At 37.5% G+C, this 144,179-nt stretch overlaps 5 protein-coding genes and 2 long non-coding RNA genes across 12 annotated transcripts; 5 read left to right on the top strand and 2 right to left on the bottom strand.

The window, feature by feature from the left end:
* The first annotated feature begins 24,354 nt into the window (after positions 1-24,354).
* LOC135746961 (scavenger receptor cysteine-rich domain-containing protein DMBT1) lies at positions 24,355-31,441 on the top strand. 4 transcript variants are annotated; one of them, XM_065265605.2, is made up of 9 exons: positions 24,355-24,446; positions 26,271-26,316; positions 26,659-26,697; positions 27,286-27,612; positions 27,707-28,015; positions 28,120-28,428; positions 30,074-30,382; positions 30,653-31,011; positions 31,173-31,441. In XM_065265605.2, the coding sequence occupies exons 3-9, from the start codon at positions 26,664-26,666 to the stop codon at positions 31,176-31,178; spliced, it is 1,653 nt and encodes a 550-aa protein (XP_065121677.1). In that variant the 5' UTR covers positions 24,355-24,446; positions 26,271-26,316; positions 26,659-26,663; the 3' UTR covers positions 31,179-31,441. The 4 variants fall into 4 exon arrangements, with proteins under 4 accessions (XP_065121677.1, XP_065121679.1, XP_073667631.1 ...); XM_065265606.2 differs by having other exon boundaries at positions 24,387-24,446; positions 26,274-26,316; XM_065265607.2 differs by lacking the exon at positions 27,707-28,015.
* Positions 31,442-31,861: 420 nt separating this feature from the next.
* On the top strand, positions 31,862-42,974 carry mapk11 (mitogen-activated protein kinase 11). Its single transcript, XM_065265662.2, has 12 exons — positions 31,862-32,088; positions 36,459-36,588; positions 36,752-36,810; positions 37,005-37,116; positions 37,248-37,277; positions 37,490-37,537; positions 37,638-37,752; positions 38,216-38,287; positions 38,557-38,636; positions 39,394-39,472; positions 39,819-39,992; positions 40,577-42,974. The coding sequence occupies exons 1-12, from the start codon at positions 31,976-31,978 to the stop codon at positions 40,648-40,650; spliced, it is 1,086 nt and encodes a 361-aa protein (XP_065121734.1). The 5' UTR covers positions 31,862-31,975; the 3' UTR covers positions 40,651-42,974.
* Positions 42,975-43,172: 198 nt separating this feature from the next.
* Positions 43,173-49,442, top strand: mapk12b (mitogen-activated protein kinase 12b). Its single transcript, XM_065265660.2, has 12 exons — positions 43,173-43,456; positions 44,555-44,684; positions 44,780-44,838; positions 44,933-45,044; positions 45,126-45,155; positions 45,658-45,705; positions 47,136-47,250; positions 47,768-47,839; positions 48,216-48,295; positions 48,395-48,473; positions 48,575-48,748; positions 48,961-49,442. Exons 1-12 carry the CDS (start codon positions 43,338-43,340, stop codon positions 49,035-49,037), a joined length of 1,095 nt encoding a protein of 364 aa, XP_065121732.1. The 5' UTR covers positions 43,173-43,337; the 3' UTR covers positions 49,038-49,442.
* A 1,519-nt stretch (positions 49,443-50,961) lies between these two features.
* On the top strand, positions 50,962-52,384 carry LOC135746996 (hemagglutinin/amebocyte aggregation factor). Its single transcript, XM_065265661.1, has 5 exons — positions 50,962-51,119; positions 51,285-51,363; positions 51,464-51,652; positions 51,728-51,880; positions 52,276-52,384. The coding sequence occupies exons 1-5, from the start codon at positions 51,065-51,067 to the stop codon at positions 52,319-52,321; spliced, it is 522 nt and encodes a 173-aa protein (XP_065121733.1). The 5' UTR covers positions 50,962-51,064; the 3' UTR covers positions 52,322-52,384.
* Positions 52,385-66,321: 13,937 nt separating this feature from the next.
* On the bottom strand, positions 66,322-72,486 carry LOC135745871 (uncharacterized). Its single transcript, XR_012337676.1, has 3 exons — positions 72,347-72,486; positions 69,548-69,825; positions 66,322-67,001 (listed from the first exon to the last, which is right to left on the bottom strand). It is a non-coding gene; the product is annotated as an uncharacterized lncRNA (long non-coding RNA).
* A 7,000-nt stretch (positions 72,487-79,486) lies between these two features.
* On the bottom strand, positions 79,487-99,930 carry vegfab (vascular endothelial growth factor Ab). Of its 3 annotated transcripts, XM_065264196.2 has the most exons (8): positions 98,926-99,908; positions 97,854-97,896; positions 97,052-97,248; positions 96,855-96,931; positions 96,469-96,501; positions 91,646-91,711; positions 83,947-84,093; positions 79,487-81,243 (listed from the first exon to the last, which is right to left on the bottom strand). In XM_065264196.2, exons 1-8 carry the CDS (start codon positions 99,091-99,093, stop codon positions 81,222-81,224), a joined length of 753 nt encoding a protein of 250 aa, XP_065120268.2. In that variant the 5' UTR covers positions 99,094-99,908; the 3' UTR covers positions 79,487-81,221. The 3 variants fall into 3 exon arrangements, with proteins under 3 accessions (XP_065120268.2, XP_065120269.2, XP_065120270.2); XM_065264197.2 differs by lacking the exon at positions 91,646-91,711 and having other exon boundaries at positions 98,926-99,724; XM_065264198.2 differs by lacking the exons at positions 79,487-81,243; positions 91,646-91,711 and adding an exon at positions 90,936-91,011 and having other exon boundaries at positions 83,953-84,093; positions 98,926-99,930.
* Positions 99,931-116,795: 16,865 nt separating this feature from the next.
* LOC141282849 (uncharacterized) lies at positions 116,796-117,743 on the top strand. The gene is made up of 3 exons (XR_012337675.1): positions 116,796-116,862; positions 117,149-117,210; positions 117,370-117,743. It is a non-coding gene; the product is annotated as an uncharacterized lncRNA (long non-coding RNA).
* The last annotated feature ends 26,436 nt before the right edge of the window (positions 117,744-144,179 follow it).

The raw sequence follows: 144,179 nt of genomic DNA, 5'->3' as shown, positions 1-144,179 counted from the left end.
TCGGGCCATTAGACTGTATTAATATTAACGGTCTATGATCTTCGTTTTTGGTGTTTTACAGCAGCTCGCATCCAGTTTGTTGCATGCTTAGGACTTCATGAAGGCTTACAATGCTTTGTTTTTTACCCGCCCACTTGAAATCAAAACGTGATTGGTCAATTTGCCCGTCACTCTCCACACCAAAACACATAGCTTGGCCTTCCCTGGGATTCATGAAGTCCTAACCAATGAATGAGCCAGATAACCGGGCCTAAATAGAGACAGACGATTCTGATTGGATAAGATGTTTTCATGACATGAACCTGACAGTAAGCTTAACGTTAGAACATAGATGAGAGAAAATATATTACATGTATTGTATTAAATTGAATTAAATAGAAATTTAAAAATGTAAAAACATATTTTTATTGAATACTATATTATTTATTATTTATTTATAAAAAATCTTTTTATAAATTTTTTAAGGCCTTCTCCAACCTGATCTCACGAATTTCCGTGGCATAGTCACGGAATTTTGTGCTCATTTTTCCGTGGCATTCTCACGGATCTCCGCATTTTTCCGTGGCCCTGCTACGGACTGTCTTTTTCCGTGGCATTCTCACCGATTGGTTACTCAACTGTTTTGTCCTATTTTCTTACCATTTTCGCTTCGGTTTAGGGTTAGATTTACATGAAATGACATCCCTACCCAAACCCAACTCTAACCCCAACGCCAGGCGACAATTGTTTAAAGTTTAGAAAATATAAAAGAATAAATCAGAAAAAATTATATAAACCAATAGTTAAAGTGACATGCTAATGCAAACACCAAATCTAACCCTAAACCGAAGCGAAAATGGTTTGAAAATAGGAAAAAGCAGTTGAGTAACCAATCCGTGAGAATGCCACGGAAAAAGACAGTCCGTAGCAGGGCCACGGAAAAATGCGGAGATCCGTGAGAATGCCACGGAAAAATGAGCACAAAATTCCGTGACTATCCCACGGAACTTTGTGAGATCATGTTGCCTTCTCTGAAGGCGTAGAAGGCCCTGAAGGTTCCCCACTGGGCTCTAGTGTTGATATCCTCTCCACCTTCTCAAGATTCCTAGATACAAAGGGCCTGGTAAGTTTGGAATAACATTTTTTCAAAAGCATGCAATTTAAGAATATTGTTTATAGTTTAATATCATCTTAAAGGTTGATCAAGACTTCACTCTCCTGTTTGACACCAAGACATCCTCCAGGCTACTTCAGAAGTGGGACACGTTCTTCAGGCCAAATGTCATTAAAGAAGCCAAGCAACTTACTTCAACAGCAGACCTGAGTCAGTTGTTGCTCTCAGCAGAATGTCCTAACAGTAGTGATCTTCATGAAACAAGTTGTCAGGGTGTGGTGATGGATAGAACCCAATCGCAGACAGCTCGTAACTAAAAGACGTTTATTAAATCATAAATACCCTCGAGGGGGCAAACAATGACAGAACTAGAAAATAATCATGACTAGGACAAACAAGGCACACGCAACAGTATCTCACGATATACAATGAACCGGCACAGGACAGCAAACACAATGGCATTAAATAGGGAAAACTAAACTAGGGAACAATGACAAACAGGTGAAGGGAATAAACTAATCATGAATAATTAACAAGGAAACAAGGGGGCAGGGTCAAGACTTAAGACAGGAGAGCATGCGGTACACAAAACATAAACACAGACCACATGACTCTCCACACAAACACGTATACGGGGGTGTCAGTATCCCGGCACCAGAAACAAGACAAAATACATAATACACTTAATAACATTCGGGATCCTGACACTACCCTTCCCTTAAGGGATGCCACATGGCATCCCAACAATACAAAACATTAAACAATAAACAAAGTCCAACGGCCAGAAGGCCGACAGTGCCCAATGTCCGGACCCCTGAAAACAGAAGGCGGGACAGACGGTCTCCGCCCAGGAAGTGGGCCCGGAACCCAGCACCGCTCGGCCCGCCGACCTCAAACAGGACACAGGACATGCCGTACAGGAACGCTCGCGGGGCTCACTGACCAGTGAGCATCCTGGAGCTTGCTGGCCGATCCTCTGTCGCGGGGCTCGCTGCAAAGAGCTCCATCGCGGCGACAGTCCGACGTGCAAACACTCCCACGGGATCCGCCGACCAGGAACTTCCCGCGAATCTCACCTTCCCGGCACCTATCCGCGGGGCTCACCGACCAGCACACTCCCGTGGGGCTCGTCGATCCGGATCTGTCCCGCGGAGCTCCCCGAACAGGAACACTCCCGCGAAGCTCGTCGACCAGTAGCCCTACCGAAGACACCACCAATCAGGAACACACCCGCGGGGCTCACTGCACGGCCACAGGAACACAACGGCAGGATGGGGCAGGACTGGACAGACATCAGGACAAAGCAGGACTGGACAGACAACAGCAGACTCGACGACATCAGGTAAAAAACAAAACAAAAGAGCTGTCTGCTGGGTTCCAGAATGGCCGGTTCATTCTGTCAGGGTGTGGTGATGGATAGAACCCAATCGCAGACAGCTCGTAACTAAAAGACGTTTATTAAATCATAAATACCCTCGAGGGGGCAAACAATGACAGAACTAGAAAATAATCATGACTAGGACAAACAAGGCACACGCAACAGTATCTCACGATATACAATGAACCGGCACAGGACAGCAAACACAATGGCATTAAATAGGGAAAACTAAACTAGGGAACAATGACAAACAGGTGAAGGGAATAAACTAATCATGAATAATTAACAAGGAAACGAGGGGGCAGGGTCAAGACTTAAGACAGGAGAGCATGCGGTACACAAAACATAAACACAGACCACATGACTCTCCACACAAACACGTATACGGGGGTGTCAGGATCCCGGCACCAGAAACAAGACAAAATACATAATACACTTAATAACATTCGGGATCCTGACACAAGTAAGTTGTATTTGATTTGCTTGTTTGTACACATCTGCTATATTTGCAGTTACAGTTAAAATTTATTTTGTTTTGATGACAAAAATATTAAAATTATCAAACTTAGAACCTATGAGATTTGATGATTCCGGATTAATAACAAATAAATAACTTGCACTACATAAAACCTTTAAAAAGACTACATTAACCAGGTGAATGTTTAAAATGCTGTCTATTCTTAAAGGGATAGTTCACCCAAAAATGAAAATTCTGTAATTATTTACTCGCCTCCATGTTGTTACAAACCTGTATACATTTCTTTGTTCTGATGAACACAGAGGAAGATATTTTGAGAAATGTTTGTAACTAAACCGTTCGCAGACCCCATTCACTTCCATGTTAGGAAAAAATACTATAGTTATAAGTTATTGGGCTCCAAGAACGGTTTGGTTACAAACATTTCTCAAAATATCTTCCTTTGTGTTCATCAGAACAAATGTATACAAAATTGTAACAACATGAGAGTGAGTAAATGATGACAGAATTTTCATTTTTGGGTGAACTATCCTTCAAACTTAAGGATAGTATTTCATTTGAAGTTTTAGATTAATTAATTTATTAATGTGTTTTTGTGTGTGTGTGTGTGTGTGTGTGTGTGTGTGTGCGTGCGTGCGTGCGTGCGTGTGTGTGTGAATTTTGTGTCTAGTCTACGATCAGGAAATGGCATCCCTTCTTCTACTGATTCATCTCCTTCCACCATCACCAGGAGGACTGAAGTCTCCAAGAATCAGTGCATGTGATGCTGCTAAAAGACTTGTAGTCTTTCATAAGGTATTGATCTCGTTTCATATTTTAATATTGTGTTTTGTGTTGCTCTAAACATGGAGATTTAAAATCATTTGTTTGCATATTGAGTTGTTTGATAAGTCACTTTTATATTGTTGTTTTCTATGACTGGACATTATGTTATAGTCTAATATACTATGTTCCTTTCCACTTTAGTCATGCTGCAGTTTGGAGGAGCACCTCAACAACAACCAGCGTCAGCATCCGTACCTCCTTGCTGTTGGACGCCAGAAAAGCAAGATTGAGTGCTTCTACATCGTCTTGGATAAGCATCTCATCCCATGCCAGGCAAACCGCTCCCTTGGAGCTTTTGATGAACTTTTCAAGGCACATTTTGTGTTCAATTTGTGCTATGATAGTGCACTTATGAACTTTTACACATTCCTGCAGACAACAGTGTATAACATTGATATAGGTCAAATGAAGGAGTCTCCCAGGGTTAGAGATTTGAGAGCCAGACTGCTTAACCAGACAGTAACCTTAACTTAAAGCCGTGCAGTATGATGTTGACATAATGCTGATCTGTTTTATTTGTCAAAAAGAGCACCCAGACAGTCAACGGTTGATTTCACATTTGAGAGGTGAACATAGTTATTATCCTGGATATAAGTTCAAATTTATTTGTTCTCAGCAAGGTTGTAGGCATCAGTTCCAAACATATGCAGGTTTTCGTAAGCACCTCAATAGTGTTCATAGCAGTGTTCAGCTGATTGCTCCAACTTCAACTGTTGGATGTTCCGCAAATGAGACAGTTGCAAGCTCATCTTATGCTTTGGAGGACGTTATGAATCCCCAGCATCTATTTCCTTGTTCCAGTGCTTTATCTGATAACAATGATTCAGGGCTTACTAAGAATTCAGCTAAAGGATTGTGTGAATCCATTGTGGCCAAAATACAAGCAAGTGGGATTCCAAACAGTTTGGTGTCCTCAATTGTGGGAGATTTAGAGGAACTAACAGATGAGCTTAACTCGCAGGCAAAGCATAACATACTTTCTGCTTTGCCTGCAAATGACCCCTACAAAACTGTAATAAATGAATCTTTTGAAAAATTTGAAAACCCATTCACAAATCTGAATACAGAATGGAAACAGAATAAATACTTTAAAGAAAAATGGGGAGTTGTAGAGCCTGTTGAGATAACACTAGGTGTGCGGTATGACAACAAATTGAATAAGAAATCTGGTACTTATGACCAAGTACCAGTGAAGGATACTTTTATATATTTTACTGTATTGTCTTTGTAACTTATTTTGTGTTGTTTTTAGAGGGATTTTAAGAGTTTTTGTGTTTTGTTTTGTGTTGTCATGTTGTAATGCAACAGATTGTAGCGCTATGCCCAATACAAATTTCCCCTTTGGGGACAATAAAGTGTATTCCATTCCATATTCCATCCATATGTGCCAATTTTAGAAACATTGAAATTCATGTGTAGAAATCCAGACATTTGTGATCTCCTAAGGAAAGATTGTAGATCAGAGCCTGACACTTTTACAGATTTTAGCGATGGAAGTTATTTTAAATCCCACCCTTTATTTACAACAAAAAGACATGCATTACAAATTCAAATATACTATGATGATTTTGAAACAGCTAACCCCCTTGGCTCCAAACGTACTATCCACAAAATTGGCTGCCTTTATTTTATTGTAAGAAACTTGCCCCCAAAATTTTACTCCGTTCTGATGAACATTCATTTGTTAGCACTTTTTCACACACAAGATGTAAGCAAGTACGGTTTTGATGTTATACTGGAACCGTTGATAAATGATATTAAGATACTTGAAAGCCAAGGATTAAGTCTTCCATTCTCAGATGAGCAGATATACGGCACCATCGCACAAATCACTGGTGATAATCTAGGGATGCATTCAATTCTTGGTTTTAAGGAGTCATTTAGTAGCCATCATTTCTGTCGCCTTTGTTTAATTGAAAAGAATGATTCTCAAACAGTATACAGTGAGGATGATGCTAAGGTGGTTCTTCGTGGAGAAGAAATTTTTGAAATACATTGCAAGTCTCTTAAGGAAAACCCACAATTGAGATCACTATATGGTTTGAAAAGAAATTCCACAATTAATACACTTAAGTACTTTCATGTTAGCAATAACTACTCATTTGATATAATGCATGACCTTCTTGAGGGTGTGGCTCAATATGAAATTAAATTGCTTTTTGGACGTCTCACACAAAACTTTATATCTGAAGATGATTTACTATCAAGGATTTATTCTTTTGACTATGGATTTTTAGAAAGAAAAAAACGTCCCACAAAGGTTATTTTGGATAGTGCTGGAAATGGAATTGGTTTAAAATCCATTCAGACATTATGTCTTGTGAAAAATCTACCACTTTTGTTAGGAGACATTGTTCCTCCCAGACACAAACACTGGAGTTTGTTGCTAATGTTACTTCAAATAATGAACATTGTGTTTTCACCTTGTCTCACTTCAGGTTTGACCGTGTATTTGAAGCACTTGATTGCTGACCATCACAAACTATTCAAGTACTTGTATCCACATAAAAATTTGATTCCTAAACATAATTTCATGATCCATTACCCTTCTTCTATAAGGAAAATTGGCCCCTTATTATATATGTGGTCAATGAGGTTCGAAGCCAAACATAAGATGTTCAAAGATTTTTTTTAAAATTTCAAAAACATAACAAAATCATTAGCTAAAAAGCATCAGATGGCCATTGCGTACCATTGGGAAACCTTCACCCTGAAACATAATGAGTTTGGGCCAATTAAATCATTTTCCATAGGGAATGAGGTCGGCAATCAAATGCTTGAAATGTTCATATCAAAAGATGTTTTCTCAACCAGTTGGGTTAAGGTTGATGGTGTAGAATACAGAGCTGGACTTGTGGTGTGCAGTGCAATAGAAAGTGAAATGCCAGTCTTCTGTCAAATAAGTGATGTACTTTTGGTTGAAAATGACATTTATCTGTTGGTAAACAAACTGTTCACTGAGAATTTTGATGAACATCTTCATGCATTCAGAGTACTACGAAGTGAGGAAAGGTGTATTATCAAATTGTCAGAGATTAAATTTTATAAACCATTTGATATTCAAAGTTTTTACAGTGTTGCGGATGAAAGTTTGTATATCATACCTTCTTTTGTAATGTTTTAAAAACTTCAAAATGCACTACACAGTGAGAATTTCAAATAAACAAGTCAATGGCAAATATTTTTTGTGCTGTTGTTTATTTAACATTATTTTGTAGATCTTTTGAGGCTGTACAGATTTAAACTAATTCTAACCACCTTAAACATGCAACTCTGAAGAGTGTTGTTTTTCTGTATCCCTTTAGTGTTATTTTAACACATTTTTGGAGTCAAATTAAGAACCCTGGAATGGTGTTAAATATTTAACTATTTTGAGTGTTATTTTAACACATTTTTGGAGTCAAATTAGGAACTCTGGAATAGTGTTAAATATTTAACTATTTTGAAAGTGTTATTTTAACTCCGGAGAGTGTGGAGCTATATAAACTCTGAAAAAGTGTTGAAATCAACTCTGTGGGAGTTAATTTAACACTGGACTTTTTGCTGTGCACATGCGCTCATCTCCTGTCTGTAAACAGTGAGAACAGCAAACTTTTCTGCTGAATTGACAACCTACACAGGAGGCACACAATGAAAGACATCTTTTATAACAACAACAGAAAAAACTGCCTGGATCAGCGAGAGCAAAAACCCAAATTAACATTGGTAACTTTACTGCTTTACCACGAGATGAAACAGCTGCAGGGGGGAAAGGGTCGTTGCACTGTTTATTTTGTAGGGATGCACCGAATATTCGGCCACCGAAAATTTTCAGCCGAAAATGGCCCAAAAGAGCATTTTCGGCTTTTGGCCTAAAGACTTTTATCACCGAAACAATACGGCCGAAATGTGGTGATGACGCAAACAGAAACCGCGACCTGCACGTGCTTGTCTGAAGCAACATGTATGCGGCGTGGATGTATTTAACCGCAAAAAGTCGCTAGAGTACGCACAGAGGCACCTGCCGTTGTGTCCGGTTCAGACGTGATCATCACAATGAGTACGCCCTTCAAAGATCAGAACTCTTGATGTGTAAACTTTAGAGAGAGTCGGGCAAATGTGTCTCATACTGTATAGTCCATTAACATACATGTGCCGAATAAAGCAATGAAAAACAACGTAACGTTTTTATGCTACACTGTTTGGGATTCGCCTTCGTTCTCTGTGTGCGCGCGCGTTTAAGTGCCCTCAATAGTGCACACACGAGTGAGACGCAAACAAGCGAACGTAAAATCTTTCTGTTAATGACAGGGCAAATATAAACAAAATTATCTCCAAAGTATTCTTTTTCTAATAAAAACATTTATGTCTTAAGTGTATGTATAGATTACAGTCATAAACCAGTCTCTGCTTATTTAAAGAGACAGTAACCTCAATTAACCTACTTAAGTCTAACAAAGAGACAAATAGCTCTAAAAATAATACTATATTTAATTTATACAATAAAGACCGTGTTATGACTCATTTAATTCGATTTCTGTACCTAATGCTAATGTTAGCCCTTATTAATGTGCAGCTTTGTTCATTTTTATAAATGTTTGTAATTTCTTTATTTGTTATTAGATTTTCCCCACCCCCTTTTTGCTGATCTGAAAAATAATCAGAAAAATAAAACTAACACCCCTAGTAAAGTTAGTACACAGTGATAGCCATAAATGCATTTGTACTAATAATTGGCATTAGGGGTGGGCGATAAACCGGTAGACATAATTAACCGGTAGAAATTTGTCAACCGGTAGAGATTTTGGACTATCGTTTCTATCGAGGTTACGTGCCCACGTCATGCTCCTGTGCGTGTGGTCGCGAAAACGTAACGTTTGTACACGTATTTAAGAACTGCAGTTTTAAAACAAGTTATTTTAAGCCATTGAAACACAGACAACAGATCTGTATGCGTGCGTTCTTTCTGTGTGTCAGGAGCAGACAAGTCGCGCAACCGCTGCTCTTTCTGTCTGTGAGGAGCGCGCAAGTCGCGCGACCGCTGCTCATTAAGCTCGTGAGCATTTTTCCCGCTTTATTGGCCTTAAATACACATATGCGTCAAAATTCCTCATAAACACGACCAGTTAGGTCTTAAAAGAAAGTAAACAGTTAAAAGAGAAAGCGCATGTGTAACAGTGTATTGGATCCGGACTTTGGTCTTAAAGGGGAAGTTACCTAATTTTGCTCCTGTCTGTCACTCGTGTTAATCAAACAGCATTGAGAGAAAATCTCTCACTGCTCCTGATTAAATCACTTTTCTACTGTAAATAAAAATATATATAGGCCTATACATACATGCATAATTATTATTTATTATCATTCTTATATCATTGACTGTTTATCTTCAGAGAGCTTGAGTTTTGTTTGTTTTTATCTTCTTTCTAAAAAACTCTACCGTGATACATATCGTTATCATGATATAAAATGAATCCTATCGTGATAGAAGATTTTGGTCATATTGGCCACCCCTAATTGGCATAATAATTTATTTCGGTGTTTCGGTTTCGGTTTTTCGGCCTTGGTTTCCTCATTTTATGTTTTCGGCCAAGAATTTTCATTTCGGTGCATCCCTATTATTTTGGTAAAGTAGGCAGGGCAGCATTAACACTAGAACAGCCATGACGGTCAAAATGACCGTTTTGAAATTTATATTTACAATAACTTTGTTTATATAAAAAAATACAATCTTGCTGGTTTGTGACTTTTCCTAAAAGTATTTGTATTTTTACTTACAATAGATTTTATATAAATTACACAAAAGGCAAAGAAAATGTGACAATTTCTACCTATTTCAGCCATAGCGGTCATATTGACCGCTCTAAATTTCGCGCAATTCTATTGTCCTTTCCTGCGGTTTATTTTCTCTGTCAGCGTCTCCAGTACTATTAGCATATGCTTGTTTGCTTACAAATGCAAATGATTGGAATACAAATTATTATTGCCTTTTAAAAAATAGGTTTATAAAGAGTTTATAGGGAGCGTTTTAGAAATGTGATAATAATAAAATGAAGAGAAATATGACTGCTGTGACAGCGACCTTTCCTGGGTGCAAGACAACAGTTCATCCTCATCAAAAAATGAGTCAGAGTCCTTACCGAGGAAAAAGATGCCGCTACCTTCATCGGAGATTAGGGATCCAGATGTTTCATTCACATCTGACAAGCTTGCGGCTGCCCTGCTCTCTGCTCTGCACCGCTGTAAGTGCTGCTCTGCACAAGTTATATTCACTAGTTCTGCTGGTCATATTATTATTATTAGAATATTACTATTATTATTATTATTGGGACCGTCTTTCAGTCAACTGAACGTCCAGGGAGAAGGCAGAGCCTTGTTCTGACTGAAGCTGCTGGCTCCACCGCGCACGTGAAGCACAACATCGAAGATGCGCTCACGGCCTTTCTGTGTTTGTTTGACGATGCCACAAACCCTTGTGCGGAAATTGTGCGAGGAGAACAAAAGTAACTTGTGTTGACTGTGAAGCTTAAATAGATGAGCACAGTATTGATTTGTTTATTTAATATAACATTTGTAGCCTAATTGTTTTATGGTTCTAAACTTCGTTGTGGCTCTTTTTGTTTACTTTATAGCAGCTTGTTTTCAGCTTTTCCGTTTATGTTCGGTGTTATAAGTGTATGATAAATGTTAAAACACATTTTTTCATAGTCAAATAGATCCTTTAATTTGTTATTTTGTTGATCAGAGTTATGTTAAATAAATACAGAGAAATACTGAATATAGCGTATGCAATAATTACATTTTACTTTATGAGATGGTGTGAATATTTATAAATGTATAATTATCTTTTTAACTAAAAAAAATGTAGATGTTGGGGTTATTTGGTTTTTTAAATATATCCTCACACAATTAATACATTAATCTCTCATTTGGGGAATTTATCATTAGAGATAATAGAGTTTATAATCTAGCGGTCAGAATGACCGCTAACGGCTGTTCTAGTAGTCTTGGAATTCTGGCGCTTCTAGTGTTAACAATAGGGCTAGGCGGGGCTAAAGCCCCGGGGCCTGTCCAAAGAGGGGGCCTGTGATTGGCTGTGGAGCAGATTGACTACTACTGATTGCCAAAGCCTTACCACACCCCCTACAAATTAGCCCTGTTATTAAGTGGCGTTTTGCCGTATATTTCCTGCATTATCATGGAATCATTATCATAAATATTATAGTCATCGTTCACAAAGACCCGCCTCGTTTAATTACTGTGTGACAAGTCAGGCCGCTCTTTGTTGTCGGACAAAATTGCGTTTTCGGCGTTATAATTGGTCAGGGCGCTTGTCAATCAAACCCCCCGTGGGCAGCAGAGCATGGTGGATTGAAACGTCACGTTTGAATTTGATATACCAATCAAATGCATTTATTCCATATTTAACTTGTGAACGACCAACCTGCTGCTGCACGTAGGCCTATCAGGTGATGGGGCTGCCTGCGCCTTATTAGACGCATCAACCAATCAATCGCCTCCACTCTTCACTTCATTCTAGACTAGTCTTCGATAGCTAAAAATGTCGTCTTTAAAAAAACATGTGCGAGTGGGGCTCAAAAAAAGAATTTGTTTAAAGCTAAACAGAAGAGGAAACATGAGCTACTCAGTAAAATCCCCAAGCTATCGGGTTATTTTACTAAAACTGATGATAATGGAGTGGTGGAAGTTGAGGAACAGCAACGTGCACATTTTGGAGCAGATAAAGACACAGCGTCATCATCGACCCCACCAATGTTCGGGAAGTTTGATTATTAACTTGATGGATGTATGGATATTGGTTTTTGTGTTTCATCAAACTCTAAATTCACCTAAAGGGCTGGCGATAATACGTCCGGTAGAAATACGTCAATTGCACAGCGCAGTTAAGTTCATTGCCCGGTTGCATGAAAGCCCTTAGGCTAAGAAATCCCTTAAATATAAGGTTAAGGTTACCCTTAATAAAAAATGGTCTGCAAGTAAACCCCTTAAGTGAACCACAAGGCTGTCAATAAGTAATTACCCTTAAATGCTAAAGTATAGCGGTTTGATCGTCAGCCAGTCTAAAGTGCTTCAAGTTTGAATTAATTTAAGGTTTTATACATGCGGAACTTTACAGTCTGTTATTTGTGATGTTTCATTGTTCACAAATCCGCTGTTGAGCTGCGTGCATTGATTAGTTTACGATGTGAGATTTTGTAACTATAGCAACCGCTGCCGTTTTGGCAGAGACTAGACTACCGTAAATACTTATTATAAACACTTAGGTAAGGGTGACAGTTAAGACCTTTCAACGCTTTTAAAGAAATCCCTTACCTCAGGGATTTTTTCTCCCTCAGGGAAACCCTCACTTAAGTAGTTTCATGCAACCGGGCACAGACCCTGAGGTCTTAAAGTGACAGAAGCTGCTAAAGCTGCTGTCGCCATTTGTGTCAACAATGTTAATCAAACATCATAAAGAAAGTAATTTACTGCCCTTGACTGAATCACTTTTGTAAAATATATAAGAATGAATGTTGAATTTATAGTGAAATATATGTATTGTATATTTGATTACTTTATACAATATAATATTATTCAGTGCTTTAATTAAGTTTTTCAAGTAGGTCAATTTCTTATGTCCCTTTGTTCTATTGTTATTTGTGGCTCTTGTCATCAGTAAGCTTGAGATTCTTTTCTTAAGAAACTATTATTTTTTGTGATACGGAAATTGGTCAGAAGAATTATGAAATTTTAGTGGCATTAAATTCTTATTAAAAGTAATATAACTTGTCTGTGAAGTATATCATTATTGTTAGATAAAATGACTTGTATAATGATACAAAATTTAGCTCATCGACCACCCCTATATTCGCTATTAGCAAGCCATATTGACAGGTTAGTGTTAATCTAACAGCTTTTTTTGTGCTTATCCTGACCAGATCAACAGAAAGATGAAACATCGACTTCATTTGCTGCTGGAGATAAGGAGACTGAGCAAGGAGATGGCGTTGAGCTTGATGGAAATAATAATGAACTGAGACAGCCTTCTGCAGATCAACCTGGGATCAGTTGCCTTGCATCGGCTTCCTCTCCTACCCTGCACGCCGTTGATATCCCAGCGTACACAAGCACTGATCCTGGAACTTGGGAAGAGATCAACGACGAGGTTCGGGAGTACTGGGCTGATAAAGGACCACAGTTTTGTCAAAATATGACTGCTGATTTCTCTGCATCAGAACAACAATATAAAAATCAAAAGAGAAGATTTTCAAAAAGTCTTTTTAATCGCAGACTAGTAAATGGTGAAAATGTCAGACGAGATTGGCTGCTCTATACCCCATCTAAAGGAGCCGTGTATTGTTTTGTGTGCCGACTGTTTGGTGTAAATGACAAGAACGCCCATTCAAAATTTGGATGTGCTGATGGCTTTAACGATTGGAAGCATGCAAATGAACGGATTGTCGAGCACGAGGGATCTGAGTTACATCGCAAATGCATGCTTGTGTGGATTTCAAGAACTGCAGAGCAGGGTAAAATTGACAATGAATTGAAACGGCAGTATGAAACAGAGAGCCAGTACTGGTCAGAGGTTTTTTAAAAGAGTTGTTGCTGTTATTAAATTTATATCTGAGCGAGGACTTGCTTTCAGAGGAGACAACCAACAATTTGGATCACCACAGAATGGAAACTACTTGGGTTGCCTTGAACTAATCAGTCAATTTGATCCATTTCTTAGAGAGCATATTGCACGATTTGGCAATGCAGGCAGGGGGACTCCTTCATATCTTTCTTCTACTGTGTGTGAGGAGTTAATTGATTTGATGGGTGACAAGCTGCTCTCTGTAATCCTGGATAAAATCAGGATGGCCAAATATTTTTCCATAATTGTTGACTCCACCCCAGACATTTCACATTCAGACCAGCTCACTTTTATTGTCCGATATGTATCAGAAGGAAGAAACACAGAGGAGCGTTTTCTTAAGTTTCTACCCATAAGCAGTCACACTGGTGAGTCCCTATTCAATTCAGTTACATTAGTTCTGACGGAGATGAACATAAACATAGAGAACTGCCGTGGACAGTGCTTTGACAACGCCAGTAATATGTCTGGTGCTTATAAAGGTGTGCAATCTCGCATAAGTGAAGTCAACCCGTTAGCCGAATGGGTTCCCTGTGCGCTACATACTCTGAACTTAGTTGGGGTAAATGATGTAAACTGTTGTCTTGAGACTGAGGAGTTTTTCTCATTTGTACAGTCTCTTTTTAACTTTTGCTCAAAATCCACCTGGAGGTGGCAGATTGTTACATCCAACCTAGAAGAAAATGAGAAGGGCCGTGTTCAAACTCTGAAATCCTTGTCAAACACAAGGTGGAGTGCGCATGCACAAGCAACCAGCACCCTTTGTCTAAATTATGACAACATTTTCCAGTCCCTTCAAACAATAGCAGAAGATGATCATCAAAACCTGACAACTCGCAATGAGGCTACATCTCTCTCTAGGCAGATGGAGAAGCTTGAAGTTGCCATTCTGTGCAGTGTGTGGAACACAGTGCTGCAGCGTGTTCAAAAAACAAGCACACAACTTCAAATGGTTGCCCTTGACCTTTCTAATGCTGTTGCTCTGGTGGGTTCATTGAGAGATTTTATTGCAGATCTCTGTGATCAGTTTGAGAAATTTGAGTCAACAGCCAAAAACATGTCGTCATGTGTATCTCAGACATACAAAAGTGACATGCAAAGGGAGAGACAACGTAAAAAGCAACCAGATGAGTCATCTGTGGCAGATTCACTCAGTACAATGTCAGGAAAACAAAAGTTTCAAGTTTGTGTGTTTAATGTCATAATTGACAAACTTGTGGCTGAGCTAGATCGGCGCTACAAATCATACAAAGATCAAAGTTTTGGATTTCTGAGCAACATGCATACCATCACCTCTGAAGACCTACATTCTAATGCTACGCATCTAAAGAAGAAATACCACATGGATTTGCAAGATGATTTCCCTGATGAAATTGCTCAATTCAAGGACTTTACCAAAAATTAGAAAAACAAAAGTCCCATAGCCTTGCTTCAGCTCCTGAGGAAGTAAAACCTGCAGTCTGTGTTCCCTAATACGGACATAGCTCTTCGTATTTTCTTGACTTTGCCTGTGACTAATGCCAGTGGAGAGCGTTCTTTTTCCAAACTGTCTTTGGTCAAAAACCGTCTCCGTTCATCCATCTTACAAGAAAAACTGAACCATCTTACTTTGATGTCCCTGGAAAATGACGTTCCGATCCCTTGACTTCAGTGACATTATCAAGGACTTCTCTTTCCGCAAAAGCAGGAAAAAAAAGATTTTAGGTTAAGCTATTTTCTTAATTGTATATTGTAAAGGAATTGGCAACTGTTATTCTGAAGGATTCTAGATTATATTTATGTAAAACAACTTCAGCTGTGTTTTAGAAAAATTTGTTCTTTCTGTAGTTGGTGACCTAAAGTGGTGGTGGTGTGGTGTGGTGGGGGGCCCTGCAGTAACTCATAGCCCTGGGGCCCAGTGAGCTCTTAATGCGGCCCTGAAGGTAGGTACGCGATATGTTTGTACTGAGATGGATTCAGATATTCTACTTTGATGAAACATTGTGTTGCTTATGAAATTTGTGTTCGTTTACGGATTAGCGTAATTTTGGAAGTGTTATTCGACTTTGTACTGCAAAGTTTTCTCACTGCTGAATGAGACATGAGATGTGACCGTCTGATCTGTGCGTGTTCATGTGTTTGGAAAGAGGTGTGACTTTGGATGGCGATTTGACTTGAGGGTGGGATCGGGATTTCATTGCTAGGTGGCTACCGTTAGCATTTTTCAAAATGTGTTACCCTACCTTTAAGAATACAACAAGTAACGCATTTGGATGGGTCAATGATTGCTGCTTTCAGAGGCTTCCTTTCATCTTTTAGGTAAGAATTTACTTTTCATATTTAATAAATTGCATGTGATGTTACGAATGATATTTAATAAGATGCTTAACAAAGGATTAATTCTTAAAATTATTTTTGTAAGAGCTTGGGGCTTTTTAAGAACTTAGTTTTTTGTCATGTTTTATCAGGGATGAAACCCTTGGTGCCCTACTTCCTACATTGGACTCTGTGGCTGATGCTGACAGAAATTTAGGCTGTCATGACAATTTTTTCATCTTTCTTTCTAAACCTGTTACAATAAACTGCTCTGATGGGTGGTAGGTAACTCTGTATAAATATTAATGATAAGTGAAATCTTGAAATCTTATGAAAATATCCTTTAATATCCTTTGTTTGTCAGCTTATATGAAATGTATGTTTAATAAATCATTACAAACTAAATGTTAGCTAATTTGTTTAATTTAATAACAAAATTTTATTTTCAATTTTTATTTTATTTGATTTTATATCATATTGTACAATAATTTTTTCGCAAAATATTTTAATACCATAATAACACGCGAGTCACACAAACACACACGCACATCCACGGACTCAAACACAGTGTTGTTAAACATTTCCTGTAGGTCTCAATAAGTTCCCTAGCTCGTAAATCAGTCTGTGAATCCCAATCAGAAGTGATTATCCCTCAGCCTGTCGAAGATCAGCTCTCTTGGATGTAAACTTTCGGGGATGTAACGTTAACACAATGTCACATCGTGTGGCCGATTAAAATACACTTGAAATAAAGCAATGAAAACAATCATTTTCTCTGGACTGATCTGTTTACGCTCCCCCCCCCCCTTAAAAGGATACAAAAACACAGTTTGGAACTGCAGGTAAGGATACTTACATTGGGACACTTGATCATTTATTTTCATGTGATGTGACTATTAAAACACGTTGTGAGATATTACAACTGATATTTATAAGCAAAAACATCTCTCTGACTGGTTACAATATAAAACACTTAATTATTCTGTTTTATGTAGTACTGACAAGAAGTCCGGTAATAAAGCGAGTGCTCGTACTTACATCAGAGCCAGGGAATCTTTTTTAGAGATGTAGAAAGTAGTTCCCCAACAAAGAGGCTTTTTAAATAACCCAGGTGTTGTTTTCTAGTTTTCTTATTTCAAACGTGTGCCGCCGAACTGTTATACACTGTCAAAAATAAAGGTAAAAAGCTGTCACTGGGGCAGTACCCTTTAAAAAAGGTCCTAATATGTACCATTTAGGAACAAATATGTATCTTTGAACTGCCAATATGTACCTTTGAAGTACTAATATGCTCTCTTTGGGTACAAAGGTGTACCTTTTTGAAAGGATACTTTATTTCTGACAGTGTATCATCACAGCTAGGGCTGCAGCTATCGATTCCTTTTGTAATCGAGTAATCTAGCACTGAATCGATCGATTAATCAGATAAAAATTGTGTGTGTGTTTTTAAACAACCAAAACAAATAATGCATAACGAAAATGACATGGCTGTAAAATGTTCAAGCATTTGGCTTTTATTTCTAAAAAAAAAAACAGCTATTGACTTTTGGCTCCAAAAAAGCCTATTTATACCCATTTAGTGTTTATAAGTGCCAGTGCCAACAATTAAGCAGTGCACTTTAATTTATTAATATGCACAACAGGTTTCATGCTGTAATCTAGCCCTGACATCAAAGTAAATATCTGGTTTATGTACATTTCTACACATGCAGCATTTACCATTAGGCTACTAACAAATAATATATAATTTCTGGGGTGAGCCTATTTGCTATGGTAACAACATGTGCGTGTGAGGAAGAGTGACACCCCAGTCAGATGTTCAGTTGCTTCATTGCAGACTGGTACGGCAGAAATACATACATTCAATTTCAATAGAACGCTGCATTTGGTTTGCATCACTTGCATTGCGGTGCATTTTAGGTTAAGAATCTGTCACAGGGTGACTATGATAGGGCAGAACCAAAAGCGGGCGGAGATTGGTTCCGCCCGAAGATGGTTTCCGCCCAGACTAAAATTCTCAAACACCATCACTTCCTGATCCCCTTGACAACCGAAATCACAGCTTACGAGCAACAGGTGTGCAGAGTTAATGTGGCGATTCATGGGGGGTTGGGGATTGGAGGATGTGTAAAGAGGAGACGGATAAATAGAGTGGCAGAAACACCAGAGAGAGAGTTGGATTTCCGGGGCGAGTGCCGCTCCGCCAAGGGCGGACCACAACCCACACTTCCTGAGAAGAGCCTAGAGCGCCGTTGATCCGGGGATCACTTGGAAAGCGAGCGGAAAGAGTGCGGGGCCGAGAGAGGCGAAGGAAAGGAGTGTATTGTATAGTACAGGAGCAGCGGATTGCTGTAGTGTTGTGTTGTTGTGTGGTCACGGAAACCGACCCGGTGGAGAGAGAGAGTGGAGGTCTGGGGAGAATCTTCATAGAAGGAGCAGAGTTCGCTAGTGACTGAGTGAAGGATGTATCAAGGATACGATCGACTGGGCTGAGTACGTAACGAATACTTACCGTTGTGATATGGATGTGCTGTCATGTGTTGACGTTGTTGGAGCAGCCATATTGAAGAGTCTTCACTAAAGGCCTCGTTGAGGACGAGTTACAGCGGTGGGTGAGCTAAACGGGAAAGCAGAATAGCAGAGTGTCATCTATAGTGTGAGTACCCCGATGTTGTTTATGAAGTATTAAGGAGCTTTTCTTTAACTGACGTGTGTTGCGAGTTTACTACTCAGTGTGCGGCCCCACTGTGGAGAGAAGCGTGGGTGAGCCGGGAAATAGTACTGGGAGGCCACCGTGTCGAGAAGTACTGGTAAATGCACGTGAGTAACATCGTACATTATAGCCAGTGATACTGAAGAGGGTATATTACCTGACGTGTGTTGTGGAGTTTAGCGCACAGATTTGCGGCCCCACTGTGGAGAGAAGCGTGGGCGAGCCGAGGAGTATAATCAGGAGTAAGCGCAGGAGGTCTGGCGTTCATCCTTTAAGCACTTTTTCCCCCTCCGCTAAGAACAATGCCAAGCCACACGACGAGCCCGGGTTGAGTTTTGGCTCCGTCCTTAGTCACGAAAAGTGTGAGGAGTGCCGTGGGTGAGTCATTGCCTTCATTGTGTTTGTGTGTACACTTAAGCTTGCAGAGGAGTGCTGTGCTTGTGTCGACAGGAGCCACTACCAACCAGAGGAGTCGTGAGGAGAGTACAGCCCGTTGGGGCTAGAGGAGCATGGATTTAAGGCAGATATTTATTGGACCTCCTGAGTGTGAAGTGACGGATCCTTTCTGGCTCCATACCTAAAAAAAGAAAGAAGTCTCAGTTACCTGTGTAAACTCTTGCCTCTGCTTACAGCTCCAAACCTGAGTAGAAAGTTAAAGTCGCAGTTACTTGTGTAAACTCTTATCTCCGCTTACAATCCCAGCCACGAACACAGATCCAAATGCCCCCCCCCCCTGCTATGAAGGCCCGAGGACTGGGAGGATGTTTTTTTTTTAAATATTTAAATCCCCTTAATACCTTTTAATGTTTAATAAAAGTTGTCAAATTTTAATACTCCTCGGGGTGGAAATAGGAGGAGCGTGACCCGCGACAAGGGCGGTCCGCTTCTCCGACCTTTGACAGATTCGTTCAAAAAAAAAATCACAACATTACGTCCCGCTGTATACAGTGAATGCATGCTGAAATCATTGTTGTGTGGCTACATAAAAGTTTAAGCATATGTGATGCATTGCATGATTTGTCTGACCCGCGTGAGGGAGACGAGCGTGCATGCGTGTGTGTGAATGGGTTCTTTTTTAAGCCATACTCTCTTGCAATTGAACGTGAATACGTTTACTACTTAAAAACATCAAAGCTAAACATCATATCTAGTCAAACCGCGTAACCACATCGCTACAAATACAGTATGGGATTAAAATCAGCAAAAGCTACGTTACCTTGTTTCATCGACGCTTGGTGAAACAGCAGTGGATGTTTTCGGTTCAGATGCTGAATGTAATGTAATGATAAGAATGTAATGATCCCAAACTTTAGACATTCTCTCTCTGCTGTTTATGGACATATTTACTCTCCGCCATCGCGCCAACTAAATTCAAAATGTATCACGCGCTATGATGTACTTCCTGAACATTGAACAACGGTCCGTGTGAATTAGATCTCGGCGCGTGTAGTGCGCGTCATAGGAATTTAACGAGGCTTCGAGGCAGAATTTTTGCCTCAAGGAATTTTTTGAATCGAGTTAATCGAGTAACTCGATGAATCGTTTCAGCCCTAATCACAGCTGTGATTGCCTTCGGCCTAATCACCGCCGTAATGATATAGAGCTATATCACACTCCTACTCAAGCGATATTGCTTAAATATGTTTCTTTTTTGTTTTAAAAACTAATTAATTTCATTGCCCTCCCCATCCCCCCACACAATGATCAATGGGGAAGAGTGTGTAATGATGGCTGGGATCTATCAGATGCAGTGGTGTCTAGAGAACTTGGCTCTGGAGATGTTATTGAGGTAAAGACTGATATAAGAAAAATTTTTCTTAATGAAAATACAAACATGGCAAACAAACAGCCCTTAACTCTGAACAGGTTACATAAGTAGAAAAAGCATACAGCGGGGAAAACAAGTATTTGACACATCAGCATTTTTATCAGTAAGGGGATTTCTAAATGGGCTATTGACACAAAATGTCCCCCAGATGTAGCCATCAAGCCAAATATTGAATTCGTACAAAGAAATTAGAATGCAGTTCAGTGCATTGCTTATAGTTTTCTTTGACACAACAGTACCTGGTGATGAAAGGTCTTTCTGAAGTTCTGCCCGAGTGGTTCTTGAAGAACTCTCCTGATTATTCTTTAGACTCCTCTGACAGGGATCTTACATGGAGCACCTGATCATGGCCAGTTTATGGTGAAGTGATGCTCTTTCCATTTCCGGATAATGGCCCCCACAGTGCTCACAGGAACATTCAGCATTCTGGAAATGCGCCTATTCCCATCAAAATGCTTTCAACGATAAGATTTTGAAGATCTTGAGAGAATTCTTTGCTTATACTCATCATGAAGTCTTTCCCTGTGTGCCTCCTTGGTAATGAGAAGCCTTTATAGGTCATCAATTAGGACTAAAGCAGCTGATAAGCAGCTGATATCAATTTGTACTGATAGGGGGTAGAGTTTCTCTCTCAATACTGACAGATTTCAGGTGATTTCCTGGCTTTCTATGCCATTTTGCACCTTGTTCTCTTCATGTGTTCAATACTTATTACCTGTGTCATTTCACTTTATTTATTATGACTCAACTTGTGTACTTAAATTATCAGATTTTTTTTAATGAATTCAAAATTAAGCTTGGTGGCAACATCTGGTGTAAATTTTGTGTCAATAGCCCACTTAGAAATCCCCTTACTGATAAAAATGCATTATATCCCTGCTGTATGGGCCATTCTACCGAATTAGTGCAAATAGCTGTCCCGGAACAAAAAAACTAATTTAAAAAGCATTAATGTAGGAAAATGTTTGATAATAAAAAAATATAAGCAAATAGCAATCAAAACCCAAAGTAATATTTGAGGTAGCGGCAGGCTTTATATATAAAATATCATCATTTATATGGTGCTTTCAATTGAGAGGTGGTTGTCCCAAACCCCAAGGTCTGAATTTCACCATAGAAAAAAATATGAAATAATTTTTTTGATTTTTTTTATCATTGTTTTAAGAAGTATCATTTTGAATACTTTTGTTAATTAAAACCAAAAATATATTTATTGGATATTTTCATTAAAAATCATGTAAAAAAAAACACTGTCCCGCATTTTCACGTCACTACCGAAACATTGCATAGTTTGGTCAATAATACAATAATGCTTTAAGCCACTCCCCTCCATTTTGAACCAGAAACTTTGTCTGTGCCTCTCTACCTTGTGGTGACATGGTGATTAGATCAGTCCCATGGTTTTGAAGTAAATGTGATCAAAAGTTTGGAAGTCAGTGTGTGACATTTATGAATGTCACTACCGATCACACATTTTCAATTATTAATTAATTATTATAATTAATTAATTTTATTTTTTCTACTGGTCATTTAGGTTTTACTCATGTTTCCATGTTGAGAACTGTGGTAGCTAACTACGTACTGATTAGCATCTTAGCAGTAGGATCAAAGTTAGCTTGAATTGTCACTACCGAAACAGTCACAACCGAAACATTTGTTGACATTTCGGTTGTGACGTGATTGTTTCGGTAGTGACAAAATGACACTTATTTCTTTATTTTAATAAATAAATAGAAACTTTCAAGTGCACATATATTCTTTTTCAGTACAAATAATTTGTCAGTCATATTTCTGTAATGTTGTACGTGATTTGACTAGGACTACAAACTAAGATAAAATTAACTAGGCCAGAATAATTTAATTAATTCATACAGTAGTAGCTTGACTCATTATTGATATAAATGAAGACTATATGATTCTACCTCTGGTCTCTAGGAAATTTTTCTGCGCTAATTTAGCGGGACTTTGACTGATTGCTTTATATAATTGACATAACAGATAGCACTTATCGGTATCATTGTAAATTGACATGTAATTGTTAAGTGTAGACATGGCATGCACACACAAATAATGTAAATGTAAATATCTTTGACTAATTTGTAGAGATAGCTACAGAGAGAGAGAGAGGAATCACCAACATGCATAGACGGCAAGATGAAAGTAGAGCAGACAGACGGAGAGAGCCTATTTTCTTGAGCCGATACTTCTTTTGCTCACTTAGTTTACTTGTAACATTTGGCATCATCGTGTCATTTTTATAAGTCTCAATTTAAAAAAGTAACATTTATTGAACTTAAAAAACTATATTTTTGTCTGTAAATAATGCCGGAAAAACTCGGTGAACACAGCAGCCACAAATCGGCCAATGCCAATACACATAAAACTCGCAAAAATCGGCCGATATATCGGTCTATCACTAGTTCTTTTATATGAAAATTTATTCAACCTACCTCAAATCAAATAAAAAAATTAAGTTTACTTCAAACTCAAAAAAGTCAAACTCAGCAACAAGAGAATCAGTTAGGGAGGTTTAGAGAAGTTAGAATGTGTAATGGAAAAACAGGCACACATGTGTACACCAACATTACAGATGGACATGGTTGCACACACACCAAATTCTGTAGTTTATACTGTGGGCCTGAAGTTTTATATGGCCATACATTGTCATCTTTTTCTCAAGAGATGTGAAAATCAACACAGCATCTTGCATCCCTTCAAGGTCTGAACTATCCGCCATCTCTTCAGCATAATGTCAGTACAAAGTGCTTTTATGTGGTGTTGCGTTAGATATTCTTTGTGCTGTATGTTTTGACTGCATAATGCCAACCATATTTGATTAACTAATTACTTTTTTTTACACAAAATATGGACAATCCAATATGGTCGTCACTACCGAACATTTGATGTCACGACAAAAACAAATAATGTTCTGGAAAAATAAAATAGGTTTTGTTATCAGAAAAGATGACATAAGTTTATTTAGTTAGATAAAAATTTAAACTAATGAATCCTTGAATTTGAAAACTGTATCAGTGCATGTATGGCAATTACAGAGAAATATTGCTTTCAAAATACATTTAATTTGATGAACCACTCTTATAGTTTTGTTAAAATAATATTTCTAATCAATATAACCATGACACTGTCTTTAAAATTTTTTTAAAAATATATTTAGAAGGGTTAATGTAAAGAAAATTTATATCAAATGTTGTTTTGTTTCAGTAGTGACAAGTTTTGGGAGAGAGTAAACATTTCAAAACTGTATAAAAACATGTTAGGAAACTAAAGTGTCCAATCAGTAGATTAGTGTTCCTTAGATGTTCTACTATGTTTATGACTACAAAGCTTGCAGGAAAAAACACACTTTTTTCAAGAAGTTTTGAAGTGTCAATTTGCAACAATTCGGTAGAATGGCCCGTATATGCAAGTATATTTTATACTCAAAATAAGACCGGACAATAAATAATGCATCGTAGTAAATCATAATGATTTTATAGTAAATAATGCATTTAATAATGGAAAACCTGAAGTTGTATACCACATTTGTGATTAAAAAAATTTACTGGCCGCTTATATGTGGTTTATTATTTTTTTTTTTTGGTACTATTTCATTATAATGAAATTATTTTATTTGCTTTGGTTTCAAATGCAAATATTAATTGCATACCAAACCAGAAACATCTATAAAAAAGTGGTTGGACCCACAGCAACAACCCTTTTTATGACCAACTGACAAAGCAAGCTTTCATGCATACAGTATAGGTTTGTTGTTTGTTCCTCAGTAAGCTCACTGTATACAATTCAAATCAGTTGCATATAAAAGGCTGTGTTCATTCTCCCTATGAAAATTGTTACTTGATATTATGGCAACAGTTTTGCATAATTAAGTTTTGTTAACCAAATATGAACTTTTTCATAACTGTCACAAAACACTGACCTATTTTTTTGCCTTTTTTTGTTTCTCAACACTGATCTTTTGATAGCCTCTGATGAATAAATTAAAATAATGAAGAAACAAATGCATGTCCATCCAAGTGTGCTGTCACAAACTTATTTTGGACAAAAATACATTGGATTACGGCATGTGTTTAGGTTGCATATTGGTTATAGGTGTGGTCATATTACATTTATATAACTGAGACATGTCCACAACACAACACTGTTCAACCAGACCAAATCCATTCAATAAGGAAACAGGTATCAGACACTCATCTGCACAGGTATCAATCTAATAACATCTATATCATCAATATAATATTTTAGTTAATTTTTAAACTTGAAATGTGTATATTTTTTATTATTATTTTCATTTTTATTCTCACACAACATATGCTAATAGTGCATTTGTTTCTATACTTTAATATTTTTATATATGCTCAAACTAAATATTACAAAGGCGCTATTATAAAACAAACTTTGTGGACCGTCCACACTTTGATGACTGTTAAATATATTTTGATGTACTCAATTATAAAGTTTAAGATTAATTGCTGTAAATCATATTTAGAAGTTAGACTTATCTTGCATGTACACTTTCTAACTATTTTATCAATTCACAAAACACATTTAAATTGTTTAAAATCAAGTTAGATTCAGGAAGTACTACATGTGAGAAATTTGAAAAATATATATTTTTTAATTAGTACATACCTTTAAAACTGTAAAAGGTGAAAGCTAGGTATTTGAGGATGTATAAAATCTGTAGACTGGTTGTCAGTAATGGATCAAATCAGCACATTTGCAAAGGTTTATCTCCATTTGGCTATATCATAAATAAAAGTTAGAAGGGTAACTTTGCAGTAGGCTATCACATTATATATTTCCTACTATGTGATTTCCATATAATAGATGAGAGTATTCAACTGCTATATGGCAATAAATATCCTCACATTATTATTAGTGCTAAAAACTTTGACAAAAAAATGTTTCAAAGGAACTGTATTCGGTAACACTTTAGTATGGGGAACACTTATTGATTATTAATTATGACTTTTGCCTTAGTAAACTTCCAATTTACTGCTAATTAATAGCTTATAAGGTAATTGTTGTAGACGTTAGGTTTAGGTATTGGATTGGGTTAAGGGATGTAAAATATGGTCATGCAGAACTATGCATCAATACCTGTATTCTTACAGTTATTCAAAGATGCACACATTATTCCGCATATGATTTGAATATTAGACGAGAGTATATAATGGCAATGAATGTCTCATATGGCAATAAATATCCCCATATAACTTAACATAACAGCATAATGAAATTAATAAAAAGACAAGGAAGCAGGATTGGCATGTAAATTGTATTATTATTACAGAAAAAACAGCAATATTACTTAAATAAACTTACTTAAATAAAGAGGTAAATGCGCCAAACACGTTAAAATAAATAAGCAATAACAGTGGAAAAAAACATTATTATCTCTCAAAACTTTATATGACAAAAATGATATTTAATGGAAAAATTCTTACAGTTATTCAAAGATGCACACATTATTCCATATTACTCCCGTTTATGAGCACGTTCATCTCTGGCCTCGCTCTGTTATGTAATAGCTGATTGACAGGTGCGCATATCCGTCTTTCAGTATCATTTTGTATAGTTACTCATTTAGGAAAATTAGCCATGATTTAATGATTTTATGTTTATTATGAAAATGTTTTTTTTTTTTGCTGATTGATTACGATTTGTATTACCCTAGTTTTACTACAAATACAAGACCTTTTTTTTACCACGTAGGGCCGGTGGTATACGAAATTTCCCGGTAGATTTTTTTGTCCCACTGCCCCCTGAATACTATTCATCAAAATGATAATTGTTAATACAATATCAGGGGAAATAACTGACAATTATGATTGTTTTATTTTTTTTATCAATTTAGTCTTAATTGTGAAGCCCTTTCAAAAAAATCAATTATGCATGAATGCTTGGATGTATATAGGTTGTGTGGATATCTATTTATTATAGGCAGATATATAAACAATATCCACCTTTAGTATATAGACAGAATTTGATTGAATTATTTGTGTTTAAACCAAATTTTCTAGCAGGTGTGACAACAAACCCTCTGTTACAGTGAACCCCACCTATTGGGTAAGTTGTAATGCTTGCACTTCTGTCACTTTCGGTGTAATTAAACGATAACGGTAGGTCCCACAAACAAACTTTAAGTGTTCACTTGTAGCAGAGATGTTTGTGTTGATTGTGTAAAAATATTTTTTGAATGATAGAACCAAAGCCAAAAAGTGTTAGTTTGTGCCCTGCCCTTCCCTTACACTTTAAAAACTACTTTAAGCCACATTACATTATGATACGCTAATTTGACTCCTTCTGATAACTGATAAGAAGATAAAATAAGACAATACTGTAAATGTTTAGTGTGAGGATCAAAGTCAACAGTGAAGTAATGTCTTTTTATATAAAATATATTTCCAGCCAGTATGCTGCAGTTCCTGATTCTCTTTTTGCTTCTGGGTGAGAACATCTATTGTACATTACAAACATATACAAAAAATGCTAATTTTCTCTCTTTTTCAGTTATATTCATAAAATTAAGAGCTTAAATAAAACATTATTCTTCATCTGTGACTCTTTAAATGGATAGTTCACAAAAAAAACAATGAAAATTGTGTCATCATTTGCTCTCCCTAATATTGCTCTTATCTTGTGTGAGTTGAGATGATATTTTAATAAATGATGGAAACCACATTTTACTATGGAAGTCAATAGGTACCATCAACTGTGTGCTTACCATTTATCAAAATATCTGTAAAAAATGCTGGGTTATTTTCAACCCAGCCCTGAAAAGAGACAAACCCAACCCACTGGATTAAATTAAGCCAGAAAATATTATATTTGACCCAACAGTGGGTTAAAACAGCCCAACAGTTTGGTTTGAAACAACCTAGCCTAGCATAAGTTGAATTACAACTCAACAGGCTGGGTTCGTCCCTTTTTGACCTAAAGCTGGGTTGAAAATAATAGAGTGCAGAACAACATGATGGTGAGTAAATGATGAGAGGTTTTTCATTTTTGGTTAAACTATTCCTTTAACATGTACAGACAGAAAAACTAGTGGAGGTGAAATCAGGTTGGTGAATGGCAGTAACTCATGTTCTGGACGAGTGGAGGTTCTTCATAATGGGAAATGGGGAACAGTGTGTTCAGATTACTGGGATCTATTAGATGCTGCAGTGGCATGCAGAAATCTGGGCTGTGGAAATGCTATAGATGTAAAGTTTAATGCAACTTTTGGAGAAGGTTCAGGACAAATATGGCTAGATGATTTAGCTTGTGTTGGCACTGAGTCCTCATTTTCAACCTGTGGAGGACCACCATGGGGAGTAAACAACTGTGGACATAGCCAAGATGCTGGAGTCATTTGTCAAGGTAAATAAAAAATTTAAACAAAATGCGTACTGAATTAAACCAAAGAGACTAACACAAAATGCTAAAAAAAATTAAACCCTGTTTGTTAAATTAGCTTCTGTTAGGTTAGTAAACGGCTTCAGCTTTTGTTCTGGGCGAGTGGAGGTCCTTCATAATGAGACATGGGGAACAGTGTGTTCAGATTACTGGGATCTGTCAGATGCTGCAGTTGCGTGCAGAGTACTGGGGTGTGGAGATGCTATTGAGGTCAAGACTGATGCATTTTTTGGAGAAGGTTCAGGACAAATATGGTTAGATGATTTAGCTTGTTATGGAACTGAGCCTACATTTTCATCCTGTGGAGGACCAACATGGGGATCAAACAACTGTGGACATAGCCAAGACGCTGGAGTCATTTGTCAAGGTATATGTAAGCTACAAATTGGGTACTGAATTAAACCAAAAAGAAAAACACAAAATGTAAAAAATGTCTAAACCCTGACACTGTTTGTTTGTTTGTAACTTAAGCTTCTGTAAGGTTGGTAAATGGCAAAGATATTTGTTCAGGACGAGTGGAGGTTTATCATGATGGTCAATGGGGAACAGTGTGTGATGATCGCTGGGATTCATCAGATGCTGCAGTGGTGTGTAGAGAACTGGGATATGGAGATGCTACAGAGGCAAAATCTAATGCTTATTTTGGAAAAGGTTCAGGACAAATATGGCTGGATGATATAAAATGCAATGGAACCGAGTCTAATCTAAAAAGCTGTAGATCAAATACATGGGGAGTACACAACTGTGGACATCATGAAGATGCTGGAGTCATCTGTCAATGTGAGTCAAAAAAATTGGTTTCAATGTGCTTGATGCATTATGCATATATAATTAGTATCATTATAGATGAAGAGCAGTACCTGGATGAGCAGTGTGTTATCTTTTTTAGTAGTTGTTATCGGGATAACAGAACTCAGAATGTCACAACTGCAATAAGGAATGGAATTATTAAAGGGGCCATGGCATGAAAATCTGACTTTTTCCATGTTTAGGTGCTATAATTGGGTTCCCAGTGCTTCTGTCAACCTAGAAAATGTGAAAAAGATCAATACAGTAACGTAGTTTTCGTAAATGTGAAAAAGATCAATACAGTAACTTAGTTTTGGTAAACCATTCTCTGCAAGCACGTGAAAAATTATTAATTGAAATTTGGATCTATCCAACCACAGCACTGCCACTGAGAAAGAGAGAGAAAAATAATTGACAGCACAATTGAGTTTGAATTGCATCAAACCACCATCATTGTGATCAGTGTTTGCACTTCATCTGCTCATTTGCATGTTAAAGGACACAACCAAAACGCCACATTTTTGCTCACTATAAAGTGTACATTTTTACATGCTATAATAAATTATCATATGTTGAGCTAAAAACTTAACATAATGTGCTCTGGGGACACCAACGATTTATTTGACATCTTAAAAAATTATTGTGACATGTCCCCATTTATTCAAATTAGTCATAAAAGTGTTATCCAGTGGCATTGTGTCTGGTTATGCATGTTCATATGGGCACAGGCTGTTTGGGGGCCACATTCATAAAGTTATGATGTCATGCATGTCATTTTAGGTTAAAAATATTTTGGGTCTCTCATTAATGTTACTCACTATCAGACGTGGTTGACAGTCACTCCGACTCAAAACGAGCCAATATTCCAAGCTTTACTGAACATGCGTCTTCCAAAGAGTAGGCTAGACAGGTTCAACAAAAGAGAGCTGGTTTGCTGATGTACATGCGTTAATGGAGGAGTTGATTGGCGGATAGGGCAAAAAAATGAAAAACAAATCAAACGTTTTGGAAATGCATAACAAATAGCATTTACTGAAAACTACTCAATCAAGACATGCACATGAATTTTACTGTCAACTTGTTTATGCAGATTGTACTTTACAAGCTAAATCATTGTTTCTGTTAAATGTGATTTAAGACATCATTTAAAGGACAAGTTCTGTATTTTACACTTAAAGCCCTGTTTTCAAATTGTTTATGATGAAATAGAACGGTTTTGACTGAAATTTGGACATATGCTGCTGGCCCGAGAATTTTCAGTTTCTGTGGTTCCCCCCCCCACCCCCACAAAACAGCACATTTTTGCTCACACCTATAAAGTGGACATTTTTACATGCTATAATAAATTATCTATATGGTATTTTGAGCTAAAACTTAACATATGTGCTCTTGGGACACCAACGATTTATTTTACATCTTAAAAAATTATTGTGACATGTCCCCATTAATTCAAATTATAAATGCCCCTATACATTGCTCTTGTTGTTTGGGATCTGTTTGTGTTTGGCCTGGGCCTGACTTGCTACGCCACTGTTGTTATCACTTAATGACTACAAATATACTCTAAAGTACATTAAACATAAAACATTTGTTTGAGCTTTGTACATTTCTCTGTGATATAATCGATTGATATCAGGTTATATACGGTTGGTGAATGGCAGTAACTCTTGTTCTGGACGAGTGGAGATTCTTCATGATGGTCAATGGGGAACTGTGTGTGATGATAACTGGGGTCTACCAGATGCTGCAGTGGTGTGTAGAGAACTGGGCTGTGGAGATGCTAAAGATGCAAAGTCTAATGCTCATTTTGGACAAGGTTCAGGACCTATATGGCTGGATGGTGTAAACTGTACTGGAACCGAGTCTACTCTAAAAAGCTGTAGAGCAAATAAATGGGGAGAACACGACTGTGGACATCGTGAAGATGCTGGAGTTATCTGTCAATGTGAGTTAAGAAAAGTTTCACAGAAATCATTTATTTATGTTTGTTAAAAATGCAAAAATGTTTTATTTTCTGCATGAAGCATAATATAACACTAGAACAATATTATTTAAGACATTTTTACTGTTTCTACTGTTTGTGTTTCACAAACGGAAATGAACTATTTTTTGTCCCAATAATTATTATTTATCTCATAATTATTAAAACATAAGAATATTCCTCACTGATCTAACAAAATAAGTATTTACTTACTCTTCATGTCTATCCTGTCAGATAACTTCACCTATATCAATGAATCAAAAAGCTGGATTGATGCACTGCGGTATTGTCAAACTCATCATCAGACTCTTGCGCACATATTAAATGCAACAGCACAGACGCACATCACACGGATGCTGCAGGGTATAGAAATTACCAAAGGAGTGTGGATAGGACTTGAAAGAAAAATGCAGATCAATTCATCCCCTTGGCTGTGGACCGATGGGTCTCTTGTAAACTATTCTTTGTGGCATCCCAGTTTTCCACTGAATCAAATGGGCAGGTTTTGTGGAAAACTGCTTAAGAATTCAACAAGTAACACATTTAAATGGGTGGAAGATTGCTGCTTTCAGAGCCTTCCTTTCATCTGTCAGGTAAGCATTTACTTTTCATGTTTAATAATAAATGAATGCAGTTGTTTTTTTTGCCAGATACTTTAATAAGATGCCTAATAAATGATTCATTCATCAAATCCTTACAGAATTTGTGTTTTGTAGAGATTGGGATAAAATACTTTTTTGTTATGTTTTATCAGGGATGAAACACTTGGTGGCGCTACATCCTACTTTTGAAATCTTTGACTGATGCTGAGAGATATTTAGACTGTCATGATTATTTGTTCATCTTTGTTTTACAATTTGTTACAATAAAATGCGCTGATTTGTAGTATGTAACTCTGTATAAGTATTATTAATACATGTTCTAAAATCTTTAAATCTTATGAAAAAAATTATACGCCTATTCTTTGTCAGCTTATATGAAATGCATGGCTAATAAACCATTACTATAAGTAAATGTTGGTTGTTTTTTAATAGCATAATTAAATTCTCTATTTTTTATTGATTTAATATCATATTGTAAAAAATATTTTTGCAAAATATTTTAATACCATAATAACATGCCTAATAAACAATAAAAAAATGTTTATTACAAAATGTTAGAATTTATTTCATAATTTATTTTCATTTTTATTGTCATTTAATATCATTATTAATATTGATGTTAATATTATAATCTTAAAATATATTATTATAACAAAAACAATTATTAATAATAATTACTGTTATTGTTATTAGTAGTAGCCTGATAGTAGTAGTATGTTTCTTTTTATAATAATAAAAATAATAATAATATATTATTATGTTTATTTTAATAACAAATTAGTTTCATTGCCTTCCCCATCCCCCCACACGAATCATCGATGGTTCCTCCCATTTCTGGCAAGTAGAAGAAGAGGCACCAAAGCTGGTTGACTATACACATAGCAATATCACTTCGGCGTATGCGTTAATATTTCTAACATTTTGCCGTATTAAAGATCGGGATTCAACGGCTGATATGTCGACAAGACCGGGATTCTACCGGCAAGATCTGAACAAGACAGTCTGGGAGGTGCCCGAACGATACCAGAATCTTACGCCGGTTGGATCGGGGGCTTATGGCTCAGTATGGTGAGTCCAGCAGGCGATATTACGCATACTACTATGACGAAGGCTAGGCTTATGCATATTTATTACGTAGCCTTACGTTTATCCCACAAAGTGTACTGATTGGCGGAAAGGAAGACGCGGCGTTAGTGGGCGTTAGACTGATAGCGAATCCTACTAGCTTATAAATATTTATTAGATTACGCGTCTGGACGGTCCAGGAAGAACATCGGCAAGAGCAATTCCATATTAATGAGCTAAATTATTGCCATAGTAGGGTTAGTGATTTAAAGTCCAATAGTAGAGGAGGGTGAGGCAAGAATATTCCATAACAAACAACATCAGGCATGCATCTTAGAGAAAACGGCATAAAGGGAAAAAAATTAACAAACATATCACTTTGTGATAATAAACTGTTATAAATAAATGAAGAAAGAATTTATAGGGAATATAAGGACTGTGTGATGACTCATAGCTTTTAACATGTTATAATAAATTATGATATTTGTGGTATTTTATTAAGGGTTATTGTCTTTAAGCTGTTTTTGTTATTGACATTGATAAGATGTGACAATTATACAATTATTGCTGCAGTAATTGTCTAAGTAAATTAATGTTGTGATAAGTAAAAAAACACTCTTTAATGTTTACATATTAAGATTCTGACCTGAAAGCTGATTTATGCTGCTGAAAGTCAATATAAAAGACAAAGCCTAGTTTTATGCAATATTAAAAGAAAGCTGCTGTTGTTGTTTTTGGTGGTGGTGTTGTTTGTATACAAAATGACTGTGTACTAAGGCATCAGATTCTGCAAGCATGTTGTTCATAGCATTTGAACAATATTCATTTAGTGGCTACATGCTTAGAGCTTTAAATTTCCAACCTTAAAGTAAGATTGTTTCCTGTTTTAGTAATGCCACACCCCCATCAGCAATCTGATCCGCTCCATCTGTACAGGAATAAGTCCAGCTTTATCATCCTGCCACGGTTTTGCGTGTCACAATCATACTGAGAGATTTACATTGCACTGCACACTATAGCATCTTAGCCACAACATTAGAAGCATCAAGCCTCCCTCACGCTGTGACTGACTGAAACGGTTGCCATAGTGACACAGCTTCTCTCTTGACCTCAGCATCTTCAACTCGTCCATATGCTCATATATCATTTTTTGGTTATTTTTGTAATAATAATAATAGAGTGACTCATCTCATAATTGTTTTTGCGCAAATCGTCGGCTACCATAAAAACTGCACAATCGTTCGAGGAATTTGCCAAGTTTAGCTTGCATGTATTTCTCTTCCCCTTCCTTGAAGTTTCACAAAGTTTCACAATTATTGAGTAACAGACATCAGCGCTTCCTCTAAGCAAAAGCGTCACTGAAAAGAACCAAGCTTCCTAAAATCAGCAGCTTTTCTACAGATCCCTCTCAAGAAATGACCCGACAGAAAATTACAACATCAGCACATTATCTAGTACATCATTGGTGGTTTCACTGGCCATGGGCTTGCTGGACCCCATATCAGACTGGTTTGTAATTATAAGAAAACACAGTTTTTGATATTGGAACATATTATTTGTGACTAAAATAGCTAAAAAAATATCTGTGTTTTTGTGCAGGATACTCTGGTTGTGAATCCACTATAAAGTCAAGTGTATTTTTTTCAGTTGTATACTATGGAAGGGTTGCATACAATTCTGACATTTTTAACAGTTGCTGAGAGTTAAAAAAAATGTTCACCTTTTACCTAGCCACCAAAACACAGTGGTGGAGAGGCGGGACAAACACCACACCACCAACAGCCACATGATACAATGACTGGTAAACAAAGCAGAAGTTAATATTTCCATATCATAGCAACTAAAGCCTCAGCTGACACCAAATTTATAGTGCTAAATGTATGCCAAATCGAAACTAACAAGCAAATATACCAAACCCAAAGGCTTAAAACTTTGCTTTACGTTTATATTGAACCGCATTACCAGTTCTTACGCTAGCTTTGTTTGGCAGATTTCCAGCTCTGAAAAATAACGCGACACAGCTCATTTCATTGTTAGGGACACAGATGTCCAACATCACGCTGGGACCACCTCAGACCTAATGACTTCATTAACTGCATGAAAAGATGCATAACATTAACAAGAGAAACTCCCAAGGGATTTAATTTGTTGCTGATTCGATCCCATGTTGACTTAAATGGGTTTAGCTAATTCTGACAGCTTAAGGATGTGATTATACTGTATGAGCACTTCACCGCATACCATTTAAAGGCACACAAGGCAAGTCTGAGTATTATTTCTCTACAAGCTCCCCCTAGTGTCTGGGAGTAAATGCGTTCTATATCTAAGACTATACGAGACTGAAGGACACCGGGTCGGATACAGCGAACTTGCAAGTGGGGTATTCTTCCTACAGACGGTAGGGGCGGGCGAGAGAGTCTTCATTCGTCATGTAATGAGTCATTTAACCATATACCGACTTACGAAGATGATTTATTAACATAAAAATGCTGCCTTGTGTCCCTTTAACAAGACAGAAATTTTATCAAGCTTTTGTTAAATATTTGAATAAAAGACGTAGCTTAGTGCTGTCATTTTTAAAATAAATATTCACAGAATATTTTTAGTGAAATCAAATTAGTTTTGTCTAAATTGTTGTGTGTAAAACCTTCAATGCAACAGCAATTTTGTGTCAAATGAGGCTTTATTTGAATCAAGACATTCAGTTTTTCCACACTATTCAGACTGTCAGAAATAAACTGATCAAAAACTGTAAATGTGCACAAAATACCTTTAACATCTTTATTAATGTCATTTTATTCGTATGTGACCCCCAGTCAAGAATCTCCCTTTCTTACTTTCTTACTCAAATGAGCTGTGAATTTGCATTGTCCATGTTAAGCCCCTTTCTATTGTTTGATTATTTGACTTCTGTATTGGCGGAGCCGGTTTGTTTTAAAGGAAGGGGGCTGGGAAGACCTGGGGTGTAAAGGGTTGAATCAGGGAATGGGAGAGTCCCAAATGGGGGTTGGGGGCTCTGCTCAAAGTCCTACAGTATTAAAGCCCTACTAAAATGAACACATGTAAAGCATTCACCATCTTAGAGATACAAACTGTTTAGAGATTGAAGGGTTTTTTTAACAGACAGAGCTATATCATATCATATATCATATTAAAGGCAGGCAAACAGTCAATTTCATACATATGTCAACCTTATTATGAAAAGTAAAGTTTTACCCAGTGTTTTTAACCATACTGAAAGATCAGATTTGGTGGTTTAAATGCCCATGCAAAATCTCTTTAAAAGTTTTTAAAGCATTTGTAAATTTCAGAATTGTCACATCCATAACATTGTTTCTTTCTCATAAATATGCATACAAAATTAAAATAAAATTAATATTAAATGTTCTTTAAAAAGTCACCATCTCCATTTGATGAGTATTAATGCTTCTATTTTGTGCATTTTAAGTCGCAGAATTCCTACAAAGTATGTTGTCTCCCAAAAACATATTCCTTTGACAAATCCATAACACATATATTTCCCTCATCTAAAATAGATTTTTCTGATGTCTGGAGTCATCAGGGGTTCAGGAAAATATAAACGTATGGTTCAGTTTATTTATAATAAAAGCATTCTCTGCTAATTTATTCTTTCATTATATTATATTATACTATACTATACTATACATATATTTTTAAACTGTAATATTTTTATTTGTGTACAAATATTATTATTTTTATTAGCAGTGGGTGTGTGGGTATTGATTCATTAAAATTTTAGCCGTGCCAGAGGTCTCTGATTTCCATAAGCTTGGACAAAACCAAGTTCATTCATCCCTCTGATAAAATGCATGACCCTTGCATTTACACTTCTTTAGTTGTTGTGTACTTTCTTTTAAGTACACTCATGTTAGGCATGCCTCTCTGGTGCATTTGGTCCAGTAAAAATATGTGAGTGTCTGAAGGGTCTGAGGTCTTTACTTAACATGATTCATAGCAAATGACAGACTTGTGTGACTAAAAATAACAAGCATACACATACTGTACACAGACTGTAATAAACAATGCTTAAAATAGGGATGGCTTTAGGGTAATCCTGGAAATGATGCACTTTAAAACAAGACATCCGTGCCATGTATGGTCTATGGCAGTGTTAAGAAATGTTGACAGGATAGGCACCTGCTTAATGTCAGCTCAGATCCTGGACAATGTACAGTCAAATAAGTAGTGTTGATCTTTAGTGAGCATGGTAGGAAACCACACCTCAGTCATTATCAGAAACATTACATTAAAATCCAGTCTCTCTCTCTCTCTCTCTCTCTCTCTCTCTCTCTCTCTCTCTCTCTCTCTCTCTCTCTCTCTCTCTCTCTCTCTCTCTCTCTCTCTCTCTCTAGCTCAGCGTATGACGTGTGTCTCCGTCAAAAGGTGGCTGTTAAAAAGCTCTCTCGACCGTTTCAGTCCCTCATCCACAGTAGAAGAACCTACAGAGAGCTGAGACTTCTCAAGCACATGAAGCACGAGAATGTGAGTCCCACAAACACACACAGATATACTATGAACGTACACAATAACACTCACCAGAATCCGTTCTTGCTACACAACAGCTCAAACAAGTGCTGGACTGAGCATTTCTATTGTACCCAAAGGCTCTCAAACCGATCATGTTATACATGTTATTTTTATTCAGGTTATTGGACTCCTGGATGTTTTCACTCCTGCAGCTTCTCTTGAAGATTTCAATGAGGTGTGAGTGTCTCCCCTATGACAACATCTACATTTAAGAGTCACTCAGCGATGCTTCGATGTTAATTAGGCTACTTTACATCACATACAGGGACAGCATTGTGACCAACTATCAACCATTATGTTTACATGCATTCGAAAGACACGTGTACCCTTCTGGATGTCTCTAAGCCAAAACTGTCTCTCTTTCTCTTTAGCTACCTTGTAACCAATCTGATGGGAGCAGATCTCAACAACATTGTCAAGTTTCAAAGACTTTCAGATGAACACATACAATTCCTCATCTATCAGCTTCTTCGTGGCCTTAAGGCGAGTAAATGACATGTTATATGGTATCTCAGACTGGAAGAAAATCAGATCTAAGTTTCTCTAAAGAGCCTGACTCTCTTTATATTTTTATATTGTCTCATCTAACAGCTTAATCTTTTTCTCATAAGCAGTACATTCATTCAGCTGGACTGATCCATAGAGTGAGTGATACACATTTCTTTTTTTTTTAAATGCACTTTATATAGTATGGTGGAGTGTTAGTAATCTTTATACAGAAACAGTTGAATGACATGAAATGGTTTTGATAGAACGCACAAAACAATCTCCCCCCATTTCAGATTTGATATAATTGTTTATCTCAGTGACTTATAAAAAGCTGTTTTATATCAGTATTATAACTCGTTTTTTTCAGGACTTAAAGCCAAGCAATGTAGCAGTGAATGAAGATTGTGAACTTAGGGTAGGAAAACAGATCCTTTTAATGACTTTTATTGTTTGCTCTACTTTCAGATGCATTAAACTTTTAGTTGAAAGTTGAGTCAAATCTTTTTTTATTCTAGATCCTGGATTTTGGATTAGCCAGGCAGACGGATGATGAGATGACCGGTTATGTGGCTACTCGCTGGTACCGAGCACCTGAGATCATGCTGAACTGGATGCACTACAACCAGACAGGTAAACCTGCCCTCACTGCCTGTTGTGAAGCATTGTATTTTTGCTGTACCTTGATATGCATCCTATGAATCATCACCTGGATTTATTAAAGGGATAGTTCACCCAAAAATGAAAACTTCATGTGTGTCTTTCTTTATTCTTCAAAATCCAAACGCAGAAGTGTTGTTTTGGGTTTTCTGCATACTACGGAAGTGGATGATGACCCAAAAGTGTTAAACAAATAACTCGACTCATGCCATTTTGGTCACCACTCATCATCCACTATTAATCAGAAAACCTAAAACATCTGTGCTTGGGTTCTAAAAAAGAAAGAAAGACATTTGGGGTTCAAATGACATAAGAGTGAGTTTTCTTTTTGAACTATCCCTTTAATGATTTGGAATAATAATAAATATTGAAACAATTGTCTTTATGCCCTTATGTGTTTGGAAGTTCATTAAATAAGACGGAGCGTGTTTTACAGTGGACATCTGGTCAGTTGGATGCATCATGGGTGAACTTCTGAAGGGCAAAGTTTTGTTTCCGGGTAATGATTGTATCCTTTAAATGGTGTATACCTCGACTGAGTGCTGTTTTATGTGTGGTTTTTGAGTGACTCTTGCTTCCTGTTAGGCAGGTGAAAGAGCAAAGCCTAAGTGGTCCAAATGTAATTATAGAAGTAAGTCGAGGAAACAGTTTGCAAACAGAGACACAATTACATGAGCTGGGCATCTCACGGTCAGAACTCTATGCTAACCTGCAGCTCATTTTCTCATCTGTATACATGTTAGGCTGTGTTGTTGATCTTTAACACAATTTCTGCAGATATAGATCAGCTAAAGAGAATTATGGAGGTGGTAGGAACACCGACACCTGAAGTTTTGAAGAAAATATCCTCTGAACATGTGAGATGACATTAGCCAAATAGTCAATCAATAGGGTTTCATTTATAGTTTTTAATAAATGAAGACATTATAAACCATGATCAAGTCCCCATCGTAACAAAGCAGCAGACCCAAAATGGCAAAACATTACTACCTCAAAACACAACTGGATGATTTATTTTATTCCCAAATAGTGGTGTTTAAAGCATGGAAACAAGTTTATTAAACATTTCAGCATTATCTTTCATTTGTCACCATTATCATTACTAAAATAAAAATATTTGAGAGACGCCATAAGTAGAATATCAGTAGTCCTTACTGTTACCCCAGACTGGCTTCAATTCAAGCACTGATTATAAATATATTCATATCCGTGACCCTGTCTGTAAAATCCTGGCTAATAATTTAATGATAAGGTTATTAACATCAAAGTTTGATTTCACTTTGATTTCAATCTTTGACATGATCTTACTCAGTCAGTATTAAAGATATCAATGTTATATTTTCACAGAATGGTCTTTACATTATGTAGGAGGATTTTATGTAGAAATTTGTAAATCCCAAACAATAAATTTAGCTGGGGTTTTACAGAGAGGGTCCCAAATACAAATTAATGTTAAGGATGAATGGCTGTTAAAGTTCTCACACTACTGCTATTTTTTTCTTACTTTTGTAAGTCTCTTTGGATAAAAATGTCTGCTGAATACCTAAATGCAAATGTAATGAATAGCTTAACTCAAATGTATTAGCATATGTTTTGATTTTTTTTTATTTCTAGGCTCAAAAGTATATCCAGTCACTTCCGTACATGCCACAGCAAGACCTGGACAAGATATTCAGGGGGGCGAATCCATTAGGTGAGAATGACAAACAACACTAGGTGTTTTCAGATGACATCTGCATTTTAACAATGTGACCCTGAAACCAGTCACAAGGATCAATTTTTTAAAAAGACATTTATTGATCATCTGAAAATAAATAAGCATTCCATTGATATGTTTTTTTTTTTGGGGATAGGACAAAATTTGGTTAAAATACAACTATTTGAATATCTGGAATCAAAAAATCTTAAAGTTGTTCAAAAAAAGTCCTCGAGTTTTTATATATTTACAGTAGGAAATCTACTAAATATCTTCATGGAACATGATCTTTACCTAATATCCTAATTATTTTAGACTTTTTCCTTCTATGCACTTTTCCTAGCGGTTGACTTATTGAAGAAAATGTTAGTATTGGATTGTGATGGGAGAATCTCTGCCAGTGAAGCTCTGTGCCATGCGTATTTTTCTCAATACCATGATCCTGATGATGAACCCGAAGCCCCTCCATATGACCAGACCACTGAGAGCAAAGACCGAACACTGGAGGAGTGGAAGGGTGAGAGACACTACCAGATGCTAAACCACTGCAAAGCTGTTTTCCGGACAGGACTTATCCTAGTCCCAGACTAAACTGCATGCTTGAGCTCCTTTAATTTAAAAACAACTTGTACTTACATATCTTATCAGTGCATTGTTTTGTCTCAAGATGCACTCCAGTATTGTTTTTTGTAAGGTATGTTTGTAAAAACTACTTAAATGTCATAATAACTAAGGCCTAGTCTTGGTTTAATCTAACCCTGTCCGGGAAACTGCTCCTGAATGTTGTCTCATCTTTATAGTAAACCAACGTCACAAAGAAGCTATTTGTACGTTCAGAAAATCAATGCAAACATCATCTCTATTTACCTTCAGCCCAGTAGAGACACAAAATTACACATGCTATATCTAAGACACGTGCTTGTTATGGAACCACACAACTGTTATTACATTAAATCATAATGTAAAGAACCGTCTGTAAAAATTGAAGTCAATGTGAAATCAACGACTGAAATTAAACTTTGATTCTCCTAATCTAATCATTAGATTATGATTTTGATGATTTTCTCTCTCTCTCTCTTTCTTTCTCTCTGTCTCTCACAGAGCTGGTTTATGAGGAAGTAAACAATCTCAAAGCCCCTGCCAATAAATCAGAAACTCTTCAGGTGGAACAGTGAGACTGATCTTAAAACAATCCAGGATGATTTTCACCGCCCTATCACTGCCTGTCAATCAAACTCTCAAGACACGGGATTGGCGGACAAACAGTATAAACAGACTGCAGTCCAACCTGAGACAATGACAAAAGTATTTCCAAGGCATGATGCCCTTCCTGTATGAATTCATACGCACATTTAAATATGAGCAATGGTATTGTACCGATGACACAATGTATTAATATTATAAGGTGCATGTTGTGTGTGTGTGTGTGTGTGTGTGTGTGTGTGTGTGTGTGTGTGTGTGTGTGTGTGTGTGTGTGTGTGTGTGTGTGTGTGTGTGTGTGTGTGTGTGTGTGAGTGCAGATTGTGTGTTTTGATTATTTTTTTTATATTTGATGTGAGGCAGGTGTCAGGTAAAGCAGGGTATGATGTACCTCATACAAGACCAAAAACTAGGCATGCAGACAAAAAGGCTATGCTGGGGAAAATATGTTTACATTGTTGAAAGGAGCTTCTTGAAAAGCGGATACACACTCTCAGAAACGGGTCTTTCACTGGGATGGTACCTTTTAAAAGGGTCCTAATATGTTCCATTTATATGTACCTTTGAGGTACCAGTATGTACCTCTATAGGGTACCAGCTTGCAAACGTACTTTTGAAAAGGTACCGCCACAGTAACAACTTTTGTACCTTTTTTCTGAGAGTGCACGCAGGGCTGGAAACGGCAAAAATGTGCTGGGGGGACTCTATATTTGGGTAATTTTGGATGACGACTTATACTTGGGAGAGAACATAAAAACTGTAGAAAACTGTATGTTTTCTTAAGTATTTAAAAATACTTTTAACCATAATTTGTCCTCAGGTTAAAGAACTGTGACTGTGACTGTGAAGTGTCATCATGTGACAAGCTTGATAATGCATTATAAAATAATAGTTGCAATTAAAAAAAAAATATAAAAGGGAGTAATTTTTAAATGCCTGTAAATACACTCTTAAAAATTAGGTACTTTAAAGGTTTTTTACAGCGATGCCATAAAAAAACATTTAGACAGAAAAAGTTATTCTATGGCATCGTAAAGCACCTTTATTTTTAATAGTGTAGCTTTAAGTATTAAGATAGTTTAAATATAATTAATTTTCAGTTCTACTATTTAAAAAATAATATTCAGTTTAAGTTGGAACTTTGTCCCCCCACCCTTGAAATTCACTCCCGGACTCCGTCCCCTCACGTTACCCCCAGTTTCCAGCCCTGCATACATGCATTCATGTATTAAAGTCTCTGCATAAATGTAGGCAAATACATAATCTGTATTTACCAATCTGCAGTGTTGAATATTGCATACCTCAAAAATGTTTGACTGTAACGAGTCATGCATAAATTGAAGTGTGTTTACCAGTTATTTTAGAAGATGTTCTTCCAGTGATTTTGGAAACACAAAGTACAGTCAAATACTGACTCCTCCCCTCCTATAAACATCTTATCAATGAAACACGAATTTGTTTGATTAGCTGCTTATACAGTGGATTTACACAGTGCTACATTAAAATTGATCAATTAAGATACTTTAGACCATAAACCATGTTTAAAACATTTAAAAACATCCAGATGCATCACAATTAAGGAGAAAAAATGTCTTAATTTTAATGAAAATGAAAAAATATAATTTCCTGACTGTTCTTCTGTCTGTGTAACGCAAAGTGTTTTACACAATACTTGAAAAGGATTTGTGAATATCAGTAGATATTTTCTGAATGTAGGTGAAAAAAACTGCAATTCAGATGTTAAGCAAGGTTTGTTTCACAATTGCTGTGTGTTTATTAAATGGTCAATTTTGAAACATCCTGAAGGACAATGATGCAACTCTGATGTCATGAAACTGTAGTTGCCATCTGAAGCTGAATGGGGAAAACTGGTGTGGTTTCTTCTTTTACACTTTATGTAAATGACAGAAACCATCAACTGTCCTGCCTTCATCACAATACATTCCTATAGTATATGCTTCAAAATCTGTTTCTACTTTAGATGCTACGATCTTGACATAAAATACAAATCTTATACAAATATGGTAAAGTTCTGCATATGTGGCCTTAGCACTTTGACCCCAGTGTTACGCTGTGTATCTCTATTCTCCTCCTGGTCTACTGCATGCCTTTTTAACTAAGAGAAAAGATAAACTACCTTCTGCTGTTTCAGTGGACTGGATGGATTTTTAGCCCTTTGTCTATGACCCATCAAGTCTCACCAGTATGTAGCCACTCAACTCTCACCCTCTGCTCTGTTAATAAAATGAACTGCTTTCCTCAAACACGTTTCTGTGTTTTATACTAAAGTGAATACAATAAACATACACATTATCCAAGATCTAAACGCTATGACTGCAAAGGATTTGCGCAATATTTAATAAATGCAGACTTTTAAAATTATATTTTAATTTGATTTTAAATCAGGTATTAATGACTCTAAGCTGAACTCGATACAAGTGTGAAAGACATAAGTTTCGATGTTTCTTCTTAAATGCACGCACTCCTGTGCGTCTCCGGTGCGAAGATTGAACCGCCCCCAAACGTCCTGCCGCTCTCTCCAAAGTTGCGCTCTCTGTTTCCGCTCGTCTGATACTTTGTTTTTTCAAAACACCAGACAAACCATGAGCACGTAACACTTTATTTTCACATTTGAAAGATATTCTTTAAATAAACTCTCAGGATGTCACTCCGAATCAGGGCAGGATTTTATCGTCAGGATATAAACAGGACCGTTTGGGACGTACCGGAGAGATACAGTGATCTCATCCAAATAGGAACCGGAGCGTACGGGACGGTTTGGTAAATACATTCTTTGAAAAGTTTATATGATTATTTGAACAAGGCATTTTCATTTAGGTCTAAATTGTTACAACAATGATTTATCTTTAAGTATTTAGTTAATGAAAATGCGCTACAGACTATTAGGAAAGGAGAAAATTTCTAAATAAAGTTGCGCAAAATGTGGTTTTCCTAACTTTACGCTGATACACAAATTGATGTTATTTTTTAAGTCTGCTACAACTCAAGATCGTTTGCTACATTTTCCTGCTAAATTAAATCCTCGTGGCTTATCCAGTTCAACAACTGTGAGATATTTAAACCTTTCTCCTTTTGTAAGACAACGGATTGCATAACAAAGCCTCATTGTCTGTGCTTAACAAGCAGAAGTTGCAGAATTAGAGAGACCCTATCGGTCTTAAGTCAGTAGCAGACTGATATATTTCTCACATGTCCACCAAGTTTCTTAAGTTTCAGACTAATTACAACGGTTTCTCTTGGTGCGCAATGAGCAACAGTAATTTGCAAATATATTTAATATAGGTAACACTTTACAATAAGTTAACATTAGTTAACATTAACTAATAATGAGCTGCACTTATACAGCATTTATTAATCTTTGCTAATGTTAATTTTAAAAATTACTAAAACTTGATTCAAATCTTGTTAACGTTAATGTACTAACATGAACAAACAATTAAAAGCTTTATTTCTATTAACTAACATAAAAAAGATTAATAAATACTGTAACAAATGTATTGCTCATGGTTTGTTCGTGTTAGTTAATACATTAACTAATGTTAACTAATGACCCTTATTTTAAAGTGTTACCTTAATATGTTCTGTAATGAACCTCTTTTTTGCTCTTTAAACACCCCCCTTTTTGTTGTTGTTGTTGTTGTTCAGAACACATTTAGCATTTTGGGGTTGTTATGTAAACATACAATAAACATGGATATGTCGTATCTATATAACCAAAATGACCCTCCAATGTTTGTACTTTGGATGGTGTCCATTTCCCTCTTATTTTATAACCAAGTGGTCATGCAAAGTGTTGTAGGAACAAGTATTATGTATTGATCTTGTAATGACATTTCATTCCTCCCAATATATCCAAAGTTCAGCCAATGACCGTAAGACAGGAGTGCGTGTGGCCATCAAGAAGCTCCACAGACCATTTCAGTCCAGACTGTTTGCCAAACGTGCTTACAGAGAACTACGACTCCTCAAGCATATGAAACATGAAAATGTATGTTAACAGCACCTTTATCATTTACATGATACACAATCTGATGGGTTGGTGGATGCCAAATTGTGCTTTCTAACAAATATCCTATTGCACAGGTTATTGGGCTACTGGATGTTTTTACATCAGAAATCTTGTTGGACAGATTTCAGGACTTGTGAGTCAATATTTCTTTCAGTTTAAAAAGCAGTTTTCTGAGCATGTTGTTCATTGCAATGCATTTAATGTCGTTTAATTTTAAACTGTCTTAGTTACCTGGTGATGCCGTATATGGGCACAGATCTGGGAAAACTGATGAAGATGGAGAGGTTATCAGAGGACAGGGTTCAGTTTTTGGTCTATCAGATATTGAGGGGACTGAAGGTTAGACACAGAAACACACATTTGTAAAGCCCTCGTTTATAGTTTTGTGGTGTCTATAAATCTCTCTTTTTCTCTCCGCAGTATATTCATTCAGCCGGGATCATTCACAGGGTATGTGGCCTCTGAAAGTTTAAAAAGATGCACAGAGGGGGTTGGGTGACCACTTCATTCAACCTCAACATTCAATCATCCTCTGTCTCCATCTCTTCTGTTTCTCTCTTCCTTAAACATGTCTGAGAAAATGTATGGAGGCATGTTTCTTTAAAATCTTTTAAGTATCTGAAGCCATTGAGTGTGTGTGTGTGTATATATATATATATATATATATATATATATATATATATATATATATATATATATTATATCTATCTATCTATCTATCTATCTATCTATCTATCTATCTATCTATCTATCTATCTATATATATATATATATATATATATATATATACACACACACACACACACAATTATATATATATATATATATATATATATATATATATATATATATATATATATATATATATATTGCAATTGTTTAATGTTTTTACCACCTCTTTAGAAGAGTTTGTGTTTATAGTGATTGTCTACTTTGGGTTGTCATTACTCAGGATCTCAAACCAGGAAATCTTGCAGTGAACCAGGATTGCGAGCTGAAGGTATTAAATTCATATTATGTTTAAATTTGCTCTCAATGCTACTTATGTTATACAAATTATTATGATTATTATGTACACTCACCTAAAGAATTATTAGGAACACCTGTTCAATTTCTTATTAATGCAATTATCTAATCAACCAATCACATGGTAGTTGCTTCAATGCATTTAGGGATGTGGTCCTGGTCAAGACAATCTCCTGAACTCCAAACTGAATGTCAGAATGAGAAAGAAAGGTGATTTAAGCAATTTTGACATGGCATGGTTGTTGTTGCCAGACGGGCCAGGCTGAGTATTTCACAATCTGCTCAGTTACTGGGATTTTCATGCACAAACATCCAGTCCTGAGGGCGAAAATGCCTTTTTGATGCTAGAGGTCAGAGGAGAATTGGCGGACTGATTCAAGCTGATAGAATAGCAACTTTGACTGAAATAACCACTTGTTACAACCGAGGTAAATAGCAAAGCATTTGTAAAGCCACAACACGCACAACCTTGAGGCGGATGGGCTACAACAGCAGAAGACCCCACCGGGTACCACTCATCTCCACTACAAATAGGAAAAAAAAGGCTACAACTTGCACAAGCTGACCAAAATTGGACAGTTGAAAACTGGAAAAAAGTTGCCCGGTATGATGAGTCTTGATTTCTGTTGAGACATTCAGATGGTGGAGTCAGAATTTGGTGTAAACAGAATGAAAACATGGATCCATCATGCCTTGTTATCACTGTGCAGGCTGGTGGTGTAATGGGGGATGTTTTCTTGGCACACTTTAGGCTCCTTAGTGCCAACTCGGCATCCTTTAAATGCCCCGGCCTACCTGAGCATTGTTTCTGACAATGTCCATCCCTGTATGACCACCATGTACCCATCCTCTGATGGCTACTTCCCAGCAGGATAATGCACCATGTCACAAAGCTCGAATCATTTCAAATTGGTTTCTTGAACATGACAATGAGTTCACTGTATTAAAATGGCCCCCACAGTCACCAGATCTCAACCCAATAAAGCATCTTTGGGATGTTGCGGAAAGGGAGCTTCGTGCCCTGGATGTGTATCCCACAAATCTCCATCCACTGCAAGATGCTTTCCTATCAATATGGGCCAACATTTCTAAAGAATGCTTTCAGCACCTTGTTGAATCAATGCCACGTAGAATTAAGGCAGTTCTGAAGGCGAAAGGGGGTCAAACCCAGAATTAGTATGGTGTTCCTAATAATCCTTTAGGTGAGTGTATGTTATTAGATTACATATACACCACTGTGCAAAATTGTTATGCCGCACATAGATTTATTGTTTTTGCAATGACAAAATAAGCATTTTATTTAGTCTCTTTATACAACCAGATCATTTGTATGCAGTATTATGCATATGTTGGTCCTCTCAGAAATCATGTCACAGATTTAGTGATTGTATGTTTTGGATGCAGATCCTGGACTTTGGACTTGCACGACAGACAGATTCCGAAATGACAGGTTATGTTGTTACTCGCTGGTACAGAGCACCGGAGGTTATCCTAAACTGGATGCATTACTCACAAACAGGTGACACACACTTGTCGGACATATGTGACCCTGGACCACAAAACCACTCATAATGGTCAATTTCTGTACATCAAACATCAAATAGCTTTCCATTGATGTATGTTTTGTCAGGAAATGGGAATATTTGGTTGAGATACAGCTATTTATAAATCGTTTGCAATCTTTTTGAAAATATTGAGAAAATTGCCTTTAAAGTTGTCCAAAGTCCTTAGCAACACATATTACTAATGATAAATATATTTTATATATTTACAGTAGGAAACCTAAAAATTATCTTCATGGAACATAAACTTTACTTAATACCCCGGCATAAAAAGATGAGTAATTTTGACCCAATGTATTGTCGGCTACACAAATATACCTGTGCAACTTATGACAGGTTTTGTGGTCCAGGGTCACAAATACATAAACTTATGTAGATTTCACTGATGAGACATCAATAAAATCAATAGTTATCATTTTCAAAATGTTTAGTTGATAGATCTGAATAATCGCTTGCTATTTCTCCTGTTTTTAGTTGACATCTGGTCGGTGGGCTGCATCATGGCAGAGATGTTACTTGGGAGGCCACTTTTTAAAGGAAATGACCGTATCTTTTTCTCACAATATAACAGAAACACAATGTCTGCTATAGGTTGATATGCTGGCGCCATTTAAAAAAGGCATACCGGTAAGTTTACATGTATAATAGTATCTATAACTTCTGTTTCCCCAGTTTTATAATACGAAAGCTGAAATACCTTATTCACATGTATGTATATGGCTGATGCTTTTATCTGAATTGCATTTAAACAATTCATTTTATCATTACATACACTCCCTAGGAAATGAACCCATGACCTTGTGTTGTAAGCGTCACGTCTAGTTGAGTGCATTTATACTATTATTAGAAAACACAACTGCAAAACAAGGTCTGTACTGCCTGTCCTGTCTTCCACTGTATTCCTTGACTTAAAGATTTTAAGATCTGGACCAGCTGAGAGAAATCATGAAAATCACAGGAACGCCAGCGCAGGACTTCATCACGAAGCTACAAAGCCAAGACGTGAGTGTGTAACAAACACTGAGAAAGATTAGAGAGAAATTGATTTCATACATAAATGTACAATTCATGCATGTGCTTTTCCTTAATGTGTTAATCCAGGCCAAAAACTACATCAGAGGTTTACCCAAAGTGCCAAAGAAAGACTTGAGCACAATTTTCTTTAAAGCCAGTTCAGACGGTAAGCCAGTTCTGTCTTTTGTAACATTATAATAGATCTCTGCCCATCCATTGCACCGCACAGCCCAGCAAGTTTAAAAAAAAGTCTCATGTCTTTGTCAGCGGTGAGTGCTTTAGAACGAATGCTGGTTCTGGATCCAGAAAGACGCGTCAGTGCTGCAGAAGCTCTTGAGCTCCCACTGTTCACAGAGTTCAGAGAACCTGAGGAGGAGACAGAGGCGCTGCCATACGATCACTCCATGGACAACACAGAGCTTCCTCTGGATCAATGGAAACGTATGAGAGAGGGGTTCGGGGAGGGGTTGAAGTTTTAACCATAAATCTTGTTAGCCAATAACTTTTTTCTTCAAGACATAGTGATATTCCACAAGGGGGCGCTAGAAATCTAAAGCTGAATTGAAAGCTCATAAATGTCTTTAAAATTACACATGATTTTTCATGCTGGCATTTTCACACTGTTTACTCTGATATCCGTTTCCTCTGTCCAGGTCACACATTTACAGAGATCCTATCATTTCAACCACCCATCACAGAGATCAAAGACTCCAAAGAAACATGTCTATGAATGGATACACACACATAGATACACAGACACAAAGATAAAGACTAAGAGTTGTATAAGTGAGCACTATGTGGGCTTCTCTGTGAGAGAAAATTTTGAACAAATATGAGCTTTAAAACTTTTTGATACAACATTGCTCAGTAAACAAGACTCTACATTTATACAAGCTCAAGGTTCTTAAGTGATGTAAATATGCAATTTTGTATTTGGTATAAAACAAAAACAATATACTGAGTACACAACACACTCTTAAAAGTAAAGCTTAATAAAGGGTTCTTGGTCCGGCATAAAGAACATTTAACATCCACAGAAACTTTTGTTGCACAGATTAATAAAAAGTAAGAGACTTATGTTGTTTTATTGAATAAAAGTTTTTTCGGGAAACAAAAATGTTTATTCTTTCGCATTACTCTTTCGCAAGAGTGTGGGCTTTGATTTAAGTGTACCATTATCATCATTTAATTTACTGTTTATTAATTAAATAGATTGTCAATAATTATATAGTTTTATAAAATAAATAAATCATTACAGTGAGATTCTCACATTAGTTTTTTTTGTAAATTATTTATCTGTTAATTATTAATGTGAAAAAAGATTTCAGTATATATCTATATATGCTAATAATTATAAACATTATTATAATGCATAGTACTTAAAATAATTATATCACATAGATCACTACAGACAGGATTGTCATCTACACTTCAAAAAGTGCTAGGTTGCTTCAGGTCGGCCAAATTTGGACATTTTCTAGGTTCATTTAACACAGGCCCGGTACTAGGCTTGCTGGACTGGGGGGCAGCAGAAGGGAAATCTGCCCCCCAGCCCCCGTGAGACCCGGCCCTGATTTAACATAGAAAATTTTTAACCCAGTCATGGGTTGAATAAAACAGGCTTTTTTACATATATACATTAATTCAAGCTAGTATATGTATTTGAATAATCTGACTGCAAATTGAATGAGATTAATTCAGTAATAAAATATCATCTTGATATAATTTTAATAATAATAATAATTCATTAAATTTATATAGCGCTTTTCTGCAGACCTCAAAGCGCTTTACATATGAATGGGGGAATCTCCTCAACCACCACCAATGTGCAGCATCCACCTGGATGATGCGACGGCAGACATATTGCGCTAGAATGCCCACCACACACCAGCTTATTAGTGGAGAGGAGACTGAGTGATAAAGCCAAGTAGTATGAGGGGATGATTAGGCCAACGGGCAAGTTTGGCCGGGATGCCGGGGCACACCCCTACTCTTTTTATCAAAGACATCCTGGGATTTTTAATGAGCACAGAGAGTCAGGACCTCAGTTTTTACGTCTCATCTGAAAGATGGTGCTTTTTGACAGTATAGTGTCCCCGTCACTATACTGGGGTGTTAGGACCCACACAGACCACAGGGTGAGCACCCCCTGCTGGTCTCACAATTTTAGAAAATGTTATGTTTGGGAAACATAATAAGAGAGTGACATAATATAATGTAAGGGGAAATAAGAAGGTTTTAAAGAGTACACTCTCAAAAATAAATGACAGAAGAGCTTTACACTGTAAAAAAATTACTTCAGTTGGTAACATCCAAAAATCGATTTGTTTGTTACCAATTGAAGTATTTTTCTAAGTTGATCCAACTTTTTACAGTGTAGTTCCTTAAATAACCTTTAACATCTGAAGAAATTTGTGTTCCACAAAATGTTTTAATAGTGAAAATTAAAGGTTATTTAGATATGAAGGACATTCTTCTATATGGCATAGCTGTGAAGCAACATTTACGCAACTTTATTTTTAATAGTGCGTTATGATGTTGAAGATCTAAAACTACTAATGTAAATGTTTTTTATGTTTTTTTTATTGAGCAAGGCTATTTCTGAAGAATCACCTTGAAATAATCAGTCACACCTGTTTAAATATGCTTTCATCCCACTTATGCAGCAACTTGTTACTTATGTGACCCTGAAGTCTTAATATATAAAGCTGCACATTTCTCTCCTCAAGATACTTTGTGAGCTCCTAAAGCAACACAATGAGAAGAGCTGCTTTATTGCTGCTGCTGGCTGGAGTGCTGGCCAATGGAAAAGGTGAGCAAATTAAAAAATTTTACAATAAACATAAATATGGAAAAAAAATGATATTATGCCTGAATTCCTAAATAACATGTTGATGATTTACTCATGTGATATGTTACTCGTTTCACTTTATAAACACATTAATTTGATAAAGTGTCTTCTACATTAAACCCACAGAGGTACACTGGGAGAATGGCTATGATGAGAATTTAAGTTTTGCCTGTGCTCCAGGACAGTCAATATCCTACGTAAAAAGGTAAATACGAAGTTTTTGCTAGGCTGAGCAAAAAAGTTAATCTGCAAGCATGTGTTTAAAACACTTTTTTTTTGTTTGAATTTTCATATGCTTGATAAAGCCAACATAGTAACAGCAAAGAGGACAGAATGTGGGAGTTTGGCTGTAAACACACCTTTGATGCCAGCACTGAATGTTTCTGGTCACCTTATGCGAATGACTTTGACCAGCAATTCACCTATGAATGTCCACCAAACCACGTCATGGCGGGAATGAGCAGCTATCATAGCAACAAACACGAGGACAGGCGGTAAGCTCTTATATTTGACCGATTTTAAAAACTTCAATTCACATGAGCTGATGTCAGTACCATGTTTTTACACAGGTGGCAGTTTTACTGTTGTAGAAGTAATGGGTATTGTAATGCAGACTGTCAGTGGACTACATATGTGAACTGGTTTGATGAAGCCTTCCATTGGACTGTACCCAACATGAACTATCTGGTAGGCACCGACAGCTACCATGAAAATAAACACGAGTGAGTACCGCAATTTCCACATGAACATCATTTAAATTTTGTAAATAAGGGACAGTCACATCACAAAATAAACCCGTACGTTGATATTGTCCTTAATACTTAACAAATCTTAATATTGATAAAAGTTTTTGATTGTCAGATAAAGATTTACAAAAACATTTTTACAGCATGTTTACATTTTTTTTTTTCAAATTGACTAACAGTTTATTCAAGCTATACATTTTGTGTGTGCCTGGGATGTTTGCTTTATTCTCTGATGTATTTCTACCATGTACAGCACTTTAAGAAGTTCCTTCAAAGTCACTACACAAAATTAAGTTTAATTATTACATTATAAAGTTGAACTTTATATTTTAATACTGGCTAATATGATACCTATTTTATTTTTTTTACAGAGACCGGCGCTGGAAGTACATGTTCTGCTTACAAAGAAAATGCTGAGATTGTCACACATTTCCACAAACTTTCAACAGTGAAATAAAAATGGAAAAGATTTGATGTAAATTAATTGTTCTTATTGCATTAGGTCTGAGATGTGAACCTACACAGGTAAATCATTTATATAAAAAAAAGAAGTTTTTTTCAAATGAACTAAGCCTGAGATTTACTACAGTTATTAGTGTGACAAGCCTACTGGACCCAGCAAGCAATTTTTGGCTAAAAAAGGCCAAATTTGGGCTCGCAGTGAAAGTCTAATGGACATCTCACTGTAGCCCAAAAAATAGATGATGTGTATATGCTTACAACATGTAAAAGAAATGAAAGCAAACACCTTGAACACCTGTTGACTTTGCTTACATGATGGAATATCATACATTTTGCGAGTTATTTTGAAAAAAAAAATGCCATGTAACCAAATACAAGGTTATTTAGGGTAGAAGTGGGTTACTCACAGCCAGACTACTGTATATTGGGTCTATAGTTAGCTATCATTTCTTGGTAATTGGTTGATATTGCTTACAGGGTAGTTCCTGCAAAATCATAATGTCACATGACAGCAATGCAAACCTAATAATAAAACAGTGAAAAGTAAAAGTTAAAAATTATTAAGTATGCACACATTTAAATCACTCCCATCACTTCTGCAATCTCAAGTCACATTGTAGTATCATCTGATTAACAGATTTCTAACCAAAACTTCACATTTTCTTGAATATTCATTTTATCCAATAAACAGATATTTCAAGTGCATTAGCAGACATGTGAGAAAATATACATTTATTTATTTTATTTTATTTTTTTGCCAAATTAACCTTCCAAATCAGAAATCCTCTGAACCTTATTGAAGTGAAACTGATATTATCATTGTAGGAAAACACAAGGACTAAAGATTAAAACCAAAAGAGTGAAAAACTAGAACTGTGCAGCTCTGTTTACTTCTGATATTTATTTAATGTGCACATTCAAATTCAAAGTTCAAAACGTTGCTTATCACAGAGTGTGTATATATCACTGAATATAACAGAATTGCAAAGGGAGTTTGAAACTCTATTTGAAATCTGACGCTACAAGATGAGAGTGAAACAACAATCAAGGTATTACAACATTATCCTAATAGCATAATATCTTTTTGGGCGGCATAACATTTGAATAAATGACCTAAATGTTTTTATAAGTGTAGTCTCTCGAACATCATGAGAGGAGCTGCTCTGTTTCTGCTGATCGCTGCCTTCACCGAAGAACGGGAAATAAGAAAAAAATATTTTGTTTTGTCTATCGATATATATTATATTTACACTATACATATATAACATATAGAAATGTTATTTATAAAATATATTTTGTAATTTTTAATGTAATGTAAAACTTTTTTGATATCCACAGAATCACACTGGATAAATAATTATGATTATGAATTCAGTTTCATTTGTCCCCATGGTCAGTCAATTTCCTATATAAAGGGGTGAGTAGAAAACCCCCTAATGTACTGCCTGTTTTCCGTTTTGTAGGAAGTTAGACAGAATATTTTAATTTCTCAAATGTGTCTCTTATTGTTCCTTTACCTGATGAACACAAAAAGCCAACATCATAATTATTATAAGGACAGATTGTGGGACATTGGCTGTAAAAAGGCCTTCAGCTCCGACTCCGAATGTTTTTGTTCCCCTTACGTGAACTACTTTGATGAACCATTCACCTACACCTGTCTGTCAAACTATGTTCTAACAGGAATAGGGAGTTTCCATAGCAACCCACATGAAGACAGACGAATCAGTGAATATATTTTTACCAATTTTAAAGTGTAACGTATAGATTCATTAAGGTGATAACAATATTTTTTAACACAGATGGCAATTTTGATTGCTGTAAAGGTAGCAACCACTGTAATGCCAACTGTTATTGGACTACATGTCAATTGGTTTGATGAGGAATTTCATTGGAATGTACCTCACTTTAATTATCTAGTGGGTGCTGAAAGCTACCATCACAATCATTATGAGTGAGTACAAAGTTATTTTATATTACTGATACAGTAGGTAATGATTGACAGTTTCTAAGCAGCTTTGTTAAACTTTTGTTCTCATAAAATTACATTTTTCTGGTTAAAATATTACTAACCAGATGTCTAACATCTATCCCTTATAATAACAACATAATAAAATGAGGAGAAGTTATTATTTATTTTGTAACTAACTAATATCATGCTTATCTTACTTTTTTAGAGATCGTCGTTGGAGATACAAGTAATGTGCAAACAACTGTTGAAAAGTGCTTCTCACAAAGTCAACTCAATAATTGATTTTATTGAAATTAATAAAAAATGGCTTGAAGAATAAAGAGGATTTTCTTATTTTATCAATGCATTAAAGGGGATATTTCACAAGACTTTTTGAAAATGTAAAATAAATCAATTAAGCCCAGATTAATATTGTGTGGAAACATTAACCATCTAAGACCTGGATGCCCACGTACATTTTGCACCATAATACTTAATTCTGTGTAACTGGAAGCTGTTGTGCATAAATGTGGACAATTACACTGCTTCATGTTCAAAGAAAACTATTTGGTTAGTATATTTATTGGTTCTTCCTAACCCCAAAATAGCTGAAAGAAATCTGAAAAAAGGCAAACCAAAGCTCTGGTCTTAGGAGGGTTAATTCTAAGTACTCTTCTATACTGTAACAAAATAGGCTTCAAGACTGGTGACGCTTTTATTCCAAATTCCTAATCTGCCTTTCTTATGTAACTTCATAGTTACTGGATTATAGCAAGCATATTTTGCCTATTTTTGGATAAGAGAAGTTAAAGTGTCATTGTCAAAATGAGTTATGTTACAGTTTTTAAAATGAATTCTGTGTAATTAAACCTAAAAAAAAAAATAGGGCTACTAACCAACAGCCTTACTTTGTATAATTGAATGTTTTGTTTAATTAAAATGTTAAGTTTGAGAACTGTTTTTGAGAACATTTTCTTTGGGCGTCCGTGAAGAAATACACTGCACACAAGGGGGGCACATGTTGAAAAAGTTTGATAACCACTGGGCTAGCTTACCTATTAAAAATGTAAAATAAATCACTTTTATGTCTGTCATCATGTAAACCATGATAGTGTTAAAGTGTTGAAATTCACTTAAAAAAAAAACTTGTAGCGCAACCCAGGCTGGCCTACAAAGTGACGTCATGACCAAGCGGCTCTATGTTTATATTTTCCTGCTTTATTATTGTCAGAATTGCACCATACTCCTTTCATTCTGAAATACCAGTGTGCGGTTTAACTGTGAAATAAAGGTGATTACATTAAACAAATATTTGTTGCGCCACCCTTATCTAACTTTAGTTTGGAAACACCTGCGCATGTTTGAGTGGTGACGCCATTGAGTGCTAATAGGAGTGCAAGACACGTGCCAAAGCACGTCATTTATGCGTTGCCTCAGTGTTATTCAAATGTTCATGATTTAAATAATTTGTTTCTTTAAAAAAAACAAATGACACATAGAAGATTGTTAAGTAGGCTATATATAAAACATTAAGCACTTTCTGCCAACCACCTGTTGTAAGTGTATGTATGTATGTATGTGCATAAATCTGCTGTTTGCTAAATAACAAAGAAAAAAAATAACAGGAAATGGTCCAAATACACATCAGCTAATAATTTAATTATTAATAATCTGGATAGCAATGTGTTGTGTGTTTACAAGTTTATTTGAAACAATAAATGTTTCTTTTCCGAACCACAAGGTGGCAATATAGCTTTGGTTTACATTGGTAGGCCACATGAGTCACATTCAAACTAGTGACCAAACTACTAAAGCCTGTTGGAAATAAAGACTCTCTTTGTAGTCCTTTCATGAGCATTGTTTAATTTTGCATGTCCCCATTGCCCTGTCCCTTGCTTTACTTTCTCATTCATTTTCTATCTCTTTGTCCTTCTTTCCTCCCTTTGCTTTGAGTCTTTTAAACTGACCTTGAGTGGAATTTAATATTTAGCTTGTAGGCCACATGGGCTAAGAAACAAACTTACAAAAGCAACAGATTGCTTTATTGAGGAAGCGGGTTGCAGATGGTGGTGATGTATGTCTAGCAGGTGGAACGTGCAATAGACGAGTCCGGTTCATGGCCAGTGTGTATCCGGCCGAAACAAAGCTGATATCCATACACACGCCGGATCGCTAAGACAAAACGTCTGTCAGTGTGACCGGACACATTATAATAAGGAACATCAGCAGAGAGCCACACACACAGATGCAGGCCTATAAAAGAACAATATGCAGATAATATGCACGCATAGCTTTAACAGAGGTCATTATAGCATGCTTTTGTGAATTGTGTTATAAATGACTGTATTTTTTTGGTTAATAGAGAGTCATTATTGAAGTAGCCTAAAGTAGATTTTGCTCTTGCAGGTACAGTAGGCTATACAGGCACATTAAGAAACTGGTTCCCATGCCTCTGCTTGCTGTTTCACACGTCTCGGATATCGCGCTTAAAGTGAAACATCTCTCATTGTCAAGGTCTCATGGGAGATTTGGGGGGTGGTGCGACACTGAAAGAGGAGAGAAACCGAAAAATAATGGGTAGAATAAAGAAATAGATGCCAGTGAGGGAGGGAAGAAGGGAGGGAGGGAGAGCGATAGAGGGAATAGTAAAGAGAGAGAGAAAATGCGTCCCTGCCAGGACTCACGTAGACCTACAGCTGCAGAGTCTTTCTGATCTCAGTACCTCCCTCAGTCTCTCCGTCATGCTCCCCGTTCCTTAAATGTGTGGGGGTGTGTGTGTTTGAATGAGAGAAAGCGCCTTTCTATTTGTAGATCAGGCTGTTTAAATAACCTGATTGTCTACACCACACAAACTTTGCAGTCAGCATATGCAAGTGTGCGTGTGTGACGTGTGTACAGTATACATCAGCTGAGACGTGGCATATACATTACACAAATACTGTACATATAGCGTCTTGTATGACATCAGCCCTTGGCTCTGACAGGACATCTGCATGCTGAGTTGCATATTTTATTCACAGCTCATTCTGATTGGTTACTGCATGGCTCCTCACATTACTGCATTGTTGTGATTGGTTGCTTCTTTGATTTGTCAATGACTGGCTTGCTGTGATTGCATTTGGTTTTAAGTATCAAGACAATGAAACTGACAATAATATATAGATTAAAAAGCGTTGCTATCAGTGTAATACAATTAAATATTCATTAATGATTGACAGTTTCTGTAGCTCAGTCGGTAGAGCATTGCATTAGCAGCACACAGGGTCATGGGTTTGATCCCCAGGGAGAAAACATGCTGATAAAACGTATAGTTTGTAATGCACTGTAAGTTGCTTTAAATACGCGTTTGCCAAATGCATAAATGCAGATGTAGTGATACAGCTTCCATAATGTTTTCCAGGATGCACATTGCATTTATATATTATATATTTATGCATTTGGCAGACACTTTTATCCAAAGCAACTTATAGTGCATTACAAGATATTGTTATCAGTATTTGTGTTCCTTGGGTTTGAACCCATGACCATTTGCGCTGCAAACGCAATGCTCTACCACGGAGCTATACAGGAACACAATTTATAATTTCAGATGCATTATAGCAGTTTTTGTTTGTATGTTATAAAAAATATAATATATAATATAATAAATATTGATGTAAACAAAAGCTCCTTTAGCGGCAGAGCTTTAACTTCTGATATTTGAAAGCATGTGCTGACTCGAGGGAGACCATTTTTAGCCTGGGTCATAATTTCAAGGTTTCCCAAGGAGAGATGTCTAAACTCAGCTTGGCAGGCTGTGAGGTTCACTGGCTTCTGTTGCTGGTGATTCTGACATTAATGAACTCTTGCGACAGAGAGAAGCATCTGATTACAGATCTCTCGAAAGTTGTACTGTAATGACAATACTGACTCTCTAAGTTAAATGCCTTAAGGATTCAAATTCTATTGAATTCTGACTTGATATCAATACATTAACGAATCTTCTATATAATGTGTGTTCTTTAGTTGACAAACCGTTCGATATCATTTTAACACCCAAATATGTTTTCAGTATGGCAATTCATACCGGTCCAACAAAAGCTAACAAACACCGAATTTCCAAGTTGGCTCTTGGATTTGGATTTAATGAGTTTGTTGATGTTTGTTGACTCAGCATGAATTAACCTTATAAAGGAAAATATATAATGATATAAATATAATATAATGAAAAGCTTCAAATATATCCAACATGAAAGAGTTTATCTGAGCGTTGAGTCAAAAAGGGTTGAGCCTGGCCATTGGGTTAAATTAAAGGTGGGGTGCATGACTTCTGAAAGCCAATGTTGACATTTGACATCACCTAAACAAACACGCCCCTACCCCAATAGAATCTGGACCTTCTTTTGATAGACCCGCCCCACACATACGCAACCCAGGCAACGATGTTGGTTACTAGACGTGCCTTTAACCCAGAAAATGGTTATATTTGACCTAACAATGGGCCAAAACAACCCAGCATAGGTAAAATTACAACTTAACAGACTGAGTTTGTTCCTGTTTTGACACAATACTGGGTTGACAATAGAGTGTACTATAGTAAACTGTAGTAAATAAAGTACGCTTTAGTATATTATAGTAATTACTACACGTTTTTACTGTATACTGCAGTATTCTGTAGTATTAACTATATTGACTTGATAATATAACAACGGTAAAATACTTTAATATTTACTAACAGTAAGGTACAGTTTACTATAGTTAATACTTAAGTATACTACAGTATGTTTTAATGTGGGATAATATTTAGTATGTAATATTATTAGTTATACCACAAGGCTTCTTTCTGATTGGTAGAGAAATGTTCATGGGTAAGCATAATTTTTTCGAAAAAAGCGCAACCTGTTAAATGTCTTCAAATAACCACCAGAGCAATGTCCTAACAATATCTGTGGTAACTTTGCTTGGAGTCGTGCCGCATCACCACATTGGGTGGTCATTATCTTCGAATTATTCAACGGCCCTTCGTCAATAATTCCTTACAAAGCTTAGAATTGTTTTAGGTATCTATATACAATGATAGCAAAAGGTAATTCGGCAACGCTTTAGATTACAGCCCGGAAAGTACTACGTAAGTACAGCGAATTTACAGCGTATGTTTCTGTAATTATAGTTTACTTATTAAGTACGTACGTGTAATTATAAGGGAACAATTTATAATATTTGGGGAATAAAGGGGTAACAACCAGGAAAAATACAAATAATATATGTAGTAAATATTTTTGATTACTTAACAAAACTTAAAATTCAGTTAATGTGTTTATGCAATTTATTAGTACGATACAATTTATTTAGAATTTTCAATAAAGGTTACTGACCTTAATAAAGAAAAAGAGTACAGAAATTTATTGGGTCATCAAGCAAAATTAAAAATAGGCAAGGCAACTTTGGTGAAAAAAGCAAGCAAAACTAGAACAACACTCTTAGAACAAATGTGTTAAAAACAACACATTAGTGTTGATTTTGGGATGACACACTAAATGTGTTGTCCCAAAATCCACCCATTTCTGTGTTATTATGGAAACAACACATTTTGTGTTACTTTTAACACAACTTGTGTTATAACACAACTTGTGTTATATTTTAACACAAAATCAACACAAAATGATATATAATGTGTTTAAATTACACACAATGTGTTAAAAACTTAACACACAAAGATGTGTAAAAAATTAACACATCCTTTCTAAGAGTGTATTTTCTGTAGTTACTGTTTTGTATTGTTACAGTCTAAGTCAAAAATTTTTACCCCCTTGTTTCACGTAGTTACAGAGTAAGTACAGAATCTGCGGGCTGTAAATTAAAGTGGCACTTGTTACCCCCTTGTTTCACGTAGTTAAAGAGTAAATACAACATCTGCGGGCTGTAAATTAAAGTGGCACTTGTTACCCCTTTGTTCCGAAAATATTATAAATTGTTCCCTTAAAATTACATGTATGTACTTTATAAGTACACTATAATTACAGAAATGTATGCTATAAATTCGCTGTACTTACGCAGTACTTTACTGCATATATTATTTGTATTTTTCCTGGTTGTTACCCCTTTATTCCCCAAATATTATAAATTGTTCCCTTATAATTACACGTACGTACTTCATAAGTAAACTATAATTACAGAAACATACGCTGTAAATTCGCTGTACTTACCCAGTACTTTCCGGGCTGTAATCTAAAGCGTTACCGGTAATTCATATACAATTTATTACAGTAAATGTTATTCTGTTTATATTCAAGGCAAATGTCTATACCTTTAAAGTGAATCATTTATATTTAAACATGTAAACATTTATTGCTTCCCTGTTTGTTACAGTTGTTGGTCGACACCCACCAATCTTTTATCATATTGCTTAAAGTATGAATTTTGTAACTGAGCTAAAAAATAAAGTCATTGATCTAACTGTTTACACTAAGTCATACACTGTCTTTACTGTACTTTGAGATTTTTCCTAGAAGGTTCCTGAATAAGGTTCGCTGAGCTTGTGCTGTGTTTCTGCAGCTGGTTCCCGTAGCGACTGGATACATGGCAAGCTGCACGTTGCCACGGCAAGTGAGGCAGAGTGCCAGACAGTCAGCTGACCAGAGAGAAAGAGAGAGAGAGAGAGAGAGAGAGAGAGAGAGAGAGAGAGAGAGAGAGACCTATAAAAGAGTATGAGTATAAAGTTCTAAGGTCTAAAGGGGCAGACTTTGAATAGAGAGTGAATGTGGGACTTTGTAAAGACGTGTTATGTAGTTTGAGCCAAAAAGCAAAACTAGAGATGAATTGAAATTGAAAGAAAAAGAGAGCGAGATTTTGAAAGGGTTTGGAAAAGAAGAGTTGCACGTAATCCTGTAATGACAGGATTTCTTTCCAGCATTTACTGAATACAGTGTGACGCTCCAGTACAATATGATTTCACAGCACAATATCTATTCTCAGTTCTGTCTCATTTAAGTATCAACTTAGTCTCAAATGTTTCTCCTGAAATTGCTTAGGACAAATAAAAACAGGGACTAATGTGCTCCTAATGTATAGCTCAGTGGTACTGTTAGAAATAAAGGTTTAAAACTGTACATTTTCTGTCGCTGGGGTGGTACCCTGTCTGTTTTTTACCTTTACAGGTATACTAAACATAATACAATGTTCTACCTTTTGGGGTACAATACTTTACCCTAATGACCCATTGTGTACCTTTAAAGGTAACTGTTCTGTACCCCTAAAATTTAACTGGTACAATATTGTTCCTTAGGTCCTTAATATTGAACCCCAAAATGTACAAAATTTCAATGTGATGTATACCCATAAAGGAACAAAAATTAACCTCTGAGAGTACCACCCCAACTACAGAAAGGTATACAGTTTTGTACCTTTCTTTACAGTGTAGATCATTAGCAGTGCAAAAGGTCATGAGTTTGAACCCAGGGAACATACATACTAATAAAAAAGTATGCATTGTAATGCACTGTCAGTCGCTTAAAGTAATACGTAAACGTACATTTTGAACTATCTGGATTTGAGAAAAATCTGAGACGCAGGAGCACAAGATTGCTTTTGCTCTCTTTTTGATTTCATTGATCACATCTTTGATGTTTCTTTCTTCTTGGCTAGTAAAATGCACACATATTAACAATCTGAATATATCTGTGTATGACTCAGGCAGTTTGATTTACGGCCAGTGTTACTGTAGATTATTATAAAGCGCACAGAATTAGGCCTAATGAGAGCGAACAATGTCCATCTGCCACTCCTCTCCTTATGTATGTTTGGAGGTTTTAGAAAACGGAAACACAGCCTTCTTTGTCTTTTCTGAACAGGCATATGTCACCGCCCACGCTGTATAACAGAAATGTTCATGTGTTGGAAAATTAAGAAATCTATTCAGAATCTCCAAGTGCCAGGAAAGCTGCAGGAGAAGGGAGTGGTGGAGGCATTAATCTCATAAATGTTGACACTCTACTCATTCAGGTCCTGTCTTGCAAAAAACCCTACTGTAAATAATTATTACCTGCCTATTGATGGCTATTGTAGCTATGTGAGAACAAGAGAGAAACATTTGTTTAGATACTAAGCCAGAATAGTCTGGAAGATGACAAGTGGATCTGTTTCTCCTATAAATCTGATCAAGTTTTTAACAACATAGCGGTCTGCGCTCATTCTGATCCTGTATAATATGTGTGTGGTAAAGGTGAAAGGATGCTCTTTAAAGGCCAGGATCTGGTGACTGAATTGCCCGCTCTTTAAATAGTCCACTGTCTCTCTCACCATGGACACAATAATTTCTTTTTAAAGCCTCGACACAACTCTCCCTGTCCTTGTGACCTCAACAGATGACACACACACACACACCTGTCAAACCCGGGTGTTAAAGTCAAGTTCACATGATTCATCAGCTGGGGCTTTATCTGAGATATCCTGCGCTCTGGGAAACACAAGTCAAGGTCAGTAATTGTTACTGCGATGCTGAGCAGGTGAAATGCAACATAATGATACAATGCAGCATTGTTTATAAACTTCTATTCTTCACAAGTTTCAAGAGTTAGACACATTTCACATTTAAAACATTTCACATGGACACTGTTAATGACAAAATATGCTGTCGACAAAATATGTTTCTCAAATCCATCTGTCTTGGCATCTGTCTTTCTTCACGTTGTTTGCATTGTGGTTGCGCTTATCATCCGTAGTATTTCTCAACACCTGTTTAACATTCTGCAGTCCAGAAACGTCCAGAAGCCCTGCTGACCATCAACCATGTAATTTAAAGAAACAGTTCACCTTAAAAGAAAAACATTTCCAGTGTTTATGCATTTGCCTTGTAATGTCGTCCCAAAACTTAGCATTCTTCACTATGTTGAACATAAAGGAATAAATCTTTAAGATGCTCCGGATATTAGCGGAATAATAGATAGTCCGGAAAGCATCATTGGCAGGGAAATGTTTTCTCTTAATTAACGATATAACTCATCAGTGGTGCTAAAAGAGTTAAAGCAGATTTGTTTGCTTGTTTAAGCACAACTGTACTTAAAAATTACACTTGCTCATCAAGAAAATACATATTGATTTAAAAATACTAAGTATGAAAGTCTTTTTTGCAGTGTATTGGTACCAAAGAGTGCACATTAGTACTTTAAAGATACATATTAGTATCTCAAGGGTACATATTGGTACCAAACTTATACATACTGTATCTGTACCTAATAGTGGATATTAGGAACTTTTAAAGAGGTACTTCCCCATTGACACACGTTTTGACCATTTTTATAACAGTGTTTAATGCCTGCCCACAACAATATTTGAAGGCCTCCAGCTCACAAATATTTGGTTGTCTTAGCTTATTTTAATGCTTGTTTTGTCTTATTTTCAATAATTTTAAGTCATATTGAGGCCCCCTTAGAAATTTGTTGACCCTCTGTAGGCCGTGGCCCCCTGGTTGAGAAACACTGATCTACACAATATGAGTTATAATGCTTTTTATTCCAGATCAAAGGAACAGACCGAAATTCTATTTACTGTATGTTGCCCTCGGGCGGAGATCTCATTCACATAAAATTTCACACGCATCAAGACAAGTTGCACCATGTTTGACATTAATAACATCAAACCGCATTTTGGAAAGCGCAGTTGATAGAACTTATACCCCTGGACCGTTACGGCTGTAATTAAACAGTAAAATCTTTTTCCTGTATGCCAGCACTTCTCTTTGACCCACTTTTTACTGCAGCGGTCGGATAAGGAAAATGACTCAGAGCCAAACGGAGATCAAACAGCATCAACCTTCAGCCTCTGAGAGACAACAGCAGTGGCATAACAGTAAATATTAACCAGAATGAGAAAGACACTTTACATAAGAGTTTACATGCACTAAGCTTGTCATAGGTTAATGCGATACCTGTTTTCCCTCACATCCCGCTTTGCCTCTGTTTAACAGCCAGACCGGTCGTCTGTTTTTACTCTCCAGGTGTGTGAGAGAGATGGTTAGACGCCACATTCAACATAAAAATGTGCATAGGGTTCGTGTGACAAAGTCAGATTTAGCAGCTGATGTATTTTTAGAAAAGTTAAATCATTCACAGGCGGTAATGGTTGCACATTCTGAGTTTAAGCATCTTTCCTGCTTTATAGAGGACATCTGCATGGAAGATTTTGGCTGACTGGTTCGGTTTGTGCACCTGCACCAAACAGACCAAGGAATGAATAATCTGCAATGTACAAAGCAGTTTATCAACTGAAAAGGTGCTAAAAAGTTTAGTTTCTGTTTTTGATTGAACCAAGGGGATCTCCAATCTCTGAAGAAAGCAAAAATCAGGTGGCTATTGATCTCACAATAATATAGTTAAATATTTTCTACATGTACTGTTCCAGTACAATTCCCAGGGAACAGACATACTGGTAAAATGTATAGCTTGCACTGTCAGAACAAATGGTAACAAAAATAGTTCCTAGCTGTCATTTTCAAAAAAATACACCTTTTCACCAAAAAAGTGCATATTGGTACATCAAAGGCACATATTGGTACCAAATGTATACATATCTGTACCTAAATGGTACATATTAGGACCTGTTTAAGGAGTACTGCCCCAGTGACAGCTTCGGACCATTTTTCTGACAGTGTAAATTCACTGTAATTCCATTCGGATTAAAATATGTGCCAGATGCAAAAAGTGTTGAAAAACAAATATGTTGCTTAGAAAAAATACATGCTTTCAAAGTACACAGCTACTTTTCATGACAATGAATAAGGGAAGATGATTCTGGCCCTATAAGGAGCAAACCAACCAGTCAAACTCCAACCTGTCAATGTGAATCGAGTGCAAAGTTGAGTGGGTCTTTGGCATGTTGCCACCGGAGGGCGATCTTACTTTAGCCGAGACTCATTCATTATGACAGTGGCATGTCTTAGTGTTGCCTGATGTACATTTCTTAGCAATTGTGTCAGAGGATTTGGAATAAGATCAACCGAGTGCAAGCACATGAGTCAGCTTTACAGATTATAAGCGAACAGAATAAAGCCACAGTCTGTTTAACAACATCTAACCGATTGCTGGTCTATTGGGAATTGCATGACCACTGATACATTGGCCCGTTTGTCACGCTAACTGTAAAGCCACGTTGCTGTGATATTTCAGTAGAATATTCAGACAGTGTGTGGTGTGTGAGCACACGATCGCATTACAGTATTGATTTTTAGATAGTAATAGACGTTTCCTAGAAGCATCAGACCAGCTTCTGTTCCTGCTAGACTACTGTAGGTAATCATCTGTGGGGGACTGTTTCTTTAAATGAGATATTTGTACATAAAAATCTGAATTACTTGAGCATGGAAACTAAATAAAAATAAAAATATATAATTTATACCGAGTTGAGTATGAATTATCAGTGTATCTGTGGATTAATATTGTATACTGTATTGTTTACTGTAAAGGCAAACCTTGATATTAATTTCACTTACAAGTTATACAAAAAAGTGTAGACAAGATCACTTGGTTTGCTTGCCGGCATACAAGGATAAACTAATCTTGCATTTAGCAATGATGCTGGTACTAGTGATGATTTTCTTTGTATTGTTACACCTCGCTTGGAACCTCAACCAAGGTGGTACTATAAAAATGTACCAAGTACTAGGTACTCTACACAGTATTAAACCCCTTCAAAAGTGAGCCTTACCAAGCCATGCCAAGCCGTACTAAGCAGTGGAAAAGCGGCATTAGATCTTGGCATTAAAGCCTTAAACATTGTGTTTTGTAATTAGGGTAAAAACTAAATTTCAAATATATACTGTACATTTTTTGTTTAGTTGGTTGGTTGGTTTTCAAGATTGGGAAATGACCACCTCATGCTGGAACATACTGTAAGCACTGCCTCCAAAAGTTTAATTACTTGTCATGTTATCCAAAAGTATATAACCTACCAAAGCTGTATATGGGGGGGGGGGGGGGGGGGTTAGGCTTTTGTATGGCACTGTTGCATATGTTAGCATCAAAACAACAAATAACAGAGGAGAGTTCAGCTTTGGGTTATGTAATGTTTGTTTAGTTGTGCAATAGTGGCCACAACGCGGGTCCATTATCAAATTGCATAGGGTACTTATGTAAGCACTTGTGTTGAGGAGATGTTAATCACTCATGGTTTAGATATGACCTTAAGGTTTCGGAGGCAATTGTTTGGCTTTTTTAGGGCTCTCTGGAGTGTTTACCTCAGAGTAACTACAGGTAAACAGGTGCTCGTGACGTTTTGCTCTAGAGTCATTGCTACATATGGAAAAAACGAGTGCCATAAAACCATAAAAGCACACGATTTCCTTCGTCCATGGCCAAATATTTGCTGTGCTCTAATGGCCCATTGCTGATCTAACAGATGTGTTTGAGCTCCATTATGACCACGATCACACAGCCTGCATGTGTTCGACCAGTGAGATCAGCACACTATCAGTTGTCTGCCTCCATCTGTTTCCTTGCACCTCAAATTTAAACTGTCAGAGGGTGCCCCAGCTGGTCCTGTTGCATCTTAAAGCCTTATATAATCACAATGTCAGTGCCGGTATGTGAGCTATGGTTCACATTGTATAACAGTCCAAAGTTTCTTTGGCTGATTTGAATCCTCTTTGAAGCACATTTACTGACAGTTCAGCGTCTCGGTCATGTGCAAAATCCCAGGTCGACCAGGGACATCCTGAAACATAAACAGTTTCCCTGTTAGTTTCCTTTCCTAGCCTATCATGGTGTTGCAACCTGCCTCGAATCACTTTGAGTCACACGAAACTAAAGCAATCCAGATTTTTCTGCACTTCAGTTGAAACTAAATGTCTATTGTGAACAATCACCTCCGATTCCTCTTAATAAATAATTGGTCTTGATAATAATTTGAATTGGCTCAGAACGCAAACTCATTCATCTTTCAGTCGTCTGAGCCCACGCTTTCTGGAAACACACTTTCACTGTGATTTTTTGATATGTTGCCCAGAAAAACCAAAATGCATGATTTATTTTAAGTCTCCAATATCTTTCAGTAAGATCTAAATCGGCTTTTTTTAAAAGGCTAAATGGCTCAGGTGGAGTCACATCTCATCTATCAAAACTATCGAGGCATCATTTCAGCATTTGCGCAATTATTAACGGTTATATACAGTCAAGAAAAACAAAAATAAAAAATATTTTACTATAAATCACATGACTTCTTCAAGAACCTCTACATATCAGTTTAATGTCCAGAGAAATGATGCATGCTCGCTGAGTTATTTATTTATTTTTCGACCACGTTTTTCCCAGAAACTCAGAGGAAAACTAATTTGATGACGAAAGGGTCAAAGCCGTGTTACTGATGTTGAGTAACTCATCCATCTTCTATTTAAAAGCATGTCTGTTAAAAGTTGTAACGCTTAAAGTTGAGCAACTCTTTCAGGATCACATAAGAGGAGAAAGTTTCATTTCAGGCACATATACTGTATTTCCACGTAAGCCAAGAAGAGGATAACTGTATGCAGAGAGAAGCTTTTCCACAGGAAGAGTAAAGCACACACACACACGCTCTTCATATCCAAACCAGGCTGACAAATTCAAACCACATCGACTCTATGACTTTTCTATTTGCTCCTGTCAGTGTCCAAAGCGCTGATGTTGGTCACCTCGAAACACACAAACACACACACACACACACACACACACACACACACACACACACACACACACGCACACGCACACGCACACACACACACGCGCGCACACACATGTTGGCATATGTGGTAGTACAAACTGTATATTCTATTCCCCTAACCTACCCCTGTCACTAACCCTAACTGTCACAAAAAATCTTGGGAGTCTTTAATATATGAAAAAGTACCATGTAGTAGGTTTTTACGCCTTGCAGTTTACGAGGACACTTCCTGTGCATAATAAGCATGTCATTATACACTATTCATCCCTGTAAACCACATCTACCAACCCACCCAGACACACACACACGCACACACACGCACGCGCACACGCACGCGCGCACACACACGCGCGCACACACACACACACACACACTTACACACACACACACACACTTACACAAACCCTATTACATAATGATGTGAAATACCAAAACCAAAAATGATGTAACATAATTTGTTGGAGAGAAGTTGACAGATTTTTTGTCAATTACTAAAATATAATCTTGAGTTAAATTTGGATGAAACCAAAAATGGATGGGTGAACATTTTACAGTAAGTGTGATTGCTTAGAAAGTCCTGCTGGAGTGAGTTTTGGCTTGTGGTGTAAAAAAAACTAAGAGCCCATATTTGCGAACGAGCACACCACAAAAACACACATCAGTCTGGCACTACGTGGAGATGCCACAGCTATAAACGGAAAATCAGAACTCTAAGGCCAAGAAAATATGAGAGAGAGAGAGAGCGTGGGTGTGTGTCCTATTGAAGATTTGGCTTGTGTTGGAGAAAAAGCCTATACAGTATTTGCCAGGGTGGAACGAAAGAGAGAATGATGAAGAGAAAGCGTGTGTCTGTGTGTGTGTGTGGTGTGTGAGAGAGAGGGGAGGACCTAAGGCGAGCAAGGACCTCAGCAGAAGTCAAAGATGACCCAAGTGAAATCTGAGTTTTTTTTACATTTTCTGTGCTGATTTTATGGGAAAATGTGCAGAATTTTGCAGAGCGCATTTAAACATGGAAAGATTGTTGAATGCACGGTTTAATACTGTATAGTAAAAACTGTCGCTCAATTGGTACAGCATTGCGTTAACAACACAGAGATCATGGCTTCAATTATACTAATAAAAATGTATAGCCTGAATACACAGTAACTGGCTTTAGATAAAAGTTAAATGTAATATTGCATTCAGCACAATTTATGATGCCATTTTTATATTCCTATCTGACAGTAGCATCTGTGATTGACAGCAAAGTATAACCCACAAGGCATGCTTCTCATGCTGTAAATATGTCAGTGATGCAACTGTCAACTAGTTTTCGAAAGCATTGCACTCTCTGATACAGCACATTTGAACCTTTTAATCCACCATCATTACACCAGAAATAAACAAAACAAATTCAGCCAAAGGTGACTAAAACTCAATTCTGCGTATCTCTCCAAAGCCCTATTTCTGTCCCTCTATGTTACACTTTTAACTTATTCTGCTCTTTTGTTCAGAGCATTTAGTATGACACATGAGATCAGGACACACACACACACTGTGATGGTCTTCCAGAGGTTATAACTAACCTCTGTTTAGTCCAATCATTCCACATCTCCCCAGCCAATGGTTCCGAAAGGCCTCCAAATCTCAGACAGTGGTGGTCGGGTCACCCGGATGCCGGAGGGGCGGGGGCGGTCGAGACCCAAGCGGAGGCCTCTCATAGCAGGCATGGTTGGAACGTCTGCAGGGTCACGTTACAGGCAAAATCTTTCAGCCCCCTGCATAGTGCTGTCATCTTTCCATTTCTGAGGTCCACGGTGATGACATCGTCCCCAAGCGTGGCACAAAAAATAGGGTCACAGGACTGTAAGGTGAGCGGAAAGGACTTTAATAAAGGAGGAGGACAAAAGGGAAAATTTGAAGCATGTGCTTGTGTTACTTTTTTGTCGTGTCCTCTCACAAGTCGGTCGTACAACACAGCAGGCAATAAATATGTTGCAGTTAGGTAACGATGCAATGCACTTTTGTTTTGTTCAGTGATAAATGACACAACGCGGGCTTGAATACAAGTCTAAACACAGTTTTGTTGTAGTTTTAAATCCATCCATTATACAACCAAAATAAAAACACTGTGAAAAGGTGAAATTATCTGCCTGCAACGCTGTCATTAAAGTAAGCTTCAAAAACATCATTACACATCATCGCTTTTGTTTGACAAAAACTAAATTTGAGTCGAGGGGTTTAGACTTTAAAAACATAACCAGAATTAGTCAGAAACCTTATGAATGGCCAAATGAGGCAAAAGTGGTTCTCATGCACTACCAACCTTATGTACACTTTTAAAAATAAAGGTGCTTCACGATGCCATAGAAGAAACATTTTTGGCTGAATGGTTCCATAAAGAACTTTTAACAACCGAGTAACCTTTCTGCTTCACAAATGTTTTTTTTTTTAACTTTATTATTTAGACTTTTTTATAAGAAAGGAAACTTTGACTGGTTCTTGCGGGAACCAAAATGGTTCTCCCATTTTTGTAGCACGTTTATCCTTGAGAGTGTATTGGATCTTACAAGACATCAGACTTCCTGTGCATTTTCACTTCACATCAAATCAAATACACTACTTTTTCATTAATTTTCCAAAAAATGCACCCAAAATATAAGCAGTCCCTGATAATTATTATACTAAAATGGAAACATTGTGGTTGCTTGCAAAATAAGAATTTTCATAATATATGAATAATATAAAATATCCATCAATGGAGAAAGATGTATTTGGACACGCTGGCCAGCTGAACCCTAATGCACTAGCCAACACCCATAATAAAACATTTCAGAGGCATTTGTATCATTACGGACTCATCTGTAGGACAAAATGTGACTCTTTTATCTTTTAAAACTTAACGAATAAATGCTTTAACGATGTAATTGTGCTTTATAGCTTGGAGATTATTACTGTATATGCTGTTTACATGTTATATGGGTTATAATTTTTGAGTTCACAGAGTTTTTGGACAGGTTCGTTGAGGTTCTTCATACCTGTGAATCTATTTTTATAGTAAAGGCACAAAGGTAAGCTAATGAGATCAATCTGTGACTCCACTTGGAAGAAACAGGATACTTTTCACCCTCAGCGCAGCTGATCTCATACCAGCCTGTTTCAAAGCGTTCAGAGACAACCTGAACCCTGACAGCCCCCCCCCAATGCCTTATAACCTTTATAAACAAACATACACTCACACATACAAAGATTAAGGCCTGTCGGTCAAGCGTAAAGCCATCACAACACAAACGCCGCATCTGTTTGCTTTTGCGGTTTGACTCTGGAGCCATGAACACAATGCATCTGACTGATGCATCACACGTAGCTTTGTTTGTTTGATATTTAAAGCTATGCTTTCTAAGGTTTAACCGGCAAAGCTTGTGAGAAGCAACATTTTAGAGGTAGTTCATTCAACACAAATGCTGTTCTTCTTCCATGGAACACAAAAGGATTCGGCGGATTATCCTTACAATAAAAGTGGATCGCGAAACATTGCGAAGGAAGTACTATAAAAGCAGCAATAAAGAGTATGAGAACATGCACTCAGACTTTATTGCTTCTCACGTGTATCAGGTTTCAAGCGGCAGGGTAATGACAGAATTTTTTTATTTTTTGGTCGAACTGATCGTTTACAGGATTAAAGTTTCACGTCATGGACTAAAATCTTTCCTCCTGAAACTCATTTATTCATAATATAGCAGACTGGTAACTATTATTTACATATGGTGATACAAATAAACAATAAAGAATATTTGTGGTACTACAGCAAAGCATGCTAAATCTTTAATTCATTGTTCTTTTGATCTTTTAATACAATCCAGGTTTCAACAGCCATAAAGTCAATGTGTGTGTGTGTGTGTCTGTGTGTGTGTTTTGCCAGGGGCTCAGTAAAGTGCATAAGGGTCCAGGAATGAATTTCGGCGATCATATACCTAAGCATTAAGTTTTACAACCTTAGATTTATCACAAACACACACACACACACACACACACACACACACACACACACACACACACACACACACACACACACACACACACACACACACACACAACTTTCAACATGTGAGATGAGCAAACTGTTCACTAATCACATCAAGATTTTTCCATGTTATTGTCACCCCAGAAACTAATAAACACTGATCCTAAAACAGACACAGACGAATTACAAATGTATATTCTGAATGAAGTACAGAAGTAAAGTATGAGTATGTGTGACCTTGTCTGTGCAATACAGGTTGAAGTCTTATAATCTAATGATGAGATGAGGAGCATCAACTCATTGAAATAATGTAAATCTTTCTCTCTACTGTTGTGCGTGGACATAAACAAGCACAACATACCTGAACAGCATCACAACACTTTCAGTCCCTTTAAACAGCAGAAAACCCTCAGTGAGATCGGTGCAATCTGTGGAAGAGACGACAATCACATGTCAATGATCTGTCTGGAATTAAACTGACTATGTGAGGAATGCCTTAAACTGCTCTCTTAGTTACCATACAAACATGAACACAAGAGGAAATAAAAACCATACGCCATGTGCTAATATCACCAAACACCCAGCATTACATGCTGTATTACAACTTTTCATGATGTGCTGTTTAGTAAGTTCATCTTTGCGTACACTCTTCAAAATAAAGCTTCTTTAAAAGGAATGTCTTAGAAGAACATTTAAGTGAAAGGTTATTAAAAAACATTTATTTCATCCCTTTATATAGTCTGAAGAACATGCAACAAGCTTGAAAGTTCTCTGTACAGCCAGACCTTTATTTTCAAGAGTGTAGGAACCTCAAAAACCATAAGGCAGTGGTTCTTAAACAAAGGTCCAGGGCCCTCTGCATGTTTTAAGTATATATGTTTGGCAGATGCTTTAATCCCAAGTGACCTATCATAACCAGTCTGCGAATGATATGTAACCTTAAAATAAATCAAAATATATTCGTTTTTATTTACAATCAATAAATTGATGTTAAAAGAATTAAAGATTGAAAACATATGCACATAAAGAAAACATCTGTCATATGTTAAAGGGTTAGTTCACCCAAAACAAAAACAATTTCTGTCATGATTTACTCACCCTGATGTTGTTCTAACTTTTGTTGAATGCCAAAGATGTTTTGATAAATGATGGTAACTGTGTGCTTATCATCATTACCAAAATCCATCTTCTTTTGCATTAAACAGAGTAAAGAAACTCATGTAGGTTTAAAACAACATGAGGGTAAGAAAATTGTATTTTGGGGTGAACTATATCTGTTAAATGCTCACACTTATTTGTTTGTCTTTTTACACTTATTCATTGAGCAGACACTTTTATTCAAAGCGACTTACAAATAGAGATATTTATTTATTTATTTTAAAGCAGGCGTACAGAACTAGTAATAAAGTCTGAAACAAAACTGCTTTGTTTTTATCACTCACAAAAATTATTCAAGCCCTTTTTAAAAATGACACATTGAAATTGTGTTCACTTAATTTAAAATATCTCATTAAGACCAAAAAGTATATATTTTAAATTAGTCCAACACAAAATGTATATGTACTAAAATTTACAGAGTTCTTTTTAATTGCATTAACACAATTAGTTTGTGTTTGGGTTCTAGAATCTAGAATAATATTGTTGCTCTATCATAGACTACAACATGACTGAATCTTAAGGTTAATTTTCTGTGCAACGATTCTTTAAATTTAACATCTGTGTCATGGTTAGGATGGTCATGGTCGAATTTGGATTTAATATTGATGAGTATTCATTTTTTCCACTGTCAGAGAATGTGTATATCATAAATATGAATTTAAAATACACTGAAATATGTTTTATCTCAACCTAATTTTATCATGTTCAATCCACTTAAACATTTTATGTTGGGACCACATTAATTATTTTTTTTGTTTGTTTATGCATTTTTAGGTAAAGAGAAAGACTTTATAGTGTTTAATGTTTGTTTATCTTATTGATTTCGAAGAGTTTGTTTTATAGTTTGTGTAATATATATATATATATTCAAACTGCATGGTTACCATTGCCGAGTATGCAGAAGATTGGCCAACCCAGTCTCACCCCATGGCGTCAATATTTGACGACACTTGACCATGCGTCAATATGTTGACGCGGATGGTATACCTTTCGCGTCATTTTTTGACGAACTGGGGACTTCAATACTATTAAGTCCGTTGCATTCTCTTTCCTATTTTCTTACCATTTTCGCGTCGGTTTAGGGTTAGATTTACATAATGACATCCCTACCCAAACCTAACTCTAACCCCAACGCCAGGTGACAACTGTTTAATTTCGCGTACCTAACTCTAACCCCAACGCCAGGTGACAACTGTTTAATTTCGCGTACACTGTTTAATTTTGCCTAATCTAACCCTAAACCGACGCGAAAATGGTAAGAAAATAGGAAAGAGAATGCAACGGACGTAATAGTATTGAAGTCCCCAGTTCGTCAAAAAATGACGCGAAAGGTATACCCTCCGCGTCAACATATTGACGCATGGTCAAGTGTCGTCAAATATTGACGCCATGGGGTGAGACTGGGTTAGATTGGCGCTTGTGGTTAAGTTGTGGATGTGACGTACTTCTCTCAACAAGCACAAACTGTGTTAATGCCTGTCTGGAGATCAGTCTCTTCTCACATGCTCATCCAATGTATCATATGTTATTTTTATTAGCATGCTAACATGTGCTTATGCTAATTAATATGATATAGAAACCCTTTTATATAGAATAACTGAATTGAGTTATTCAGAATACACTACACCGAGTTATTCAAACTACACTAAATTGAGTTATTCAAACAACATTAAATTGAGTTGAGGCAACTACACTTGATTGAATTCTACCATCTACTTTTAAATGAGTTAAACAAACTCAACATATTTTTATTGTGTAAAGCAGGTTTTTATAAGTAAGGGGTACACATTCATATTGGATGGAAATCCTGCACACAATTTGAGTTAATCCAATGAATCATCTTTTTTTTGTAGAGTGTATGAGAAAAGGACAACTGCGGATATTGACTAGACAATAGGGGGCCTTGAAGTTACAAACATAGAGAACCATTGGGACCAACAGTGATTACATATGTGATCTAATAAAGGCTGTGGTCTTTCCCGTTGTTTCATTCAATATTTCCTCTCAAGGATTTTGTTACATTTTTTCTTTTCTTCATTTTTGTCTCCCTGGGCAATACTGTATATAGACAAGCTGAGTCACAATGATTTCACACGATGAGTCACACAAGAAGCAGAAGAGGATAAATACAGATTCGAGTGAGCCAACAGAAATGCAGAATGTTTATTTCAATTCAAATGATTTGTCTTTGTGTCTTCGTGTGTGCGGTGACTGTGTGTTTAGTCTTGTCCAAGTGTGCGAAGGTTGTTTATGAATTTCCGAAACATGTGATTGCGTGTTTATCTTTAGTGCAAGAAAGATGGATACGTAGAAAAAGATTTGGAGAAAAGTGGCATAAAATGAATGCAGTTAACACTTACACTGACACGCACAGAGATCAACAGCACCGGCTTCTCTATCTGCAACAATTTACAGGATTTATACCATCAGTTGGGTAGAGCGGGCCACAACACATTTTGCTTTTGGCTCAGTCATGTAAAAAATATTTCAGTTGCATGAATCACATTTCTACACGAGCAACACACAAGTTCACTTTAAGTTTGTTCCTAGAATCTACGATTCTCACCGAGGTGCAAATGTTACAACTTACCCGGCACCGGCAAAGATTTGTTGGTTCAACTTCAAAAAGTTACCTGGTGGTTCAACTTAAAATAATCATTCAAGTTAATTCAACTTAAAAATATTAATGAACCCAAAAAACTTGTTAAACACCAGCTGCCATGTGTATTTCAATCTAGAGTATGAAAGTTGTTTTTCCTTAAACATGTTTTCCTTTTTCTCAGAATGATAGTAACTAAATATGATTACAGTAAATACACTCCCGCCCCCTGATTCCTTTCACTCTCACTTTCTTTATTATTTGATCCCTCTGAATATGTTGTTTCCTTTCTGTGTAAATGATGCCATGGAAGCGCTGGTAAATATAGATTTGGGTTACAGAGCTGCTGGGGTAATGGCAGCGTGTGGAAATACACTGTGTGTATGTGAGCACGCACCTTACAAACACACACACGCACAGGTGTAAGACGCGGTCTGATGAGTAATGATGCAGATCGTGTGTTCCTGACATGCAGCACGTCTCTGCTGCAGGGTGTGGACTGACTTTGATTTGTAAAGTAGCAGACCTTGGTCACGCCACACTGTTGGAAATGAGGGTAAATTCCAGTTTATTTTCAGCAACATGACAATTTAACATGCCACCAATTTATTACTGCTCACCAAACAATAAAATCAAAATATGTCTCATTGTGATACATTAGGTAATAGAAACTAGACAACATCAACAGTTATATCTACACACGCTCTTAAAAATAAAGGTGCTCTATGGTTCCATAATGAACCTTTCTGTTTCCCAAAACAATTACAAAAGATAAAACAGTAAGAAAGATTTGCTTTTTTCAAGAATCTTTGACCATTTTGGCAGAGAGGGTCCTTCTATACACTCTAAAAAATGGTGCTAAATAGTAAGCTTGTAATCATAGAGGAACCATTTTAGCATTAAAGAGCACCTATATAGCACCTCTGTACAACCATAAGTGGTGCTAAAGCATGACTTTCAGCAGTGCTACATTCATTAAATGCTTTTTGCCACACTGTCAGAATTTTTTTTCCAAAATATGTACCTCAGCTGTCACTGAGGCAGTACCCATTTAAAAAAAGTGCACCTTTGCACCTAAAAAGTTCATATTAGTACCTTTAAAGTACATGCTCTATTTGTACCAAAGGGAGCTTATTGGTACCCAAAAGATGCACATTAGTATCCCAAATGTAAATTGGTATACATATGAAGTGAAAAATTGACAAGCTTGTCAAGTATGCACACTCGAAATGTGACCTCTGCATTTAACCCATCCCTGTGAGTAGTGAACACACGTACTGCAGTCGTGAACACACACACACACACACACACACACACACACACACACACACACACACACACACACACACACACACACACACACACACACACGGAACATTGAGCAGCTACACTAGCGCCCGGGGAGCATAAAGGGAAATCACAGCCCGCCAGCGCTGTGAGACTTGAACAGGTACCACTCGGGTTACAAGCTCTAACCACTAGGCTACAACTAACTAGGCCCCACCAACAGCTGGGGTAAATATTTTGAAAAAAAAAATTCTAACAGCTCTAGCTCTCACTGGGAAGGTACCCTTTTAAAGGCTCCCCTAGAGTTAAACATTTGATTTTTACCATTTTTGAATCCATTCTGGCGATCTCCGGGTCAGGCGGTACCATTTTTAGCATAGCTTAGCACAATCCATTAAATCCGATTAGACCATTAGCTTCATGCTCAAAAATAACCAAAGAGTTTCAATATTTTTCCTATTTCCTATATTTTTATTATTTTTTTTTCCTGTAGTTAGATCGTGTACTAAGACCGAAAATTAAAAGTTGCAATTTTCTAGGCCAATATGTCTAGGAACTATACTTTCATTCTGGCATAATAATCAAGGACTTTACTGCTGTAACATGGCTGCAGGAGGCGCAATTATATTACACAGCGGCCAAAAATATTCCCCTGCTATTGAAAGTTACCAAGGGAACTATTTTCAGCCGCTGCGTAATATCAGAAAATCGCAATATTTAATTCTTAATACACGGTGTAACTACAGAAAAGTCAAGTTTTAAATAGGAAAAATATCGAAACGCTTTTTTTATTGTTGAGTGCAATGCTAGTGGTCTAATCAGATTCAACAGATTATGCTTAGCTATGCTGAAAGTGGTACCGCCAGACCCGGAGATCAGCTGAATAGATTCCAAAATGGTAAAAATCTAATGTTTAACTCTAGGGGAGCTAAAAAAAAAGCATATTTTCAAAATAAGTGGAGGGCCCCTTTAGTAAAGTATGCTTTTGCACCTAAAGAGTTCATATTAGAACCTATTTGTACCAAAGAGTGCACATTAGTACCTCAAAGGTAAATACTGGTACCAAATGTAAACATATCTGTACCTAAATGGTTCATATTATGACCTTATTAAATGGTAATGCTAAAGTGACAGCATGGGAACATTTTATTTCTGACAGTGTAAGACTTAACCCTTCCGGTTCACGGTATATAACTCGTTGAGTAAAGTCCACTGGTAGATTGAACACTGATGGTTTAAACAGGAGACTGGGAGCTGCCTCTCCAAAATTCCTCCTTTAATCACAGATTAACTCACTTACAACATTCTTTGGATATTTAAGCAGCCAATGGTTCGGTGCTGATGGAGTGAGGGTGGCAAGAGGATTATCTTATATGTCTTGGGTAGATAAAACTGCTGCTAAGTGCTTTACGTGGTTATATTATGCTAAACATAGCAGTTAATCTATAGCAAGTGGAGCGTTACTAAAATCAGTTATTTTAAACACCGCAAACAAACAGCTCTTAAACTCAAAGCTCTTTAAAACTGATCTACTGACGACTGCCATTCAGTGAATCACATGAACCCTTCAGCTCAGGTTTAACAAGATGGGTGAGAAATTTCTGGAATGGTAATGGCCAGTTGAACATTTGTAAGTTTAACAAACCGAATCATTCGGAGATTGCAGTAGAGGACACAGAGAAAAAATATTGTTAAATGGAATCCGCATTGGTGCAGCCAACCAAACTCTATTCGATATTGCAGCAACATCTAAAGCAACAAATAAAACCACCATTGTCTGTAGTATTAGCACGCATTTGATTTTACATTCATGGTATGAACATATACAGTCTTATTAAATTGTCTTAGAAAATGTGCAATTTATCAAGAACTAACAACTTGTCCAGCAGGTATAATGAGATTAAGTTATATTCCAGGAACGCAAGCAATTTTGTTTCTGCCGCTTTGGAATGAATTTTAACGAATGTTATTGCACTCATTAAAATACAGTGGTGATTTTCCATTAAATATAGCTTAAAGGCTGGAACTTAAGCAGACAGAGAAGGCAAACAGTCAAAATCCGAGGAAGGAACCTTGCGGGACCCCTGCAGCTCATTATGAACTCTGAGTCAGTGATCTAGAACAGTGGCCTTGAAATGTCCTGATATTTAGCCTAAAAACACAAAACACTGACAAACTGGAAGAAACCAATACAATACTGTACAATAAGTGCTGCTGATACAATGAGACATGTACAGTTACTCAGATTATCGTTCAATTTATAATATAATACAAAATACATTATAAATAGCATACTGATTTAAAGGTTGCATTTTAGCTTTAAAATGTCCAGACAAGAACCTAAATACTATTCTGTTAATAATAATAATAATAATAATAAATATCTAAAAATATATATTTGTAGCTTCTGCGATATTCAAGTTGTTTTACCGAATTGTAGCGACACATCAAAAAAAGTGATTTCTCAAACAAAGTTTTATAGAAAAGGGCAATAAAATGCGAAAATAAATATATGTTTTACTAGATTACACAGATGTTAATATTTACAGGAGTAAATAAATAATGCTTAAACAGGACATTTCTAATAACATCAGACCACTGTTGGGCATAAAATTAGATCTTATTCTAGCCAAAAATAATGATGGCATGTGTGTGACCTAGGGCTGCCTAATGATAAGTCACGATTATTTGTTTGCTGAATAAAAGTTTTTGTTTACATAATTATTACACACAGTACATCAACCAATATTATGTATATATATAAATACAAACACATGTATGTATATTTTTAAGATAAAAATATTGATATAATAAATATTTATACTTATTTATTATGATATAAATTATATGTAAATGTACACATGTTTATACACATGCAAATATTTCTTAAATATATACATGCATGTGTGCATTTATATATACATAATTATTATACACATTACACACATATTCAATATGTATACAAAAACTTTTATTCTGCAAACAATTAGTCGTGACTAATCATTAGGCAGCTCTAGGTGGCCTGTATATACATTTGTCTGCTATTAATATTCAACAGCATGTCGCACTCACAGACCAACACGTACTCAACACATGCGCACAAACAAGAGCCTCATAAACACACAAGATCACAAATTCTTTGTAGAATGGCGAGTAACACACACACACACACACATATATTTGCAGCATGTTGGGAAATTCAAGGCAGTTGGCACTCATTAGTTCTAGGAATGTTTCTCTGTTCATCTACAAATAATGAATGGGAAAAAAGCTTTTTGTCTTATGGAGAGCCGTGGAGATTTGCAGACAGAAGGGGTGAGAGGATTCATGTTAACACTAAACATAAATAGATCAAATTAAATACAAAGAGATAGAATACTGGAAAATTATAAATTACTGAATTGTTTGGGGTGAACAAAAGAAAGTTTCTGAAAATCCAGAGGAAAACTTATCCTCTCAGATCCTTAGTAGTGTGGTTGCATGATCTGCTCAAAGTGGTTTCCAAACTTGTCGAAAAAAATGTACCTTTGATGAGTGAATGTGGCCAACATCTTCATGGATTTGCCTGGTTCAAGGTTACAGTTTGGTGCAAACATTTACCACAGTAGTGGGTTCCCATGGCAATACTGTGTGACATTCCAATAGCAGAATCAGTTCAGTCTTCCGAATTCCCAAATGTGGAAATCTTACAGTCATGTGTCCATCTCCAAAAACGTGAACATTGTGCTCACTGTTTTCAAACTAAAAGGAATGATTACACTCTCGATGAACGCTGTTTTGTCGCAGCCTTTAAAAAATGACTTGTTTGTTTGCTTTTGCTGATGTTGAGATTTACATAAAAAACACACAGTAGACCCAAATCCAGTGATGTTTCTCGTTGAGTTTGTTTATGAGTTTACGCACGCCAGTCACAATCAGAAACGTTTTCGCAGGCCATTGCTTGAGACCCTTTAGCAGCAACTCAAATCCTGTGCTTTGAGTCTCTCAGTCCACTTAATACACAAACTAATTATGAAAATATACAGACCACAATTCATTAAGCGTTCAACCCCCCTCCCATTCAACTTCATTCTCTCGGTGATGGCTCAATGATAAGGGGACGATAGCTCAAAATTCAAAGTGCTGTGTATTATTGGTGAAATATTCCTTCATGCCAGTGTTCATTCTCGGCCTGAGAGGACCTCTGTTTGGTTCACCTTCTTGGTTTGTCACATCTAAGAAAGAGAGAAAACATTTGTATGGGGAATGAGATGGCATCTGTATGCATATGAAATTCTCACTTGAAGGTCTTCACAAAAGTCTCTTAACATTACACGTGACAGCTTTGTTTTATATCAAGGGTTAAAAAGAAGAAATGTGTTTTTGGATGTAAGGAGAAGTAAGCCAGCATAATGGAAACAATGGATTTAGTTTGTTTGTCTGGGGTAGCAGCTGAGTTTTGAATGTGTCTTTATTTAACACTGGATTTCCTTGAAACGTCCCAACCGGGTCATGAGTTGCATGGGGTAAGCAAGACTTCTATGTTATGTTGAAAAAAGACATGTAAGTGCTAGGGATGGGCACGAGTACTTGATTGCTCGAGTACTCGAACGTGGCATTGATGATCGATCATGAAAAACGATGATCATGTGGGTTTATTTATTGTGGATATGGCGGCATTTGGATGTCTGGTTAGCGTTACAAGCGCATGTGGTAGTAAAGACTGGGTCTGAAGATACGTGTTTGAGGTCGTGTCGAGCTACGCTGACCGACGTATGACATCAGTAACATTACCATGCATGATTAAAAAACAAACAGATAATTCCGCGCGATCGCACCGCAGCAACCCGCCGATCCGCGCAATGCGCGGCAGCCCGCCAATCCCGTGAAGCCGGCCACGCCTCACATCACTGAGGCACTATGGTTTAAAAGGGAGGCCGTGATTTTCGGAAATACAGTCAGTCAGGTGCAAAATGTACAGCGCCGTCAAAAGTTCAATGGGTTATCATCTCATATTTAAACATCAAATGTCAAGAGAAACCAGAGAGCCATACGAGCATTAACATTACATCTTAACTGAGGTAAGAGGACGACACGACACAGCCAAACACTAAAATAATAGCAAAAGACTTAAAGCTGCTTAATGTTATGAAGCTTGTGCTTTGACTGGACGTGTTTAAAAGTGCGCCGTTTATGATGCACATCCACAAAGGGAGTTAAACTTTCATTTCTTTTTTTAGATAACTTAGTTGAAAACTTAGTTGAAGTCTTGCATCTTATGCAGATAGATGCACGTTGTAAATTTATTTTGTTTAAAGGCTTAATATTATGCAGTATGCGTCTTATAGAAAGCCCTTCGGTTTGTGATTATTAACCCTTTAGTTTCCCTTCATCAAGCAGCTTTTCCTGTAAGAGGTTTCTGTTAAAAACATTTAATTCATTAAAAATCTAATATGTGTTCATTGTTCTGTCATATTTTCTGCGAAATTAAGTTTTATTTGAGTGTTTTTAATAAAAATATTTTCATTTTCACCATGACGTGTACGCCCCGACCCTTTGATTGCCCCGCCCCCAGTTAATCCAGTACTCGTTCTTCAGACCTATGGATTAATCGAAATGAAAAAATGACATAAATGCACATCCCTAGTAAGTGCATATTATAAAAATGACATGAACATGTAGTGAATCATAAGTTATCCAGTCAGTGTTGTATAAAGTGTTCGACTCACGACTCCCACAGTTCTTAACTCCTCCTTCCAAATTTTTTCGTACGTTATCGGAAAGAATCGGTAAAGCTGATCCGTCTTTTATAAATCTGATAAAACTAAAGACTCTTCAGAGATATGAATGATGTAATACAACTCTATAGGCAGTGATGGGAACAACAGGGTTATAAGTAATCGGCGTTACTAACGACTTTATTTTTTTTCAGTAACGAGTAATCAAATAAATTACCTTTCCCCCGTTATAACACTGTTGCCGTTACCGTTACTGACATTAAAATGCTGCATGTTACTATAATTGATCTCACTGAAGCGATTTTCACCCGAGTAGGCTCTCTCTCTCAGCCAGATAGGCAATGTTTTTCTAAGTGTGTTGGGGTGGGACAACCACATAGCTGATGGTGATTGGCTTAATTTCCATCATTAGCCAACCAGACAATCTGGCAAGTCTGATCTAATGAAGCACCTCACATCATCACATGCTGCTACAAAATAAGTGGTTTCTCTTTAGTATCAATTTTATTCATTTAACAGATTTAATATTGGGGGCATCAAAGTTATTTAAAATATTTGAACATCTTTTTTAAGTAACGCAATAGTTACTTTCCCTGGTAATTAGTTAATATATAGAAAATAACTAATTTATTTTTTAAAGTAACATTCCCAACACTGTCTATAGGTACTCCAGATTAACATCAGATACGCAGAAACAGCTTGTGTTGTGGATTCTTTAAAAGTCTTCATTAAATGTGTAATTATGCATTCTTACAAATAAAGGTTATGTTCTTCAACAATACATGTGTTTTTTGGGTGTGGGATCGGCAAGCCGGGATTCAAACTTGGGTCCCCTAAAATGCGTCTGCACCATGTGTTCCTATACTATTTTTATAGTCTAAAAAACATTTTATGAACTTATAGTGGAGAGAAATACAATGAGTTGTAGTGCATACATACCAAAGGAAACACTGATCACCATAATAATGGTAATTCACAAAAAAACTATAATTTACAACAAAAAACATCAATATATGGAAATTAAAGAAAGAATTAAAGAATTAAAGAAATAAAGAAATTTTACTAACAACTGTTTATGTGTGCCATCAGTTGTTATTCTTAGACCAAAATTGAATCATTCAAAATTTTCAGGCACAAGAGCACAACAGTATTAGGGCTTTCGGTGTGTTTATTTAAATCTATTTAAAGACAAACACAAACCTGCAGGTTCTTTCGTTGAGTTCAAGCTGTCGAGACCTGCAGTCGGCTTCTGTGTTCTTACAGGAGCACAAACACGTCTCTGGGTCTTGACGAAACCTCTCTTTTCTCCTCTCTGAACATGTGCTACAGCAGGGCTCACATTGAGTACTGAGGAGAAAGAAAGAAGGCGAGAGAGAGGGAGAGAAGGGGGACGAGGGAGATTACTGCTAACACATAACTATTACTATTACATTAAACACACACATGATGCCAACACAGGCACTTGGTGAGTTTCTGACAACCAGTAAGCAGTGCGTTTTTATTCCACCCAGGTGGTCCCGTGGTTGCCCCTTTATGGTGTTCTGAGAGGGAGTTTGTAGAAAAGGATAAGCTGATGTTAGGCGGGATGCGGCCATGCAGCTGCAAGCTCAAAACATTGACACTATTCAGTTTCTCTCATGTCCTCACACGCATTCTTAATGGCGTAATGTCAAAGGAAAACAGTAAAAGCACACTGGAATAAAAGCCAGAGAAAGCACAGTGCATGAGATTACAGAGCATTTGTTTATTGCATCTTGCTGTGTTGGGTCATCGGTACAATTGAAATATATAGTACAAAGTTGTTTAGAGGTCTTAACAAAACCAGTCGTAATCTGATTTTACATCTTACACCATGTCCTAATTAGACCAACGTGATATGATTCCGGCGATGTATATACTGAACGGGGGGGGGGCAATCAATCACAAAACACATATCAAAACTGTTCTGATTGGTTGTTTATTCCTCTCTCGCACCCAGCCATGGAGCGAACAGGTATAAAAAGAAGCATCCTCAACATGTATATGGCTTTTCTTGTGCAACTTGAGGTATTTGTTATATATTTCTGTGTTTAAATGTGTAACAGTCTATCTTGGTCCATATTTAATGATTAATATTCATAATGGCCATAACTTTCATTGAATGAGATCTTTCTATTGGTGGAGCCGTCAGCCATCGCAGAAACCGTTTCTAAAACAGAAATGTTGCGCATCGCATCACGGCTGCTGGTTAGGACAAAAACTTTGATTAACATTAAAAGATACATTTTATCACATGCGTCGCAGTCATGCGTCGCGTCTAGTTAGGACACAGTGTTAACCTGATCTGAAGGTCTGTTGACACCAGATGTAATGTCTGGGCATGAAACAACTTTATATAGTTTTAAATCATACTGCAATCATTTGTATTTGGCAGTTTTGAGAAAATTAATGCACTCTCAGTTTGTCAATCTGTTCCTTCAGAAACCAAAAAAGATATGTAGAACAAAACAAAGAAACTGGCTGACCGCACACTGAACCCAAAATGACAAAAAAAGTCTAGAAAGTACAAAAAGTACAACATTTGTAGACGGAAGGCCAAATGTAGAAGGAAGGCCATCATCTTCAACACGTAAATCAAAATGTTTTAAGGCCAATAGACATTTACGATGTGGAGTGTTGGTATATAGTGAAGTCACATCCATAGTAGCAAGTATTACATACTGCTCAACAATATGAATAATTGATAAACACTGGAGGACATCTGCTGTCTCTTGAATTATACATCATGAAGGTGTTGAAGATGATGGTCTTCCCTCTAAATTTATCATTGAAAGGCTCTCACCAAAAATTATTTCTTATTTGAAAACCAGTATTATTTACAGATTGAGGGCACTGCCATACACTGTAAAAAAAAATCCGTAGAAATTGCAGCTGGGTTGCCGGTAACTTACCGTAGATTTACATTTATGTTTTTTACTGGCAACATTTTGTTCAAAGTTAAATGAACATTTACAAGTATTTTTCTTTACAGAGTAAAACTAAAAAAAAACAGCATCAGGCAAAACATTCTGGGAAACAAAATCTGGAGCAAAAAACAGAAAAAGGTTGATGATGATTTCTGGTTCCCAGAATGCTTTGCATGAGGCTGTTATTTTATAGTTTTATTCTGTAAAGATAAAGAGTTGTTAATATTTCAAATTTATTTAACTCTGGACAAACTATTGCCAGTAAATAACAAATTTAAATCTACGGTAAATTACCGGCAACCCAGCTACAATAACATTGTAATTTCTACGGATTTTTTTTACAGTGTAGGGGATACTTTGGGGCCCAACTATACCAATTTATATCTTGGCTTTCTGGAGGATAAATATGTTTTAATAACAATCCTTTTTTAAATATTATTTTGTTTAAAAGGTACATTGATTATTGTTTTGTTATTTACAAATGTCTGTTTCTTGGATACTTGTATATCGTTTCCTCTCTTTATAGAAAAGACACAGCTAAGAAAAGTCTCCTTCATGCTACCAGTGCCCATCCAACTCCTCTACAACGTAGGTTACCCTAAAGTCAATTTTTAAGACTTCATTGTATTTGCTCTAGGAAAAATTATTGTGATGCTAAAGCCTAGAATCTATATATTTAGATTTTAAATCACTTGGATATCCCAATAAATGGCGTGATACTGCACTTTAAAAAGTTCGTAGTGTACAGGAACGGGAAGAAAGTAACTCGGTTGTAAATAAAAATAAGAAAAGCTATTCTTGTGTTTTTAAATCTACATTTAGTCCATTGAGCAATGATATTAGGAGAATTATTAACAGTCACTGGCACATTATTCAAAGTGATCCTCAGTTACTAAATGTTTTTCATTAACTACTACTTTGTTCATTAAGAAAACTTTGTGTTTCTTCTAGGAGTTCTAGTCCAAGGGGATAAACTTGTTCATGCAGACACTCATGTCTCTTCTAAGACTACTCTAATTGATGCCCAGGGTAATTTTCCATGCAACAGATGAATTTCTTCCACAAAATATGTCAAATGTCAATAATTTATACATCCTCCTCGTACACAAAAAACATATTAGATCAAACAATTGATAACTTGCAAGAGTACATATGTGATTTATATTATTATTTGTCCATGTTCCTTGCTATATATTATGTTGGCAAAACCACACGTGCAGTACGCACCAGAGTGATTGAACATACAAGTGCAATTCGTAGACGGGACGATACATCTCCCATTTATCATCAATTCAATCTTGCAAAAATTCTTTGACCAATATGAAGTTCCTGGGTGGAGATAGAGACAAGAAACGGTTGCAAATGAAGGCCTTTTGGATCTTTGACTTTAAATCTTTATTTCCTGATGGTATGAATGAAGAACTTAAACTTTCTTGTTTTCTGTGATTTATTTATTAAACTTTATTTTTGTATGTAGGGGATAGCGGGGCTGGTTGTGTCAAGGGTTGGTTGGCACACAGTTTAATTACAGTACACTAAAGGGCGCTGCCACAAAAATCTGACATTAAAATGACTGCCCTCTTGACCTGAACACACCCATTTACCAAAATCATTGAATGGCCACTAACTGTTGAGGTGTGGATAGCTTTTATATTTTACAGAGTTCTAAAATGTATTTAGTGTGGGGACAATGATAGATAGAGATATATAAAATGTAAGGATTTCAGTTGATAGAGATAGGATCACCTATATTGACATGAAATTTAAAAGTTTCTGATGAGTGATTCTAGGTGGCTAACATCATTTCAGTTAATTGGTGTGTCCTAATGTGGGTGGGGTTGGTTGACACACTAGGTGTGTTCGAGATCATCCGGCGCTGCGCAGACCGATCGGCAAGGTTTGCCGCTTGCAGTCGAGGGAGGCACTGAAGACGGAGCCGTCAAGCAGGACACCTGCTGCTTGCCGTAGTGACGTGTGCGCCGTGTTTCCTTGTTTTTAATCGCAAATGAAGTGAATTAGATGCTGAATTTGATAAAACAAACATTTTAATACCAGAAACATTTTGTATCGAATATTTTAATTGCTGCTTATACTGTATACCCAAAAATAACGGGAAACAAGCCTATATTATTAAAATACCAATAGAGTTTGTTATTGTCATTTTATTACACTACACAATATAACATATTTTAGCATATTAAAGTGTTTTTTCCTGTTTTAAAACATGAATTTATAATGTTTATTAGTGGAACTAAAGGTTGGATTAAACTTGAAACGCACGTGATCGTTGTCATCAGTGAGGCGACGAATCACGTAAAGCTGTTACGTCATCACAACTCCGGGCAGCCGCTCTGGAGAAGCTTTACCGGCTGAGCTAGTCGGCTACTCTCTAAACGCTCTCGCTAACACAGTCTCACCCCATGGCATCAATATTTGACGACACTTGACCATGCGTCAATATGTTAACGCGGAGGGTATACCTTTCGCGTCATTTTTTGACGATCTGGGGACTTCAATACTATTACGTCCGTTGCATTCTCCTTCCTATTTTCTTACCATTTTCGCGTCGGTTTAGGGTTAGATTACGCAAAATTAAACAGTGTACGCGAAATTAAACAGTTGTCACCTGGCGTTGGGGTTAGAGTTAGATACGCGAAATTAAACAGTTGTCACCTGGCGTTGGGGTTAGAGTTAGGTTTGGGTAGGGATGTCATTATGTAAATCTAACCCTAAACCGACGCGAAAATGGTAAGAAAATAGGAAAGATAATGCAACGGACTTAGTAGTATTGAAGTCCCCAGTTCGTCAAAAAATGACGCGAAAGGTATACCCTCCTTGTCAACATATTAACGCATGGTCAAGTGTCGTCAAATATTGACGCCATGGGGTGAGACTGGGTTGCTCTCGCGGTACTTAAAAACCATATGACACAGTCACGTGCCTGCAGCGCCAGCTGAAGTCGGACAAAAATACTAACCGGAATGCACTGCTTCAAGTCAGCCGCCGATCGGTCTGCGCAGCGCCGCATGAAGTCGAACACACCTACTGATTTGGGGGTTGGTTGACACATGTGCATACTGCATTATTTCTGTTACTACAAATACTACACACACACATAAACTTACACACACACACAATTAACGTATGTTAAAAATAATAAATATTGTATTATAATATATATAACATAATACAGTATATAGTAGTAATAATATATATATATATATATATATATATATATATATATATATATATATATATATATATATATATATATATATATACATCATCATATTTTAGTAATACTATTATATGTTGTATATTTATAAATATAATAACTGTCTGGGGTGTCTTAAGAGAATAGCTGGCCTGAGAAAGTTTGGCTTCAGTGCCACTCACCACACACGCGCACACACAAACACACACACACACACACACACACACACACACACACACACACAAAACATACAAACTGTTGTTTAGTTCAAATGAATATAAATTAGTTTGTTTTGCGTTTTATGGGAGTAGCCGTCCTGGGGAAGTTTGTCTTTAGTGCCACTCATACACAAACAACACACACACACACACACACACACACACACACACACACACACACACACACACACACACACACACACACACACACACACACACACACACACACACACACACACACACACACGGTTAATAATTTGGCAGAAATGGGCAGAAATTTTTTGGAATGTTTTTCTGCTTTTTGAATTTAATGCTTATGTTCTTTATATTTGTCACCATGTTCTTTGTAACTATAGCATCTGTGACAACCAACCACCATACTGGGGCTGGTTGGCACAGGTGCACAACATGACTTTAATGAGGAATTAAAAAAAATGTAGGAATCATTTGTGAACATTAAATGTATCTGATAATTAGCGGAGATCTTAACCTTACTGTTGTTACTGGGGTTAGACCTTTTTAACATATAACATGACTGAGAAATATGGCAGAGTAAAAAGTGTGCCAATCAACCCCCCTCTCCCCTATGTTTCTATAGTTTATGTTTTGTTAGACTCCTCTATGGTAATTGATTGCCATCGGCGCTAATTGATGATTGTGATACTTGGACTCAGCTGATGGATTCTAATTGCTTGTCTTTCTAAGAGGGCGCTTGTTTGTTGTATATTGAGCACTGAGAATAGAAATCTGCTGAAACGTTTGCTCATGTTCCTCTGTTTTTAACTCACACAGTGCGCAGTCAGCCATTTTCTATGTTTTATTTGGCAGTTTTGAATGGTTTTGTTGCAAAGAAAATGCCTTGCTGTGAAGACATTACTGAAATATTGTCAGATTTCATTACTGAGCTTTTACTCACTCTTATGTCATTGTCAACTTTACTTTCTGCCATGTAAAGCCTGGAGTATAGTCTGTTATGTTAATGCAAACGTATGTACTCTCACGGTTGAATGCACAGACTTGCAAAGTGTTGTTTATTTGACTTGTACACGTGCACAGCCATTCGATGCTTACACATTGCGATAAAATGCAATGCATCTTCTGGGCTACATACTACATTCTCTTGTAGGCGCATGCGTGACCAACGCATACAAGCACGTGGGGTTTCATAAATCAGGTGTTGCACACCCTTGCGTACATGTTAATAATGGTCGACTATCCTTCGACCTCAAAGGTAGTAGTATAGTCTGTTTTTATGCATACATGAGGGTCCACACAGTATCCGCGTAATGTACGCGCACTGCCAGGTTTTTGTTGCTGCGCATGCGTGTATAGGAGAGTGTAGTATATAGCCCAGGAGGGGTATGCATTTTGTCGCAATGCGCATGCGTCAAAGGTCTGTGTATATGTACGAGTCAAATAAACTATGTTCTGCAAGGCTGTGCGGTTGACCATGCATGTACACATAAAAAAAACTGAATATACTTTGGGCTGAATGCAAAAGGAAAGTAAATGGGGGCTGTCAAGCTAATAATAATAATAATAATAATAATAATAATAACAACAACAACTCTGGGTTTGGATGCTAAAGCCTCAAAATTAAAGTAAAACAAAATTGTCACTGCCTTCAAAAATCAGAGATTATACCATAATCTTAAGAATTGAGAAATGTCAATAAAAGAATGAAGGAACACTCGTTCCTGCATTCCTTCAGTAACATTTCTTAATTCTTGGGAGATTCACCAAAGCAAACAGGCTGTTTGACTTGCGTAACACTGAGGCAGATCTCACACAGCGGGACATGGACAAACTCACAGCAATGAAAAAACAGCTCACACAATTCTTCTCATATGACAGAAAGCACAGTACCAGTGTGAAGATGTTGGTAAGTCTTAACACAATGGGAAAAAAACAAGACATTTACAAAACAGGAATCGGCACAAACTTGCAGTGATTCCAACACAAATATTGTGATAAATTAGTACCATTGACTGAAAGCCATGCTTGAGTGGGTGTGGTCAGCAAGCGTGTCAGCTACCTCTCCTCCAATCACAGAGCTTGATTTATCGAGGCGTGTTGCACAACCTATAGATCGCAACAGTAGGGCTTCGGAAGTAAAAAATCCCACTTATCCATAGATCAATTGTATAAATCAAATTATTTGTGAGTTTTAGAAAAAAGACAGTTTTTTTTATTTAATTTATTTAAAAAAAAATTTAAACAGTTGCGCTCTATGGGTTTGTGCTAGATAAAATTTATGTAAAATGATCTGAAACAATTTGTCCAAAACCTGATCGTGTTAATTGTTTAGCATGTTTTTCAGGCATTAGTGAGGTTTCTGTAAGGTTTGGTGAGATTGTCAGTTTGAATTAAATAGGGGAGGAGTTTATAGTTTAATGGCAATTAACATTGGACAGGAATTTTCTAATTAAAGGAGGCAACATATCTCCTCCCATATTAATTTGACGACCAAGAGTGCCACACTGAGGTGCAGGTGAGAGGAGGCGAACGCAGAGGTGACGTACAAATCCTGTTTTTTTTCGCGGTTTTTCTTTCCCTTTCCCTTTTGGCCTTTGCCCTTCCGAGGTTTTCTGGAAAGGGAACATGACAAACAAAAAGAACATCGACAAACAGACACTGAATCCGGGTTGTTGCAACAGATCAGCCACACAGTCAGTTTGCAGTCAAACATGATCCAGATGGAAATGCCAATACACATCCTAGTAAAACTCATCTGTCTCTTCTTATTGTTGTATGAGTGCCTGAGACAACAGCAAACTCCCAGGATGCAAGACATGGATTGGAAATGATGGGTGATGGGTCTGTCAGTGCTCTGGAATTTCACTCACATGGAGTTTTGGATAAATAAACAAGACACTAAATCTTCAAAGCTTTACCGATGTGAGCAGATTTCCCAGCTGGCGCTATAATGTAAGTTACAAAACAGGAACAAATAAGTGAGCCAAATCTCCTTGCGAACATATGAGTGGCGTCTAACGGTCGGCAACACTTACAGTATCTCTAAAAGTTCATTATTATAGGGGTTATAAAATGCCCGGGCATATCACTTCAGCCAACTGGAAAACAGGAATGTGAACTTTCCCTTCTATCATGCAATCTTACTACTAACCGATAAAGCATGTGCCAAGCTTGGTTATTTGCATTAGTGCACGACCAATTTAAGTTTTTCATTGACCAATGTCAACACCAATAACTGAAGAACAAAAACAAAAAACAGCCATTTGGGAATTATTCACTGACAGGATTGTAGGAAGACCTTGACTTCTGTTCTCGGACACATAGGCAATAATCTCAAACTAGCTTTTGTGTGCAAAACCCTCTTGTTAGGGATGCACCGAATATTCGGGCACCAACATTTTTGGTCCGAAAATGGCCCAAATGAGCATTTTCGGTTTTCGGCCGAAAGACTTTTGCACCGAAACAATATGGCCGAAATGTTGTGATGACGCAAACAGAAACCGCGACCTGCACGTGCTTGTCTGAAGCAACATGCAGTGTCGGCGCCAGAGAATACAGAATGAGCGGGCCTCCTGTTTTACTGTGGGGGCACCTGGTTCATCTTATTATTTTATTATTATTATTACTACATGGCACTGTAAAATGCTTGGTACTGATTGGCCAGTCGCAACATTCAAAAGGTATTTTATTCCTTGAACAACCGCCTGAAACACAGCCTAACCCGGGTACTGCGAGCGAGTCACGTTAACAGAGACAGTTACGAATTAATACAGAATAAATATGCATAATTAATCACCTATATGAGATTGTATTTACAATGATTAAACCGAATGTTCGTCTTTTGACTTTTAACTTGTTTTAACGCGTCTGGAAATGTTTTCCCAGAAGGTTTGTATTTCTTTAAAATAAGCTAATAAAAGACATCAAATCAAAATGTTATGTCTATATATTTAATCATATAGCAACTAGCCGTGAAATTAGCGGGATTGTTACAGCCAGCCAAGTTGTTAAATAAATCCCTCACTGTAGTAAAACCATAACTTATAAAGACGTTAAAGTGCAATACTGGATAACTCACGCAAATCATAAAGACCAGTACATAACCAAATAGCAAAAGAAAACAATGTTACTGACATATCTAACACCAGAATGAACTATGCGTTTTACCTTCAGAAGAGCTGCAGGCGACGAGAGGACTTTTAAAAACTTTTTAAGAGGGTCCTTTTATTTGTCGCGAAATTTCTTCGTCTTGCTCAAATGCCAAGACTTACAAGTATACATTATTTAGACAGAAAATTAGTTCTCACGCATGGCGATTGAGCCCCCGAACGTGACAGTGGCTGCGTGTATGTAACTGGCTGACTATGTTAGCATTGCATTGTGGGTTAGTATTTTAATTATTATTTTTTATTAATTATACTCCGAATTTTAAGCAGTATTCATTGTATAACCAAATGTATTTGCATCACATTTTTTTAATTATTAAGTTCATTGTTATTTTGAGAAGTAAGGGGGCACAGTGACTCAAGTGGCCGGGCCATGCCCCCTAGGGCCCGCTCGTGGCGCTGACACTGGCAACATGTATGCGGTGTGGATGTATTTAACCGCAAAAAGGCGCTAAAGACGTGATCATCACAGTGAGTACGCCCTTCAAAGATCAGAACTCTTGGTGTGTAAACTTAAGAGAGAGTCGCGCAAATGTGTCTCATACTGTAGTCCATTAACATACATTGGCCGAATAAAGCAATGAAAAACAAGTAACGTTTTCATGCTGGGCTGTTTGGGATTTGCCCTCGGTCTCTGTGTGCGCACGCATTTAAGTGCCCTTAATAGTGCACACACGAGTGAGACGCATACAAGCGAATGTAAAATCTTTCTGTTATTTACAGGGCACATATAAACAAAATGATCTCCAAAGTATTCTTTTTCTAATAAAAACATTTGTATAGATTACAGTCAGAAACCAGTCTCTGCTTATTTAAAGAGTCAGTAACCTCAATTAACCTACTTAAGTCTGTGTCATTAATGTTAATCAAACAACCCAAGACAAAGAGAAAATCACTTCTGTAGCTCTAAAAACAATAATATATTTAATTTATACAATAAAAGACAGTGTTATAACTCATTTAATTCGATTTCTGTACCTAATGCTAATGTTTGCCCTTAGTTCTTTTTGATAAATGTTTTCAATTTCTTTATTTGTTTTTAGATTTTCCCCACCCCCTTTTTCGCTGATCTGAAAAAGAATCCGATCCGTGCCTCAAAAACTGTAATGTGATCCGAACTTTGAGTTTTGTGATCAGTCACACACCCCTAGTAAAGTTAGTACACAGTAATAGCCATAAATGCATTTGTACTTATAATTGGCATAATAATTTATTTCGGTGTTTTGGTTTTTCGGCCTTGGTTTCCTCTTTTTCGGTTTTCGGTTTCTGACAAGAATTTTCATTTCGGTGCATCCCTACTTCTTGTGTGCATGTTTTTAAACACATATTCAGTTCATACAGGATCACGTACAACTGTCATGAAGTCCAAGCAATATAAAGTGGAATTTGTTGCCTGGTTGTTATCTTTGATGCCATTCAATCACTTCAGAGGTCAGATTCGATCATGTTATGGTCTGTAAACAGCCGGATGAACAGCTTCTGTGTCAAAGGGACACTTGTTTACCAGAACCAGAAATCATTTGAACTTTATCAACCCTGAGAGATAACCTCTAAACCGCAAAGGCATCAGACAAAAGATTTAGTACACTTCAGCCCACATTCTTAGGTTGGCGGGAGTCAGTGAAGATGGGGTTGACTGACCGCCGCGGTATCTCTGAGGAATGGAAACGAGTTCATGAACAAACGGAGAAAACTCTCTTATCGGCGAACATAAAAATGCCTTAGAGTGAGACGACAAATCCCTCCCTCACCTCAATGAACCTCTGATCATAAAAGGAGCGTTTGAATGCGGGACGAGGGCATTGAACTAGCAGGCGAAAATCGCACACCTGCTCTCGCAGGGCTTTTAACGCACCTGAGGGGCGACTGAATTTACAACCTAGGATACGACATGCAATGACAGGGTGAGATCAAAAAGGAAGTCTATCAAATAACGCTTTGAGGGTCAAAGTGTATCTCAGCTCATCTTTCAGTCACGTGTAGATGACTGGGTCCGGTTGCATAAAGCACCTTAAGTGTAATTTTCCGTTAAGTTCACACTTATGTTTCCCTTAGGGATGTGAAAAGATAAATCGTGATTAATCGCATACAAAATAAAAGTCTGTTTTTGCATAATTAAGTGTGTGCACTGTGTGTAATTATTTTTTATATGTAAATACACACACATGCATGCATTTTTTTTTTTAAATGTACATGTGTTTATATATTTATTTAGATTTTGATATATTTTATATTATATATAAATTAATACAATTATAGAAAAAAAAAATTTCTTAAATTTCTACATGTATGTGTGTATTCATATAAACATAATAATTCCACACAACACACACACAAATATATTATGCAAACATAAACTTTTATTTTGTATGCGATTAATCGCGATTAATCTTTTGACAGCCCTACCTTAAACTTAATGGTGTTTCAGAAAAAAATTACCCTTCTGTTGCGACTCCATGGCAACAATAGTATTTTATAATGGCAAACCTGGGTCGCTGTCGTGAAACACTTAACGTAGTTAAGGGGAATTTACCTCTTAAGTGTTATACTTAAGGGAAAAACTTAAGGTGCTTTATGCAACCGGGCCCTGGGGTTTACAAGAGCAATGCTTATATGTTTGGTTAAGGCTGGGCTAATACAAAATCATCGCAAATGTATAATTAATGAAAGATACATCACACAGATCTAATCAATAGTTAAAACTGTAAGTACGCTTTTTATATTAAATGTGCTTTATGATGCCTAGAAGAACCATTTTTGGCTGAATGGTTCCATAAAGAATCTTTAACATCATAGGAACCTTTCTGTTGCACAATTTATAAAAAGATAAAAAAGAAATGCTTCTACTGAACCAAAAATGGATCTTTCATAGCACCTTTGTTTTTAAAAGTGGATAGATTCCCAAGAACCGAATTATGTTTGTTTGCTATGTGTAAAAGCAGTGATGTGGTGCTCTGTTTTCTCATAATCAGATTTTCTGCCTTTATGTAACATGAAAAGCAGATGAAAGGAGTAAGAGAAAAAAGGAAACAGGAAGGAATACACCTGGAGATAAGAGTGACTGAGATAAAGACTGAAAGATTAAAAAACAAGAAAGAATGAATGAATGATGAAAAGAGAAATGATAGGAAAAGAGCAAACGCATGCATGCACCCATACAAACATACACACACAAACATACAAACTAAAACGATGGCACTCACTTTTCTCTTTTTTGTGGTACGTCTTTTTTTAGCCTGAAAGAACAACAAAAACAAAGCAAGACATTACCTCAGTGAACTTGTTTGTTTGGACATAAACAGATCTGTACACGCACAGTAACAATAAAGGACAAGCACAAAACAAAATAAAAAAATACAGTTGTGCCAGAACAAAATCCACGAACACACTGTTGGGTCGACCTCGGTTACATTGATACAGTGTAGTTTCTATATAAAGACACAAATATAGAGCACATTTGTCATAGCAGACATTAAAGGTCATGGGGAAAACAAGGGGGTGGATTCACAAGAGGGTTTACTTGGCTTCACTTTGGTGATATAAGCAGGTAAATGTGTACATGCGTGTTTATAATAGTGAAGATTCTTACCCACAATGGCATTCACTGTGTTCTGCAAAACTCATGAAAAAGTTGCCCTGATGTCGAAGTGGCTTGACCCTTTTGATCTGCAAAATAATGCAAAACACAAACTGATTAAAATAACAATATTAAGTAGTTTTCACACAGAAAATGTAATGAAGTCTGAAAGTCAAGGTTTAAGTATTCTTGTGGCAGTGCCCTCTGACCTCCAGGGTAATGTTGTAGGTGACAGTGGGCACGCACTCCATCATTTCATCATTGCAGCACCCACCGCAGCGGGTCAGTACCACGCAGGACGGGATAAAGATATGTTCAGTGTCATCTGGGTATTCCTGCTGAATTTCCACCAACATTTCTCGAGGACGGCAAAAAGACTTGTTGTACACCTCATCAAATCGCACCACTGCAAAACAGGAAAATCAATTCATTTTTCAAATAAGTGGCAAACAGCATCATTTGGAGATGGATAGAGGTTCATGTGTTTGGAAAATGGACAGGTGTATCATTCTGAACCATGCTTCACACACAGACTACCTCAAAATAATAAAAACAAAATTGCATAAAACTGTGTGAGCATATAGTACATCTGTGTGGAAACACAGTTAGGAAGGAACATAAATGTCAAAAACATGTTGAGCAATTATAAGTTTGGCAGGGTTCTTGGCAAATAAATAAATATGGCCATGCCAGCTAGTCATATTAGTGATTTACTGTTAAATCATCCTACATAAAGAACGTTCTATGAAAACACAACATTGACTGAATAGGGGTCATGTCAAAGATTAAAATTTAAGTAAAATCAATATGTGACATCAATATTTGCTCCTTGTTTCATAATCAGATAAACCTGAATTTCACAGACAGGGTCGCAAATGCTAATCTAATGTAAATCTAATCTATACAGCATCAGTATGTGATAGAGCGTCTTTGCGCAACAGTCCGCCAGATGGCGCTTTGTTTGGAGACTGCAGGCCTTGTGTGTCAAATCACGGGGTGAACCAAACTTACCGTCATACGTGCTTCTGCCTCCCTCCTTGGGTATGTAGGCACTCTGTGGGAAAAAAATGACATTACAATCGGAGATCTGCATCTTGAAAGTTGTTTACATAAATATATTTATTCAATCAAATGAGGCCTAACGAGTTTGACTAGTTATTAACCACGCACCCAGATTCAAGATGATGCAACAAATAACTAAATTACATTCCAATGCCAAAGCTCATCCTTATAGTGGATGTTCAGTATTAAGGTTAGCCATCCCAATAAATCATTATGTTGCTGTCTGTGGGCTGCTTTTTTGCATAATGCTTTCATTTGTACCCCTTATTACCACCTGCATGCTCAACCCTCACAGTCCACATGGTCTCAGAGGCACAATCTTTGGGTAAACGTGCGCCATCCTAGTCCAAAACCAGTTCGCAACATCTAATAAGGTCCATGGAGACGCCATGTGGACTTTTCTACTTTTTCTCTTATTAGTCATTTTTAGAGCTTTCTATGCATCTTCAAACCCTACCACATTTATTTGTGACTTTAACATCAATATTCATTAACATCACTGACATATATTTTGATTTACACTGCCTAATTGGAGCTCAAACCTTGCAACTTATCAATAAGTTTTATTTTGCCACTGAAACTTTTCAAAGTCATAAATTGTCTAATTGCTAAAATATGGCAATATGACATCATTTTTGTGCAGTCTGATCTTCATAGGTCGGATATGGTTGTGCTTTAAAACCGCAACTGCGCCTTTAAAGCGCAATAATATCACCAATGTGGCTATGATGGGGCCTTCACCAAAATAAACAACAAACTTCCTAAACGGTTAAATTGACTCAATCTGTTTGCGTATATTACCCAAGATGATACCAGTCTGTAGCATTCAAATGGCCCATTGTGGAGTGCTCACTGGTGATTTGGACAGCTTGGCTAAAAAAATGGTCAATGACCTCGCAAGGGGAAAGACAAGGACGTCCAGTGTAGTGGCGCATGGACATGCCAAACAACCTTATTTAAAAATCACCCATGCAACATGGCCCCTTCTATCTGCCTCTATAAATAGACATACAAAACTTACCTTGACAGCTGAGAAATACAGAAGCGTCACAATAAATAACTGGAGCACGCGGACAGCAAAGTTCATGATTGAATTCATAAGGCGAAAGAATCTTTTAAAAACCCTATCCGACGATAGGCGGACTCTAGCAAACGCATTGGTAAAGGTCTCTGAAAGCAAGTTCGACATGAGTGGAGTATTATTCTTCAAACGGGGTCCGAGCTATAGGGGCAACAAGAAACCCATGTTGGTCCCAAAACACACATGCGGGCAAAACACCCGAGTGAGAAAGCCCAGCAATTGCGTCTCTCAACTGTTGCCGATTATTTTCAGGATATCCAGAAATATGAAAATCCAGGACGCAGTTCTTCTCACATTGTTGAGAAGGCAAGCAATTTTTTCCTCCAAGGTTATTACAATCCACATCACAAAAGTAATCCCATGCTTGTCTCGCCACCAGTCTCCAAGTGCGTTGGGTTCATTGGGAAAAAGACACAGACTGGAGAAGAAAAATCTCTCTCTGGTGCAACTTTGGTATCACTGTATGCCCCGGCAATACAGTATAGCGGCTCTATTGCAACACAAAGACACTGTAAACAAAGCGCTAGGGAGAGAATTCGATATCCAAGCGCCGATAAATTAAGTGCGCTTTAATTCCGCTTCCTGTTGGATGTGTCGTTTCGGTTCTCTTTCTGGCTCTTTAACGCACCGCCGTTATGAATGGCAACTGCGAGGTCGTCCACCGGTTTTAACGAACTGGTGATAAGTCGTGGCGGCGCCTCGTTCGATTGGACGAGGATCATGGGCGTGGCCAAGGCTCATAACCTCATGCGCCTCCGTCAAGTTCCTATATGCAAAACGTTGATTTTTATTGATAAGCCGAAGCTGTGAGAGAGAATTTTTCGGGCTGTATTGATTGCATTGTGATAACCTAACCATAAACATTAAGAGAAACAATTATGCTTAAACATGGATGAATGAGATTCCCTTTCATACACAAAGGCTAAAGAAAAGACACGTACAAAGTATTTTAAAGGGAACCATTTAAAATCACACTTAATACGCAAGAAGTTAAAATTTCAAAAATTGGTATGTGAAAATGCTTGCAAGCCCCCAACTATGCAAAACCTACGTTATCCCAAAATTAAACCGAAACAATGAAATGATGATATAAATAGCCCAAAATATGTCTTTCAAAATCACTAATAGACGCACCGACGTTTGTTTCAAAATCTCCACGATATTAATTAATAATAAATACCCGCCGCAACGTGATGTGGCGTACGTGCAGAAAGTCTAGCGGTCTATAGTATGCGCGTATCATATGCGTCACATGAAGGCAGCGCGCAACGGCTCACGCCTTTTTTGGGGCTTCTCGGTCATCCGCAAGGTTGATGGGAAAGCTGAAACAGTGCAAGGTAACCGGGGCGTCGTCACATTCACATGTGTGCGTGTGTATCCATCAGCACGTACAGGTGCCTGTGTGTGTGCGCGAGCGTAGGAAAAGACCGGCATGTGACAGCGCGCGTTGGGTCCGGTCAGCTGCCGCGAGACTCCACGCTAGACGTTAAGCACCTACATTCCCGTTTCCATAGAGACAGATTCGGTTGGAGATGTAAAAAAAATAATTAAATAGATGAATAATGGGTAGATTAAATGTGGTTAAGCTTTCATATTTCAGGTTATATATTAAAATTAAGCGTTATATTTTGGGATATATACTTTTCAGTGTATGCATTGTTGCACACGTTTCAGGAGAGCAAAGTTTTCCATGTGGCAGTTCAACACGTAGACAACAGAATAGTAAAAAGTCTGTAGAGCTTAAATAGATTTTCATATTTTATCTAATTTTAATAAACCTAGACTAGATGACACCCCGTAAACCAAACTAATATGCAATCTTTATACATACACATAAATTTAATCACGTTTTATATATATATCTATTCACCTTTTTTTTTTTTTTTGAAGTTTTTCTCTTTAGGTTTAATGTAAGTTGCATCGGCGCCATCTGCCTGTCACTACATGAATAACCGGGTGTGAAGGACTTCCCTCATGAAGTTCAGGGTCACGTGAGTGAAAGGTTTCTCTTGACCTTGCAAACCTTTTGATCTGAAGGAGCTTGCTTACATGTCTGAAACTTGTTTAGCTGACAGACATTGTGCAAACATATCAGTTTCTGTAATTACAAAACAAAACAAAATATTTAATGCAAATGTTTTGAAAAGGTTGACTTGGATTAAAAACATTCCAATGTTGTCTTAAAATCATCTCAGTTTGAGACCTCAAGAAGCAGATTGTACAAACATACAAATTCGAAGCAACACTGAGATGCTAAAACATAACAAAGTTTTGATTTTAAGATTCATTAATCACAATATAATTTCCACATTTGTGCTACAGTATTAATGAGTTTACTTTTTTGTGGAAAAACAACGGAAAATGTTATTGCCTCTAAACCTTTATGACAGTAATGTTAGTGATGATAAACATGCAGTTGGATAAAGATTGCAAGATGTAAGCATCTTTATGAATTAGATTTAGCAAATCACAGCACCAATATGTCAAAAACATCAACATTAAGCATGTCTCACTCACCTTTAAATGCTCAGCACACCTGCAGAAAGGCACCAGCACTCTCTCAACACTCAGATAAACTCTCATGCACACCTCAGTAAAGGCTGTTTAGTCTGAGTGACAAAAGAAACCTTGAGTGCAAGGTGAAGAGGGAGGAGAAAGGACAGGAAATGATTGTTTATAAAATTGAGATAGAGAATTTAGGATAGATGAGAATGAGTTAAAAAGACTAAATGAGTTAAAAAGAGATTTGCTGATGTAAGAGGTAATGAGACATTTGTTGTTTGTTAGTGTGGTACGTCAGAGTTTAATTGAAAAACAACAGCCGGTTATAAAGTACGCTGCCGCCTCGGTAATACTGCAAATGCAGCAAAAATGAAGACGGGACAAACCTAATGAAGTTTACACTCCTACTGCTGTTCCAGAAACCTCCTGTACACAAACATAGACCCACACACTGATGGGAAGACACCATCAAAAAATCAATGTACAATTATTACCAATCTGCACAGTGCAATAATCACAACATTATTTTGTAAAGCCTCGGGCTTGCCAAGTATATTGTCTCCATGAAATGAAACTTTTTTTAGACAAACTAGCTGGAAAATTAAAACTTTAAAGCCTAAGGCAGACAAAACTAATTCCATGAAGTACTCATAATAATGCCATCAAATCAAAAATAATGGTACAATATAAAACACTGGCTTATAGTCATCGTTCATTATTAATTATAAAATAGTACATTTTAAGCTTTGTAAGATATTTAGACATATACTTTCAAACTACAGCATCTGTAAAAAGGTATTTACGGAATTTCATCATTAACCACATTTCTTGAGAGTAGGCAGCCACAGCTGAGCTTATTTATCTGTTTCTATAGTAACAGCATCTTCAGTGTCTTTCTTTGGGACTATGGGTAGTGTAGTTCTTCATTTCTAATTACTAAAAATAAACAAATTACACTGATGTATAGCTCGCAGTGAGTCATACACTGTATTAGAGGCATATATTATTACTCTGAGGTCACTGTTGGCCTGTTCTGAAAGCTTTTGTGCTGCTATCCGTGTGACCACAGAGAAAATTATTAGGATTTTTATTCCCAGGGTGCTAATTTTGTTCTTAGATAAATTGTAGGGGTCTACAGCACTGCTGCTTCAGACTCTTGGCTTCACAAGGAGAGTCTATTTGATTTCACTATCACACATTCAGGTATGAGGTGGGTCCTGTGTGCATACAACACTCCCTGCCACACACACTCACACAGGTCTGTTTTAAGAGGGGAATGAGGTGGCTTATGGCCAAGCCAAGATTAGACGCCATCTGAACGCCATGCACGAGCTTCCAGTAAGAGCACGGCTCAAATATCCAGCAAGAAAAGAGGGGAAACCTCTGCCATTTCGGTCGGAAAATATACCATTAACTTAAAAAAAAGTGAAAGGAGGAAACTATGATTTTAAAGTTTATAGGGATAGTTGGTAGGTAGGAATGCATTAGCAAAGCACAGGTTGTGGGTTGAATTCCACACAAACTGATACAAATGCGAGCTAGAATGCACTGTAAATCATTTTGGATAATAAATGCAAATGTAAAGTCGATGGGTGGGCATAGAATCGAATGACAAATGTGCTAAATGATTTCTCTGACACACTATTACAGGTTAAATACAAGTTAAGTGTTTTTCAACACAATCATTTTACACTTGACCAATAGCCTTATAGGATAACTGTCAACATAAGCTGTTTTTTTTTGTAGCACTACTACTACTACAAAACGTTTTTTAGTGATAAATGACAGCATGTCACCAATGTTGCCAAAAGAGCTTAAGTTGTATCAAACTCAGAATAAATCGTTAGGAAAATAAAAGCATTTTAGTGAAAGTATACATCATGAATGAATCATGTCATGTGTTTGCATCGTTCTAAAGGGGTGGCATATTAACCATGTCTGTAATAAATGATTCACTGCATGGTCGATTATACTGCATGTGCCATGTGTGAATGATCTGAACATGTCCAGCCATCCAACACACAGGACTGGATCTTCGGTAATAGGCAGCCTGATGCTTTGAAAGAGAAGTCTGTCTGGAGATAAAATATATAACATGAAAAAAAACCTTGGCTATGTATACTGAGTTAGACTTGATGAGACTAGTTCTAGTGTACATATATATTGCTGTTCTTATGCTGTTCTAATTACTTCTATTGTTTACCTCGCTTTGGATAAAAGCTTCTGTTAAATGACTTATTGTAAATGAATAGCTCTATTACAGTTTTTTTCGATTGCTAAACGACAGTGGGCACAACTGGAGCTACATGTGCAAAACTCTAACTACAGTCTGCACTACCAAAAGTCACCTGAGCACAACTCTTAACATATGGCTCAAAACAGCTCCGTGCAGCCAAACACTAAACACAACCCTCACTGAGATAACACACACTGTCACTCACAACACACTGAGAGGAAAAACACTAACATCAAACACCAATACACAAAATACTAACTTTATATCTTTACAGTTTTAACAATTTCAGTGATGTCACACCAAGTAATGTTTTCTTTAAAGAATGATTTATTTATTGATTTATCACAATATTTTTTTTAGAACATCATAATTTTTTAGGGTAAATGAAAATTAGCAGTTTGCTTCAGTTGTCTGTAGTAATTTACGGAATTACAGTAATGAGAAAAAAGGTAGAAACTTAAAGTACATGAAAGGTAATATTATATATAAATGAAATATATATATGAAATTGGAATTTATATTTATATGAAATTGCAATCAGCAGTGTTTGAAAGGCACAAGGCTGAAATCAATTGTGTTTTGAATGTGTGATTCACAGTTTTGACAGCAGTGTGTTAGCATTTGAACAAAGTGCTGTAAATCCACAGTGTTGTGCAGGTTGTGATTAAAGTCATGGAAAAAGTGTGTAAAGTTTTGAAAACTGTGTTCAAACAATGAAAAACGAACTAGAGTTTGGTCCACATGAACTGCTGCTGTGCAGACTGTAGTTAGAGTTTTGCACATGTGACTCCAGTTGTGCCCACTGGCGTTTAGCAATCGAAAAAAACTGTAAATACATATTCTGTATGCACACAGCACACTTTGTGTACAAATTTGCTTATATCAAAGAACCTTTGAGTCTAAGAAACATTTTTGTGCAACAGAGAGGGTCTATATTTAAAGGTTCTTTATTGAACCATTCACCCAAAAATAATTATTTTAAAGCTTCGTAAAGTGATTTTTTTAAGAGTTCAGGATAAAGTTAATTCTTATATGGCCTAACTTCTAATTCCAGTATGTGACCCTGGACCACAAAACCAGTCATAAGGGTCAATATTTTTTAATTAAGATTTATACATCATCTGAAAGCTGAATAAATAAGTTTTTCATTAGGATAGGAAAATATTTGTCCAAGATACAACTATTTGAAAATCTGGAATCTAAAAGTGCAGAAAAATAAAAATATTGAGAAAATTGCCTTTAAAGTTTAAGTCCTTAGCAACTTTATCCACATATAAAAATAAAGTTATATATATTTACGGTAGGACATTTACAAAATTCCTTTATGGAAAATGATCTTTACTGAATATTCTTATGATTTTTGACATTAAAAAATCAATAATTTTCACCCATACAATGTATTGTTGGCTATTGCTACAAATATACCCGTGCTACTTTTGACTGGTTTTGTGGTCCAGCAACTTTAAAAGTTGATTCAATTGATAACACGTTAAAAAGTTTATTAAACTTAAAATTTCACTTTAGTATAACTCTAGAGGAAAATTTTAAGTTGTTTCCAAACTGAAGTAATTTTTTAAGTAAACTATACTATTCACTTTTTACAGTGGGGGTCATAATATACAAGCCACAAATTAAGCTCTGTTTTTGCACAGGCCTACTAAAGGGTTAATGGTGCCACATGGTGATCAGTAGTAAAAATGAACAATCAGGAATGATCATATGGTGTCATGGCTTTGCGATCAAAACAATGTCCTTAAAATGGAAGTCAATGGGGCAAAAAAGCCACGAACGGTAAAGGAGGAAGAAAAAATATCTGATGCTGCACAAACACTAAAAAGGCATCAAAGCCAATATTTTTACTAATGTTTGACATGCCCAAGACTGTGAAAAGGGTTAAAAAATACAGTCCACAATTACTTTTTATATTGAAAATCAGTAATTTTGTGTATTTTTCTCAAATAAGTAACATCACTTATGAACTTTGCAATTAAAGAGTTAAAATCCTGGAATTTGTGTAAACATTTGGTAGTTTTGATCAGTATTGTTGATAAACAGATTTTTGCATACATTTTTACAGCAGTTTAATGTAGTTGTTTTTTTTTCATCCACAAACAACATGAAAGGGTAGTAAATTTGCCCTTGGTGTATTGATGAGTTTTTTTTTTTTCAAAGCATTTTCTCAAAATAAGTGTCAATATAACATTTGTCACCAAAAGTCATTCCATGTGCTAAAACACAAAGAAAGTTTTTGCCACATTTAAATAAAAAAGCCAGAGTGGATAAAACATCCCAACAACACGTAGGGCCCTATCTTGCACCCAGCGCAATTGACTTTGTCAGTGACGCATGTATCATTCGTATTTTGCGCCGGCGCACAGCGGGTTTTTCCCTCCACAGATGCACGTCAGCAAACTAGGGAATGAACTTGCGCTCCCTGGGCGGTTCAGCGCAAAAAGGAGGCGTGTTGCGGCGCAAACCATCTCTTATGCTATTTTGCAGTTTCAAAAAACAATTGCGCTACTAACCAAAAAAAAATAGTCTAAAGTCAGTGGCGCGTTGCGCGTGGTTCATTATGCTATTTTAAGGGCGCATGCTTGACCATAATGTATAGCGTGCACAACGCGCATACACTTTGCTTATCTAATCTACACAGATGCAACAGTTATTTTTGCAAATCATAAATTGTTACACTTAAAAATATTAATACACGAGATAAGGGGAATCATAGTGGTGAGCATTGTGGTGATAGTTTTTTATTTATTCTCATGCAAATAACGATTAAAATATTTTCATAACTTTGTTGTGTGGCTGTATTACGTTTATTTTATGTAAATAATAGTTAAAATGTTTTCATAAGAAACCTTAATGTATATGAACTTGATTTGTAAGAGTACTTTGGGGTTGGACCTTGCTTGCGTTTCTTGGGTCCGATTTCAAAGCCCCCAAACCCTTTCAGCGGTGGACGCAGCGATGTCCTCTGCTGGTGTCAAGTCCTGAGGCAGATCCACCTCCCGTTACACGGCGTGCCCGATTTATGCTGGCAAGCGTGGGATTCCCCCGTACAAGGACGTCGGTCTCCTCGGCTGTGAACCGCTCCTGGCGTGCGCCTGGTAAATCCGTCATAATAATAGCAACCCGCCATGGAACTTGCGCCCTTGCGTTTAAAGGGAATGTTGGCTAGCGTTCTGATTGGTTTATTTGACGTTACGCCCAAACCACACCTATGAATAATGAACCTACTTCAGACCAACCCCTTATTGATTTGCGCCCGGCGCAAGAGTTATTTCTCACGCCGGGAAAATAGCAACAGCGCCCAAGATCCGCCCACAAACTCACTTGCGCGTTGCGCTTCGCACTTGCGTTTCAGATCGTTAAAATAGAGCCCATAGAGCTTAAACCTAACTGTTACTTTGCTGTAAATTTCCATTTTTCATTGTAAATTTCTGGTATCAGTACATTAAATATACATTTAATACCTTTATCACTCTTAAGAAAGAAGGTTTTATTTGACAGAAGAAATAAGATAAAGAAAAAACACACACATAAACATAGTACCAATGCATTTTTATAGTGAAATATCATTGATTTCTTCACCTGTTGCGCAAGAATGATTGTAAGTATGTGACTGTGCTTGTGTTCGTGCTTGTGAACAGCAGACTGCTTGTCACTATTGCTTATGCTTAAGGGGAGATATTTGTTCTAACTCCTACAACACCATACAAACAAATACTAATGATACCTCAAAGAGTGCAGAAGAATTATCACCCTTTCAATTTTTGCAGGTAATAATGGACAGCTTTGTCCCACAGGCTACGACAACACTGACAATATGGGATTAATGATCTAATTTAAAATAGTTGGGATTGGGAAAGTAACAAAATGTCAACTGTTTTCTATCTAAAATCATCCTACATAATGTAAAGAACATTCTGTTAAAATATAACTTTGATAGCTTTAATATTAACTGAGTAAGTTCATGTCAAAGATTGAATTCAATGACTGAAATTCAACTTTGATGCTCCTAATACCAAAATTACTTTATGAGCCTGGATTTTACAGACAGGGTCACAAATATGACAAAAACTAAGTAAGATTACAAAAATGTGTTGGATCTAGCACTTTCTTCAGTCCTGTAACAAGAAATAGGGTCACGTAGACGTGCAGTACGTGGCTGCAGCACACTTGCCACAGCTGGAAGGGGTCAGGGGTTTGAGATCAACCTACTGTAAGCCCTACCTACAACCCAAACCCAACATAACTTACCTCTATTTGACACTTTGCTCTGTCATTAGTATCCGATCTCGCTTTAGGTTCCTGTAAGAGCATTACAGGCCGGAGGTGAAGAACCGTGACATGTCGTTTCTCATCTGAACTTCTGTGTTTGTCTGCACTGACCAGCACATCCAGAGACGCTCGGACAGATTTTTGGACAGGATACAACGCAGATGAATTCAGTCATTAAACTTAAATGGTTGATAAATCACCCCTATTTTGATGGCAGGGCGGCTGACCCCTGACCTCTCCAGCTGTGGCAAGTGTGCAGTGGACGCGTACCGCACGTCTACATGACCCCGCTCAGCATTAAGGAGGGGAGTCCCACGGCGCATGTGCATCAACACTTCCAAATGAAGGCAAATATTCAATCATAAACACTCCCCTCATGCTTAAGATCTATCACTCTAAAGCCCTTATCCCACAAAGAAAAAAAACAAATCTGGGATTTGTCCAGGAATCAATCTTTTCCGGGATCAACATGCTGTGTGAATAAGGTTTGGGATGAATATGCATTTAGTCTCTCTCACCTCCTTTACAGTTAAACATCATATTTTCGGTCAGGAAACTCCTCTGGCGCAAATCACAAGGTTGGCAAAGGGTAGACGACGTGCTAAAACACATGTAAACCCTCTCTGCATGTAACATCATTCATGTGTATACATATATAATATATATCTTAGCTCTCCGTATGGTCTAGCATATTCACATCAGGCCATATGCTACATGAAAGGATCTTTATGGATATAGATGTTTGGAGAAAACGGGCAGGGGGTGACAGTCAGACCTCAGCGCACTGTAAACCCTTCATGTTCAGATCATCTTTTACATTACAGATGGTTTTACACAAAAAGATTTCAATATATAACTTTTGCCAAGCTATTAACGCCTTCAAAGGAAATGACCACCAATATGTATTTGATGACATGTAGCAGATGTCAGAATTCAGATGGTTTAAAAAATTGTTGGCCTAGTTGTGAAAGTCTAAGTGTATATGTGTGTGTGTGTGTGTGTGTGTGTGTGTGTGTGTGTGTGTGTGTGTGTGTGTGTGTGTGTGTGTGTGTGTGTGTGTGTGTGTGTGTGTGTGTGTGTGTGTGTGTGTGTGTGTGTGTGTGTGTGTGTGTGTGTGTGTGTGTGTGTGTGTGTGTGTGTGTGTGTGTGTGTGTGTGTGTGTGTGTGTGTGTGTGTGTGTGTGTGTGTGTGTGTGTGTGTGTGTGTGTGTGTGTGTGTGTGTGTGTGTGTGTGTGTGTGTGTGTGTGTGTGTGTGTGTGTGTGTGTGTGTGTGTGTGTGTGTGTGTGTGTGTGTGTGTGTGTGTGTGTGTGTGTGTGTGTGTGTGTGTGTGTGTGTGTGTGTGTGTGTGTGTGTGTGTGTGTGTGTGTGTGTGTGTGTGTGTGTGTGTGTGTGTGTGTGTGTGTGTGTGTGTTTAGGCATGTTTGAAAGAGGCTACGTGTCTACTGGCAGGTCTTCATGGACACCCTAATGCATTTTATGGGAACTCCCAAACATTTGAGAAATGATGTAAGTGTCTTAGTTCAAATTTCCAGAGTCTTCAGACTGCAGAGTCTTCAGACTGCATTTGTACCAGTGCTGCCCAGTTTTCCAGAATGTCAGATCAGTTTTGAAGTGGGTAGTCTGGAGTAGTCTGGTGTATGATAAAGCGTCTGGCCGCAAATTCTGGATGTAAATTGCTGGGTCTTATTTTTTAAGAGCACTTATTGTCCAATTCACGTTTTTACATTTCCTTTGGTGTGTAAGTGTGTATTACTACATGTTAATGATATGCAAAAGGTACAAATCCCAAAGCAAATGATGACGTGAGTTATCGTCTCCAACATAAATCTCTTTTTTTGTCCTACAACAAACACACAGATTGTAGACAACAGTTTACTTTCTGGGGTTGGTGATGTAGACAAGACTGACATTATCATAATTCCTCCCGATTTGACTCACAGCCTGTAAATTAACTCCAGTTAGCATAGTAATGTGAGCAAAACTTTCAAACATGGTAAGGAACGTCACATTTGCGGCTGATGTCAGAGGTATTCAGGCTAATCATACTTTACAGATTAGCTGGCCAATCACAGAGCATTTTAAATCTGTGCGTTTCAGAAACCATGCAACCACATTGTATTATACGAAAAACACTATTCATTATGTTCAAACACACTATTATTTCAACTATAACAGTTTTACTTGACCTTTGTTTAAATTGTACAATGTATGCAGGGTTTCAAAAATCTGTCGGTGCGCGTACAGTATGCAGACCCTCGAACATGCATAAAAATGTCCTTATGTTTCAGTGCTGTTGTTTTCTGGGCAGTAAATCTAGTAAGCCCTCATTGGTCTTGTTAATGGCTGACCAAGAGTGTTAGGCCTCATCACTGGTCCACTGCAAAATGGATAGGATTCAAGCCTGGGCTGAAATGTCAAATGCCTGACTGACCAGCTAAACATGACGCTTCCTAAAATCCTTATTTCTGTCTGTTTGACCGGAGATGTGTGTGACACTTATGACCTTTAACTTCCGACAAGGTTGTAAAGGTACCTTAAGCATAAGCATTAATGCAGACATGAAGATGAAACCTGTGGGGTTCGTTTCTGATACTAGAGATAATCAATGTTTTACACTCCATGGTGAAAACCCTGGGCAGAAACCCCGTGTTAAATTGGCTTTAATGGATTTTAATAGAGAACCACAAAAAAAATAAAAAAATAAAATGATATATGGCTGAACTTAAAACTTCATAACCCTTACTCACAAATTAAAAAGTGCTTTGTATCACCCGGACCACAATGACATCAATAACTAGGATTTAGCCGCTGGAAAATATACAACATCTGCTTTCTCCATCATGTGTTTGACACACTAATATTCCCACTTTTTTTCTGTTTTGTTGGCCTTATTTAGCAAAGCAGTCCGAGAAGGCGGGTTAAAGAGATAGTTTGCCAAAGTTTTTTAAATATGATTTTAGCATCTGATTTTGATATTATGAGATGATTAGCTCCATATAACAAACAAAAGTGCTTTCTTATAAACAAGTTTCTGTCCTGGCACCATAGGAAAGTCTTTTTCAGACTTGGCAAGAAACACATCATAATGAATCTCATAAAAAGCTCATACTTTAATAAAAACGCTACAATGACATGGGCAAACTGTAGCAGAAAACATCTGTGATCACCAAAGCGCTTCCAAGTCTTTATAGGGATTTAATGTTTGTGGTGAATGTGTGACTAGTTTGCTTCTTTAAGACTAGAATCATTCGCACTAAAATCCCTCTGTGTTATGAATATTTAGCAGATTTTGTGTAATTTCATAGCCTCAGGCATAAAGATCAACAAAATTGTTGGTTTTATGGGAAAGGTGAAGCATTTTTATTTTGCAGAGATATATTTGTGTTTCATTTTACGGGTATGTCAGAGAGAAAGATCACGGCCCCTGCCGCAAAGTGAATATCACATTTCAGGGGCCAATTTGCCCCATGTGTGTGCGTACAGTGCTTCTGTCCCCACCGCACCAGAGCGGTTGTGAAAGCAAAGACCCCTGAAGCAAATCCTCCGCTATAATGACAGATCTCTTTACGAGGTGAAACCTCGTGCTAGGTGGCCCGTCATCACGCTGATGGGTTTCTCGGCTTTCTCAGCTGAGAACTCACAGCAAGAGCTCGCGTACAAGTTTACTCATATCATTGCAGGATTCAATCTTCTGTAGAGGACGGCCTAGATGTTTAATGATTCAAGACTTGAGGAAAAACACATAAAAAGCTGTGAAGTGCGACATTCCAGACAAACACTTTTGAGTAAACACTTTTATAGAACAAGATCACAGACAAAGACTGTTTGGAACGGATATGGACAGCGAGGGTTTGGCCTTCATCTAGCCAAATATTTCTGAGGCAGATACGCTATTACGTAGGGCTAAACCAGCCTCGCATGTGTTAGCGTATGCTGGGATGAAGGCCAAAGAAAACAGTTGTTTTCTCAGTTGCCATCTTAACACCATGTGAATTATAGCAGTTAAAAAAGGCCAAGAAACAAGACTTATAAGTTCCTGAAACTACTTGGCTTTGATATTGTATGAAACTCGAATGAGATGGTTAATGATGGAGGGGGCGTGTATATGTAAGCTTAAAGGACAAGTTCGGTATTTTAGACTTAAAGCCCTGTTTTCAGATTGTTTATGGTGAAATAGAAGGTTTTTTTTTTTTTTTTTTAAGATATTTTTTGGGCCATTTTTGCCTTTATTGGATAGTAATTAAGGAGACGACAGGAAAGTATAGGGTGAAGAGAGGGGTATGGGATTGGCAAAGGACCTCGAGCCGGGATTCAAACTCGGGTCGCCAGAAGTGCGTCTGCACCATGTGTCGGAGCACCGTCCACTACACCATCGGCTCCGACGAAATAGAACGGTTTTGACAGAAATTTCGACATGTGCGGCTGCCCTGAGAATTTTCGCGTGTTTGTGTTTCACCTCACACCTCTACAATGGGTTTAATGGTGCACTGGAACAATCCTTCCTAAAATGCATTAAACTTTCGTTTACAAAGACGTGAAACTCACCGAGTGGTCAGGGGTGTTCACTGATATGCTCACACAAAAATCGCTGTAAAAGACGCATTCCAACAGGTTTTATCGTAGTTTTTACCAACTCCATTGACTTGTATTAGATGTCCTGTCAGGTACGGTATTACTCCGCGCCGGGAACTTTGTTTCTATTCTTGCAATTGGCAATGGCGGATTAGCGCCACCACCTGGGCTGGAGTGTCTATTATTCAAGCTCTAAGCGGAAGAATGTATGGGTGTGAGGGGTTTGGAAAAATAGGTCCACAAGTAAACAACGAATGCTAAAACAGCTGTTGGAAAGCATCTTTTGCAGCGATTTTTGTGTGAGCATATCAGTGAACACCCCTGACCACTCGGTGAGTTTCACGTCTTTGTAAACGAAAGTTTAATGCATTTTAGGAAGGATTGTTCCTGTGCACCATTAAACCCATTGTAGAGGTTTGAGGTGAAACACAAACACGCGAAAATTCTCAGGGCAGCCGCACATGTCGAAATTTCTGTCAAAACCGTTCTATTTCACCATAAACAGGGCTTTAAGTCTAAAATACCGAACTTGTCCTTTAAACGGGAATGTAAGGTAAACAGAAAATTTCCATCCCCCTTGGCTTTGTATGAATTTTCTTCCTCTTCCTCTGGGAGGTGTAGTTTCAGCCGCCAAGTCTGTCTTAGATCATAGTCTTTGTTCTTGAACCACCTATCCCATGCCACTTTCATGCAAACGCTCTCCTTTGAAATCCTTACATTTTTTCTGTATTCAATATACGAAAAGCCGTAACGAGGGATTAGGGTGGCCATTCGTGCCAGTTCCGCCAGACACGCTCCGAACGCTCCGTTTTCGGGTGCGTTCTCCGGAAGTCTGTTGGTCGACCACATACGTCATCAAGGTTTAATATTTTGAGTTTAATTTCAGAAAAGCAACCGTTACATTTCAAGGTAAGAATGAAACTACAATGGTTGTATGTCTTAAAAGAAATAAATCTTAATTTTTTAATGTATTTTAACTGAAATGTGAGAACCGCGATGGCGTATGCGGTCGAGCAACGCGACTTCCGGAGAACGCACCCGAAAACATGTTCGGAGCATGTCTGGCGGAACTGGCACGAATGGCCACCCTAATCCCTCGTTACAGCTTTTCGTAAAACTTGATAAAACTGCAACTTGACGTATGCACACAGCTGTTCATCCATTTCTTCGTACATGTACTTAGAGGATTTTGCTGAAAAATTTATGTGGGTTTTATGATTAATGGATTCTGCCAACAGTCTGGTATTTCTAAATGGCATGAGGCTGGGATTAAAGTATTTGATGAATGTATAATACGTTAGATAGCATTTGGTCAATAGCATTCCTCATTTTTTGACGGAGGTGGCGTTTAACGGCTGTTGCATCTGAGCTCTTCATATCTTCATCAGGCACAAAACACTACTACTTCAATGTGTATAACATCTAAATACCCTGTCCTGCACTTATCCAATCAGATACCCTTTCATATCAACAAACATCTTGCTTACATTATTATTTTTAACTTTAGTCAAAAGCAGAATTGTTGGGTTTTTTTGAAAAACCTGTTACTAAAAGGTCCCGCATTATAAAGCTGTTTTGGAAAAGTTTGTGCAGCTATCATCAACATCACTCAACATAATTGGTATTGGCCTCAAACAATTTACTACAATACAAACCACTTGTGTTCAGTTACAGAGCAACAACATCTACAGTACCCACATGAGTTACTAATCTAGCTGTATTCAGAGTGAATCCTAATTGATTATGAATCTGATCTGTTGTAAACAGTCTGTCTGAAGAGCGGTTGATTGTCTCAGTAAAAGTATATGACCAACAGAAGGAGTCAAATAGATCTGCAATGGAAACCGTTCGAGACGGGCACGAAGAGCAAAGAGTTCATCCCAGCTTTTGACACTGAAATCAGAGAATCCTCTGGAGTCACTGATCAAGAATCAGATTTCGACGACCAACATCTGACAGACAAGCAAAACAGCTCAGACTGATCAAGGGACTGACTGTGAAATTTATGGGAAACATAAGAATAGGAATCCACAAGTCAATCAAATGTTGCAGAGATTCACAGTCTGTGATGGAGAAGTCTCTTTGCCCAGAGACAATCTTTAAACTGTGGGATCCTCTGTGTGTGTATGAGAAGACCGATGAAAATGAAAAGAAAGCTGTCACTGAGAGCTTGTAATCAGAGAGAGAGAGAGAGAGCTGGAGAGAGTCCAGGATTTGAAGTCAGATATACACTGTTAGATGTCGCTGTAGATTTAGCAGTACATTACTGTAAAAATCCACAGTACTATACTGCATGTGTACATTACAGTACAGTACTGCAGTTCATAATGGATTCTGGGTAAATTTGTTTGAGGGGGAAAATTTTACAGTATCTTTTGGTCTTGATGTAACCTTGCTGTAGCCATTGCTGTAATGTGCCAGGTGTACTTGCAATAATCAGAGAAAGTGCGCCAGAGTCAAATTACACAGACAGCACAACTCCTGGCTGCAGCTGAAGGAGGACGATTGATTTCTGGCAGTTCGGTAAGTTTGAAATATTTCTGTTTCATGAAAACTTAATTTTTAGTTTAAGAATGTTGTCAATAGTTTGTCACAATATTGTTTTAAACGTGCAATGAGAGAGAAAAACGGTCGCCAACAAAGTTTCAATCTCCCTCAGAAAGTAAGCTAATGTTACACACAGATGTCTACCTCTGCTTTAACTCGCTTTACACCTTTATTAATGAATATAGGGTTGTTTTAACTAAATTATGAGGGTTTTGGTGAGTTTATATTGTGTTGAAAGTGTGGTGACAATGAAACTATTTTTAACGAAATGGACAAAGACAACCCGCCAGCGCGGTTTTGTGGTCCCAGCATAACGGTCGTTTATCTCGGCGTTTCATCCGTTCAGTTAGCGTCAGAGAAAAGTATTAAGTTCTACTGTTTGGCAAGGCTGACTCGTGGTTGTAAACAGTCAGGACTTGACACGCCGTACACAGCATACTGTAGTACCGAACTCCTCCACAAAAGTGAAAACAAGAAACCTCATATTTAACTGGATACATGCATCGAACTCATCGCAGCTTTAACTTCGACCAAATATCATTCAGACCTGGGCTCATCTTAATATCAGATGAACGAAAGGGATTGCCGCGCTTATTGTTGTTGTTATTATATTACGGTAACGTATATCAGCAAAAGCAGAGAATATCTTCTCTAAAGCGTTTTACACGTCCAGTAAGTTGTCCAATACATTTTTATGGCATATTGTTTCCACCACTTCAGATGCATTACATGCAGTATATATAAGTTTCCAAAACGCATCAAATCAATGCACGAAAAGAGAATGGGCTCCGCATTTACGTACCTTTGTCTTCTCGTCTCTGTCATCTGATCCTTCATTGCTGGATGTAAAATAGTCCATAATAACATCGTGTAGGAAACTGGCATCACCAGGATTGCTCAGATTTAGGCGATCATGTTTATCTTTAAAGTGAGCAGCTAGCTACTAACGTTAACTTGTTAAAAAACTTTGCGTGAAATAGCGTGTTACACCGCAGCCGGTCCGGGTAAAACATTAAAGGGACAGTCTTTTTACCTTGTCACTATAAATCGCTATTTTCTGCACTAAACGAGACATTTTCAGAGATTTTCTGTAGACAAGATGTTATAGAATAATAATTAAAAAAAGACTTAGTTAGATATTTTTATATAATATATAATAACTTATATATATATATATATACAGTAATGTTTTATTTGTTAGCATAGCATGATATTAGATTTAAACACTTAATACATTTTTAAATCAATCACTTTGTCTCTGTTTACATTAGTTAATGCACAATGAACATTATCAAATATTATTAATGTTGTAAAATATATTGTTCATTGTTAGTTCATATTAGCTAAGGCATTACCAAATGTTAAGGAATAAAGTCTTATAGTAAAGTGTTACTAAATTTTCTTTTACCATTTCCTTCACAATGTCTACTTATTTCTATGGCTAACAGACTTTGTAACATTTGTCTTTTTTACAGTCTTACCATTGCTTGTAAGCTGGATTGGGTAAGATGGATCATCTTTAAAGGCACCAGGCAAGTACATGATGTACAGTTACATGTAATGTATTTTTTCGACTGCAATATTAAATGCTTTCACGTCACATGCAAAATTACACAGGAATGTGGCTGACTTTTTATTTGTAGTTTACCTGAGTGTCATTGCACTTTTCAGGAGTTAAGGCAGATGTGGAGGCACAACGGGTGATACCAGACACACACCAAGCACATTATGTTCGGTAAGTTTGCACTTTACCACTACAGTTTCTTTAAATACCCATGTATACACTCATTCACTCATTCACACACAACACTGTAACACGACCATACACAACATGTACACAATTGTCTTAGTTTGCCATGTAGAAATATACAAACAGAAATATTCAGACTTTGGTTATAAGAAATTTAATTTAATAATTGTATTTATTTAGCAGAGGTGTCCCTGGACTTTACTGACAAAAGATTTTGTTTTCAGAATAAAAAGTTGTGTCCAAATCAGTAACAATTGTACTTTCTGTTCAGGACATTCAATCATGACATGATCCAGGTGGATGCTGTCCATTGAGGAAAGAGATTGTTCAGCGGTAAGTGAATCTTCTGTATTTTAATGTAATTAGGTGTGGAACAGTAGAATAAGAGCAAAAGGTTTCAGAATAGGAGTAAGTTCAAGGCTGAGTTTAGTTTTTTAAGAATCTTTTTCTATCTTATATTTGTTGACTTAATGTTTATGATATTTCTAACAGGTTTCTGGATAGAATTAATTCCAAAGATGGGAAAAAGTGCACATCCAGACAAGGAGCAAGCAAAAAGACAAGGAACTTGGTGCAGAGAAAAGCTGTGGCCATTAACCCCCATGTGAACAGCTTCATGCAGTCCCTGATTGAGTTCGAATGGACGACTTCAAAGTAAAGGCCACTGTGGTCTGTCTGCCACAGTTTAATGCATTTATTTTTAGTGTTAAATGAAATTCAAGTAGAATATTTAAAACTATGGGCCAGTGTTCTTTTTACCACAGTGAAATGTTACCTTTTAGTCGATGATGGACTTTAAACTGAAAACTTCAAACTATGGAACAGTGTTCTATTTGCCAGAGTTAAATATGTTACAGCAGGGGTCTCCAAACTTGTTTATACTTGTTGATTTTATTTTTTGTTACTTGATTATATGTTTATTATTGTTTAAAATCTTGTTTTAAATATGTTTTGTTTCAATTAAATGTTTTTTAAATAAAATTTTGATACATACATTGCTTGGATTGCCTTTTAATTCATTATGTTTTAATTTAGCATTTTTACCATAATAATAACTATAGATTTAAACCTAAATCTCTAGCTATTTTATATAATATTATTGTATTAACTGTAATAAGTAATAAATAGTATTTATGGGTCAATATAGACATTACAGTAAATTACTGTAAAAATAGACTACTGTAATAAAATATTGTAAAATTACAGTACAGTACTGCTTTGTAACTATACAGTACTAGTTTGTGTACTGTAAAATGGTATTACAGTACAGTACTGTAAAACCAAAATACAGTAACTTACTGGCAACCGTGCTGCCAGTACCGTACTGTAAAAATACAGGGAAATCGTTAACAGTGTACTATACCACAGTTCTGCCTGAATGCAGCATCAATGCTTTCATTTAACCCACTCTTACTCTCTTCTGCTACCTCTTTCTCCTGCTTTACTTACTGATGTAATGTGACTTTTGTCTTTTTCTTTGTCGTAGATATGGTTTTCAGAATACAGGAAATCTCATATTGATCATTCATTTGTCTTTGCGCCTAGAGCATTGTTGTATTTTGCTTGTACAGATGATTTAATACAGATTATTTTATTGAAGTTTTATTCTTAGTTAATGGGATAGTTCACCCCAAAATGAAAATTCTGTCATCATTTACTCGCCCTTATGTTGTTCTATACCAGTACCGGGTCCAAAATTAATTATAAAATAGTCTTTTAATTTTAATTGTCTGTCATTGACTCAGTACCACATATGAGATACTGTTTAAAAGCTTATAATCTCTACATCACTTTGACATGTCTTTTACTGTAAGAAAGTTATTTACACTTAATTTACACTATCACCCCCCCATATTTTTTATCATTGATACCACCAGACCTGGTTATAACCATACATACACCAGCAGTGTACATTTTACACTAGAGATTTTGCTGTGTAGGGCGGTTAGCCAGGGGGTTGAGCCATGACCACAAACACGGCAAAACACGCAGACAAATACACAAAAACAAACTTACTTCTTACACCATCTCTGCATGTAATAACAGGGCTGTGTGAAATACAACAAACTTCCCTTTTAAGTAGAATCTACTTGCGTAGATTCAAGTCTTGCGTTGTTATAAAAGAATTGACACTCAAATAACAGATCAGGAAATCAGATCAGTTTCTGACCATGGAAGACTGTATAAAAATATCTTTAAAATGAATAGAAATTTGCTAAAACGCAGAATTTTTCCACACAAATGTTTATTCCTTTCTTAGAAAACAAAGTGGAAAACTGATTATGCTTGTAGTTATTTATTTTACTTGCTGCCAAAACTAAAAGTAATTTCATAGATTTGGCGTCCCATAACCTTGAAAGCACTTTGTTTCCAGACGATGCTACTTAAAAGCCAACCAGGAACATCTTGTGACACTATTAATACAACAAACAATGCACAATTTAATGTTTATTGCATTGGCCCATTTCTGTCCACCGTAAAACGTTGCTGTTTGAACATAGTCAAGTCTCTTTCAAAATATTTATATTTTAATATTGATGTGCATGCAATTGTGATCTTAGTGACAGAAGTGTACAAACCTGTGTAAGTGTTTTGAAACACTGTTAAAAGCAGTTAACCACTGTTAACTATATCCCCTGAGCGGTAAATATATTTCAGCAGTGGGCACAGCAATACTGTATTTGTTTCAAAAGAAAAACTAACTACAGTTGGTTTTACGAGAAAACTTCATCCTCCTATTACCACAATGGGAAGTGGCTCTGGCCACATGGACACTGTACTCACGTCATTCAAGCATTGCTAACACACCACAGAGACACAACTGCACCAAACCTGGGTTATACCAGACAAACAAGTGTTTCAAAAACTTGACCCCTTGAAAAGACTGTTATCTTAAAATGCTAAAATTTAATGCATTTGAATGTTTTAAAGTCAATAATGGTTTTACTTTATTGGGCTAAACAAAACAAAAAATGCAATGTAAAAAACAGCAGTCTCAACAGGGCGTTCACAATGGCAACGTTCAGAAGTAATTTATTTTCAGTGTAAAGTAATGATTTGAGACGACATAACTGAGAGCAGAGTTAGAATTAATGCAAAACATTTAATACAATTGCTAATGGGGAAACATCAGAGATCATGTAATTCGACAGCTATCAAGTTGCTATTTATATAAATGTCCATTTACAGGATATGTGTTCATGCATATATGTTTGTGTGAAAGCAAATGAGTGTAAATGGGTGGCTGTGACCTCAGGCAGTTGGGTGAGCGTCAGGACGTCTCTCACTGTTTCACTCCTTCTTGCTCTCAACATGTTGTGTTTTTCTTTCAGAAGCATCTCCACTACACATACATTAATGTCCTAATGAACATATGGTTTCTTTACACATTCGGTTACTCCTTACATGTCAAATTCTCTGTGATTGACTCAAAGACTTTACTGAATTTGAGGGTTGTCTAAAATTCAAAAAGACGTATGTGTTATGATAAAAGCATATGTGCCCTGTTCACGTTGTCCAGACAACTTCTTAAATGGCCTGCAGATTAAAGGAGCTTTATGTAACATTGACCTCTAGCAGGTGAACTTGGTATCACAGTCTAAATTTAAAATACTGCAGACGGTTTATTTTCCGCTGCCCTCTTGGGTTGCCAGACACATACAGGAGTGCAACTAACGATGGAAAGCATACGTTTATTTGCTAAATTTTACACTTGTTTTTGTTGATTACAAATTAAAACTGTGTGGAGATTTATCTCTCAATCTGCGGAAAATGTAGGAGGTTGAGTCCACCGGAGGTCGCATTTATGGGTCATTGCATCTAAATTAAGCAACCGAGATAACTGGCAACCAAGTATAGAGTGATTTTAGTCTTTTTACTTATTCATGCATAAGACACGATGCACACATTTTCATTAGCCAGTTTCACATGCATAAAACCTAATTCACATGCACATACCATTGGGCAAGTCTCAAAAACCTAGATAAAGTTTGTCCAAGAAGTAAGATTTGTCCTTCTTACTAATTAAACCAAACTGCAAATAGGGCACAGAGCAGTCTTCATTGAGTCATGCGCTCTCATGCGCTTATGATTGGTTGAATGATATATATATGTACAGTGAGGAAAATAAGAATTTGAACACCCTGCTATTTTGCAAGTTCTCCCACTTAGAAATCATGAAGGAGTCTGAAATTGTAATCGTAGGTGCATGTCCACTGTGAGAGACATAATCTAAAAAAAATCCAGAAATCACAATGTATGAGTTTTTAACTATTTATTTGTATGATACAGGTGCAAATAAGTATTTGAACACCTGAGAAAATCAATGTTAATATTTGGTACAGCAGCAATTACAGAGGTCAAATGTTTCCTGTAGTTTTTCACCAGGTTTGCACACACTGCAGGAAGGATTTTGTCCCAATCCTCCAAACAGATCTTCTCTAGATCAGTCAGGTTTCTGGCCTGTCGCTGAGAAACACGGAGTTTGAGCTCCCTCCAAAGATTCTCTATTGGGTTTAGGTCTGGAGATGGGCTAGGTAATGCTAGAACCTTGATACAGTATGCTTCTTACAGAGCCACTCCTTGGTTATCCTGGCTGTGTGCTTCGGGTCATTGTCATGTTGGAAGACCTAGCCTCGACCCATCTTCAATGCTCTAACTGAGGGAAATCTTGCAATACATGGCCCTGGTCATCCTCTCTTTAATACAATGCAGTCGCCCTGTCCCATGTGCAGAAAAACACCCCCAAAGCATGATGCTACCACCCCAATGTTTCACAGTAGGGATGGTGTTTTTGGGATGTACTCATCATTCTTCTTTCTTCAAACACGTTTAGTGGAATTATGACCCAAAAGTTCTATTTTGGTCTCATCTGACCACATGACTTTCTCCATGACTCCTCTGGATCATCCAAATGGTCATTGGGAAACTTAAGACGGGCCTGGACATGTGCTGGTTTAAGCAGGGGAACCTTCCGTGCCATGCATGATTTCAAACCATGACGTCTTAGTGTATTACCAACAGTAACCTTGGAAACGTTGGTCCCAGGTCTTTCCAGGTCATTGACCAGCCCCACCCGTGTAGTTCTGGGCTGATTTCTCACCTTTCTTAGGATCATTGAGACCCCACGAGGTGAGATCTTGCATGGAGCCCCAGTCCGAGGGAGATTGACAGTCATGTTTAGCTTCTTCCATTTTCTAATGATTGCTCCAACAGTGGACCTTTTTTCACCAAGCTGCTTGGCAATTTCCCCGTAGCGCTTTCCAGCCTGGTGGAGGTGTACAATTTTGTCTCTAGTGTCTTTGGACAGCTCTTTGGTCTTGGCCATGTTAGTAGTTGGATTCTTACTGATTGTGTGGGGTGGAGAGGTGTCTTTATGCAGCTAACGACCTCAAACAGGTGCATCTAATTTAGGATAATAAATGGAGGTGGACATTTTAAAGGCAGACCAACAGGTCTTTGAGGGTCAAAATTCTAGCTGATAGACAGGTGTTTAAATACTTATTTGCATAAGTAGTTAAATAAATAGTTAAAAAATCATATATTGTGTTTTCTGGATTTTTTTAGATTATGTCTATATATATATATATATATATATATATATATATATATATATATATATATATATATATATATATATATATATATATATATATATATATATATATATATATATATAAGAGCTGAACTGTTCTTTAGCTTAAAATAAAGATCACAATTCTTTCACAATTCTCAAAGAACTGTTTTATTTTAAAAGTTTACAACCCCTGAACATTAGGTTAACATTAGTTTTTACCAGTGCAAAGAATCCTGCTTCTGAAAGTTTCAGATATTTGAGAATAATCTTTAAGTTCAGCAAATGTTAATTTCAGAGTGATTATGTGTTCATTTTATTTAAAGGAAAACTTAAAAATATATATTTTAAGTAGCCTAAATAAAAAAACGGAATACTTTTTGGTGCAAATTACTGCCACTCATGGATTTTTTACACTTGCTAAGTGTGTCTCATCAGGTGAATAATCCTACATGCATGCTTGGGATCTTCACACCCACTAGAACACTTGGGCCAGATACAGGAAATACATCAAGTGTGGTTATTTGGATGCAGCCAATGTTTCCCCCTGTGCTAAAAACCTGTTCGGTCGGAAGGGATAAGATCCGGAATAATATCCTCTTTTTGGTACTAAAACAACATCAGGGTTCTTGTCAGACGTACCTGCGCATTGCTCTGCGCCTCTGTCTCACTCATTCTCTTTAGTTTCTGTTTCTTTCTGTGTAACTTCTCGGCGAAAACATCTGGCTTGCGCCATACCCAAAGTAACGTCAAGACATCATCACTGCGTATTTTCTCCTTGAAAATATAATTACCTGAATTGTGGAAATGCTGGATTAAGATCTTTTGAGGGGTCGAATCGAGATCACAATCTTTTAACGACTAATCGTGTCTTATGCAAGAATAATTAATGAGACTAAAATCGCTCCATAACCAAGCTGTTGAAATTGTTGAAACTGTTGGCCAAATTGGACAGAATCACACAGACCAAAACAAAAACAGACATTACGACTAGTAAGTACTATTTAAAAAGAGAATTCATGACAATGGTGTTTCCTAAATATCTACAAATATATTATAATTTTAATTTAGTATGGTCAAAAACTACATCTCATTAAACTAAGCAGAAACATTTCCAAAAGTCAGTTTACCCCAACTGAAGCCTATAATCCAATATATCAATCACATTGCTATATTGCAATTTTTTTTTATAAAAATAATTTGTGATCATTTTCAATGGCTCACATATCTTTATTTTTTTCGGCTGTCATAAAAAAGAAATATTTAGTGCAGAAAACCAAAATTTACTTTCTGCATAGAGCAACAGACACAGGAAGCATGAAACAGGCCTTCCCTATTATAACCTATACTCCTGCACTATATGAATGAAAGCAAGACACAAGAGCTCCTGTGAATGGGCACATTCCCGTTCACAGAGGCACTTCTAAAGTTATGAATGGTACAGAGCAGACGGAGTGACAGTTAACAGGCAGAATGCCAGGGTTTGGGAAAACCTGGAAAGAGATAAAGCGTGGGGGAGAGGAAGTCAATCGCTACTGAACCCGACTTTCTCACTCTCTCATCCAAACACAGCTGACTGCACTAATCCAGAGAAGAATATAAAAGGGTTCACTGAGTTTAGATAAGACGAAGAGAAAGAGACAAGCAGACAGACAAGAGAAAGACAGCGTTAGGGTCAAAGACCCCTTTGAAAGTAATGAAGGATTATTGTGAAGCAGACCAAGTTGAAAGGGTGCAATTATGCAATATAAGCTAGGCTGCTTAGTTATGGTTATTAAGTTAACGTTTGTGATATTTCAGGAAATAGCATTATTTCTTTATCCTGTTAACGAAAACATTTTAACAAATAAAAATTTTCTACTTTGTACATAAATGATCTTTTCCTACACATACAGGGACTGGTTTGATAGACAGGGCTTAGATTAAGCCAGAAGTAAGCCTTAAATTAGGACATTTAAGTAAACGTGCCTTATAACATTACTGGTTTTATTGTGAGACAAAATAATGGATTTATAACTGATATATGTGACCCTGGACTGCAAAACCAGTAATAAGTCATACAGGTATGTTTGTAGCAATAGCCAGCAATACATTGCATAGATCAACATAATCTAATGGTTTAATTTTCGTTTATGCCAAAAATTATTAGGACATTATGTAAAGGTGATATTTTGTAAATATATCAAAACTTTATTTTTGTGATTGGATGCAGTTGCTTAGGACTTCATTTGGACAACTTTCAAGGCAATTTTGTTAATTTTTAGATTTTTTGCACCCTCAGATTTCAGGTTTTTAAATAGTTGTATCTCAGCCAAATATTATAGTGCTTTAAATTCTTGTTACGCGTTACCCTCTGATTTTCTCTGAAATCAGACAAGAGAGTGTTAAAACTAAAATACAAGCCATAACTATGGATGTTGCACATCAAGCTAGGCTAAACTGTAACTTCTACACCTACGCTAAAGGCTAAGTACAATTTTAGCACCTATTCTATTTCTAAAAAACAACATTATTTTGTGTATTTAGGATAATACAATCTGTTCGCGTGGTTTATGGTTAAAAAACACATTACTTCCCACATACCATACATTTTTGTAGCACCAAATTTCAATCTCTTCCTGAAACGCACAGATTTGTATTCATGCATACATAAATACAAACTCCATAAATAGAGCAGACCTTGGATGTGTACACAGTGCTATGAAATGGTCATCTGTGCTGTTCATCTACAGGACTATAGGCCTACATAACCTTATCAGCGTCTGCTGTCTGGTTGCTGGGGGCGACAGGCGGACCCTGGTTTTGGGTCAGGAGCACATTTGCAAATGAAAGCTGTTGTAAGCAATGCAGACACTCTCCACTTCCCTGATTTGTGTGTTTGTCTTAGGCAAAACATTTATTAAAGCAAATGCAGTTAAAACTGCAAGGGGGAAGACAGAGGTGAGTAAACACTTTACTATAATATGCAGTACCATTAAAAGTTTAGCAACACTTTTTTTACCATTGAAAAGTAAAAACTCATTTTTTATTAACATATATTTTTCACGTTAAAGAATTAAAGGTAAAGTCATGAACACTATAGGGAATCACAGAAATGTAATTATAGAAATTATGTTGCAAGAAACACACAAAACAAATCAAAACTTTGTTATATTATAACATCTTTGTTGTAGTCACCCTTTGACAAAAATAAGCAGCATTGGGGTCTTCTAGAGCAGTGGCTCCTAACCTTTTCTCCTTGGGGCCCCCCTGAGTACATAGGACAATCTGAGCCCCCCTAACCCTCTACATCTATCTTTTGTTGGATTTTGCTGTTACGCTGACAAGCACATTGAGATGGAGCGAGCAAAATTGATTTTACACATGCAAGAGAATATTTTAACTACCTTATCTTGGCATTGTAAGCATATGATTTTTATAAAATAATACAATTATTAGTGGAACATATTATTACACAAAATTATTGCAACTTTATTTAAGCTCGAAGCAGATCCCCAAACATCCTACCCCATAAACTTAAGCGCTAAGGGATGGGAACCACTGTTCTAGAGGTCTCACCTTGAGAACATTTTTAAACATTATTGAAGGAGCAAGCAAGCAAGCAAAATTTATTTATAGAGCACTTTAAAATCTAAAATAGACACAAAGTGCTGTACAGTAAAAGAATAAATAAATACATAAAAAGTCCAAATACAAAAACATTCACACGACTCAATACGAAAAACAATAACACACCATACAAACACTTAATACCATCTATATAACCAAACATGAATTTTCAATTTCAGTGTTTAAAGGCCAAAGTATAAAGGAGGGGTTTAAGAAGAGACTTAAAAAAGGCAGTGAAGATGCCTGTCTAATGTGCAGAGGTAAATCATTTCACAATTTAGGAGCACAATCCCTTTTAGCTTGCGCTTAGACATAGGCACACTTAGGAGCAGTTGATCCACTGACCTGAGAGAACGGGTGGGTCTATAGGGATGTAACATCTCAGAGATGTAGGGCGGGGCAAGGCCATTTAGGCCTTTAAAGACAAATAAAATAATCTTAAAATGGATTCTTTGATATATAGAGAGCCAATGGAGTGAAGCTAAAACCGGGGAAATGTACGTGTATTTACGTGTTCCAGTTTGAAGACGTGCAGCAGCGTTTTGCTCCAACTGGAGCCGAACGATAGAGGTCCATCTATTATGGTTTTCATAATCTTTCAGAAAAATGTAGCAACATGCACTTATTATAAAACTGTGAAACAACGTTTCTATAAAAGTGACATCACTAAAGCATGTTATTTTTGACCCCACCCCTCGAATAATTTGTTAGAGACCACATTTTAGAATCCAAACATCCTACCCCATCATGCTACTTCAGCTCACTTTTCTTGCAAAATGTAAACTTTAAATTTTAGAGGTATATGCTATTTTTTGTTGACTTTAAACATAATAGGGAAGTTTCCTAGACAGGGTTTACATTAATCCAGGACTAGGTCTTAGTTATATTTACACATTTAAGTATGTTTTTACAAAGATATTTCCCAAAAAGCAATACTGGTGTGCATCTTGGTACAAAACAATGACACTGATATATGTTAAGATACGTCAGTGCAAGAATTTTTTAAATGAAGGCAGCACAAACATCCATTTTAGTCTTGGACTAGAATAAGCCCTGCCGGGAAATGGTCCCAATACGATTTCATGGCGTAACTACACTCACATTAAATCTGGATGTTTTTCACATTTTCTTCATGGACTGTTGAAAAAATATTTGATTGTAATTTTTGGTAAAACATGTTCAACGAAGCTGGAAGTGCACTGCTTTTGGCAGCTATAAGCGAGCGTTATCATTTTACTCAAAAAATTTTCAAAAAGCTTCAGCGTCGTCTGCATGATATGTGGTTGCAGATTCCATGCCGACCTAACGGTAGACAGCACAAAAAAATACACGGTTGATCAAACTTGAAGGAAAAAGATTGAAAAATCAAGCCACATGAAACAAAAGAGCAGCCACATCAAACTCGACTGTAAACTGAAACTAAGAGCATGTGTGAGCGTGCTGGGATAAAGATAAAATTAAAAGCACTGGAAAAGTGCTAAGATAACTTTAGCATGAGTGAGCGAGTTTGTGGTTAAGAATTAGAGGTTGTGTGGGGGGTATCGGAGGGTGAGTAGTTGTGACCCCTGCCAAAATCACCAGGTTTAGTAGACGGAGGGGAAATGGGCCCTTTCAGTAATTTAATGTAATTATAGCCACACACACAAACATCACAAATCTCATATTCACACACACAACATGGATTTTCCCACCCTTATCTCTGTATACTTCACTTGTTTTTATAATGGCGTATCATTGTTTGTCGTAGCCTGCTGGACATGTTTCCTGCATGTCCTTATTTTGCCTTGATGTTTGATCGAGTGTGTCTATCTGCTTAACTACTGCGAAGCCAATCTTGCGTGAGTTGAACTTTAGAATAATATGCTGCTATATGGTCTGATAAAGCAAACAGATCGGCTTGCCTTTGTGATAAACTACCTCCTGCTATAATCCTCAAATATGACTGGGAATATATATCTGTGATAAGACGGCTTACAGTTAACGTCAAACACAATTGGAACGTGATTCATGTCAGATCCTGCGTGTTTGGAAAGATGAAATGACATCCAGCACCTCCTCACCTTTACTTATTGCGCTCTTTTTGTCATCCTGTTAAACATTAATCGAAATAACACACACATGCATACACATATATACACATACACACAAACAAACACAAACAAACAGCACTATACACTGTGTGGGAACGTAAAAGACGATGTTGTTGGCATAACCCCCAAATTGCTTCTGATTTAGTGCCTATCTTTCACCCATCCCTCTCTGTCTCCCTTTTTCTCCCTGTTTGTCTTTTCCTCCCAAGCATTTGACCTTCGGCATCCTCTCCATCCGTTGCAGACCTGACCTTTTCTCCCCCACAACGCTCTGCTGGTCTCCTCAAACCCCCCCTTCGAGGCGTCAAACTCCGCTGATCTGTAGTTAATGTACGCACTTAGAAAGTTCATTAACTTTAGACACCCTCATCACTCTTATTTCCCCTCTCTCACGTTCTCTCTTCCTTCCTTAAGTTTCTTACCGTTGCTATGGAAACACTAAAATATTCCCAGTATGAAGATTTGTGCATCACCCTGTCAAGTCTTCAAAATCTCCCCAATTTCACAATAAACTGCTCTATTGCATAAGGTTAGATATAGGGTAACAAACTTTCTGAAAGTCTTCAACAAGCTAGCAAGTAGTTTGAAATATTTAATTGTGATATTCCAAAAATGATCATTTACAGGTTAATAACACTGGAAAATTACAACAATGCAATATTTGACCTAAAAAAAGGTTATACTATCGTGATGTAGAGATACCTGATATTTACAAAAAATGTTTGTGACACAAACATACACAAAAAAAATGTATGGGCTCTTTTAACCCAGGGTTGTGTAAAATATGGACAATCCAAGTGTTGGTTTTAAATTGACCTATGGGTTGGTTAACCCAAAATGTTAAATTGTTTCAACCCATGGTTGTGTCAAATATGAACATTTTCTAGGATCATTTAACTCAGTGGTTGTGTTTTTGTCATATTTTATGCTACAATTTATGGTTAACATCCCACTAGGTAAAGCAATTGTTTTCATTTTGGATTAAATATAAAAGTAACAGTGCGTAGTGGGGCGATAAATATTATATTAATATAAGCATATCATAGTGTTAGGCTGTCACAGTGAGATATAAAAAATGATGAAGGACAGCAGCTTTAGTGCGTTGATCTATGATTATATGTTATGTTGGTGAAGATATAAAAGTGATTTAAATTTCTTAGTTTTTTTATTTGCTCTACAGTAAATTCATTGTATGTCAGCAACTTCCCACTCTTCTCTATAAACCCTCTCACCCGACGTCATCTGTTTTTCAGTCCATTCATCTCTTTTTGTCCTTCGTTTTTTTGTCTCTTCTTTTCCTAACCTCATTCAGTTCCTGGTTTCTCAAATATAGCTCACTGGTTTCCTTGGCCTGCTGCTTGAGTTTAGCTTGTTTGCACAAGTTTTAAATATAAAGCATAAAGAGCCAAGCAATAAGAAAGAATCAAGAATAGCTAACAAGTGTACAAACAAATAAGAGACAATCTGGATGTGGCCGGCCAGCTCAGACTGTATATTTAAGGCTCTTAATGAAATAATGTGCAGCAATGAGACAAATAAAGAAAAAAGCATAACCTCGCATGCTTTCTTGATCTGAGCAAACAGCTGAAATGTTACGAGTTTGCTCACTAGACTGCATTGTAATTACCACTAGCACTCATAAATCAATCACTGAAGTGCTAAAGGGGAAACAGTGTAAGATTGCTTTCAGCAAACAACTTAAGATAATAAGACCGTACCGGGGACAAGAGATCTCAACAGTGACCACCCATCTTTTCAGTGTCCTGGGTTCTGTTCAACAAATTTTTAAGAAAACTATTGAAACTCATAGTGGTGGTTTCCCGGAGACAGATTTGCTTAAGCCAGGACTAGACCTTAGATTAGGGAAAATATAAAGTTTGAACATACCTTACTAAAAACATTACTTGCATTTTGAGGCAAAACAAAGGGAACTGATGCATTTTAAGATATGTCAGTACAAGTTGTTTTTAGTTTGGAAAGCTCTTACATTTATTTTAGTCTAGGAGCAGTCTAATCACTTTCCGGGAAACCGCCCCATAGGACTAGGCCTTTTTAGGACATTTAAGTAGTTTTTACAAACATACCCAAAAAAACTTTACTGGGGTGCATTTTGAGACTAAACAATGGCACTGTTAAGATATATTAATGAAAGATGTTTCAGCTAAAACATGCATTTTAGCCCGGGACTAGAATAAAACCTAGTACATACATACTTATTGATGCACCTGCATGTCAACAAACTATCAGTTGGAGTATAAGTTGAGTATTTAGTAGAAAAAGTTCACATGTACTTGCATAGTCATCTGAATGTTTGTTGGGAGAACAATCACAATAAAGTGCAAGCAGACAGTCTACTAATCCTAAATAAGAGTTAGTTGAAGAGTAAGTGCTACATTCCTTTAGTGCAATTCATGGTTCCCTGTAGAACCTACGCAGTAGCTACGCCATAACCTGACACACACCTCTACAGAATTGTAACAATACGTCCATTCCACGCAGACCACAAGCGTACGTATTTTACAAAGGGGACAAATTGGTATTAATTTGTGACAACATCTGTACATTTTTGTACGATTTGCATTGACCCCTATGACGTTGGGGTTAGGGGTGGGCTTTCGTCATTGTTTTTTATGATAATCTTATGTTTTTGCACAATTTACTTCGTATGAATTCATATGAATTAGCCAACTCATAAAATATGTATGAATTCTCGTGAAATCAGGCTGAATACACACATGACAAGCAATACACATTCTGTATAATTAGATAATATTTGTCATTTGTACATTTATTGTAAGTGCTCTTTTACTGAGCAGTTGAGTCATAATCCTTGCAAGACTGGGGCCAATGAAGCATGATTTTCCAAAAGAGCACTTTGAAACAATGTGTATTGTGAAAGAGCTACACTGTAAAAAAATTCTGTAGAAATTACAGTATTGCTGGGTATTACTGACAGTAACTTACTGTAGATTTTACATTTATGTTATTTACTGGCAACAGTTTGTTCAAAGTTAAAGGAACAAGAAACATTTTCATTCTTTATCTTCTACAATATGTTACTGGCAACCAGCTGCATAATTATAGCTAATTTTTTACAGTGACAAAAATGGACTTGACTTCCATTTCAAGCTTTTGAAAACTTTTTAAGCTTTTAAAGCTTTTTAAGCCCTACATCTGCATATACATATTAAAAGTAGTTTCAGTTCAAATGTGCCTGAAACTAATGCTGGATTGTTAATGCTGAGCCTGGGGTTATTTAGATTAGACTGTATTGCAATGGCACATTTAACGGCAATTATCAGGATTACCAGGAGGAAAGTTCATTCTCCACAAACACACACATATACATATTTACACTTAAACACCTTCTTCATCTAACCTAGCGTCTCATGTAGTGCAAACTTGCAACAGAGACTCAGAGGTGATCACCCCTCTTGACTACATGTCCATCACTCCCCAAACGTTCATTTCCTCCATAGCAGGGGGCTTATGGGACACTTTCTCTCTGATCTTAAGATTGTGACCTCTCTTATTTCATGTCATGTGTCTCTCTCTTTTTTTGGGACATTCACTAGCCACTAGCTTGCAGGCACATTATCGCCCACAGTGCATATTAAGAGATCCTGCATCCCAGCAACCGTGAGGAGCTGTAAATAGTGAGCAGGGGTCATGACCTTTCTTTCCTTTCTTCCCTCTCCAAACATTTACTTTTCCAGTCTATATGTTTGGAAAGAGTCCTTTGTATTTGTACTGTCCCTCGTTTTCCCCCTTTTTCTACTTTCTTTTCGTTGTCCAATCTTCAGTGCCTGTGCAACTTATCCCACCCAAACTCTCTCTCCTTCTGTTCATCTCTGTCTGGATTGGACCTTCGATTGGACGTGATCAGACTTTGGATGAGAGGGAATGTTTGTAGGGGTACAAAGTCGTGACGCTGTTGTGCAGAAGGTCCCAGGCATATGCTTGTAGGAAAGAATTATTTTTTAAATTGCGCCGTTCAATAGCGACATCGTGCGAAAGTCATGGAAATATATAATCAATTAATTTAATATGTTATTTTATGTGTGACTGATTTATTTATGCTGTTAAATTCAAACAGTATTACAGGTCTCTTTCTACACACAGTTCACTCATCCTTTACTGTAAAATGTTATGCGCAAATATTACTAAGATTATAGGAAGTCCTATACAGTACTTATCAGTGGGTAAAAACAAAACAAAAAACATATGCATACCATTTAAGTGACATTGCATTCATCAGCAGTTACAACGCAGATAACGTGGTAACACTTGCAACATTAGCTTCTATCCTGAATGATGAAACATTTCAAAGACGTGCAGCTTCAGGAGCATCCTGTTATTGACCCCACTCCAGAGGGAAACGTGTCATGCCTTGCACATATGTTTCTGTTTGTGTGTGCTCATGTATGAATGATTGTGATTTCTGAAATGAAAAACTTTTGCTAAGTCCAGAAATCCTATGATTTAAAGCCTAAAGACAGTGATAGTTCAAACTAAAAAAAAATCCATTGACAATCTAAATGTTTTATGGTAAGTTCACACTACAGGATTTTTGAGGCAGATATAAGCTTGATTTGCAAGTCATCAAGCTCACCGACAGATCTTTATGTGTGAACTAGTCAACAAAGCATCAAAGAAGCTCACTGATGCCCAGTTAACGCCTCATCACCGCCAGACAAATATCTAGCATGATAAATAGCTGGAACTGTCATCCGACTTAACATCCTGTGATGTTGCATGTCACAATGAGCTACAACCAATAAGAGCAATGCATGGGTTGAGGTACCGAGTATGCTGATCCATTCTTTCACCCATATTCTTTGTTTTTTCCTTTTTGGAGGTTTATGAGGGCAGATCATCACACATGCAGTCTGAACAACACAGCGATTGGCCAAAGTCATGTAGTGTCAACTTGGCATTGGATGTCAGGAAGACAAAACTAAAACAAGTCATATTTTCAACTTTAGATCAGTAGATCATTCACAGTGGAAACAGGTACTGTAATATAAAAGTCTCATACAAATAATATATGAGAAATAATAACATTAATTAACCCAGAAAAAATGCTCTACCCTATGATCCTCTGAAGACATAGAGAATGAGAACAAGAGAGGTGGTTGGTAGAGAAAGAGGGATGGGAGAAGGAAGGAAAGGTGGTTGTGCTTTAATTTCCTTCTAGGTTAATTACTGTGCTGAAAGATAAATTACCCAGCAAGCTGCTCCCAGCTGTACTCCTTAACCTTGTGTATTTGGGTGTTCTTTCTTCAAAAAAAAAAGGGTGTACAAAGCAATCAATTAATACTTTGGTAAGATGTCCAAAAAGAAAACACACTCTTGCAAATGATATACACTGTGGCAAGAAAAGTATGTGAACCCCTAGGAATGAACTGGTTTTCTACGGTGATTTGCCATAAAATATGATCTGATCCTCATCTAGAGCACAACAATAGACAAACACAATGTGCATAAGCTGACAACACACAAATAATTATAGTTTCTTGTGTCTTTTTTGAAAACCACCATTAAACATTAACAGTGAAAATGTAAGTGAATCCTTGGATTTAATAGCTTGTTGAACCCTCTTTTGGCAGCAATAATTTCAAGCAAGCACTTTCAGTAGATCTGAATCAACTCAGACACATTTGTAGGATGGGGTTTGACTAGGCCACTCCAAATGGTCCATTTTGTTTTTCTTAAGCCAGTCTCTGGTGGATTTACTTCAGTGTTTAAGGTCATTGTCTGCTGCATCAACCAACTTCTAATAAGCTTCAACTGGCGGACAGCCACCCTGACATTATCCTGCAGGATAGTTTGTTAAACTTGGGAATTCATTTTCCCCTCGATGATGGCAAGTGGTCCAGGCCCCGAGGCAGCAAAGCATGCCCAAATCATGATGTTCCCTCCACCATACTTCACTGTTGGGATGATGTTTTGATGTTGGTAAGCTGTGCCCTTTTTGCGCCATAGTATTTTTCCTAAACAATTCAACCTGTGTTTCATTGGTCAATAAAATATTTTCCCAGTAACACTGGGTTTTGCCAAGGTGCTCATTTGCAAACTTCAGGCTCACAGCAATGTTTTTAGGAGAGCAGCGTCTTCCTTTCGTGGTGTTCTGCCATAGACACCGTGCCTGTTTAAAGACTTGCGTATGGTAGACTCATGAACAGAGATGTGCGCCAGTTCCAATGGTGTCTTCAAGCCTTTATGTCATACTTGTGGGTTCTTCTTTACTTTAATGAGTATTCTGCGTTGTGCCTTAGGAGTCATCTTTGCTGTGCGTCCACTTCTAGGAAGGGTAGCTACAGTATTAAACTCTCTCCATTTATAGACAATTTGTCTAACTGTATGGATGTCTTAACATTTTGAGATTGTCTTGTATCCCTTTTCAGCCTTATGGAGCGCAACAACTCTTGATTTGATATCTTTAGAGAGGCATGGTTCATAAGAGCTGATGCTTCTTAATGTGCATGTGTTAAGTAATTTTTTTGTGAGATAAAAATACCATACGAAAATTAAATGCAAAAGTAAACAAAAAAGACTCTAAGCACATACATTTAGTAAAAAAAGGTGACCGTTTCTAAGACAGTTCTCAAAATCCTGTTTTTTCAACAACGTGTCATATTAAAGGAATACTTCAGGATTTAGAATTAAGCTTTGTATCAGTAGAAAACCAGTAGTATTTTCGAATTATCGTGCCTCTCCCCTTCATATCGCCCCGAGATGAGAGATGTGTGTATTTTTTTTTCGGGAAAAAAGCCTCCGATGACACAAATTGACGATTTTTTCGTTATCAAAGATTTTCTTGGCCAGAGGCTTAAAACTACAGGCAGTAGTAGCAGCTAGTTCCGCATGTTATCACCACGCCCATATGGGTGGGATCTCACTCACAGAATGTAAAGATAGTGTCAGCCATCTTTAGAAGCTAAGCTAACAGGCTATTGCTCCGTGGAAAAGTTTGAATAACAATGGCGGAATGTAGTTTTAAGGTTGAAATGGTAGAAGGGGATTTCGAAGAGCTGTTGAGAGAATCGGGTGTTTCTATGCTACCTTTAAGAGCCACAATACAGCAAAGAGCTGAGGGAGATGGAGGTACAGAAAGCAGAGAAGCTGGGAGAAGAGGCCGCAGCCTCAGACTCTGCTGCGTAGAAGAGCCCGTAGAGGACGCAGCAGCCTCGGCTGCGTAGAGGAGCCTGGACTGACGCGAGCTTGGACAAAAAAGTAGTGGCTGTACTCTCGCTGTGTGCCTTCTGTACGGAATTTCTGCATCAGATCAGGATATAGACGTTTGTGTGGTGAATAGTCAGGCGGAAGAGAATTGCAACTTTATGTGTGTTTGTTTCACAGACGCGTTTTGACTCATGAGCACAGGCACTTGTGTGCAGGGTGCGGCATTTTCATCTTTGGGATTATTTACATGTTTGGCCAAAATAACTAAGAAACTGAGTGAAGCTTGCTCTTACGACACAATTCGTTTGTTTGTTGAACCAACCACCCAAGCTTCATATCGTATATGGACAGCAGAGTCCTGGATAAATATTTTAGAATCTTAAACTGGAAGCGACAGCCAAAGCCTGCAGGGATAAACGGACGTCTGACTTTACAGTGAGTGTTTCAATTTTCTTTCTTATACTAATGTGGCAAAAACCAGGGGGGGTCGTGCTTTTTTAGTTGTAGCCCCTAAACTGTGGAATGAGCTTCATCCACAGGTCAAATCAGCCCCAACCCTCGAATCTTTTAAATCTCGCCTTAAAACTTATTTATTTTCTCTAGCTTTAACACATGATGATAACTGTGTGATTATATATTTGCTTTGAGGCGTTTATGTGTTAGTTTTTATGTGTTTATATTTACAGTACATATGTTTATATGTGCTATTATTGTATTATTCCTATTCATCACTTTGTAAACCTTCGGTTTTTTAAATGTGCTATATAAATAAAATGGATTGGATGTAAAATAGCATACAGCTGAGCTAGCGGTGTTCTGGATTAGTGGTGGTGGCTTGCAGAGCTGTGCATTGTGGAAGTTGTAGTTTTCCATACAAATGCTCCCTAAAGTCACATTCTGTCTTTTCTCTGTCAAGTAGGCACCAAATTCTAAATTTACATTACATTTCGACTACAAATATGACCCACTTTCAATAAATATGAATGTTTCTACAGATGAAATGTTCCTTTAAGTATCCAGAGGGAGTGATCTGGGAGTTTTTTGGTATTCAGTAAAGCAGTTGCAAGTTGATGTGCTTTTGGTAGTTTTGTATTTCGATGTAGCATCATCATGGTGCTAGTGGAGGTTGTACAAACTCCAGCCTGTCAGGACATCAAATCTTCAGGTTTCCTGTAAAGAATAAAAGGACAGCGCTATCTTTCATGCCTGTGTCACAGGTCAGAGCGGACCACCAATGTCGTGAGTCTCGCCCCTCCCTAGTTTCCACCTCGAGGAGGTCCCAAAAACACCCCAATGACCAGACACACGAGAGAGAGTAAGTAAATTAAAACAATCTTTATTAAATAAATTAAAATGGGTAAGTGGGGAAGGGAAAATCTAAAATAGTTCTCTGGGCCTGGAGAACTTTAGCTCCGAGTCGCTTCTGACTCTCACAGGGATTTATAGGTAGGTCGTCCAACTTCCTCCTCTCCTTTATCCACACGTGACTATGAATGAATACTCTATGCTTCTTCCTTTTTTTTGGTTTCCTAGGTGAACCGCAGACAGAGCCTTTCTACCTCCCTTCTGGACACAGAGGATAAGCACAGGTAAGCACACTGGTGAGTGGATGGGTAAATACCTTGGACTGGCGGCCTTGACGGGTACGTGGCACACTGGTTCAAATCTTGAACGTCCAGAAGGTTTGTAAGTGCGTCCCTGGTTTGGGAGCTGAAGACACCTAGAAGGTACACAGGTAAGTGCACGGGGCTTCCAAATGCATCCACTAGCTTGAGACTTGGGCTTGGAACTTGGTCGTACAGGTGAGTATACAGGGAAGTACACTGGGCTCTTGGCTTTGGGCGTACAGGTGAGTATACAGGGAGGTACACTGGGCTCTTGGCTTTGGGCGTACAGGTGAGTATACAGGGAGGTACACTGGGCTCTTAGCTTTAGGTATACAGGTGAGTATACAGAAAAGTACACTGGGCTCTTAGCTTTAGGCGTACAGATGAGTATACAGGTAGGTACACTGAGCTCTTGGCTTTGGGCGTAAAGGTGAGTATACAGGGAGGTACACTGGGCTCTTAGCTTTAGGCGTACAGATGAGTATACAGGTAGGTACACTGGGCTCTTGGCTTTGGGCGTAAAGGTGAGTATACAGGGAGGTACACTGGGCTCTTGGCTTTGGGCATACAGGGGAGTATACAGGGAGGTACACTGGGCTCTTGGCTTTGGGCGTACAGGTGAGTATACAGGGAGGTACACTGGGCTCTTGGCTTTGAGCGTATAGGTGAGTATACAGGGAGGTGCACTGGGCTCTTGGCTTTGGGTGTACAGGTGAGTATACAGGGAGGTGCACTGGGCCCTTGGCTTTGGGCGTACAGGTGAGTATACAGGGAGGTACACTGGGCTCTTAGCTTTAGGCGTACAGGTGAGTATGTTAGGCTTTTAACTAAAATGGAGGTAACTCACAGACCCGTAGGTAGGCAGACATCAGGCTTTAGCTCTAAGGGCTTGGGTGGCTGGAGAGGACGTATATGCACACAGCAACCTTCTAGCCTTCCTCACTAGGACAGACTTCTAATGAAACACTTGGACGTTGACACAGAGCCCTTGGATCGAACCTGCAGACTGGCAGCAGACAAACACACAGAGTCTCTTCAACAATATACTACTTCAGTGAATATGTAGAGAGAGATACATCACCTCTTGACTTTGAACAGACGAACAGATGGAGGGGCAGGCCGAGGCTGCTGCACGTTGGGCCTAACACGGTCACAGATGGGATCATAAACGGTGGGTTGAATGAAGTACGGCACCAAACCAAATGATGTACTGTTCGAGTGGGCCAATCGCTTCCCTCTCCTTTCTTCCAAACAGCTTGACAAGAGATCTAGACAGGGGCAGGCATCTGCAAACACTCAACAGGGGTATAATCATACACCAAAGCAGCACATCTACTTTCTTCCACACAGCATCCAATTAAAGCTCTCCCTCCTTCAAATACTCCACACAATATTCACAGCAATATTCTTACTTCTTACAGTTGGCATGCCACCACCAGGTGGGAGAACGAATTACAAGTCACAGTCGGGTTATATGTAGATGTATCAGTCATCCACCGACACCAGCTCACTTCCTTCAATCCAGGGCTCTCCTCTTCGGCCTAGAGAGTGATCGCTGACGACATTGACACAGCACAACACTACAATTCTTCAAGTGTACACGCGTCAAAAGACTCAAGGGCGATTTATAGACGTGCGTAGGTCCTACGGCGTAGCAGCGACGGCGTAGGTTCCGCGTCGGTTTTCATTTATACTTGTGCGTCGCCGTCCGCGTCGACGTGCAAACACATACGCGAAACCGCTGGTTGGCAGTAATCACGCGTGTAACCACAGTAGCAGCAGAAGTCGTCAGAGAAGAAGAAGCTAAGCAAGTTAACCCACAAACAAAAAGTGTATAATTTGAGAAGACCAGCAATGATGGAAGTAAATAAACAGCGACTTATGTTGCAGTTTGAGTTAAATCACTCCTCAACTTGGCTCATCTTTGTTTCACCGTCTCAACCGGAAATACCTATGACGCAGTTTTTTTTACCTGACGGGAGGGGTTCTGGTGGACCAATCACAGAGCTTGCGGTCCACGTAGAGCCGACGCGCTGTTAGGAATTTTGTGAGGTGCGCGTCAGGCTACGCAGAGCTACGCACAGGCTACGGATAGCCTACGCCGTAGCTACGGCGTAGCACCTACGCACGACTATAAATCGCTCATCACCCACGGCACTCCACACACACACTCACTGTGAATTAGGGTCAGATCACCACGTTGGGCCGGGGATGAATAACTGAAAAGGGGCTAGTACGGAGGATGACCAGATGGGGACGTCAAGCCCACGACTTGTAAACACACTCCTTCCTCTTCTTAGCTGGTTCTGACTCACCCACCAACCTCTTTAACGGGTGGGGCCGCATACACACTGAACGATCACACTGGAAACTGGGGCACAATGTTAGCAAGGGTGTCACTGGCAAGATGACAATTCAACGTACTCACAGTTTCGTTGATGCTTAATGCCTTCCCCTCTCTTCCAGAGGTCGGGTGTACACAAGATCGCTAGTACAACACTCCTTTGTTCCTTCCAATGCGTTTCACAGGGATTTCTCAACGTACACAATCTCTTTAAGGAAAACAGTGTATATCCACACAAATGCTTCAACAGGGATGCTTTAATTACTTAGCTCCGTTTGTCTTCGGCCAAATCCTCCGTTTTCACTTTGCCCAGTCTGCAATATCCACAATACTACGTCTCTCCAAGCCCACCGATCGCTCCGTCTCACCCACAGCGTTAGACGGAGTAAACACTTCCCTTTCCTGTTCCTCAGGTGCTTTATTTAAACGCCTCCTCTCCTTCGAATTGCCCAATCGGCACGTTCGTTTGTACACCTGCTCTCCATAAAGCCCAAATTTAGTTGCCCGGAGTTACCGGAACTAACGAGGTGTTTCACGGACAGTCGTCCGGGGGAACTATAATTCGCCATTTTAGGTTCCGCTACCTTAAGTCACTCTGTGACACCTGGGTGCGTTATGTGCAGGAGAAGAGACGCCACTTCACATTTGCATGTGCTTCGAAAAACACGGTGGTTTGTAGCATTCATGTTAGATTGGAAGATTATCATCCCAGCAATATCATGAGTTGAACATGGGATGCCAAAGCAAGAACCACGTGAGGTGAGGAAACATAATTGATCACGGATCCATCAAAGATGCAGCTTGATGAAAACGTGCACAGTAAGTCTTGTTTCTTTTTACATTTGCTAACTACCAAATCAGTGAACATTATGATATCAATCAAGTTTCTTCTAAATATTGAAATCAACTAACTGATAACCTTAGTTTGCAAATAGTATAATCATGTGAAGTTACAGCTTATTTACTTTGTTTACATGATGTTAGCTTGCTGCTATTGTCTGTGCATTACTTTGGCCCTCAATGTAACCTTAGACCTTCACAACGTTCATCAGGTAGATTTACATTACTCATATCTAAAAGTAATTGTACAACTATCTGTTTACATAATGCAGGAGGGCAAATATTAAATCAAAATTGCTTTATACTGTATGATGCAGACATGTACTCCAACACTATCTTTGACCTTTTTTAACACAACTAAATTAACACATTTAGATTTGTAGTTTGAGATTGCGGTGCAGTAAGGAGGACAAAAGTTACAACTTAGAAGTTACATCGGGTAACGTAAGTGGGGACGGATATTAACAAGCGAGACATTATGTCTGCTTAACTCTTATAAGTTAAGTATAAATACTATCTTTGCTATGGCATGATATATGATAATAATCTGTAAAATTTTGTGATCTGAGCACAGTGTTACATCTCGTTAGCTAGTGTACCTATAAACAGTGGTCTCTCACCAAAACATCTTTCGTGTTCTCCTTACATTACACCTCAATCTGAATGTTCTGTTTAATCCTGGCCTGTCCCTGCACTCTTGGCTGCATAACAGACTCAGAATTGTATGGCTGTAGTCTATCATACGAGTTTAAATAAATATTTAATATTTCCTCAGCGTCCGAACTGCCATTGTGATTCATTGTTTTCCTTCTGATTAAATTGACCGCACTCCCTCTGGTTACATCACTCCCGGTTTGGTGGGTTTTAAACTAATCTTATTAAATGGACTCTAGTTTGCCAGCTTCTGATACAAATTAGTTCCCTTTCAACGACGGTTCACGTCGTATTGCATCAGTTGCTGACCCTATGGGGGAAACTCCTGTTTACTCCGCGATTGAAGCCTATTGGTTAACATCTGTAAAAATTACAGACCTATGGCGTTCGAGCCCGCGAAAGGGGCAGGACTACGCCCTATATAGTCTGGAAGAGAGCGCCATGAACTTACTTGCATTCTCCTTCAGCGCGAGCCTCTCGCTGCTCCGAAGAAGAAGCAGCCTTACTCGGCGTCGACACAAGCCCTGCAGCAGAATCCAGGTCTAGCGTCTTCCCCTGCCGCTTTCCGGCTGAGAACCGAAGATAGCCTTTGCTTGCCGTGGTACGAGCCCTGTGCAGCGGACACATACCTTAAGAGGTCTCCCCTGCGGCCGCCCGGTAAGATCAATATTTTAATATAAAGCTATAAGCTAAAAGAGCAAGGCGCTGTTGTAATAGAGTCCAGCACAGTGACTCAAGTGAGTCTCTCTGCCCCTATGAATTTCCCTCAGAGTGCGTTGCCGGTCTAGGACCTCCCACACCGAAACCGCTCTCATATGCACAGCTGTTCTATCTATGTTACGTGCTCCCCCTGCTGTTCCTCTCTCGCTGAGATGAGCAAACGGCGAGCCGTGAGACTAAGATAGATGCATAAGCAGTGATGGGAATAACGGCGTTATGAGTAATTGGCGTTAGTAACTGCGTTATTTTTTTCAGTAACGAGTAATCAAATAAATTACTGTTTCCCCCGTTATAACGCCGTTATTGTTACTGACATTAAAATGCGGCGCGTTACTAAAATTGATCTTACTGTAGTGATTTTCAGCCGCGTATGCTCACTCTCTCAGCCAAACATTGTTTTTCTCTTGTGTGTGTTGTGAGAAACATAACGGATGATGATTGGCTTAATTTCCATCGGTAGCCAACCAGAGGCAGAGTTCACAAAAAGGCCTGCCCACACGCGCAGTCCAAGTCAGAGGAGCGAACAGCAGTGTTAAAAAGTCTGAACAACTTGGTCACTTTGTCGCTAGATTTAGCAACTTTCTATCACTTTAGCGACTTTATAGGACAAATCTAGCTATCTTTTCTGGCGTGGTTGGAGACTTTTGTAGACTGACATGAAAATACGCGTCGTTTTGTCTTCTCAACGAGCAGCGGTGCTGCTGCTGACTGTGCCCCATCTCAAAGCACCGACATGCTGCCCGGTAATCGCGCATCAATCACTCCGAAAACACCGGCGACAGGGCGATGGCAAGTACAACAAGCTCAAAGGTAGCGGTCGCAAACACGAAGTATAAAGCACTACTTTTCCATTGTTGAGGTGAAAGGCAAGAATGTTTGTGTAATGTGCAACTTATGCCCATGAAGAAAAAGTCTCTCCACGTCTGTGGCAAGTAATTCTGATCTAATAAAGCACATCACATCGTCACATGCTGCCACAAAATTAGTGATTTCTCTTTAGTATCCATTGTATTAATTTAACATATTTAAAATTGTATGGGGCATTCAAGTTATTTGAAATATTTTTTTTAAGTAACGCAGTAATTACTTTTCCTGGTCATTAATTACTTTTATAATAATGTAACGGAGTTACTAACTCAGTTACTATTTGTGAGAAGTAATTAGTAACTATAACTAATTACTTTTTTAAAGTAACGTTCCCAACACTGTGCATAAGACAAGCACACACGGGCTGATCCTCCCCCTGTGTTCTGTCACAACGCAGCCTATCATGCTTTACACTCGCAGAGTCCCTTGCTCCTTCCTCCTCAGCGGCGAGGTCTCTTTCAGTGGCTTAGTAGAGTTAGCATGCGGTCTTATGGGCTCCTTGCCTCTAGTGCAGCCATCTATCGTTCAGCGATCACAGAGCTTCACGCCCCTCCCCTCCTGGAGTGGCGCGATCTCATTCTTCAGCTTGATAGGCCGAGCACGCCGTTATTGGAGCACTAAGAACATTTTATTATAGAGCCTAAACGGCCTGGGTCTGTCTCACTTCGGTAGAGCTCGCAATGCTTGTTTTGCCCTGACATTTCTCTCTGACTAAGACGGAATCAGAGGCAGAGCGAATTTGTTTGACAATATGCTGAGGCCCGAACACCTCCCTTTATTCAGTCCTGTCCTATATCAGTGCGCTGAATATTGGTACATCTATTATATACCCCAGGTTTTCTGCCCTTTTAATCAACAGCAATCCCGCGGGCCTGACGGCAGACTTCTCCTCTGCATAGACGAGTTAAAATCTGACATCAAACCACCAAGACAAACTAATCTGTTCTGTGAACCACTCTGGTCACCGCCTGAACGGCCAGCTGTGCGGCCAGCTCTGGCCTCATTCGCAGCATAGCCGTGGCGGCAGCAGAGAACAGACTATCTGGGAGAAAAAGGGTTAAGTGGCGCCTCGGCTGGACTGCCCTGAAATATTTTTGTGTGCTCTATTTATCCATGAATATACACATGTAATACTGTCGGTTATGCGACCTCACTGTAGTGGCGAACGGTATTGAATTCCTCTCAGAGAACAATTCCCATGCTCACTATACCTTAGTGTGAATTGACACCCCACGGCTGTGGTCAATATACGCACACACGGCCCGCCATCCATAATTGTATCGACACTCACCGTCAAACCCAGATTTGGTGATCCATTCCTGAGACACAGGGTTGGATTCTAAACAATAATTCAGACACTTTCTCGCTGAAATTCGCTCGCAGACCACCCCAGTTTGTCCACTACGGTACTGACAGTGCAAGCGAGCAGGGTCTTCGACCATTATTTTCTCTTCCTAGAGAGACTGCAGCCTCGGACCTTTCGTTGGCTCCAAGCGTTTTGAATCGCGCCCTCTCCGAACGGCCATTCAAAAGGCTTACAGCCAAGTGGTTTATATAATTTTTCGGCCAGATGGCTGGTTTATATCAGTGGATCCGAAAGTCGCTCACACCTCCGCTCTGCTCCAGCATTCTGAGAAATTAAGGAAAATATCAACCTCCAAGTGAGTTTGCTACCTGCCACAATGAGTTCCTTATTATGATGCTCGGGAAGCGAGCTTAACAGCAGAGCGCGCTCACAGTCAGACGCGCGGTATCTAGTTTAAGGCGGGCTCACGTACCCCCCCAACGAGTCCCAAGAACGCTGAATATCATGG

Source organism: Paramisgurnus dabryanus, chromosome 1 (assembly GCF_030506205.2).
Source record: "Paramisgurnus dabryanus chromosome 1, PD_genome_1.1, whole genome shotgun sequence".
Lineage (NCBI taxonomy): Eukaryota > Metazoa > Chordata > Actinopteri > Cypriniformes > Cobitidae > Paramisgurnus > Paramisgurnus dabryanus.
Note: the sequence above shows the minus strand (reverse complement) of the source record. Positions and strands in the feature narration are given on the sequence as shown.

What these genes read in the sequence shown, in the direction of transcription:
- LOC135746961 (XM_065265605.2), top strand. Translation starts at nt 26,664, where the DNA reads ATGCTGCAGTTCCTGATTCTCTTTTTGCTTCTGG. An exon ending in GATTCTCTTTTTGCTTCTGG is followed by an intron (nt 26,698 to 27,285) that starts GTGAGAACATCT and finishes TAACATGTACAG; the next exon opens with ACAGAAAAACTAGTGGAGGT. An exon ending in TGCTGGAGTTATCTGTCAAT is followed by an intron (nt 30,383 to 30,652) that starts GTGAGTTAAGAA and finishes CTATCCTGTCAG; the next exon opens with ATAACTTCACCTATATCAAT.
- mapk11 (XM_065265662.2), top strand. Translation starts at nt 31,976, where the DNA reads ATGTCGACAAGACCGGGATTCTACCGGCAAGATCTGAACAAGACAGTC. An exon ending in GATGCACTACAACCAGACAG is followed by an intron (nt 37,753 to 38,215) that starts GTAAACCTGCCC and finishes CGTGTTTTACAG; the next exon opens with TGGACATCTGGTCAGTTGGA. An exon ending in AGAAAATATCCTCTGAACAT is followed by an intron (nt 38,637 to 39,393) that starts GTGAGATGACAT and finishes TTTTATTTCTAG; the next exon opens with GCTCAAAAGTATATCCAGTC.
- mapk12b (XM_065265660.2), top strand. Translation starts at nt 43,338, where the DNA reads ATGTCACTCCGAATCAGGGCAGGATTTTATCGTCAGGATATAAACAGG. An exon ending in ACTTTTTAAAGGAAATGACC is followed by an intron (nt 47,840 to 48,215) that starts GTATCTTTTTCT and finishes AAAGATTTTAAG; the next exon opens with ATCTGGACCAGCTGAGAGAA. An exon ending in TCCTCTGGATCAATGGAAAC is followed by an intron (nt 48,749 to 48,960) that starts GTATGAGAGAGG and finishes TCCTCTGTCCAG; the next exon opens with GTCACACATTTACAGAGATC.
- LOC135746996 (XM_065265661.1), top strand. Translation starts at nt 51,065, where the DNA reads ATGAGAAGAGCTGCTTTATTGCTGCTGCTGGCTGGAGTGCTGGCCAAT. An exon ending in AGTGCTGGCCAATGGAAAAG is followed by an intron (nt 51,120 to 51,284) that starts GTGAGCAAATTA and finishes TTAAACCCACAG; the next exon opens with AGGTACACTGGGAGAATGGC. An exon ending in TACCATGAAAATAAACACGA is followed by an intron (nt 51,881 to 52,275) that starts GTGAGTACCGCA and finishes TTTTTTTTACAG; the next exon opens with AGACCGGCGCTGGAAGTACA.
- vegfab (XM_065264196.2), bottom strand. Translation starts at nt 99,093, where the DNA reads ATGTCGAACTTGCTTTCAGAGACCTTTACCAATGCGTTTGCTAGAGTC. An exon ending in TGTATTTCTCAGCTGTCAAG is followed by an intron (nt 97,897 to 98,925) that starts GTAAGTTTTGTA and finishes TTTTTCCCACAG; the next exon opens with AGTGCCTACATACCCAAGGA. An exon ending in CGCGAAAAAAAACAGGATTT is followed by an intron (nt 84,094 to 91,645) that starts GTACGTCACCTC and finishes CTTTCTCCTCAG; the next exon opens with TACTCAATGTGAGCCCTGCT.